Genomic DNA, 134,602 nt, shown 5'->3' on the forward strand with positions numbered 1-134,602 from the left:
TTTGGGCGAATTGAGCTGGGATTATCGGCAGATAGTCTCCCAGTGTCTTGAGGGGTGTTGATGGGGATAGGAACTGGTTCTGCAGAATTCTTTCTTGGTGCTAGCTGGTGAGTCTTAGCCCACATGCTCAGGGTTTAGCTATCGCCAATATTTGGTCAGGAAGAATTTTCCCCAGGGGTATGGCAGAGCCCTGGAGTTTTCGCCTGTCCTCTGCACTGGGCATGCGGTCGCTTTGCCTGTGGACTCGCAGCTTGAGTCTATCAAATCACAATTTTGAGGATTTCAATAACTCAGTCATGGGTTAGGGGTTGTTATAAATGTGTATGGGTAGGGTTTTGTGGCCTGCCTTGTGCAGGAGGTCAGACTAGATGATCATATTGGTCCCTTCTGACCTATGAGTCTATGATAGGAATGACCAAGCAGGGACTTCTTACATTTCACTTTGCTGTAGAAAGATTTCCCCCAGCCTGTGTTGCTGCAGTTAGTGAATGCTGCTGTTTGACATGTGTGTTCAATTTCCTTGTTGTGGAATTCAGAGTCCATGATTTCCAGAAATGAAGGGTTCTAGAGCAACATCAAAAAGTCAGTGGGAATGGTGGTAATGCAAGAGGGCATCTTGGAGCCTTGCATACAGCACCCACTTCAACTTCAGTGAAAGCTGGCTGGCTCTCAGAGAGCCAGTTTCCCAGCTCTTCTGTATGCTGTTTTTGTGTAACTTACATGCAAGAACACTGTATATACGTGTGCTAACTGTACTGCGAATAATCTCCAGAAGAGTAGCATGGTGAGGTTAGCCAGGTAAAAGGCCAAAGACTTTGTGGATGGTGGAAATAGAATAAATATTCATGTTTGTAAATTATTTAACTCTGTACCATAGAGAATTTACTTTTTCCAGAACTATAAAATTTAAGAAACTGATTACAAATCACTTGTAGACTTATCTGTTTGACTAAAATTGCAGATTAAATACTGCTTTTGTGTTTTGATCTATATGGTATCTTTTATTAAATCAAGCTAGGAAAGCTGAACTATTTTATTATGGTTATTTATTGACTTTCCTGCAAAACCATGTAAACGACATGAAAGCAAATATAGATTTTTAAATCCAAGGTAAGATGTGCAGATAACTACAAGATAAACTGTTTGTAGGGGAAATAAAGACCAATTCACAGTATCACTGATGTGCTGTAAAATCCTCGTATGCAATGTGAATTTGGTGAGATGTATATTCTTTGTCACTTGTCAATTTCTTCCTTTTCCGTCTAGTTTCTACTGGCTCACTTGCTCAGCAGTATGCCCACCCGAATGCTACCCTGCATCCACACCCTCCTCATCCGCAGCCTTCTGCTACGCCAACAGGACAGCAGCAAAGTCAACATGCTGGAAGCCACCCTGCTCCCAGTCCAGTGCAGGTAACAGCAAAACTCTGGAGAGCAAACATTTTGGAACAAGTCTTGTAGCTCGTTGTTTTAGAAGACATCGCACCAGTCTATTACTTTGGCATCGGTTTCCTCTTCATGCAGCTCCAAATGTATTCATCTCGACAAATAATCTTTTATAATGGCCATGTTCATACTCCCTTGTTCCAGAAATAATGTGACTTGGAAATATTATTTCCTTATGATTTGCATGCGAATCCAAAGTGAAGTGCAGTCGGCCTGCCTTTATACCAGTGTGTGATGACAGTAATAAGGGTAAAGGATAGTGAACAATGACTTAAAAAACTTGTGTAAACAGCAGGGGGTGATTCTTCCCCCACCTCCGCACACACACAAGTCCAGTATTTGGGAGTTACTCATTTGACCCTTTTTGATAAGGAATGATTTGTAATTCATTAAGGAACGTCACTCCCCTGGTGCATCTGGCTGCAGGTTCGGTATGTGTGGATTTATTGCATGGAAGTTAGTCACAGAAGTGCTGAAAGATGGCGTTTGGTTTTTACATGATAGCCTCAATTCTGGAGAACACATCAGGTCTGCAGGGTCCAGTGACTTTTTCCCCCCGTGCAACAGACTTGGATAATAAGACCTACAGGATCAGAATGTGGCACTTTATTTTGTGTTATTTGTGCAGTGTATATAGGAAGATGCTTTTAAAATTTTTGATATTAAGTGGAATTTTAATAATTCATTATTAGTTCCATGGAATAAACATTTATCATTTCTTCCCTGGAACCAAAACCTGAAACTCACTAATTCTTCCTTCTGTTTGCTTTGCAGCATCACCAGCACCAGGCTGCTCAGGCACTCCACCTGGCAAACCCACAGCAGCAGTCAGCAATGTACCATGCGGGTCTTGCTCCAACCCCACCTTCCATGACACCAGGCTCCAATACGCAGTCTCCACAAAATAGTTTTCCCACAGCACAACAAACAGTCTTCACTATTCATCCTTCCCATGTTCAACCTGCATATACCAATCCGCCACACATGGCCCATGTACCCCAGGTAAACAAACTTTAACAACCTTCCAAAGACTGAATGTCCTATTGCCTCAAAGATCTCTCCTTCGCATAGGGTAATGGCCTCTTTTTACATCATTTCTCTTGGCCAACTATTTTCTGTGTTGCTTAGGTTTCTGTTTGCACAGTGCCGTTAATTTAGCAGTCTGGAGGCGCCACAGGTGCTCAAGAATCTTGCTACACCCATTTTGTCTAAAATAGCTACTGTGGGGCTCCACTTAGAGCTTTGGAAAAGGTATTTTGTTAAAACACATTTGAATGCAAAGCCAAATCTTTATAAAAAGTCTATTCAATGAGAAATACTCAGGGATGCTTGGAAAATCCTGAGAGGATTATGAAGAACATCAGAAGAGGTTAAAATGAGATGGGGAGGAAAGAGAGTAACCATGTACATTGATGGGTTGTCAATTAAATTGCCATTGAGGATACGGGGGACATCTCAGTGGTCTGCAATGGGCTGATCTTGAATACTGTGTTCAGTTCTGATCACCTCACTTCAAAATCTGTATGGAAAAAATAGAAAAAGGTCCAGGAAGGGCAGTGAATGTGATTAGAGGTGTGGAGAGACCACTGCAGGACTGGCAGTATGTAATTTAGAAAACAGAGATTGGCACTATGTAATTTAGAAAACAGAGATTAGTGGAAACATAAGGGTACATCAAAGAATGAACAGTTAAGCAGGATCATTCCTGTGGAGGATATTTCTTCCTAACCCCAGGCAGTTAGTGGTTGCTTTATGCCTTAAATCAGATGGGTTGATAGTCCCTTTGCATGTTATCCTGCTAGCGTAACTCAAGATCTTGTTAATCCAAAAGGAGTCTAATTCTTTTCTGAATTCTGCTAAAATCTTTCACGCAATCTCTGGGACAGTCTCTGTTCAAGTTAATTAGGAGATGTGGAAAAAATTTTTTTACCAAATTTCCTTTTACCCATTCTAAATGTATAACTTTTTAATTTCAGTGTCTCCCATTGCCTTGCTCTTGTTTTGTTAAGGAACCCCCAACTGACTTTCTTTAGCCAACTTGTTAAAGGCCTTTTATCTTCCCCCGAAGCATCTGGCCATTGCCTCAAACAGGATATTGGTGTAGGTGGGATATTGATCTGTTTTAGCTTGGTAGTTCTGTATCTGACTAGATTTTGTAGTTCCTTTGGGGTCTTCGTAAGGTCCTGCATTTGGACCCCTCAGATGTGCCTAATTGCAAGTGACTGCTATATAGACATCTAGAGTACCAAACCTCAAAAGCAGAGGTAATCATTTCACTTCCATGATGGAAAGGACTAGGTAAACTGTCCTGAAGTGTAACTGACAATTGCATACCTGTATGCCAGCACGCTTTCCGTAAATGGAAGTTAATTCTCTACTCTTACTGGCTCCTTTTTTGCTTTGTGGGCTTCACAAAAAACTACTAGAGTAAATAAGAAGCCTACTGTAGTGCAGAATTAACTAAATGACTGTTAAAGTCACTGATATTTTTAATGAGCACAGTCAGTCTTCTATATCTCTGATCTGTGCTGTTGGTTTCACAGACATAAAAACAACAGGCATGGACATCTCAAAAGATTGACAAAGTCCCAGATGGCTTCTCAGGCTGGGGCAGTGCCCTATAAGCCTCTAGTGAAGGAATGATAGCTTCATTTATCTAAAAATCTCTTATGAAATGGCTACCTCAACTGCTTACAGGAAAAACAAATAATAATCCCGAAGCACCAGAGACAGGGATTTCCTAATGCTAACTTTTATCATGAAATTCATTATCACTTAATGGTGGGAATTCCAGACGTGCTCACACCAAGGGATTAAATTAATTTCATTTTAAAGACAATCAGTAACTCGATGCTAATTGAATCCTTGACTCACGAAACTCTGAGCATGTTACAAAAGTCAGCACCTACGCATCAAGTTTTGCAAAGCTTCATTACCATGGCAAAAAAATCATATATGCATGTCTGTATTGAGCATGGCTGCTATGGTTGTAATAGCGTTGCTTGATCAAAGCAACAATGGTGGTGTTCATGAGGAACGTAATGCATGAGGTTTGGAAGGCATGGCTGTTGAGCACAACCAGGGTCCTTAGTATGATTTGGGAGTTAGTTCTCATGCCTTCAGGGGCTTCTTGGAAGCTATATTACAACTTGAGGAGTTCCGTTAATCAAATGCCAGTCTGATTAAGGCTGACAGTGATACAGCAAAAGTAGTGCCTATGGAAAGAGTTGCAGGGTTTAGCCCCATGGGAACTTTGCCCTTTCTGCACATCTAACTTGAATGAGTCTGAAGTCAGCCAGTGTCTGCTACTGTCTGGAGTGGTATCTGGCATCTGAGTTTCTTCTGCCAGTTCACTTAAAACACACCCACAACTAAAATGGGCAAAACCAATTTTCGTTTGAAAACTTGTTTGAATCTAAACATGGACAGTGTTAAATGCTGTCTGGTTTTTGAGGGTCATTTTGTAATTGAGAGATTACTGATCGAGATTGAACGGGCTTTCACCTAGGAAATACAGATAGTCTCTCTGCCTGCCTCCTGTTAGGAAGCATTACTAACAAGTGAAAGGAGTTCCCCACCAACTGAGGAGATAAGCAGTGAGACAGATGCATCTCACTTTTGCCTTGGGGATTAATTATGAACTCTTTCAGTACACAAGAACTGATATATTGTGAGCTTAACTGAAAATAGAACAGATCTGAGCTAGCAGCATTACATAGTGGAATGAAAGGGGATATCCCAATTTTCAACTGGGAGCAAATATAGCTAGAGAGAGAGACTGGACATTGGAGAGACAATGGGCATCTAGGACAGGTGAACGTGATGAAATTGGGAATTGTAGACAGGTGAGAAACCAAGTTCAGTTCATTGAAGTGTGAAGTTTACGTTGGAGACTTTTGCTGGGGGAAAATGTAGAAATCTTTGCCTTTGCTTCATTCTTTTCCTTCCTCTTTATAACCATGCGTTCATATGAGGTACCGAGAAGGGGATGGTGGCTCTTCTCATGTATGTAAAGGCCTATATAAGGGCCTGTTATTTGTGTGCAGTGTCCAGTTCATTCTCTGCATAGGAAATGCTTCTCAATTCTTAACAAAACATCTACAGGTTTTTTAAAATAATATTCCAAAAGTATCCTTTACCAGTGCTCTTAATCAGCAATGAGCTCCTGCCCAAACTGAGGAGATGTTGTCAGCAAAGCCAAGAATAAGGATTTGACACCTTCTGTTTTAAAATCTCAAACTTACTCCCTATGTGCACATTCTAGCCAATCGACTTAAAATGGAGTAAATCTCAGGATTTACTATTACAGTTGGAGGAATCTTTGCTAGGCATGTGGCCAGGAGTGTTGCCTCCTTGTGACCATTATACTAAAGAGCTCTTTGTTTCAGGCTCATGTACAGTCAGGAATGGTTCCTTCTCACCCAACTGCCCATGCTCCAATGATGCTAATGACGACACAGCCACCTGGTGGTCCCCAAGCCGCCATCGCTCAAAGTGCACTACAGCCCATTCCAGTCTCGACAACAACACATTTCCCCTATATGACGCACCCTTCAGGTGAGGAGTGTGTGCGTGTGAGACCTGCACCTTAACTGAGCCAGGTCAAATCAGTGAGCAAAACAGTTATGAGCCAGGTTTGGGTTAGAAACAAAAATCCGTAAGATGTCCTTTTACAGAGGCAAACTGCTGAAGGCGGCAGACAGTATTTCTGCAGTTAGTATTTAAATTTTGGTGCTCCAAATGTGAACTTGTTATGCATACAAGATGAACTCAGTTAGCAAAGACTTTATTTCTGTATGGCTGAAACATATTATGCAGACTTCAGTGTGTGTAGGACAATATCCGCCTGCCCTTGTCTTGGGGGATAGAATATCTAGGTGGCTTATGGTGTATTGATCCAAGTTTTGTACATGTAAAATATATAAAGTGTCTTGAGGATAGTTGTAAAAAGATTGTTTCAGGGATACGAGTATTCCTGGTAACTAATGGCTGAAGGCAGATGGCAGCTGAAGTTGACTTTTTATCCAAAGAGCGACATTTTGCAGTACTGTTGCTTGGGAAAACCAGGCCCTACTTGTTTTGTTGCTCTTTAAATGTAACTCTTACCTAGGTGTCTCAAATACTGTTTTTCCCCAAAGCAGGGTGTGAACTTGTACCGTGAACTAATACCTGGTTTTGTGTGGTGCAGAATGGATGGGGAAAATAAATGTGGCTTTCTTAGGGTTTAGGTAGAAAAACAGCCAAAGGACATCTCAATGCAGGATTTTTAACAGACTTGAGCTAAATAGTTATCCTGTGATTTGATTAACTAGCATGTTGTTGTGTGGCTTCTCAATCTGCTATTTACACCTGCACTCTTGTTTTTGCAGTACAAGCCCACCACCAACAGCAGTTGTAAGGCTGATCTGGAGTAACAAAGGCTGGATACCTTTTGTAGGCCAAATACCTTCCTTCCACTGCTTCTGCCAACTGGAAGCACAGAAAACTAGAATTTCATTTATTTTGTTTAAAAAAAAAATTGATTTCTTGTAACATCCAATAGGAATGCTAACAGTTCATCTTGCAGTGGGAGAGATTCGGACTGACTAGAGGCATGTGGGAACTTGTGGGTTATTCCATAATTCCATACACTGTATCAGAGTTCTGCAGGTGCCCAAACTCTGCTTGCTGAAAACTGGAAGTTATTTATTTTTTAATGACCCTTCAAACTTATGAACTCATCAGCTAGCAAAAGAAGTAACACAAGTGATTCTTGCTGCTATTATCACTAAAAATCAAGACTCGGAGATCCCTTTTACGTCTAATAAACTTGAAACAGGTTCAGTAAAAAAAATTCTAATCGTCAAACTGATGGATTATTATTTATAAATCACGTTTGATGAAGTGATCACTATTGCAAGACAGTGATGTAACTTTTAAGTTAAGAAAACTTTTACTTTGTAGATAATATAAAATAAAAACTTTAAAAAAAAAATTAAAAAATAAAAAAAGTTTTAAAAACTGATCAATCTGGTGTGTGTGTGTGTATGTTACTCTTGCCATACTTGCTTCTCTAGCTTTACGATTCTGTCCAATTTAATGTCAGGTAAAATTGATTTGGCATTATGAAATTTAAACAGTCTTTGACATCAAACCTTTGACATGTTTTTCTGTGCAAGACATGAGGTTTGGTATAACTATCAATTTACCATACATATTATTTCAGTCAAAGTATCCTACTTAAAATGCCTCTGTTTGCCAGAAGCTGGGAATGGGCAACAGGGGATGGATCACTTGATGATTCCCTGTTCTGTTCATTCCCTCTGGGGCACCTGGAATTGGCCACTGTTGAAAGACAGGATACCGGGCTAGATGGACCTTTGGTCTGACCCAGTATGGCCGTTCTTATGTTCTTAGCTCTCTAGATTCAACTGCGGTAGCTTCGGTCCACAATGTAGCATCTTCTGAAAGAAGCAGAATGGGAAGTCTTGATGCTTGGGGCAGAAGAGACAATGCAAAGGTCAGTCGTGTTTGTTGGTGTTTGGGGAAGCTACTTGCGAGGCTGAGCAAGAAAAAGCTGCAGTAGTGATGGGCAAAATGTGAGACAGAATTATAGAAAAAGACTAGAAGAAAAGTGCATGAATTTCATGTGTTTTAGTACTTCACGTGAACGTGAGCTACCTCAGCCCACGTCTATAAAATGTACTGTGGTCTTCACCGCTGTTCCTTATGGAGCATACTTACATCTGCTAACCAAAGTTAATGAACAGGAGAAGAAAAACAGTGACCTATTAAGGTACAAACCAGTTGTTGCATTTCAAAGGTGGGTTAATAATGTGTTTGTGTAAATATGTACATATTAAATATAGCTGGCAAAGTATACCATGGCTCAGTGCAAGATGAGGCTAAATAGTAGAGCTAGTCTTGTAAGTCAATCCACTATATGGACACTGTACAGTGAAAATGTCACTGCTCTACAGAAGTAATTCTGACAGGCAGTAGGGGGCATAAAACCATTAAATACTAATGGTGTATCTTAATCAACCAAGTGAGTAAATATGCCTTATACTTCTGTTCATCAAATACTCTTAATAAAGAACACAGCATAGCTTGTTGAAGTAGGTTATCAAACATTCCTGTAACTGGGAGACAAGGTGGGGGAGATGATATCTTCTGTTGGCAAGAGAGACAAGCTTTTGAGCTTATACAGAGCTCTTCTTCAGGTCTGGGCAACTTACCTGCAGTATCACAGCTAAATACAAGATGAAACAGATTGTTTGGCATCAGTAGTTAACATAGCTTGGTCCTGCTTTGAGCAGGGGGTTGGACTACATGATCTCCTGAGGTCCCTTCCAACCATCATAATCTATGATTTCAAGGGACCATTCAAGGCGCTGTGGCCCCTCCACTTATAGGGAAGAAAGGAAGGGAGAGGAAGTAGCTTAGTGGGTTACAGATTGTTGTAATAAGCCATAAATCCAGTGTCTTTTTTCAATCCATGATTTTTAGTGTCTAGCAAAGATATGAATTTAAGCTCTCAGGCTCATCTTTAGAAAGTGTTGTGCAGCTTTCCTTTGAGGAGGAAGACTGAAAGGTCAGATACAGAGTGATCGTTTTGTCAAAAGTGTTCACCCACTGGTGATGTGGTGATTTTGTCTTTTATCATTTTCTTGTGTGAGTTCATTCAAGAGTACAGTGATTGTTTGGTTTCAGCCACATAGTTGTTGGGGCATTTAGTGCACTGGATGAGAGATGCTCAAAATCTTGTCTCTAGAGACCTGCAAATTTGCGGATATCCATTTGATATCTGCTGCTATCTGTGGACTATGTTGGCGGATCGGATGCAGATACAAATGTTGTATCCATGCATGGCTCTACTTGTCTGGCTCACCAACAGAAGTTGGTTCTATAAAAAAAAAAAAAAATAAGACCTCACCCACCTTGGCTCTCTCATATCCTGGGACCAACATGGCTACACCACCACCATACATTCATGTACCTTTCATTTCTAAAAGTGGGGAGGGAGAGCTTTTGTACTCTAGCAGCTATTAGTCCAATATCTGGCAAGTCAGTGAGAGCTTCTGGAAAAAATTAGGCTAAAAGTATTAATATAAGAACAAACATTCTAAAAACAATTTATTTAAGAGCTGATTTGTACATTATAGCAAAATTGCATTATTCAAGAATAAGTTACTTGTACAGTACATACAGAAACAATACATAGAAAATCTACTATACAAGAATTCTGTTGATGAAAAGTAGAGCTTTGAAATAAATGCACTTGATTCCAACAAAACCCTTGTTGGCCTTAATTTGCCTATGGGATAAAAAGGCAGTGAACGATAGAATGCATTCTCAACTCTTACGCTGTGGGCATGTGCTGGCTAAGATAACATCCTGTTCTCATACAACAAGCTTTTATATTGAAATATGGAATATTGTACTCAAACTTGTCAGTCCTGACTGACAGGCCTTATATGCATAGTAAAGTAAAACCACATCAGCTCTAAACTGACAGTTTTCTGTGGTCCAAGGAATATCAACAGTCAGCCAATATTGCATCACGGTGGCACAGACTAGGCTGATTTAATTCTTTGATGATGTTGGCTTTGATGCTTCCTCTGCTGACCTGGACCTTTTCCTCAAAGCTTCACTGCGGAACGCAGCCTTGAAGCAAAAGGATCAATGAGGTTGCTGTCGGTGTTTTAGGTACCCTGTTCTTACCTGCTGGGTTAGCCTCTCCCTGTGGGGTTAGGCCATTCAGTGAGCTAGACCGGAATGGTACTTCCATAGTGATAACACAAACTTCTGCATGGTCTGTCTATCAGGAGGACGTGCAAGAGTTGCCTGTAGGCAGTGCCCATTTGTCAGCAAATAGCAAGTAAGGCTTTTCATATGAATAAGGGGGTGTAGAGTTGGGGGTGGGAGGGCTCTGTTTCTGTTTTGGCACAGCCAGTAGGCTCTATCACAGTTACCTGCTAAACCAGGCTTCTGCCTGGCAATAGGCTGAGCTAGTTGAGGCACTACATACTGTTATGTCTTCACTGTGGAGCGCAGCCCTAATGCTGCTATGAAAAAAGAAACGTTTCACTAGCCCAGCCACCTGTTGTTTCTGTGGAAAACCAGAAATGCTGGTCTCCTTTATGGTGCTAGCCCTTAGACAAGCTGTTTTCAATCAGTCAGCCTGAGAGGTAAGACTTTGGAACCAATCATTTAATTTTGTGTACCCCTTCTCTGGACCCTGAGACTCTAGCAGGGGCTGAGAACCTAGGTCAAAGCAGGCAGCTTGCTGGCAATGTTCCCTGGCATCTGGTAGTTCCAGGGGAGAAGGCACCTGCTCAGCTGCGAAGGTGAAACATGCAGAAGTTCAGTGTCACCCTTTGCCTTTCCATCCTGCTAAGGCTGTGACTATTGAAAGCAACTGTCTTCAGAACGCTTCATAAATGCAGCTAATTCATTGGCCTACAAGATGTTGTTAATGTGCTTTTAAATATAAAAAAATCTTATAAAAGTCAACGTTGAAACATGCCACACACCTTCACGAGTTAATTGGCAAAAAAAATCTTAGAGAAGTCCATAAAATTACTTTGAAGTCGTGTATGTTTCAAGGGCTTAACACTTTGTCCCCAGGTTTCTACTACAGCATTGTGTGTACTGTGTGAGTTATGAAATAGTTTCCCTTCCTCTTCTGTACTGCCAGGACTCAGTCAGACTTGGAAATGTATCACAAGCCAATTACCTTTTAGAAGGGATGGAATTCTGAGAAGTTCAGCTTCCCACGACCTGGGAAAATAGATTAAAGAACTGACCCTGCAATTATTGTATAATTGGTTTTAGGACCCCAACACCAAAGTGAGGGGGAGACGGGAGGTTTTGTTGGAGCAAAACAGGGAAGGACTGGAAGAATATTTGCCCAGGTAAGGAAAGTAGACCTTTGGCTGGAGAAGGAAAGGAATGAGATGGGTCGAACACTGCTGGGGAAGGCTGGAGATGGTGAACAGTCAGTCTGTTGTTTGTTAGCGTTTGGTGTACAATTCTTCAGATTCCATACACAATCCCCTTCAGCAGTGAACTGGAATGGTCTGCCAGCCTTTCAGTCTGGATTATCAAGCTTCTTCCTAGCTTTGGCTAACTTGACAGTGAAATTCTAGAAGGAAACAACTGCAACTTTAGTGAATAATCAGAACAACTTTCCAACTAGGTACCAGGAGAAGGAACTTATAGTCACGTGCTTGGATTTGTTTGCACAGGAGCACTGAATGAATGACAACGAACTTGGTGTATATTGTATTAAGTAAGAAAAACAAGTTCCATTTAGTCCAGAAAGAAGGCCCTAGCAATTCAACATAATTCCAAATATGTGCGTGTTTGGTTACTGCCACTTAAACAATAAGACAGGCCAAAAATCTCAACCCAGAAGCAGCCTGGCTGCTTTGTTTACCCACAGGCATGAGAGCTGTGATGAGCATTCCACCTTCACACCCTGTTCTGTCACAGCCACTCCAGCCTTCCTCTGATCATGGAATGAATACTTTGAGTATGCCTGCCAAAAGTGCAGGTTGGTTAGTGGTCAGTGGGACATGTTGATGGCTTTGGAGCAAGGTTTAGCCTATAAAACAAGCATTTCCTAAGGGTTGCAGAGAGAAGTAGCCATCTTCCACATTGTTCTTCTATTTAGTTCTTGAACCTTGTTTTTTTTAAAAGTCCAAGGGGCAGATCCTTGGCTGGTGGTGGGTCAGAGCTCCGCTGAAGTCACCCAGGGGCAATGGACAATTCACTCCAACTGAGAAGCTACCCTATGGACTTATAAGTGGACTCAGTTTGTCAGACATGGAGGGGAGTGAATTGTTTGGCAGAAACCATCCTGTGGATCGCTCCGCTTACTGAGTGTAAAGGAGCCCTAGTATACTATAGACATATCACTTTGGGCTTGAGAAATACCTTGCCTCAGAGACGTCCTAAGACAAGGGAACAGAGATTGATGGGAGCTTCAGCAGCTTCTTTTGCAAAGCTAGGATGAAGCTGAGATTGTCTTGGTTTTCCTGTCCCTCGCAATCTGCTTGTGCCTTAGAAATGTGTTTGGTGAGGATAAGGGCACTGGCCACTTGAATTCCGTTTATAAAAAATGGAGATGACAGAATTCCAGTTTCTGGTGGTGCAGAAATCTTGGTCCCATTTATGCATATAGAACTTAATTCTATGGCCAGAATTTAAGGGCCATTCCATGAAGGGAGATACTGACTTGACAAAGTGCTGTCAAATGCACGAAAGTGATCTAGAGGGAACAGCATCTTTTGCGAACTTCCAGTAATTGTAAGACATGTACTGGCTGTACAAAATTCAGACATTAAAGGGCTTTTTAAGTTGAATGTCTCTCTGCTTTTTTTTTTTTTTTTTTTTTAAGCGTTGCTCCCTTAAGCCACATTCCAGAGACACTCTTCTACCACAGAGCCCCTTCTGGTGTGGCTCAACTCTGGCGTAACTGAAGTGCTTTACCTTGAAAAGAGGTTGGGTCTAGTGACAATTTTAGGGGTTAGTGAAATTACCTATTTACTGCTTGTGAATCTATAAATCTTAACTCCTAACATACAGCTCTGCACAGACCTGTCTCTCAGGAAAGAAGCACAAAGGCAAATATGTCACATCTCCTCCTGTAACTGTAATTCTAACTGAGGAAATGCCGAAGTCTAACCCTAGTCACAATAAGGTACAAGAAGAAAGGGGGTAATTAGTGCATTCCCCCTTTTGGGTAACTTTGTTCCACCGAAGGGGTTCATGTTGCTTCTCCATAAATAGCAAAAGCGCTGTTAAAAGCCCAACTCTCAAAGTGATTTTCCTGAGACCTACAGGCAAGGGGAATATTGAGGAGAAAAGGTTACACCCAATCTGGCTGGAAAACCATGACACTCGGGTACTGTATTTGCATAGCTTTACTTAACAAAATAGGATCTAGTATTTAAAGAGTTGTTGTGTTTTTTTTTTTTAAATGCAAGCAACAGTGGCTGGTTATCACCACCACTCCTGCTTTGAAGAACCAACCTGAGGTAACATATTGGAAAAAAAACTTTTGCTGAACTCTAGACTTGTGCCTAAAACATTTCCACAGCAGAAAGGAAGTTTTACGCCAAGGCTATGACAAGATGTCAGTCTTCTCTTTTGTCCTCTGATCAGTTACGTTAAGCCTATATTAATAGGAGGAAGTTAGCGTTCACTTTTTAATCGTGACTAATAGATGTAAGCATTTCCTTTGCCCATGGTTGTAGCCGTGACTTCAACAGCTCCACTGTTTGTTTTGTTTTTTTAAATGCTAACGTGCTTTAAGTTAAAGCCTGTACTCTCCATATCCAAAAGTAATGAATGAACTGTTAGGTTAGTGATAAGGCTAGTGCTCTGTTAGAAATATGGAACTATGACTTACGCAACTACCGCACATTCCTTGGCCATCACAAAGTGACTCTTCTTTGCTTATGCACAGCCCAGATCAGTAACTTGTCACAAAGAACTTCAAATCTATTTTTGTCCAATTATGTGGCTGTAATGGAACCTTCTGGTTTCTTTTCTGGGCTCTGTCATGTCAAAAAGGGCAGTGAAGACCAAAAGCACCTCTGACAGAGACTAAGTGAGATATTAGCCTAAAGGGCAGAGAGCCTGGCATGTTAACAGGACCGAGGTGTAAACAGTCATAAAAAGCTTTAATATGTAAAACAGGCCCTTTAACAGGCCTAATATAGGGATCACACCCATAGTGGAGTGAACAATTTATATATCTTACCCCCTCCCTTACCAAAAACAATAAATCCCAAATTACATTCTTTTCATAGGCTTCCCAAAATCTATAGCAGAAGTTCTCTAACAGGGCTCCAAGCCAAAGTGTGTGGTTTGCACCCCTCCCCCACATCGTGTCAGAGTGGTGTGTATTGATTGTCAATAGCCCGAATGTGGCCCCTGCCAGGGGAATCCAGCTCATAGTCAGAGTCCCGCTGCCGGCTGGAGTGCATGATGGCCACATCGCTGTCTTGGAGGCTGTTGGCCAGTTCTTCGGGAGAAGGCACCAGGTGGAAGATCTGTTCTGGCTGAGAACTGTGGTGAATGTCGTCTGGCATGTCTAGCCGGGGGCAGCTGGAGGGACTGAGGGGGGTAAGGTTGAGTTCGGAGCTCCAATTAGGGACGGAGAAAGGGAGCAAGATGGTGTTGCTTGAGCCCAAACCTACAGGGAGAGGGGAAAAAGCCAAGCATTAGGTAACTGGCCAGGGTATGGGCAGGATCCTAAGAGAAACCCAAGCCCTGTTGGCTTAAGACCCACAGCTGAGAAAACTTACCCTTCTCCTGTGTCCTTCCTAAGCACCTAGCTCTTGATCCTGCATGTACCCTGGCCTGTTATCTAATGCTGTGGGGGGGAGGGGGGCGAGTCAGAGGGAGGGTGACAGCACTAGAGAAGGTGTATGGTTACCCTGTCCACACTCTCTGGCTGACTCCCTGCTCATTGCAGCTCCTACTCCCCCCTGTTGGCCAAGGAAGCAGGGGTCTGGGACAGAGAGCTGCTCTGTACCAAAGAGCTGGCTGCAGAGGCAGAGCAGCCTTCAAACTGGCTCTACCTAGAAAGGTTGGGTAAACCTCTCCTTGGTGCAATGTACAGATGGAGGGGTGCCTCCCCCTAAGGTGTCTGTGCCACCAAAAGCATCCGAGGCTGCTCCTGCTCAGCCCATGCTGGTTGGCAGAGGCGTTGAAGCTGCAGCCTACAACTCCAAAGTCTGGAGGTGGTGCTGCTGTGCTTCACCTCCGGTGACCTGTTCCATGCAAAGGAGTTTGTCTGACCTCCTAGAACAGCCTGTTCTGAATCAGATCTCCATGGGAAACGGGCTGAGCGGCCTCTGTGGTTAGACCAGCTTCTCTTTTAGAAAGAAGAAACATACACAGGGTGACTTTCAAGCTTTTTCTATCTGTAGAGGCTCTTCCTGCTCTGAATACAGGCTCCCAGGCCTTGCTGCACCTGTCTGCCCCAAGGAGCCAGTGCAATCACTCAGCTAACAGGCTGCTGCCATTCACTCCCGCTGAATGCAGGAGGGAACTGGGCTTATTTAGTCTGCAGAAGAGAAGAGTGAGGGGGGATTTGAGAGCAGCCTTCAACTGACTGAAGGTGGTTTCCAACGAGGATGGAGCTCGGCTCCTCTCAGCGGTGGCGGATGACAGATCAAGGAGCGATAGTCTCAAGCTACAGTGGGGAAGGTTTAGGTTGGATATTAGGAAAAGCTTTTTCAGGAGGAGGGTAGTGAAGCACTGGAATAGGTTAGCGAGGGAGGTGGTGGAATCTCCATCCTTAGAGACTTTTAAGGCCCAGCTTGACAAAGCCCTGGCTGGGATGATTTAGTTGAGGGTTGGAAGAGACCTCAAGCCCAACCGTATCTTCTATGATTCTCCCTCCTCTTGCTACCCACTCACTGACCAGTTACCGGCATCAGCTCTAGGAATGCAGTGGCAGCTTTGCTCATGTTTGACGGCAGAGCCCATAGCTACCAAAGAGAGGGAGTGAACTCTTCAGGGGAGAGTTCCCTCTAGGAACCTAGGACCTATGACTTTCAGCAGGCCTCTTGGTGCCTGGCCCATACTCCTCCCCTTATCCCTTGAGGCCTGAATTACCTCCTGCTTCAGTTCTCTTCTATCTGCTCTTTCCCTGCAAATTTGTATTCCCTTTGCCAGAGCTAGAGCCTCCAGCATCTGAAAGGTCTGTGCTCATCTAAGTTGGCTTCACACCACAGCATGGTTAAAGAGCACAGTGGTTAACTGTTCTCCATGTCCACTGAAGACAGAACAAGAGGTAACTGGCTTAGACACAAGGAAAAACTTTCTATGGATAAAGCTCATTAAGTAGTGGAGCAGGTTACCAGGGTGACAGTGGTGCTCAGATAGTTGCATCTGACGAAGTGGGTATTCACCCACGAAAGCTCATGCTTCAAAACGTCTGTTAATCTATAAGGTGCCACAGGATTCTCTGCTGCTTTTTCGGTGGGATTTACATCACTGCAGGCTTTTGTTGGAGAAAAACTCAGTTCTCACCTTCTGGTTGGGTGCAGCAAAAAGTCAGATACTTTAAGCAATTGCCTAGAGGGAGAGTGTGTGCGAGGACACAGTGTTTTCCCCTCCTGGCATGTCTTTCTACAGGTAAACAATTACAGGAAGCATTTATACTTTTTGTTACATATAATAAGCAACAGCTGCACATTTGGTTTATATATAGGCCATTTTGATATCTCATTTTTCTCACTTCTATTTAGGCACTAGTCTGCATTTCACCTTATTGACACAAGGTTGCAATAACTTCTCACACAGTGTTTTTTCCACTCCTCTTACCTAATCCTTGCTTTTGCAAACCTCACGTTATTAGGATTATAGCTAGCCTAACTCTTGCTAACAGAGGTGACTGTTTGTTTACATTCAAATCCCTGTCAGTTCTTGCTCTACTTCCACATTTCTAAGAACAGGCTGGACAAACACCTGTCTGGGATGGTCAAGGGTTACTTGGTCCTGCCTCAGCGCAGGGGGCTGGATTCCATGATCCCTTTCAGCCCATTTCTGTGATTCTAGGGGTCAGCTAGGCCCTTAAGATTTCAGCCACACTGTGTTACCTGACCATGGTTTTAAAATGTACAGAAAGAGGCGCCAAGTTCAGGACACAATGTTAAACTGAGCTCCTCCCCCTTTCCTTTCATGGCAGTGTGCAGTTCTGCCACCCACCCTCCCCTACCCCCCCGTCATCTGACTCTCCAACGCTTGATCATAAGGCAACTGAATGAAAGTGCCAGGGGCTCTGTGGAGATTTGTTCTATCCAATCGAAAACCATTCGAGCAGGAACATGCCTCTCTAACCACTTGGGGGTCACAAGGCAGCACTCCAGGCTCGGTCAGGACGGCAGTCTACCCACCTCCACTGAACCTCCAGGAGGAAGTTAGCTAGAGCTCCCCCCTTTGGACTGCGCTCAGTGGAACTCTTAAAATCACAGCTACTGGGCTGCCGCACCTGCACTAGGGCAGTGTAACCCCACTAATCTCATGGCCCGGGGGCGAAGAGGGCTGCGCTGCCACTGCACAAAGCTGTGCAAGTAGAGCTAGTTGGCTTGGGGCCCGCTGCAGGCTCTATGGAGAGGCAGACCATTAACTGCATTTCCTCCATAAACCTAGCGCAGAAGCAGTGCTGAAGTTTATATAACCTGACATGTAATTAGTCTATAGTGACCCCTGGAACACAATTAAAGTGTAGAACTGAAAGGCTCTCCACCTCCTCTAAACGCCACCTCACCCCTTTCAAAGGGGGAGGGGAGGGAGCAGTAAAAGTATCTTACAAGTTGCTTTAAGTCAGGCGAGGGCAGAAGCAGCCAGCAGAGCCAGACGCTGCACCTGGAACCTGAGGCTCCTACATTCAAGCCTGTGCTGAATGGCTTCTGTGATTGCAGAGTCCAGCAGGGTAACACCCACTGCAGCAGGAGGCCGGACAGCTGCTTCAGGAATCCCGCTGGCCTGGTCTGGCCACATGTCGCACCAGAGCTGTGAGGGGAGACTGGGCGGTTGGCACAGATTTTTGCTCTCAGGATGAAGAGGAAAAGCACTGCTGAAACTAAAGGGTCGACATAGAGGCACCTGGAAACGGAGGCTCTATCATTGACACTTGGGATAAAAAATACCTGGTGTTATCAGCTCTCTCCTCATTCGAGGGTTGTGCGTGAGCTCCTGCCAGAATCGCTTCCCTCCTGGGTAAGCGTGTCCAGCACAGTGCACGGATGACAGCAGCAAGGAGCATGGTGTTGCTAGGCACCGGCACCAGCTGCTGAGCGCTGGGGGAAAGGGAGGGGAGTGACAGGATAGGCCTGTGGGCTAATTTAGTTTAGCCAACAGTCCAACAGGCCCACAGCCCTGGCCCAAGGGGGCCAGGATCCACCTTTGACGCCTGCGAGCCATCCACTGGGCACCTGGCTGCCGGCTTTGCTGAGGCACTAAGGTAGCAGCAGGGGAGGCAGGGGGGGTCAGCCTGATCATTATGGGCCATGTTGAACGCTAACCTTGTGGTATTAGTGTGGCTGCAGGCCTCAGAGGGGCTCCAGCAGGTACTCTAGGCCGGGCTTGGGATTAATTCAATAATTAATTAAGCCATAATTAATTAAGGTCTAATGCTTTGGCTCAATTAACAGACCGGATGGTCCGAGCAGCGTTGGCTGGTTGGAACGTGGGTGAGGCCGGCCGGCCCCAGCGGCATGCAGAGAGGAGAGGCTGGCAGCTTCTCAGAGCAGGGGGCACAGTAGCTGCCCCAGGAGCGACTGCCAACTGCAGCCATGCCTGGGGCCAGGGATGAGGCCGGTGGGGGACAGCTGCTCTCCAGTGGGGCGATGGGGAGGGAAGAGAGACAAACTTCCCTCTCTGGGACGTGCACACGTAGCGCCCCTACCCCCTCATACCTTGGGGCGATGGGATGACCACCACGTAGCTGGAGAGCTTGACGTTGCAGGCCGCGCCGCACTCCAGAGGGATGGGGCACTGCTGGAAGTGGTGCAGCATGTCCAGGATGGAGGGGAAGCGCAGGTGCTGCACCCGGCACTGCCCCCACTCGGTCAGCGAGAGCCGCAGGTGCTGTGAGGGAGATGGGCGCGTTACAAAGCTGCTGGCTCAGCTGGGATGGGGGAGTGGCAGCGAGCTGGGGCCAGAGGCTGGTGGCTGGGCACAGGCAGCAGAACTGAGCCCCATCTGTATCACCGGGAGCAGGTCCCTTGAGCCAAACACAACCGGTTTGCAATGCCAGGGTTTACTTTCCTCGGCAGAGGCAGGTTCTTTCCTTCCCTCACCCCAAGAGTCGGACCAGCCTGGCCTTGGTCAGGTTACGTCCTGTGCTGGGAGGGGTGGGATTGTCTCCTGCCATGAGGGGATGGCAGGGCAGGGGCGGGAGCAGCCATGTTTCCCCAGGGGCTCTGAGCCAGTCGCCAGTGGGGAAGGCTTCTGCAAGCAGGCCTATGGCTGTTCAGAGCCTTCCGCGAGGGCCATAGGCCTCCAAAGGCCAAACACTGGAGCTCAGGAGAGACCTGAAAATTGCCCTGCCTCTGGGTCTTGGCTCTCAGCCCTCAGAGCATGGGCCGGGGTGTTGGAGTCAGACACCCCCAGGGTAGAACAGCCCAAAGACACGCGGGAGCCTCGACCCAGGGCGCGTTAGAAACAAGGCTGCCCAAATACCACTGCTGGTGTTCTCCGGAGGAACGCTGGCTCAGCAGGGAGAGGGGGCTCAGACCCCTCTCTGAACGGCAGCGGTCTGCGTGGGGAGGGCTCAGGTGTCCGTCAAGTCGACCAGAGAGAGAGGAAACCCTGAGCAGAAAAGTAGGGCTGGCGCCTCTCGCACCTCCCCCCGCACAGGCCCTACCTTTGCTCGTCCTTGGAAATTGAAGGTGAGGACGTATTCACCCCTGCGGGTTTCGCTCTGTCGAACAAGGAAAACCCCGTGGCCTTCCAGCCCCTGCAGCTGCACAAGTTGGGCGGCTTTGACACGCGAAATGGGGCCGTGGAACCAGGGGTAGGACAAGAGGAACTGGTCGGTTTTCTGGCTGGACGGCTCTGGCTGCCCACAGTGCATAGCGCCTGGGGAGGAAGAAGAGCATTAGAGGCACAGCCGTGGGGACAGGCCCGGCGGGAGAAATGCTGCCACCCGATAGGCCAAACTCTGAGCAGGGCTGAGGGGCTCTGGGAAAGCTGAAGCTTTGGCCACAGCCCAAGTGGGCCCAGCTTTGCCACTCCCTGGCAGGCTGCCCACCCCCACCCTGTGGGATCAGCGCCTTGAAATCCCCACTCAGCAGGGCAGGGCAGGGCTCCTACTCCGTTGCTCTCTGGAAAGCATCTGGCACAGCTTGGGCAGGACTTGGAGCCAATAAACCATCCTGAGCTGGTCAAACAGCAAAAGCCCAACTGGTGACAATGAGAACATGAGCAGCCCTAAACACATGGATCTGGTTGGCACTAGGCCCGCCCGACCCCTCGTCCCCCTCGCCACACAAGAGCCACATCCCTGCTTAGCTGCCATCTCACATCATTACTGTGCGTCACATGCCTTAGTGAGAGAAGCTGGTGCCCCCCCCCCCCACTCCCCCAACATGCCGTGTGACGGGCTCCCCCAGCACCCTGCATGGTTTAGCTCTGAATCAGTCACTGGCCACTTTTGCTTTAGCCAGAGTCTCATTTACGCCAGGTCCTTCGCCTTGCGGTACCGGCATTCGGCAACAGCACAGAGGGAGCTGTGTGACACTGAAACGCAGCGTTCAAACTATCAATAAACCCCTTGTTTCCTGTCAACTCAACCTGAGAGCCAGGCAACCCTAGTTCCTCTTTCCAAGAAACACAGGCACCACCCTGACATTTCAGAGTTGGAACAGGAGAGAATCTCAAGCTCTCCCTCCGCTCACCCCCCAGCTCCCAAAGCAGCTGCTGTCAGTTCCAGAACGGTTCTGGGGACCATGGTTCATATTTAAGCTCTTGGCTGGAAAGAAGGCAAAAGCAGGGTGCTAATCGGACCCTCCTGCCTCAGCCTCCCACTGGCACGGTGCTGTGAATCAGCTTTGTGTGTCAGCGCCTGATGAGTAGTTTCTTGCCAGAGGATTGGGAGCACATGTCTTGCAGGGACAGGTGAGCAGAGCGGTAAACTCTCAGAATCCTGCTCTGCAGGGGGGCCGAGGGTGCTTAGCTCCCTCCCAGATCCAGGGGAGTTTAAGGGTGCTGAGTCCTTCACAGGATCAAGCCCCCGATCAGCAGTTCTACCTGACCCAGAAGCTGTGTAATTCTCTAGGCTAGTGCTCCAGTTGCTGCCCTGGGCTGGTTGTTCCTCATTCGCTCTCCAACCAGAGACCTTGGCTAGTTTCCTGGGGCTCCTCGCTGGGCTTCAGCATCAGCTCTCTCAGGTAGGAGCCACCTCCACCCCGACCCACTGGAGATACTCCCTGGGTGACTGGCACTAGACACCCCTGCAAGTGGTGCCCCCTGGAGCCGCTCGCGCCAGCAGTGAGGTATGGCTGGGAGCCCCAGGACTGCTGCAGGCTGGTAAAGGTCCGTCTGCTCTGTTACCCCTTAGCCATCAGGGACTCTCCCATGCAGGGCACTCACCTTGCGTAAGGGCGTCGGTGCTGCCAGTTGCAGGGCTGGACATCACGGTGTCAGAGTGCTGGCCTGACAGCAGCTCTACATCGGCTCCCCCGGACCTGCCAGGAAGACACAGGAAAGATGTCACGGCTTCTGTCACTGAACCCAGGTGGAGAACCGGCTGCTCCACTCGGCAAAGCACCAGGGCGAACGAGAAACACAGCTCCCTTTGTGCAAATGTGCCAGGCAGAGAGACTGCCTGGACGGGAACGTGACAGCTCAGCCGCTGCCCAGAATTCAGGGCTCGTGAGGACACTAAAATGCTGGGAAATTCCAAGTGTTTTTATGAATTAAAAAAAAAAAAAAATCCGAGGAAAACAAGTTTCTAAACACTGCGGGGCTCTCTCTCTCTCCAGAAATCTCCTCTGACCATGGGCAGGTCACAGCCCCGCCTGCTGCCTCAGTTTCCCCATCTGTCTCCACCTGTGTGAAGTGCCTTCAGGCGTAGATGGGGATGCTCAGGGGAGGAGAGAAAGGACGGTGCTGGAGATAGACCTGGGGGGGCGGGCTGCCTGGCCAACCAGGGCCGAGTATATTGCTGGCCTGCATAACTGGAGAAATACAGTGCTGAGCTCCTTGGGGCTAACGAGACTCGGCTGCCAGCCCTGGAGCTGCCCAGGGGTTGACTCAGTGCACTGGAGCAGCCTGGGAGGCACCCTTGGCTTGCAACAGAGGCTGTATTCAGCCCCCGCCCCCTCCCTGTGTTTGAGGTAGGGGCAGGTTTCCCTGCTTCAGGGTGGGCCTCAGCTCCCCCCTTGGGTACAGCTGCACCGTCCCTGCCCCTGAACAACCTGTGAGCTCTCGGGACGGGGCTGAGGTTGAGCACTCAGCACGACGGGGCCCTGCTCCTCTGGGCACAGCTGCGATGCAAACAGGAACCAGAGGAAAAGGGCACATGCTGCCCTGGAAATGCATAAGTATCCCCTAAATACACAGGGGCAGGGAGAAGATCTCAGGGACCCCTGGAATGGTGCTGTGCCCTCTAAGAACTACTCGAGCTGACCTCTGCCCAGACCCCACCATAGGGGGTGGTTACAGCCATCCCCCCACTTCCCCATAGGTACCATCCCCACGTGCAGCAGACTGCACAGCACCCTCCAGCCCCTCTCTCCCCAGCCCAGACAGCCCCAGCAGCAGATGGCACTGGGGCAGGTGTAGACTTCTACCCAGCAGGGCTCTGCACCAAGATCTGTGAGCCTCAATGTCCCCAGCCTGCCAGGGGCTGCGAGGCCACCCTGAGTGCATTGAGTCTCTGTGCAGCTGCTGCTACAAGGGGCTGATGCTCCCTGTGCAGCCAGGACCCAGGTTCTGACAAGTGCCAGGCCCTAGGGTGGGGATCCACGGCCAAGGGCTGAAGCAATCCATGGGGCCTCAGTAGGGCTGGAGTCAAACCAAGGCACACTGGGTTCCCAGAGGCCGGGCCGGAAGCAGGCCCTAAGTCAGGGGTTGGCAATCTGCGGCACGCAAGCTGATTTTTAATGGCACGCTGCTGGGGTCCCGGCCCCACTCAGCCCCCCCCCCCCCATCGCTATCTCCTGTGGGGGGCAGGAGGCAGACGTTTGGTCTTGCCGGCAGCCAAGCTCCTCACTCCCCTACTTCTTCCCCCAGCGTGATGCTTTCCTGCCCCTTCCCCTCCCACTCCCTCTACCTGCCCCTGATCAGCTGATCGTCCTTGCAAGGGGGAGGGGGAGCAGAGCCACAGCTTGCTTGCTGCTCCACAGAGGAGGCAGAGAAGAGGTGGAGATGAGCCTCTGGGGAAAGGGGTGGAATCGGGGCATAACCCTTCCAGCCCCCTGCTGTGAGAACCCTAGCCCTCTGCCCTGACCCCTGAATCCCCCCCACACACACACCCAGCGCTCTGCCCTGACCCATACACCCCCACATACATATACTCAGCCCCTCCACACCCTGTGCCCTGACTCTTGCACCTTCCCACATCTCCACCCCCATCCTGAGCACCAAACACATTCCCACACATTCCCATCTGCACCCCCGGTCTGGGGTCCCAGCTGTCAGCCCCGCTCAGCCCGCTGCCGATCTGGGGTCCTGGGTGCTGGCCCCTTGCCAGCCAGGGTCCTACAGGACCCACTCAGCCCGCTGCTGAACTAGGTGAACGGAACCCCAGACCGGCAGCGGGCTGAGCGGGCCGGCAGCATAGGATCTACATTTTAATTTAATTTTAAATGACGCTTCTTACACATTTTGAAAACCTTGTTTACTTTACATACGACAATAGTTTAGTTCTATAATACAGACTTACAGAGAGAGACCTTCTAGAAACGTTAAACTATATTACTGGCACGCGAACCCTTACGTTGAAGTGAGTAAGTGAAGACTCGGCACACTGCTTCTGAAAGGTTGCCGAGCCCTGCCCTAAGTCATGGGAACAAGGGGCACAGCAGGGCCCGGGGAAGCAGAGCGCTCCGTAAATCACAACAAGGCTCGGCCCTGACACGCCACAGGGTATTTCAATAACAGGAAGCGCCTTGCTCGCAGGACTGGGCGATAGCCGGGCCAGCCGGGGCTTCCAGCGCTTCCTCCCCAGGGAGCAGCACTACCACCTCGCTGTGCCAACCCAGTGCCCCTCAGAGCCAGGTCCCCCGTCTCCCCTGGCCTTCTAAGCAGGGATTTGGGAATCATGCCAGCCGGCCCCTCCCAGGAGCTTTGGGAACACAGGCTGGCAGCTCTCCACCATGAGCCAGGGAACCACAGTCCTGGAGTTCGAGGCCCAGAAAGGGGCAGAGACCAAGCTCACGGAGTGCAGCAGCACAACCCAGGCTTTGGGGCGCCCCGCCACGCCCTGCTGAATCCTTCCATCTCGCTCAGGGCTAGGGCCCAATTACTCCCCAGTATAGTTCCCCAGCCCAGGTGACTCACACCAGGGATGTGTCTGGCCCAGCATGGCTGGGCTGGCTCACCACTAGCCCAAGGGAGCCCAGCCATCACCTGAAGAGCCCAATTCCCAGGCAGTGGGTGGGCAGGGGGTCAGGACGGGGGGAAGACCGCACCCCCGCCCTCAATCCACAGCAAGGCCCAGGCTCGTGGGACCCACAGGGGTGAGCTCGGCCTGGGAAACCGCCAGCCACACATGCAGAGCAGGCCCTGGCAGCCTGAAGGGTGAGTGTGTCCATGGCGGGAGCAGAGCCACATGGCCGTGGGAGGAAGAGCCTAGGAGGGGAGATGGCGCTCCGCGGCTCCTGGGAGGCAGGACAGGAGAGCAGCCCAGCTGGGCGGTGTGATGTTCCGGGCAGCAGCTTGTGTCAACGGAGCCCTGCTTGCAGGGCTCCAGCTCACTGGCCCTTCACCTCCTTCCCCAGAAGCACTCGCAGCGCATCCCCCACACCCTGATTTGCAGAGTGCGCCGGGCGGCACAGGCTGGTGGTAGCTGGCACAGGGGCCTGCCCTCCACCCAGGGAAGGAAGCCACTTGCTCTGCCCTCCCCTCGCTGCCATCCCAGCAGCAGCATGCCGGGAGTGAGGAATCCCAGTCCCCAGCCAGCCCGGCTCCTGGCAGGTGTTCAGAACATCTGGCTCTGGCCACTTATTAGGAGGGCTGGCTGCCAGGAAAGGCTTGGCTGGCACTTGGGGGAATCCCCACGCACCCGAGGGCAGGCTCCGAGCCACAGTTGCAGAGGAGTCTCCGGGGGCAGGGGCATTTCCGTTTGCAATGCAGACCACCCAGGGGATCCTCAGCTGGCAGGAGGAACTTCCTTCAGTCCCTCAAGTGCTCCCCCAGACCGCTGTGGGCCTGGGCAAGCTCCTTTAATGACACTAACTCTGTGACAGGTGTTTAAGGTGGCGCTGGCTGGCTGTATTTCCATATTAGTGCCCGAGCCGGGCAGCTCTGCCAAGTGTGCCAACGTCCCAGTCTCTGCCACCAGCGGGGGCTTCGCGCCAGGGTGACGGATCCCGAGGACCCCGCCCTCCACGGGCGTTGACCCTGTGAGCAAGTTCCCCCTCCCTGTTGTGCTGGATTTGAAATCCGACATTTTCAGCACAGAGAGGGGAGGGCATAAGTGGCCCAGGGAAAAGCCTGGGCAGGTCTCCCAGGGAGCCGCATGGCACTGGGCTACTCTCACCTGCCACCACTGGCTGCCGGAGGCTGGAGAAGCCAGGCCAGCCACTCTGCATTCTCGTAAAGGGCTTTGGACTGTGGCTTGTAGCACCTGTGTCTTGATGCAGCCTCTTCCTAGAGCCAAGATCTGGGCACATGGAGCCCTGGGGCCTAGCAAAACTGTGGGCAAACTGGCCTGGAAGGGCTCACCCACCCAGCTTGGCCTTGCCAGCTGCAGGCTCTGCCAGTGACTCCCCTGCAGCCCTCGCTCAGGGTGTCTGGAAATCCCGGCCCAGAGACACCCCTTCTCACCAGGCCCACACATGGCTACGGCAATGGGACAGCTCCATCTTGGGATTCCCAGAGCACAGCTCTGCCCAGACCAATGCAGGGCCTCAGCCCCTTCCCTTCCCTCGGCCTCCAATGGAAGCCAGAGGCCCAAAGCACCCAGCAGGGCTGGGCCCTAGATGGGCAATGTTTCCAGGAGCTCAGCTGACCTGCCCTGTGCATTTGAAGGGCTCAAAGCCACCCAGTCACTAAGAAGCAGAGAGTCAAAGGTCCGTGTCCTGAGGCCCATGGGCGGGAGGTGGAGTTTGGACCGGGGGAGCAGGAGGAGGGTAACAAGGGGCAGCTCCTCCACCATCTGGCCTGGGCATCCCTTCAGCTCTGCGTGGGGAACGTGTGCACAGGCGATGCCCACTGGAGTCTCAGGCAGGGGCCCAGCCCCCAGGGAGGGAGTCGCACCCATCGAGTGTAACTGTCAAGAGACAACTGTTCCCAGTGTCACATGAACTAGGGGTCAACCAAAGCAAGCGCCCAAGCAACTGGCCCGAGCGCTCCTTACCCTCGGGCCAGACATTCTTTGATTTCGGCTGTCCAGGAACTCAGCTGCTGCTCGTCCCCAGCCTCGAATACAATGTCTGTGCAGTTATTCACCTAGACAGGAGAGAAGGTGGGTGTTGGACGGACGCCTCGTGGCACAAAAACACAGCTACCCTGTCCCACCCAGGTCTCCACGGCCCACCCCACAGGAGCGGGGATTTCCGCCTGAGTCCTGAGAATCAGCTACAGTATCACTTCCTTCACAGCCTCTCCCACCAGCCCCTGGGAGTTCCCTCTCTCTTCTTCCCTCTGGCTCTCTGCTTCCCCACCCTGCTCTCCCTCCCACCCCGGCTCGGCAGCCGTCTCCAGTGGAAATGATTCATGGCCTCTGCAGCGGAAAGGAAGGGGAGGAAGGAAACTCTTGTGGGGAAGGCTCTGGCTCCAGGGCGGGGAAATCTGGGCCACTTACTTCCTAGAGGAACTTGGCCACTTATGGCTTCACATTCCACCTGCCCCTCACTGGGCCCCCATGGCTGGGCGGCACAAGTGACTGTGGTCAGAATGCTGTGCCTGCAGTCAGGGAACTGAAGAGTAAGTCCTGCACCATGGCCCCTGGAGCCAGCGGTTCTCAAACTGCAGTGGCCCCCAGAGTCCAGGCTAGCTCTGCGACTTGTACCCAATTGCTTTTGTGGGCATGGGGCAGGACATGCCAGCCCCTGGAGAGAGAGGGAGAGGACTGCTTGGGGAGAAGGAGGCCAGGCAGCAGAGCGGCACCAGAAGCAGAGCAGATGGGAGGGGGAGACGTGTGCTTCGCACAGGGCAACCTCAGCACAAACAGAGACCAGAAGCCAGTGTGGCAGTCACACCTCTGGGAGTCTTGGTCCCCAGTCTAAGGATGGGAAGCCTCTAGCAGAAGAACAGAGGTAACTAGGAATGATGGCTGCCTCACCAGGTGCCCACAGCAGCATGGGCACAGCTTGGGGGCCCGGCACATGCGCCTAAAGGAGAGGATACACGTGACAGGGTGTTCTCCCAGCTTTGGGATAGGCAGCAGGCAGAGAAAGGGACGACAGTCTGGGAAGGGGCTGGTGCCAGCTCAGTCGTCCCCTCTTGGGGAAGGAATGGACAAGCGCTGCTATGAAGAATCTGGTCACTGCAGCGTCTACAGAGCAGCAGTGGGGGCGGGCACCAAGGAGGGGGTGACAGATGACAAACCGGCTCCTGGGATCCCCCAGCCCAGATGCTGCCAATGACACGGGTAGCATTTACCATCCGTCTGCTGGTCTCCAGGGGGCCAGATCCCCCTTCAGCCCAGTGAATTATCCACACAAGGAAATACCCTGCATCTAACCAGCGTGACTGCAAGCTGAGAGAAAGCTACCAGGGAAGGCAGCGGCCTGAAGGGAACACCCAGCCCAAGCCAACAGCACCCACTCCCCCACAAGCAGAAGAGGAACTGAAATTTGGCATCAGAGCTCCAGCAAACACGTGCTGCGAAGGGAGAAGGAAACCCAGAGCCTGTGATGTGCCCTGAGGCAGCTGCTGAGTCGATGCAAGGAGGCTGCTCACCCAGACAGAAGGCGCCTGGCTCTGCTCCACCTGCACACTCAGACTGCAGGCCCCGGGGCTGTTTGAGCAGCAGCTCCAGCACCCATTTGGAACATGCCGAGGCTGCGCCTGCAGGGAGAGCCACAGAGCCCACGCTCGCTGTCCTGTACACGCCCCAGAGCTGTCTCTTGTGACAGGGCCTCTGGGTTCCCCAACCCAGACTCAGGAGCCTCTGCTGGGCCCCTTGGTACTGGCAGGAAGAGAGCTGGGATGCGGCAAGGCTCTGGCAGAGGGCTCCACTGTATGACGAGCGGCAGGCACTGACTGACGCGCATGGGCATCAGCCCTGTAAAGTGCCCTTGCTGCCCCAATGGCTGGTAACTGCTGGCCTGTTTGAACTCGGATCGCTGACAGGGGCAGAGAACGAGACACAGATTGAGGTCACGTGTTGGGCCGGCCCTGGACTTTCACAGAGCATTCGCTCTCTGCTGCAGGACTCTGCCTGGGGCTCAGAGCCAGGCAGTAGATCTCTCTGGCCCCCATCCCAGGGGTCACTGCCCGTAGAACCCTACGGTCAGTCCTCGCGGGCCTTCCATAAGGGCAGGGGAGATGCAGCCCCTACCTTGAGTACAAAGGTGTTCAAGTTGTCTGGCATCTCGAGGCGGGTGCATCTCCGGATCTCTTGGACAGCGGAGCAGGTCGTGAGCAGCTTGGGTTTGGAGCACTGGAAAGAGAAAGAGAGATCACTGAGCGTGCAGAACCAGAACCCTGGCACCCGGAATGACACGGAGCCCACCCGGAGACTCTTAAGGCTGGGCCTCATCCTTTGTGATGCTAAGCACCCTCAGCTCCCACTGCCCAGCATGGGAACGGAGGGTGCCCACATGTGGCAAGAGGTGCGCTGCAGGGAAAGCACCAAGACCTGCTCCTAATGGGAGGTGGGAGTGGGGAGGGGAGGGCGGAAAATCACAGATTTCGGCTCCCTGCTGACCTGACTGAATTGTTACTAGCAACCTTGTGGTGAAAGGCTCTGGGTCCTGCTTCCTGTCTCCAGGGGCATCCAGCATATCACCCAGCAGAGACGTACATTGCGTGCCAAGATAGTAATATTCTACGGAAGAAGGTTAAACTAGTAAACAGTTCTCATCTGCTCTGCAGCATTGCATCTTGGCTGCTGTTCGTGACCCCTGCTGGAGCCCATTTTGGCTTCAGTTAAATGAGACAAACTTCAGAACAACTTCTGAGGCAGCCCCTGGCATTGCATTTTAACCTCTACTGTCCAGATTTGCAGAAACACAAACCAGCCCTTTGTGCTTAAGCAAATAACTGGCACAAGCTACCAAAACAAGACAGAGGTTCTGCAAGGAATCACAATCAATGTTTTGCACAACATCTGGCCCTGACACTCTCCACTCAGACATGCGGCGCAGTCAGCTTCCTTGCAACCTCCTAATGGGATAAAAACAACAGACACCAGCCTGAAGGCAGCTGATCTCTAACACATGAGCTGTACTCTTGCTCCTAAGCTTGCAAATCTGGGCTCCTCGCTTTACCCGGAGAAGAGCTTCAGAGCCTCATTGTTTACCCCCTTTCGAGATCGACATGTGCAAGCAATTGCTTTTTAATCAACAACAACTATGGGAAAGTACTGCAAAAGTAAACTACATTACCGCATAATCTGGTTCCCAGATGCAGGCTAAGTTTCCTCCCACAAATCAGGGCTGCCAAGTTGCATGGCCCTGCTGCTATACGTTCTCTAGGCCTCCTAACCTTTCATCTTCGTCGTTCTCGGAGAACTAAACTATCAGCCTGATTTTCAAATCCCTATTTATAGGCCAGACTGCACAGAGCTCAAGTGGAAAAGGCACCAACATTTCCAGGGCTGTTCCCAATTAGGCCTTTTGGCGCAGTCTGAAACATTGCAGTTTTGATGCCGCAAATCAGGACCCAGTGCTCAGCCACCATGAAAGGTTTGCATGCCTCCTGGTACCCCCGGGCAGGATTCTGCAAACAGCTGTCAAAAACAGAAATTCTCCATGGCGGGACTTCAGTGGAGTTACATCAGGGGAACGCTGGGCTTGTGGACTTGAAAATCTGACATGGGATGCAGCTCTTTAAGTTTAAAAGGCATGATCAAGATTTTCTAAAGTGGCTAGTGATGTGGGATGCCCAATTAGACACACCTTAAAGGGGTCTGGTTTTCCGGGCATGGATGATCAGTGTTACAAGCGTGCTCTTGGTCTGTGTACATGTAAAGACATGTAACAGATAAGGTGCCAATAGAAAATACACAGTGTCACATGGGTTTGCTACAATGAGAATGTCGTGCCCTGCAAATGGCTCCCTCTGAGCAGCTCTTTCCATCAGCTCTAAAGATGGGGTTGGACGCACCCGGAAGCCCCTTTAAGGTTCTGGGGTTGGGCACCCAAACTCAGTAACCTCTTTGTAAAATCTTGGCCCATGTGTTTTTCAACCCCTCACCCCCCAGTTTTGTTATCCAAGTGACTAATACACAGGAGAGGATTAAAACTCCATGAATCCTAAACAGTGAGTTTACTTTTCACTGTGCTTGCTGTTTGTTTAAACCTAGATCTGGCCCCAGAAAAACAGACTGGAGAAGAACTCGGGCCTTCCACTTAGCACAACGAGAACACCGAGCCAGTTCCTAGCTGGCCAGAATTCCCACCACCAGCATCAACGGCACATCCTCACATTTTCCTATTCCCGGACATCTAACGAGAAAGCGCCTGAGTCCGATCTATCCTGGCAGCCTTGGATACATTCCTGACTCTTGCGTGGGCTGCTGCGCTGGCCTCTAACTGAAACATCTGTTCGATGACCCTGAAAATCCCTGAAGGTGTAAAAAGGATCACAGGAACTGCTGCTCGGCTGGGCTGCTCAGCTGTGGTTTAAAAGAACCAGCACTTCTTCCCTCTCCCCGGGAGAAATCTCCCTGAGCCCAGGCTCTGGACACCCTTTCAATCCTAGTTATACCTATAAGGTTTATGGCCCGCTCCAGGGAGGGGAATTCCACCCTCTGAAAGCTACGCAGAGTGCACAGGACTTGTTTAAATAGGCAGAGTAAGCTAGTGGAAGGAGCCAGTCAACCTGACTTCAGTAAAAGGGCAGAGGCCCAGACAGCCCTGTTGCAGGAACATCATTGGTCAACCCTTAGAAAAGGGAGGGACCAGAAGGAATGAGGCCAATCAGTCAGGTGGGGTAAATCAAACAGGGTAAGAAACGAGAAGTGCCAGTCTGTTGGAACCCTGGGATGGTGGGTGGTCCCCCAAAGGAACAAAAGACCTGCCCCCGCTGATGAGGGAGAGCCACGGGGGTCTCTATAGAGCAGGTACAGTCTGGGCAATGGCAGGGCAAACATTCCCCACCCTTTCCCACCATCACCTGCTCTGTTCCAGCCTTTGCTTCCACCAAGGGGGCCAGTTAATACTAACTTGGCAAGTGGTTTCCAGGCTGTGGACACCCATCCACTAAAAACCCTCATGCTTCATGGCATGAGCCAGTCCCTGTGAGGGGTCAGGAAGGAACTTACTCTAGGGGCAGGTCACTCCATACATGGCTGGGGGGTTTCTTGCACCTTCCTCTGAAGCAGCCTTGTCAGACAGAGGATCTGGACGACGACTGAAGGCGCAGTGCTGTGATCCAGTTGTATTAACATCAGTAGCACTAGTGACTGGGGAGGAACCTGGATGCTCTCTCTGGAGCAGAAAAAAACAGACTCAAGGGGAAAAACCCAGCGGGGATCAATTTCCATTTGTCAGAACCATGTGGCTTTTCAGATGGGCCCGTATGTGTGAAACCACTAGCACTGTTATTACTTCGTCTTGAAACTAATGAGCCATTTTGAAATCCAAGTGAGCAAAGCTAGTTAAGGAAGGAAATGGAGGCAGTGACACCCCTTTATATTTTTACCAGAAACTCTTCGCTTCTGGGAGCAGTTACCAGCCTCAGCCAATGACCTGGGCTTTTCCACCGGGATCTGAGTTAACATCTTTGGTTGGGATGAGCTGCATGATTCATTGGTGTCAAACAGAACAGCAAGGAAGTAATCCCTGCAAAGCTGCTAACAGATGGTCCCTTCGTGGCCAGCGCAGAAAGTGTCCCTATGTCAGATCGTCCAGCCCTTGAGAATCGGGACAACTGATCACCCCAAAGACTGGCCAGCCCCACATAGAGAGAAGTCACCGGGCATTTCTCTGGAACTACTACATACGAAGCCAGTCAGGACTCTGGGGGAGCCTCCTCTCTGAGCAGACTGTCTCCAGAGCAAGAAGTTCACACAGCTTCAACTTTCCTGGGCCTGACCTCGGACCATTCAGCATCCTCTTCCCACATGGTGCACTTCCCACAGTGAGTCCGCCCAGGTGGGGTCCTGGGGAAGCCAGAGGGCCCTGGACCCCCAACTCCGCAGTCAGACGTGACTCTCAGCCAGCCAGTAAAACAGAAGGTTTATTAGATGACAGGAACACGGCCCTAACCGGAGCTTGTAGGTACAGAGAATAGGACCCCTAAGTCATGTCAATTTTGGGGCCAGGGAGGCCAGAGCCCTGGAGGTCAGGGGCCAGGAGGTCACCTGATCTCTTTGTTCTCCAACACCTTCAGTCGACACCTTTGCAGAAGAGGGGCCCAGGCCATCGGTTGCCAAGAGACAGGGGGTCGGCCATTCTCTGTGCAGACATCATCACACTGGCTCTCTAGGGCTCTGTAACAATCACACCCCCTTATCCTACCACCTAGATACTTAAGAACTGCATAGGGGAAACTGAGGCACCCACACAGTATTTAGAGAAAACTTAAGACCATTCTCACTTCATCACACTGTGTCAATGGGGTATTTGGTGAAGGGAAAACTTGTTGAACAAGTGCAATTATAAATGAACAGTGGCAAAGCTGGCTTGGTTCAATACTCAGATGAAACACAGAGATTCAGTCTGAGGCCCTGAACTTGGAGCAGGTTGGCACTGTGGTCTCAAACCAAGGGAGTGGGGAATTATGCTCGTCAGTTTCACCTACAGATTGCTCAGCCAGCCTCATCCAAGCGCTGAGGAAATGGCCACTGAATGGCACCCGCATGGAGCTCACTGCCAGGAGAATGAGGCGCAGGGGCAAAACCTGCCCTGTTCGAGGGCTTGGGTGTGGGGGGAGAGGGTAGGGGGAAATGTTGCAGGGTAGTTCCCTGGTGGCTTGGACTGAGCCGGCTTTAGCCTGAGCAGCAAAGTGTGCCTAGGTCAGAGACACTGAACTCAGCATCCCACTGATCACTGCCCTATCCCATCGACCCAGTTCCAAGGCTGTCTCCCCTTCCCCTGCCAGGCCACCATTCTCCCAGCCAGTTCTCCAGGGCCCGGCCCCAGGCAGGAAAAGCTCCTCTCCTACTTGGCACTGCCAGAGCATCCCAGGGATGTGGCTGGCCTGACGTCCTAGAGCATGCCCACTATTACCATGCTGGCACAGGACACACACAGGAGGCCATGCTGACGAGAGGCCCTAAACTGGCCATTTCCCACCTGTCACAGTCCCACACCCAGCTCAGCAACAAGGCAGAGACAACAGGTGCACTTTGAGCTATGGCCAGGAGCGGCGCCAGGGTTTCTGATGCGCTAGGCGGACGGCCGTTTCGCCGCCCCCCACGACTCCAGTGGAGCTGCCACAGTCGTGTCGGCGGGAGGTCCGCTGGTCTAAAGGCTCCAGTGGACCTGCCGCAGGCATGACTGCGGTAGGTCCGCCGGAGCCTTTAGACCAGCGCACCATCCGCCGGCACGACTGCGGTAGCTCCACCGGAGCCGCCACAGCAGCGGACCGTCCGCCGGCACGACTGCGGTAGGTTCCCCGGAGCTGTGTGCCGCCCCCCTGGCAAAATAGCGCCCCCCAAAATTCTGGCGACCTAGGCAATGGCTAAATGGTAGCGCCGGCCCTGGCTACCGCCTACAGGTCACCAGCGTTCACGGGCCAGATTCACCTGGGCTTGATATGGTGCATTCCACTGGCATCACCAGAGCGGCTCTGGATTTACACCCGCGTGACTGAGGGCAGAATCTGCCCCTGGGCATCTCAGTCAGCCCACAAGAGTGAACTACCAAGCTGATGGCGATGGGCCACTGCTCACCCCGAGCACTGTGCTGAGAGCAGCCCACGAGAACATCCCAAAGGCAGGCCACAGGTGAGGTGGAGGAGACAGGTGGCCATGGAGCCAGCTGGGCCTCACTAGGGAGAGGAAGTCAGTGCTTTGAATAGCACCCGAAGCAGCTGGGACGATTTCGCTCTGACGTCACAGACGCCACGCTTCAGACACAGACTCGCCACCGAGGCCTGGCAGGGACTCCTTTCCTCCCAGCCCCCTGTGGGCCGCACTGCACAGCCAGTATGGGGATTTCACAGCCTCCTCTGGGAGTCAGGATCTGGGGCAGGAAGGAATGCTGGCCAGCTCTGCTGCAGCTACTCTTATGTTCCTGCCATGCCTAGAGATGGACCTCAGCCCGAGCCCGGATCCAAACCCCTTGGATTCTGGGTAATTCTCTTCTGCCCCTCTTTGTCTCTCTTACTGCACGGCTGGGGGCAGGCATCTCAAACAAAGCAGAAGGCACCCACTGAAGTCGCAGAGAGGTCGCACAGTCTGACTCCGGCATGAGAACAACCCACATGCTGAATGTTGTGCTTGCTTCGTGCCCTCCGGGAACCGAACCCCATCACAGCAGCCATGCCCACCCCCTCGTCACAGCCCTGGGAAGGCTTCACCCCTCTGTGTTCCAGCAGGCAAACAGCTCGCTTCCCATCCAGGGGCCCAGTCCTGCTCCCATCGAGGGCACTGGGTGTTCTGCCGCCGAGGCGGGACTGGGCCTTGGAGAGTTATTGTTCAGCTCACCATTCCAAACTCAGACAGAGGCTTTGGCTTTTGGGGGTTTGTTTCAATCAGTTTTTCCTACACCCCCATTTCTGATGTTAGGTTTCCCATTCTTCTGTGCACATCTGGGAGCTGGGCCATCTGCAGGGCAGAGTCTGAGGCTAGATTGGACGAGCTTTTGGGGAGAGGAAACAGCAAGATATGCACGGACAGAGCTCTGCTGGGGCGAGACAAGGGGTTCTGCTCACTGCTTGGGAGACATGAATGAGAACTGGATCAACCTGAAGGCCTGGAACCGGGTTCTGTGATCCCTTCCTTGTGGGAGTTAACACTTGCACACAGAAGTGGCTTTGTGGGAGCTGGGAGAGGGGGCTGCTTTTGGGAATCAGAGCTACTCATGCAAGTAATGCTTTTCCAGCAGGCACCAAGAGCAAACAACAGCCAGAATCGCCTCCCCTGAGATTAACCGGACAAGACAAAAAAGAAGAAAGGTAAAGTCTACAAGAGCACTCCCAAGGCACCTGGCTTGTGCTGAACAAAAAATGGCTGCCGAGGGTCCTTTGAGATTTAAAGGTGCAATACACAGCAAGCAGAGGCTTCGCCATTACATAGCAAGGGAAGCCACATGCCAGAGTGATTTTGTAGGATCGCCCCAACCCACTCTGCTGTCCCAAAGTGAGGGGGCCTCAGAAAGAGAAAGCAGTAGGGACAGGAGGAAGGGGAACCAAGAGTTATAAGCAACAATATCCCATTGTCATGCAAATCGCTAGTGTCAGTGATGACCCTAGTGATCCAGAGGGATAAAGACCAGGAAAGAGCGACAGAAAATCTGCAAAAGAGAGAGAGGCACTTGCACTTAACAGTGACTAATTAACCCCTCCAGCTCCAATATCAGGTCAACAGCATCTCTGTTCCAGGAGGAGAAACTGAGGCACGGAGAGGCATTTAATGTCAGAGCTATCTCTGTGCTGTACCCAGAGCAGCCATCGCTCCAGGCTGCCCTGTGTCCGTGGGCTGGCCTGGCAGGACGCTGCTGGAGGATATTGATTTTATGCCTCAGCCTTGCGGCTGACCTTTCCAAAGCCAGCTTGGGGATTCCCAGTGGAGACGCAGCACGGAGGAAGAGGTTGGGGCGTGTGAAAAGCTGGCTCGGCGGGGTCAGCGGAAGTACAAGGCCGTGGAATAGCCTCTACCCCTGCCGGTAGAAATGAGCTCCCCGCAGCTGAGCGCTGGAGCCATTTCCTGAGGCTAAGCCGTGCCACTGTGACACTGCCTGTAGGCATGCAGTCGGCAAACGGCCCAGCGCAGGGGATTTATGGTCCCTCGGTGGCTGGCCGGGCCAGGCCTCATCCCCACCACCACAAGGGGATGGGAGTAACACAGAACAAAACCAGTGACAGAACTGAAGTCAGAGGCTACGGCGCGGTACCAGGGCAGGTACTGGGGAGTGCTGAGCTGTTCTGGGAGCTCGGCTCACTGCTCCAGCCTCTCACCCCCCGGCCTAGCTGATCACATGTGCCGACTCCCCAGGATGCTTCCAAAACCATTGGGAAAATGTCCCCATTTGGGTGCTCAGAGCAGGCCCAAGCCCCCCAGCACTTCCCATCACTGACCCTTCTGCTCCCTACATGACGACTTCCTACCTATCCCAGGAGCCCCATGGTATGAAACACCCTGGGCCGGCGTCCCCACTTGGATGCACCAAAGTAACTCCACTGACTAGGGCAGGCTGTTACAGAGATGAGGTGGGTGAGATAATATCTTTTCTTGGACCAGCTTCTCTCTGCTAAGTCTCTGGAGTGAGCTAAAACATTTCAGTCTAGCAAACTGAGACTTGTTAAAACGAAAAGAAAACAAGAACACAATATCGCCCAACTCCCTGTGAAGACTGACAAAACACAGATGTGACAAGCAACTCCACTCTGCAGTTCTCACCAGGCAATCTGCATCTGACCAGGAGAGTTCAGCGTTGGCTGGTTTTAAAGGCTTCTTGTCTACTTGGGTGATGGACATCAGATCTTTGGCTCTCAATTCCCACTGGAAGCCACTGAATGGAATGGTCAACAGAACTGGGCTCCCAAATCCCATCTGTGCCTTTGAAAATCACCCCCCTTATCTACGCTAGCAGATTCCATGGACAACTGGAAGGATGAAGGCATCCCAAGTGCCACAGAAGCGAACCCCAGTTAACAGATAGGGGAAGTGATTTTGATTCAGACTGATCAGAACTCTTCACTCCTGACTTATTTTTCTCAGTAGCTGGTTAGGAAAAAAGCCTCCTTGTTAAGGCTTCAACATCTCCAACCTCTTCAGCTGAGGACAGAGAAAGTTCCCTACAGAACTCTCTGCACCTTAAGGCCTTTAAACTATGATTTGAGGACTTCAATAGCTCAGATATAGGTTAGGGGTTTGTTCCAGGAGTGGGTGTGTAAGATTCTGTGGCCTGCATTGTGCAGGAGGTCAGACTAGATGATCACAATGGTCTCTTCTGACCTTAAAGTCTATGAGTCTATGATCTCTCCCTTGCATCTCCTCTTCCAGCATCAGAGGCTTCATACAGCTGGGGATGAATACAAATATTCCAGATCTCCAGGAGCCTGTGCCAGCCTCACAGAGCTTTAACATGACTCACTTGGCTCCTGGGAGAAAACATGGTGTGGATTTCAAGTTTGGAGCAAAACCCTGAGCAGGGAAGCATTTGTCATGTGGTTGGAGTTTTGCAATTCAAGTCATCTCCAGGTCGGGTGGCATGTAATTTTAACAGGGTAGCTTGAGCTCATCATAGGACCTGTGGGCAGAGGACATGGGAGGGGGGAAGCTTGCTTCTAGACCTCATCTGATCACTCTGTAGGTCTGTAGGTGAATTAAAAAAAAACCAAACAAACCCACCCACTAGTTGCATTTTTATTAGTAGTAAATGTTCAAAGCAGGCCAGCCAGATGCACTGGCCAGTCAATCCTGTCTGAACAATTTCCCTGACATACAGAGAACAGGACTGTGGATTCATTGCCGTTTAAGGTATAGAACAAGTCCTTGATCATTAGAACAACAGGAACAGGGATTAAATGGTGCCTAGACTTTGCTGGCCCAAATGTATGTCACCCACTGATAGTAAGTTAAAATCCACTTCTATTTAACTATTTACGCTGTTTGCTTGCTTTCTGGCTTTCCACTGAGCAGAAAACGGCCAACCAATTTCAGTGCCTGGTTCTCAGGCATTCCCACAAGGTTGCAAGGACTTTGTTGCAAACAACAGAGTCACATTTACAGCTGTGCAAACAAACCCTGGTTTCATACCAAGTTTTTAAAAAAATCATGGAAACTTTTACAGTGACCTGACGTTTTCTAAAAGCTTCATTATTACGAAATCGGTACCTGGGACATGCACTAACCCGGAGCTGTCCCTTTAAAAGCTGCCCTCTTCTATAAACAGCCCAGGGGCTGACAGGAACAGCTCGAGGCAGCTGACGTCACAGGAACTGCCGTGCAATGTACAGCTCCACAAAGGATGGAATTAACAAAGTGACCAGAAAGTAACAATAATAGAAAAGGGAGCTAATGCATTTCAGTTAGAGAGACAAGGAATACAATATGCAATGGAATGAGACCTGCTGCCATGGCAGCACTGAGTCTTTTGGGACACCTTTATTTAACAAAAATCTGCACTCCAGTACTCACAGCAACAGTCCTCAATGACTGCACCCGTGCTCCAGTGTTTTCAGCTGTCAACAGGAGAACGCTGGGGACGAAAGACACCCTAAGTAAGCCTGGCCTAGGAGCTTAGCTGATCTACCCAGCTTTGAGGATAAAGTAGGAGAAACAGCATGAAAACGAAGCCGTCTAAAAACCAAATGTTGAAGGTCAGCCGTAATGCATGACAAATACCACAGTGTTTTACAGTACGGGCCAAACTACGCAGCCGATTCAGAAAACCACTAATCTAGTGACTGCAGTAATGGCTCAACCCCCTGTAGCAACGATAGGGGACCCAGAGGCCAGCAGAGTCTATCCTGATAGGGGACGTTCTGCAATTGTGACAGAGTCTGAACTCTTCAGCTTCACACCCAACTAGGGAAATGAGAAAACAAAAGAAAAGCCCCAGACTGGCAGAGCAGATTTGTCTCTTTGACCTGAACTGGGCAACATGGGTCCCAGCTCAGTGCAATCTGCAGGTCTGTCAGCAGAGACACTCTAGGACAGGGGTAGGCAACCTATGGCACGGGTGCCGAAGGCGGCACATGAGGTGATTTTCAGTGGCACTCGCACTGCCCGTGTCCTGGCCACCGGTCCAGGGGGCTCTGCATTTTAATTTAATTTGAAATGAAGCTTCTTAAACATTTTAAAAACTTTATTTACTTTACATACAACAATAGCCTAGTTATATATTATAGACATAGAAAGAGACCTTCTAAAAACGTTAATGTATTACTGGCACACGGAACCTTAAATCAGAGTGAATAAATGAAGACTCGGCCCAGCACTGCTGAAAGGCTGCTGACCCCTGCTCTAGGAGGCTAACAAACCCCAGGGTGGATAGTTTTTTCAAAGCTGTGGTTCTGTCCTCTGGGAGTGCCCAGCACTGCAAGGCATACAGGACTGAACTGCTAGAGGAGCTTAAAAGCAGTTTTGGCTGAGGAAGGACTTCCCCAGAGCGCCAGAGGTGTTACTGGGGGAGATTCCTTCAGAAGAGCTGGACTGAGCCAGCACACCTCTGCCCCGCACTGGCCATACAGTCACTGAAATGCAGCTACCTCTGGAGTGGTGCTGGGCAGCTATTGAACAGCTGACAGCAACACTGTACAGCATGTGCTAGGATGAGAAGAGATGTTTCACTACCTGGACCAGGGGGAATGCAGGTAAAACGTAATGAGGCCTGGACACTGGACAAGACCCTGGTCCCCCTTAGTCTCTTCCAAACACAGGCATTATTACAGTTCTCCTGCTTGGACAACGCTTCTTTCCAGATCCCAGCTCTAGCCTTTGAATCCCTCCTTTCAGTCAGCTGCTACATGAAAGCACAAAGGATATGAAGAGGGCAGAGGATGCAACAGCTGACAAATCAATAGGCGTTGTGTTGCAGGACTAGATAAAAGCGAGAATACAGCCTCCGACGGATTTCGTTCCCATTGTGTGGAAACAAACAATTCTGACCCATCAGAAATGGGATCTCCGAAGCCGTGCATGCATTCAAAGCAAAATGGCCGTGGCTGATAGGAGAGGCCGTCTTACCCCTGTTCTCGTCCAACGCCCTGGATTTTAATCAGGGCTGTTTGCCCTTCTCCCCAGATCAGTTGGGAGAGTATGAACCACAGGTCTAGTCGCTCCCCCCTCCTGCAGCATAACTGTTACAAACCACAGCAGCTGTTTCCTAATATCTTGCATGTGAATCCTACCACCCCTCCAGCAAGGCCTGTAGATTCAGCACAGAATCTGCATGGGTGACACGTAGGAGGACTGTGTTCTGGACTCAAAGGGACAGTGTCACAAATCAGGACATTTCCAGAAATGTTCTCAGGGTGGCAGGTGAGACAAGTTCTCACTCACACACACACACGCAGTCACAGATCAATATGCATGCCACACACAATCTCAACACACACACAAATATATTCAGTGCACACCATATTATGAATGCCCTTTACCGGTTAGTCTAAGGATAGTGCTTCTAGATACAAGAAATGACTGTTTTGGACTACATTACCCATAATCCTTAACAAGAAATGGGGCATGAGGAGTCAGGGTTCAAAGAGCCAACTGGATTGTTGTCAACAAACCTCAAGGGCTCTGTCTTTCTTCCTGAAAAACCCATAACCCCCACATGTGCACAATATACCACAGTGGAGAGGGCACGAGTTTGCCTCTCAACACAGTAGAGGGTCACATTCTGCCTGCCTCCCACGTTGGGTTAGTGAAACCCTGCTTCTCATCCTAACAAACGCTGCGCAGCGTTGTTCTCAGCTGTGAAATAGCCGCCAGGCTCCACTCTAGAGGCAGCTGCATTTGAGTGACTGCACAGCTGGGACCGTTCTGGGTGAATCAGCAGTATTAGAGCGTAAGCTCTTGGGGCACAGACTGTTTATTATGTGTTTGTACAGCATCCAGCACGACTGAGGCGTTTTGGTGCCATCCACAGTATACATGTTCTATAACAAGGGATTCCTGCAGACTGTCCCCCCAGGAGCTGCTCTCTGAAGATTAACTGCCCTTTGGTTTCACTGAATGAGACCAACCAGCAAAGCCAGACCCTGCTTGGGGCCATGCAGCACTGCTGGGCCAGTGAGCTGCCCATCCTTGGGATCCAATAATGCTCTAAGTATGGTACTTACACAGCTGCCATCACCACAGTCTCTGGGCACCTCACAATCATTACCGGATTTATGATTAGCTGAAAGTTTGTGCTGTCACACAAGTGAGGCAGAGGGGCCGAGTAATCCACAATCTGTGCTGTCTCCCTCAAACAAGCCGTGAAACCACTGCACGCAAATTAGCTGCCCAGCAGGGTCGATGACTGGGTGAGAGAGATAAAGATGTGGCACACAGGAAGGCTGGAAACAAACTGCCCTTTGTATCCTGGCCTGTCCCAGAGGAACAAAAGAGATCGCTCTCAAGTGATTCCTGTTACAAGTGCCCTGCTGAGCGATTTGGATGGACGCTGGGGATGCTAGCGGGCAGCGGGGACTAGATTAGCCTCCACGCCCCTCGAGCCCGTGCAGTGAAGCAGAACAGGGGGTCAGGAGCCCCCAGATGCGTAGCAGTGGTTGAGAAACTCCTCTTGACCAGACTCCAGGAGAGCCAGCATTTTCAAAGTGGCTGTTTACCAAGAAATCAGCCTCCTCTCCCACCCCCACCCTGCCCATGTACACACATGGGACACATGGATGCATTGTGTTTCTATTTACTTTCTCCGAGCAAAGGAAGTTATTCTCAGTGCTGCTTCACAGAAGCTGTTTACAGGAACCATCCCTACCTAAACAGTGACAGGATGTACGTCCAGCACAGGAAACCAGTTCCGCCGAATCTTTGGAGTTTACTCTGGGAGCTTTTATGGTATTCTAGGAAACAGCTAAAATACACAGTTTACATGGAGCTGGTGGGTCGGCTTCCTAAAAGTGCTTCCAAACAAACAAAGGTTCATCCCCATGGAGGGCTGTGGGTGGGAGGTGAATGCACCACTCGCAGATACAGACAACCCCTTTGGTTTATTCCCAGAGCATGATCACGAGGCCTGCTTTAAAATCCCAGGGATCTGGAAGGGCATTTTGGCTCTCAGTACACCCATAATTAATTTACCATGCACAGCACTTGCTTGCAGGATGGAGGTTTATCGATAGCGGATTCGTTCCTATTACCTCATTAATAGCTTCTAACATATCCGGGCTGGCTGTTTGTGCTGGACCATCCCATTTCCCCACAACCCACTCCTTTGAGTCATTCCCTCTCTCTAATTCTCAACTCCACTCTTTTCCCTTTAATGTATGATCACCTCTCGTCCTTTGAGAAGTTTTACGATGCTGCACATCATAGCTAGTATATATAGAAAGAGAACACATTGCAATTAACTGGCATGTGTATAGAGAGACAAACAGAGACATGAGACAGACAGAGCTACCACTGCCCTGTACTGAATGGAATCAGAATTGCTGAAGCGTGTGTCATATGCCCTATACTGCCAATAGTTGAGAGATTCTCTTCTAGCTCAAGTGGACAGTGCTTCCGTTTTTGAAGCAGGAGGCTCTGCCCTTTATTGCTGCATGGTCCACAACTTTGCAAATAGCCTCTGGGTGCGCTACACTGAAAAAAAAGACCCGCAGCAGTCAGTCTCAAGAGACCAGGTCAACTGACTCAGGCTTGCGCTATGGGGCTAAAAGTAGCAATGTAGACATTTGGGCGTGGGCTGCAGCCCGGGCTCTGAGACCCAGGGAGGGTGGAGGCTCCCAGAGCCCAGGCGCAGCTGGAACGTCTACACAACTGTTTTTAGCTCCGCAGCACACGCCTGAGTCAGTTGACCTGGGCTATGAGTCGCTGCCATCTGACCTCCCATACAGCACAGGCTACCATCACCACCTGCATACTACACCCACCATATATCAAGCCCTACGGTTTCCCACACTGCTGTCTTGTTGAGCTCTCCAGAAAGTGTTATCTGCTGCTGGCAATTAGCAACAGGAAATAATAATTCTCAGCCCTGATGTGGGCAGTTCTCTCTCAAAACCAGAGCACCGAGGCAGGGAAAAAACATGCAAGTGGATCCTGGAACCACTGAAGTCAATGGTAAAACTCTCACTGATTCCAGCAGGGTGAGGATTCCACCCCATGGCACAGAGAACGCAGGAAAAACAGGCTGACAAAATCGATTTAAGCAAACCACAAGGCCACATTTTCAAAGACGCGCACTACACCTATGCCTACAAAACTCTTAGCATGCGCACGTTTACAAGCGCAGGTGTGCAATCACAATCTATGTGTGTATGCGTACGCATAGCTCTGGTCACAATCCACCTGCCAGTTTCAACTCCTCCACGTAGAACTGACCATATGTTGGCCTAGGAGTTCTACTCTCCTTGTACATGTAACTGGGACAACTAAACACATCTGGTTACTCATTTTTGTGCTTGGCAAAATTAGATTTATGACTTCCTCAAGCTTAAAGGAAAAGCTGCGCTCTCGTCAGGTGGAGATCTGCAGGACGGACAAGTTATCCTATTTTTCCTCCACTATGAATGTTTTGTTACACTGCTGCCAACGCTCACAATACTTAGGGTGTTTCTCAAAGCCCCAGCTTCTGGAGTCAGGTGATTGAGTTTTTTTGTTTGTTTTTTTTAAGAAAAGTTTTTAGGACTCCTGATTGCAGAGAAAAGCTTGAAAATGAGCCATGGAGTGCACTCTAAGGCTCAGAAACCAGAAGTAAAAAACCCCACACATTCGTTTTTACACTTCATGATTTTTAAGCCATTCATGGGGTTGGGGCCTGGCTCATGATTTTGGAACTTTTGGGGTTGGCCATGCTGCTGTTACCTTGTCCATCCATCTACCCCGTGCTCAGTTCATCTGTCTAATCTCTGTTGTGATACCCAGGCTTTGATCTCTCCAGGGCATGGCCAATCCATACAGTGCCTAGCACAAAGGGTGAGCTGATTCTTGACTGGCTTCCTGGGCACCACCATGATACAAGTAAATATGACAACAGCACACCACCCTGTGGATCCATGTCGATGCAACCCTCCACAAGGAGGGGCAATTCAACACAGCCAGCGCATTCCTGGAGATCAACAGGGGACATAGTGTGCACTCAGGGTCTTGTCTGTTTCAGAGGCTGCATGCTGCTGCAGCGTTGAGAGAGGAAACCTCCCGGCAGGCCTCACTGAAATCTGCAGACTCAGAATGGAGCATCAGGGTAGCTCCTGCCTTTCCATCAACCCCCTCTGCCTTTGCCAGCCTCTTCCAAACACCACAGGAGCAGCAAGAACGCTAGCACCCGGGCCCCCACTAGCTCAGCTAATTATCTGTTTGTCTGACCAGGGCTGCCCCGGCCAAACACACGGCTCTCAGCTCTTTATTCAGCATGTGCTCTGTCAAAACACATCCACACAGGACCTCCATGGCAGCGCACCCCTCGTCATTTCAGATCCTGAACCAGAATCAGTGGGGTCCCGCAGTATTACACAGAGGTATCCAGCAACGGGGCCAGAGCCAGCCTGTGGTTTATGGAAAGAGTCTCTCCCCTTCCTCTCAGCCTGGGTAGCCCCACAGCAGTGAGGCAGGACTCCTGCCTCATGCACCCGAGTGCATTAGGAGAGGATAACAGAGCTGCCACGCCAGCCCCTCTTTCCCAGGGTATCTGTCATTTTTTTTTTTCCAGCTTGGAAAAGAGACAACTAACGGGGGATAAGGCAGAGATCTATAAAATCATGACTGGAGTGGAGAAAGTAAATAAGGAAATGTTAGTTACTCCTTCACATAACACAAGAACTAGGGATCACCAAATGAAATTAATAGGCAGCAGGTTTAAAACAAATAAAAGGAAGTATTTTGTCACACAACAGACAGTCAACCTGTGGAACTCCTTGCCAGAGGATGCTGTGAAGGCCAAGACTATAACAGGGATCAAAAAAGAACTAGATAAGTTCATGGAGGGTAGGTCCATCAATGGCTATTAGCCAGGATGAGCAGGGATGGTGTCCTTAGCCTGTTTGCCAGAAGCTGGGAACAGATGACAGGGGACGGATCACTTGTTCTGTTCATTCCCTCTGGGACACTTGGCTTTGGCCAGTGTCAGAAGATAGGGCACTGGGCTAGATGGACCTTTTGTCTGACCCAATCTGGCCATTCTTATGTTTCTCCCCCAGTCTGTCCTGCCCTGGTGGGCCAGGGCTCCATTCTGGCTCCAGGCGTAGCTCACAGCACCTCCCCTGAATGCTCGATGGCAGGAGGTGAGAGAGATAGAGGCAATGTGCTGAGACGGCAGCGAGGGGGCAGGGAGGAGTCAGTTCTCAGGAGATTGGGCTCCTGAGCTTCAGTGAGACACGGGCCCTATTTCCAGTAGAGTCAGGCACAGTCTTAAATAAACCCCCAAGTGACCCCGGCAGCTCTGCCCACAGAACCCAGCACTGAAGATCCATTCGCCCCTCTCCTCCTCCACACATGCCAGGTTATGGTTTAATGGCAGATTGGTGGCCTACGTGACCCAAGTCTGGTTCTCTCAGCCTCCACATCCTTACATGCACTCCCCACGTCCACTGGCTCTAATGGCACCCTGCTGTCAGTCCCAGTAGAGCGGCAGAGGATGGCACGCGCCGCCAAAGCTCCGCTCTCCTCTCACCCCTGGAGACGAGGTGCGGCACACGGGCAGGTTAGTGCTGCTACTGGTGATGCTGGACCTGTTTTGTCAATGCACAAAGGATCTTCAGCTGCCACCCTGCAGCAGGCTGGGAGTCAGGAGGCCACAGTATCTGAGCACCGGACAACCGTTAATGCCTTTAGTCTCCCTGTGAAGCTATAACCCGCCTCTGCTGATGGGTAACTGAGGCACAGAGACAAAGTGACTTCCTGAAAGTCAAACAGGGAATGAGTGTCAGAGCAGGAAATTAAGCCTGGATTACTCACGCTAGCCCCTAACCACTGGACCTCCTTCCTCTCTGAAGCGACCTGGCCGCTAGTCGCAGCTTTGCAACTGGCTCACAGCACAGCCATGGGCCTGTCACTCAGTCTCACCCACCCACTGCCTTTGAACAGGGCTTTGGGATGCAGGGGGACAGCTGGCCATCTGAGGGCCAGCTGTGAAAGCGGGAAGTGTGGGGTCCCCCCAGCCGGCCTTGGCAGGCTGATGTTTGGTGCAAGTTTCTGCACAGCGCGTCTGGGGGGTCCCTGGAGGCTCGAACCCCCTGTGATGCAATGGCATGTTGCCGCTCATCCCTGCATAAGGTCCCAAGACTTAGCCAAGCCAAGAGAGTTTCCTTGGGGCTCTCTCTGCCACTGCCTCTGCCCAGGAGCCTGCAGGGAGGGTGTGGGGCTCTCCTATTAATGATCCTTTGGCCTTCCGCACAGCAGGGTTCCTGTTTCTGGGATGAGGGGAGGAATTTTTCAGGAAGGGCCTGGAGGGGCTGCCAAGTTAACTGTTTCCAGGCTGACAACTCACCCTCCCACCCCACCCCCAGCCCAGCAGAGGCAGCAGAGATGCTGGGAGTCTGGTCCTCGCTCCCAGCCTCCTGCACCTGCTGTCAGTGTGGGTGGGAGCACAGGGAACGCTGGTGCTGCTTACATACGGGGCGGGGGGAGAGGGGAGAAGCTAAAAGCCCCGAGGAGGCACTCCAGGCCTGGAGCATCCACTGAAAAAATTAGTGGGTGCTTAGCACCCACCAACAGCCAGCTCCCGCTGCCCCTCCGAGCCTCCTGTCTGCCGCCATCAGCGGTTCCGCAGCATGTGTGGGGGGCGGATTGGAGATGGGACACGCTTGGGGGAGGGGATGGTGGAGCTGGAGTGAGAAGAGGTAGGGTGGGGGGTAGGGTGGGAGAAGGGGTAGGGGGGCCTGAGGAGGAGCAGGGGTGGGGGTTTGCAGGAAGGGGGTAGGGCCTGGGGAAGAGCAGGGAGTTAAGCACCCCTGGGGCCCAGAGGAAGCCAGCGCCTGTGGGTGCCGGATGCTTCAGAGGACAGTTGACGAGTGATCCATCCCAGTCACCCATTCCCAGTGGCATCAGGCAGAGGGCGCAGGCTGTTTGAACATCCCAGTGACAGCTACGGCTCACGGTCCGAGAGGGTCAGAGTGTGCCAGGCGCTGGCCAAGGAGTCGGCTTTGACGGAGCCTCCCTTTGATTTCAACACAGTTTAAATCAGGCCCTAATTCAAACACTCCAAGTCACAGCAACCAGGCCTCCCAAGACCCCCTTGGCTTTAGATTCCTTTAGCTTCCCCATCCCTTTCTGACCTGGCCTTGGCTCAGGTTCGGACAGTATCACAAGGAGTTCGGGGTCTAGTGAGCTCCCCCCGCAGGCAGAGCGCCTGTGACCTGAGCCCCATCAGGGCTTCAGCTTCAGGCAGTGGGGCTCAGGCTTCAGGCCCAGAAAGTCTAACACCAGCCCTGGCAACTCCATTAAAATGAAGCCCTGACCCAGAGTTTGCAAACTGCTGTAGGGGATAGCGTCCCATCCGCCGGGAAGCAGGCAAGGGAGACCAGTCTATAAAGTGCACCCGCTGTGCTACTGACCCCATGTCCTGAGAGTGCACACATTCTCCAAAGGGCCCCGGCTCCCCGAGAAGAAAGCCATGGCTGGGCCGGTGTGGTCATTTAACACACAGACAAAATGAAACACATCAGTCACCCCTCCACCACGCGCTCTGGACAACCCTCATCATGGGTTTCCCTTGGCTGCTTGCTCTAGCCGGGCCGTCAGATTCCCGGCACCAACACGAGCCAGGCTTTCTTCAACAATAATCGAGTTTTATATCCCTGGGTAACTTTTATATCACTACTACTTAGACAAAACGAACCATCCTGCATATTTCTTTTGTCTAGGAAATCAGTGTGAGTGGGAGTCTTCAGGGCTGGCGTCTCCCTCCAGACAGCCCTTCCGCCTACACACTGAGCACCACTTCCAGGAAAGTTTGGCCTCCGTTGTTTTCTCTTCGGGGGCCAACCCAGCGATGATCTGAATTATTAGCACTGAGTTGCGCTCACAGAAACAGGAGTCCTGTCTGAGATATTTGTAACCTAATTTTAGCTCGAGGGGCGGAGGGGGGAGGAGGGACAGGAAATAGACTCGTTAGTTGCAGATTAACCAATATTTCTAGGCCAAGAGGAACATAAGAACTGCCCCAGGGGAGCAGAGCAGAGGCTCATCTAACCTAGTATCCGGTCTCTGACAGCATCCAGATGCTTCAGGGGAAGATGCAAGAACCCTCATGGAATATACTGCCCGGAGGGATGGGTTCATTCTAACCACGTGCCCTCAGCTTATATCCTGAAACAACAGGCTTTGCACCCCTATGTGAGTATATCATCTTGCTTTACTAACAATGTCTTATTATCCACAGAAACAGCCACATCTTCTCTAAATCGCTTGGCCTCAATAATACCTTGTAGCAATGAGTTCCACAGGTGATCTTTTTAATATGCAAACTGGGTTAACAACAAAGCCTAAATACAAATGTCACCCTACTGCACTGATGATCATTGAAGCACAAACATTCAACTAATCTGGGAGTGTAGGTGGAGCTTAAGGGTGTGGGTGCAGTTTGAGTAGAGCATCACCTCCTCCCCGCTCCCCTGATCTGATCCCCCAGTGGCAAAGACCAGAGCAGCATCAGAAACCTGGAAGGGACAGAGATAAGTGGCCCCATCCCAGCCAATGCTGTCCAATAGAATCAGGCTGGAGCAGGGGAAATGCATGCTGTACCCAAGGGGAACAGGCTCACAGACACATTCGCTGCCATGTCTCTCCTATGGGTAACGTCCCCAGGAACAGATGGGCCTTAGTCCCTGCCCCGAACAGGCCACGGCTGAAACCCACAGCCATAGGCGCTGACTTCATGGGTGTTCCAGGGCTCAAGGACTCAAAGAAAAAAATATACGGGGTGCTCAGCACCCACCAGCCACAGCTGTTCAGTGGGGCCTGGAAGAGCCAGAGTGGGGGCGGGGCCTGGGACAAAGCACCCACCGGGAAAAATAAAAGTCCTGGGCCCACAGCTACTTCCTAACCAGGCCCGCACACAGTACAGGAGGCTCAAGGAGCCCCGATGAACATGCAGTTAACACACACACCACAACTCAATTAGCTCCGGTACAAGCCCAGGATGAGAGAAGGAGCCTCCACAGCAGGGCTGCAAGTCTCCAGTCTCCACTAGCAGGCGCTCTCTAGAGGCTTCAATGGAAGACCACATGCCCTGGCTCCTTCTGAAATGGGACTAGTGGAGGACCCGATTCTGCAGCCTCTCCTCATTCTGAGTAGCTCTTCTGCCAGCCTCGCTGGCTTCACTCGCGACGACCATGGAGGGGAAAGCTGGTCAGCATGGGGGAGGGTGGCAGAAGCAGCTCCTTGAGCTATTCCACCAAGGTCACTGGGACTGCTCATCCCAGAATATCCGGAATGGACTTCGAGAAGTCATCAGGTCCATCTCCCTGCACTGAAACAGGACCAAGCACGCCTACACCATCTCCAGCAGGCATCTGTCCAACCAGTTCTTAAAACCTTCCAATGATGGGGCTTTCACACCCTCCCCTGGAAGCCCGTTTCAGAGCTTTGCTCCCCGTAGAGTTAAAAAGCTTTTCCTAACAGCTAACCAAAAGTCTCCCTGACTACAGGTTAAGCACATTACTTCCTGTCCTACTTCCACTGGCTCCGGAAAACAACGGATCACAGTCATGTGACTAAAGTGAGCGGGACTGGGCCCCATCCCAGGATTTGCACTCAGCACCAACCCCAGACTGGCTCCCCTAGTGTAAAGCTCAATCTCCTAATCTGCAGGAATCCGCATTGCCAAGCCCCTCTCTGCACCAGCTTTCATCACCTAGCCGGCTTCACCCCGTATGCTGAGCACCGCTGACACGCAGGCTGGGATTGAGTATCCAAACCAAGTTAGTTTCACTCTGACAAACCATCGAAGACGCACATGACAAAATGCTGAGCAAACGCTTCTATAAACTCTAATAATACCCACTGACGTCAGCTTTCGGTTCCTCTGTCACTGAAGGAAACCGGTACAAGGTCTGACTCTCAGCAATACTGACTCAAAAGCTGTTTGGTAATGATGGCTGGTCCAGCGGCTGAGCAACAAAGCTTAGCCTCCCAGATGATGCAGGTGCAGTAGGGATTACTCCAGAACACAACCATCTGTGTGGCCAACGTACCAATGGCAGCTGGGTGCAGCCTGGACACTGCACGAAATGTATGGAAGACGTTTCCCAGACTGAGTACACCTGTAGTATTTGAATATTGGGCTTGTTAACAGGAAGCAGATTATGACTTGAGGTTGCAAGTACTGATCCCATCTTCGCTCTATACCCTCATCCTCCTCCAGCTCACCCGGCTCAGCCCCAGGGAAGGTGCTGCCATGAGGAAGGAGAGTCTAGTGGTTAGAGCATTAGCGTGGGCCTCAGACCAGCTGTGCCCAAGACTCCCTGTGTGACCTGAGACAACTCACTGAGTCTCTCAGTTCCCCACTGTACAATGGGGTAATAGCACCGCCCTGCCTCCTGGGTGCGTGAGGAGACTGTCAGGTGCTCAGATACTACAGGGATGGTGACCTCAGTGTCAGGGACTGCGGACCTTGAGCCCTGGCGCACTGGGCTCTTAGGAGATGGTGTTCTGACCTGCCACCCAGTGACCGGCTGAGAGCCCCCAGAACAGCAGCTGACCCCTGCCAGAGGACTCCAGTCCTGGGCTCTGGCTGGTTCCCTGTTTCTATGTGAACCAAGCACAGGAACAGGAAGTTGTCCCAGTGATTCAGTTCCCCCTTCTTGGGACAGTCTCCCTTGCGTTATCTGCTCCTACTGCCCGACTCTGATCTCCTGGGAAACTGACCTTGCCTCCAGCCACCTGAGTCCCAGCCTGCTCTCTGGCCTGCCTCGGACTCTGACTCCTGTATCTGACCCAGCCTGACTCCTGCTCTGACCACTAGGCCAGCCTGCCCATGTCCCAGTCATACCTAGGGAGAGTGCACATTCTGGAACCACAGCAGCGGCCCAGCAGCACTCCATGGCCCCTTGGAGTTCTGGCCTGGCCAGGGCTCCAAGCCCCTTGCTCATACCCAGAGGACACCCCATGCTCTGCCTTGGCTGACAGGGTCCTGCCCATGTGCTCTGTCCTTGCATCTCAGGGCGGGGGAGGCTGCTCCATGGCTGTCATCAGACCACACTGCAGCCTGGCTCCCACAGCAGGAGGGAGGATTCCTTGCAGAATGGATTGTGGTTTAAGGCAGCTCAGACTCGGTCAATCCTAAACCTCGTCTGAGGTCTGATCTCCCCTGGAGTGCCTCTCCCCTGCCCTGATTGCTTAGTGCCACACCTGCGAAGCAGTGCCACGGGGAACGGGCGGGCGCGGCTGTGCGGTTCCATCCCCACACTCTCGTGGGGCTTGTCACCTCCGCTGCCTGGGGAGGCTGCTCTTTTCTCCTGGTCACAGAGGTCCCTCTAGCACTGGGGGATCTGCAGTCAGTCTAGCAGCCCAGACTCCAGGGCAATTCTCCATCAGGATCAGGTCCTAACAGCTGTCTGGATTTTTTCACTTTGGCTCTGTCTACACTTAAAACGCTACAGAACTTCAGCGGAGACACCCTCTGCAGCCCGGGAGAGGGTTGTCCGTCATTGAAGAGGAGGTGGCTAGGCTGGAAGAAAACCTTGCACGGTCTACAGCAGGGGTTAGAGGTCAGCATAGCTACCTCTCTCGGGGCAGTGGGTTTTTCACACTCCTAAGAGATGCAGCGATGCTGATGTGTGTTCAGTGTAGCCCAGACCTCCTTCTAGGTAACACTCTTGGTTCTTCTTATAAACTCATCTCCTTACTCCCCATAGCTGCATGGCTAGGGAGCTGGTGAAGTCAGCCAACGAGCCATTCCTACTCAGCTAACGTGGAGGGTACACGCTGGAGCAGCACTGGGGTTGTGGGCATTCATCTTTTAATAGAAGTATTATACTGAATGACAGGTTCAGTCTACAGTGCACTGGACCTGCCCTCATGTGAGGGAGAGCCTGAACTGAGTTCCCACGGGCCCTGACAACTGCAAAGAAGAGTGGCTTTTATCTGTCCCAGGGAGATTGCTAGTGTTCAACCACATCTTTCTCTTGCTGGGATCCAAACAGAGATTGCCCTCAAAATCCTTACAGGCGGCACTCTGCCTTCGCTCAGTGCTTGCTGCCCGGGCTGGGGTGGCGTTTGCAAGAAGATGGCCAGCTCTTTGGGCCACAGGGTTTTGTTCTGTTTGTTCGTTCAGCATTTAGCACAATGCACCCCCACAATACAAATAAATCATAGTAATAATTAACTTTACCACAGTATCTGGGGCAGTCTCTATGCTGAGTGTGGGCAACGCTGCGGTCATGAAATCAGTCAGAACGGAAAACTCTAAGAATTCTGATAACGACTCCCCCCACCTCGCTGTTTAACAAAAGGTACACAAGATAGGACCTTGCACAGCAACACACACACACAAACTCCCATTTTAAAACGTCACAACAAGCTCTGCGGAAGCCAGTGGTTGTTGCCTGAATGGCTGGATTCCTCTAGAAGTTGGTCTTTAAAATGTATACCACAGAGTCATCCAGAAAGGAGAGAGACCTGTGACCTTGTCCAATCTCATGTCCTGCCCCAGCAGCACAGTTCCCCAAGCCATATCTACCAGAGCTTTGCCTGGTCTAGTGTGAAAGGCCCCAAGTGGCGAGGCTTTCAGCAGGTGTAGAACATTCTGCTCTGTATGACTGACGGCACCGCTCCCCAAGATGAACATTTTACAGCCACTTTCAGCAATTTATATTTTAAATTTGCTCCAGTGTTTTTATATTCTCAATGTGGATAATCACCTGGAAGGGTCTGGGACAGTGGCAGGTTTTTTGGGCTTCTGCAGCGAGACCTTTAGGTGGGGAGATTTTAAATACAGTGCACCACAGAACAGTCCCCCGAGACCTTGTTTCTTTGGGACTGGTGGAGTGGGTCCTACCCAGGGCTTTGGAGAGAAGGACAAGAAGAGGAATTTTAGGCAAAACAGAGAGTATAAAATTCATAGGGCACACAGCCGTCTTAGAGCGTGGGATAGTCTCCCAGGGAAGTGGTGGAAACCTCATCCTTTTGGCTTTTAAAACTCAGTGGGCTAGAAACCATCCCACAGGGAGCAATCCTTCATTGACAAAGGAATGGGATAGACTTGGAGCACATCTTTTCCATCATTGATTTATAGGCTCCACGAGGAGAGAGAGAAAAATCAAACCCAGTTTGCACCTTCGGTGCGGGAAAGAGAATCTGCACAGAGTGACTGAAAGACACGGCGTTATGGAGGAATTCGGCTAAAGGAGCTCAGAAGAGAAGTAATGTAGGGAGACAGAGCTTCTACCAGAAACACTGGAAACCCTGATGGTTGCTTGTTGTTTTTATTCCTTTCTACTGAGGACAAAACGTACTCTTTGGCCGGAAATGCAACATGAAAGAAACCTGCCCTTATCAGCTTGGAGCTCCGCTGAAAGAAAGTTCTTAGAAGTTTCACATAGAGCAGATGGTGCAAAGGGGTCAGAGTGGTGCTCAGAAACTGCATGATCACATCCACAAATCAGTGTAGTCAAAGAAATGTGTGAAAAAGACAATGTCAGGTGCTGGGGACTTCCTGAGCCTGCCAGAGACCTGCTGCAACACTCACAGCCTTTATGCAGCGACTGTAGGGTAATTAAAGGCGATCGCTGCTAAACAGGCTGCTGGGCTGTCCTGGGGTATGGCAGCAGCAGGCTCTAACCAAGGTGAACAGCTATTTCGTCCTCTCCATGGCAACTGGAGCTTGATTTACCAGGGGCTTTGCAGAAAAGTGTCTCTGCAGAGGGCTAGCAAATCAAGGAGGGACTTGGTGGAGGAGAGGGTGGAGTCATGGTGAGTTAAGGGAGGGAGAGGGGAGTTGCATGGTGGAAAGGATTCAGATGCCATGTCAGTGGCTTATAGAAAAGGGCCCTATCCTCTGAGCTCCTTCTGTAAAGGAGACTGCTCTCAACACACACTGACTTAGGAGGACTGAGGACACGTACCACGTTACGTGATCAGGCCTGCTACATGTACAGCGAGAGGGGTTTGTAGTGTGCTAATCTGAGCACAAACCTGCACCCTAACCTCAGCTCTGACAATAAAATCACTGTGTAGCCCTAGGCAAATCACACCAGCCTTGCGTGTTCCCCTCTCTGTAGAATGGCGACATTAATCCAGGACTGATCCGTGCTGCCAGAGAACAGTGAGGGCTCATTAGTTAGCTTCCGCAAAGAACTGCGGGGATCTCGAGTGTTAGCCTTGTACAGCTCCAAACACCTGTCGAATGCTCCTCTGTTCTTCTGGGATCCACGCTCCGCTGCAGCCCTGTACCTGCTTTTCTGGCACTGGGACAGAACCAGTTCCCCGAAAAGCACGTTTGCAGTGCAATGGCTGGAGCTGAAGCTCATCATTGCTCAGAACTAACATTAGGTTCCTTCTCAGAGCAAATAGAGAGGAAAAAAAAAAAAGTATTTCAAAAGGAAATGATGCAGCGCAGTGATAGGGTGACCAATGCAAACTCAGGCTTCGGAGAACTGCCTAGCCACAGCCTGCATACATATCCCCCACGACGGGTCACCTGATCTCAAGATACATGGGTGAGATGGGAAATCGTACCAAGAAAGGGATTTCTGAGTAACCAGAATTGTGCACTCAACACTCTGCGTCCAGGCGGCATTCAGGAACCACAGGGTCATGCTTCAGAACAGGGTGGCAAAGGCACTCGCATGAGTCATTCTTGAACATTTCTAGCATGCAGCCGGCAGCCTTCTCGACTCAAGGCATACGCGTAGCAGCTCCTGTGAGCTGCACTCTGAGGGACCTGGTGAGGGAACGGGGATCTGCAGGAAGAAGGGCTGGTGTTTCTCTGGGGTGCTCCTGCCCCGTCTCTGCACTGATGTTTGGTCGGAGTGTCGCTGAGCCATGGCAGGGCAACATTTTATGTCAGACACCTGCCACCTACACTCATTAAAGAGCTCCAGGCACAAGAAGGAAGCTCACTGAACCTTGGCATCCTGGCCAAGCTCCCTAAACACATGGCCCTGTGGTTTGCCAGGTGGAGATAGTTTCATCACCTCTGCATATGCACCTGGAATATCTACAGTGCCCCAGGGGCATGGGGGGATCACAGACAAATACAAGGGGCTGGGGTCCTTGCCTAGCAAAGGGCTTGTGAACTCTGGGTCTTATCCGGCCGCTCTGGACCTTATCCGGCTGCCCTTATTCTGACAAGACATCCACAATCATGAAAGTGCAATGGGATCACGTGCCTGAGGAACGGGGCTACAGCTCTCCCAAACAATACCAGTCACTCCCAGCGCCAGATGGGGCCAGCAGACATGTCTCTGCCCATCTACAAACCTCAGACAATGCCAAGCTCTCGGAACAGCAGCACTAGCCCCCTGCAAAGGGGCTGAGTGCTCCAACTAGGGGCTGATTCTCTGCACAGCGCTGGGAGCGGGATGCTCCCCACCAAGGGGGATATGGAGGAGCAGCTGGGCTGGGGAGGGGTGAAGGGGCAAAGTAGGGAGAGGATAGTGAGAGGGAGAAACGGAAAGGGCGGACGGGTGGGCAGCAGAGGTGACACGTAACTGGCCGCTACGTGGCGCCTGCCTGCACTCACCAGCCATCGCCAGCCGGAAACGGGAGCCAGCACGCAGTGGGGGATGTGCTGACAGACCAGCAGGGGGAGCAGCTGGCCCCACATGCTGCATCTTCAGCCTGCTACCAGCCTTGCACATCCACCCTCATCATCGGCCACTGGACCCCATCCCCACTGCTGGTGGGTGGGCAGCTGGAGAGCAGGAATCCGGCCAGCAGTGAGACATGCCAGTATGGGCGGGGGGCAGGGGGAACGGACACCTGCAGGAGGGCTTAAATATGGGACTCTACCTTTAAAAATCGGACGTCTGGTCACTCTAGCATTAGCTTACTTAGCAGGAGCATTTGGCTCATGCTCTGCCAGTGCCACACTTGTTCTTTGCACCAGAATGAGCCATCTCGAGATGTCCAGCAGGGCCCAGAGCCCTTTCCAGCTGGCTTCTGGGAAACCTGCTCCACAGAACTAGGAGGAGGTTGAGAAATCTGAGAGTTCAGAGAAGAACCACAAGACTGATGATAGGATTGCCTAACAGTGAGACTCCAGGAGCTCCATCTACTTAGATTAACAGAGAAGGTTAAAAGGTGACCAGATGCAGTTTGTAAGTACCTGCAGGGGGCACAAAAGTGGCTCTTTGACCTAGCAGACAATATGACACAATCCAACGGCTGGAAGTTGAAGCTAGACAAATTCAGACTGGAAACAAGGCGTCAATTTTTAACCATGATAATAATTAACCACCGGAACAACTGACCAAGGGCCCTGGTAGATTCGCCACCGACTCTTAAATTGAGAGTGGATATTTTTCTAAAAACAAACAATCTGCTCTGGAAATTATTTTGGGGCCGTTCTATAGCCTATACTATACAGGAGGTCAGGCTAAAGGATCACTGGTCCCTTCTGACCTTGGAATCTGTGAATTCAAGGATCCCAGGGAAGGTTTGGTTTGGCTAGAGAAACCCCAGCCCTCCCATGCCCTTGGCACAGCAGCAAAGTCATGACTTTGTCCCCATGTGCAAAGGCGACCTCCTGGATTTCAGCCACACACGTAATTGCTCATGAAGCAAGAAAGCCATGGGCCATAAAGCTTGCACCAGCCTGTGAAGTGGAACCATCTGCTAACGTGATGGATAGGTCTGTTTGATGAGCTGAGCAGAGGGAGGTCTGGAGCTGCTCATCCTTGCCATCCTTCCTAGTGGGGGGTTGCCCAAGGTACTACGAGTAACAGGGAAGGGTTCCAGGGCTCACAGGAAGGAAGGGACGTTAAAGCAAATCAAACACATCAAGATGATTTCCAGTGGCTCAACTGATGAAGTCCTGCTAGCACAAGGAACTACAGCCCATGAAATTCACTACAGCAAGGTGCTGCCTAGCTAACGCCAAATCAGTCAATGGCACATAGTTACTCGGCTAGAAATTTGCAACACTGGACAAAATTAAAGAAAGAGGGTACGGGGGAGGCTCTGAAAGAAAGGAATGGTTTGAACAAATGAAACGTAAGCGCTCCATAAACCAATGCATCATGGTTTCATCCGACGCTTTTCATCCATCTTCGAGGAGCGCTCGCTCTCCGGGCTGGGGCAGTGCGCAGACAGTAAAGAAAGGGGTCGGGAAATGAAGAGCGTGTGAATGAAACGCCACTTTACCAAAGAATGACGACAATGGTAAGATGGTCATTGCTGCCTGGGCTCTGCGGCTGCTTTTTCTATAGTCTGAGGCAGCTCTCTCCCAATCAATTGCTTTGCAATGTCTCTTTTTTCCAAGCCTCATAATACTCACAAAAAGAGACTGAAGTCTCAGCTGTTCAGCTCCATCTCCCCACCTCACATGCCCTGACATACGACTACCCTTCCAGCGATGTTTCTTAGAAAACGGACCCTGCACAGCAGGGCCTGGGGGGGGGGGCAAGAGGGACAATTTGCCCCAGGCCCTGGGCTCCGCAGGGGCCCCCACGAGAGTTTTTTGAGACCCCTGGAGTGCGGTCCTTCCCTCGCTCTGGGGGGCCTGGAAACTTGTGGGGCCGGGCCCCGGAGCTTCTTCCACTCCCAGGGCAGAAGGACCCCCCGCCAGCAAATTACCGCCGAAGCAGGACCTGCCGCCGAAGTGCAACCCGGTCTTCGGCAGTAATTACCGCCAAAGAGCGGGCTGCACTTCGGTGGCAGGTCCCGCTTCGGCAGTAATTCGCTGGTGCGGGGCCCCCGCCGCGGGTCTTCGGGGCACTTCGGCGGTGGGTCCCGGAACGGAAGGGCCCCCCGCCGCCAAACAGGACCGGCTCTAGACATTTCGCTGCGCGGGGGGCGCCCTGCCGCTTGCCGGTCCCACGGCTCCAGTGGACCTCCTGCAGGTGTGCCTGTGGATGCTCCACCGCAGCCGGGGGACCAGCGGACCCTCCGCAGGCACGCCTGCGGGAGGTCCACCGGAGCCGCCAGCCGCCGATGGCCCCAGGCCCCCGGAATCCTCTGGGTGGTCCTGCTGCACAGTGCTAAAGTTAAGAATGGTTCTGAAGGGAGGGCAAAGGTGAAACTATGGTGTGGAGAGACTTCATCCCCCCCAGTAATCAGTGGCTGCCGCAGTGGAAAGCGGAGTTAAAGTGTGTACGATTACTATCTGCGTTATCTGAATGTCTAGGAGCCCAGTCACACCATGACACCATGTGCTAGGTGCAGTACAAATGCAGAACAAAGACAAGAGACAACATGTAGTTAGACAGAGACACAGACAGATAGGCCTGTACAAGGAGTGGAGCCTGATGGGCATGAATGATGCACTGAGACATGAACATTCTTTTGCTGGAGTTTCAAATGTGCCATTGGCAAATATTTAAACTCTGCAATTTTTACCAAGAGCTGGTTACAGGGGTAGAGAAGAGCCAAGTGAAGACCTGCACGGCCACTGGGGCTAAATGCTTGGGAATGGGCACATCTGAATAAGGGGGAAAAGGAAGACATGAGATTTTTGCCTGCCTCTTTCAAACACAGAAATGAGAAACACGACACCTCACACTAAGTGGCAGATCTGTGGTTGCACTGGAGAGAAGACCTTAAGGTCAAGTCAAGGTCACAGCTGCACGACCCGCTTTGAAGACTTAGCTTCTCCAGTAAGAGCACAGGGTAACATCTGAATTTCCGGCTTGAAAAATCTCCAGTGCCAAACATTACCACAGCTTCTTTTCAGTTTACTTTCTTTAATACTTATGTGTCCTGAAGACTGTAGGCATGGAAACTAGTCTGTCCTTGGAGTTGCAGTGGGGAGGGAGCTCTTAAGAGCACAATAGAGGTTCCCCCGGCAGAAGTACTAAAGCAACGCTCCTGGGGTAGGAGACAGGCCCATGCTATTTGCTCCGAAAGAGCACTAATCTAGAATAGATTCTGTTCCCAGTCCGAGAGACCTGCCAGCAGAATGCAGAAATGCAGCTTTCTGGTTTGTTTGTTTTTAAACAAAGTACAATAAATATATTTTGATCAAAGTCACTCACGGAGAATTAGTTGATGCAAGCTTGCTGGTTCAGCTACATCACCCTAAAGCACTAGATTCTGTCTCCACACTTTGGCATGCGTCCAATGCTAACTAACTCACGTGTTTCTTTCATTTGTTATTAAATAAAATTTATTCCAACATACTCATATGCCCAAAAGGTACAATGAAAAAAAACAAAAACAAAAACCCTTTCCACCCTTCAAATCTTTCCAGTCCCCTCAGGCAACTGAAACAATCTGGTGTAAAAGGAAATGTGGAGACACTAAATATTGGGCCATTATTATCGGCTTGTTTAAGGCTATTGTGAAGGGCGACCACTGTAGCAAAGATGTAATGTTCCACCGTCCCACTGCGATCATCTCAGAGAGGAAGGACGCTGTAAACTCACAAGAGCCTAAAACGCAGACGTGGAGTAGGATGTGTGTATGCATCCGTGTACCCTGGTACTTTTATGGCCATCATGATATGATCGCAGGCAGATACAGATACTAAGAGAAAGCAGCATCCTGGATTTATCTCTGTAAGGTCACCACAAATAGCATCACTGTAATGTCAACACTTTTTGCAGTATGTTTTTTTCCCTCGGCGCAGGGAGGAATAGAGCAATCCCACAGTGATCTTGGGGTGACCTGGAAATCCCAGCAGAGAGATGCTCCCAGCTGTTTGTTAAGTTTGTTTTGAAGCTTACAAAGCTCACGATTTAAAACTTTCCAGGTCCACCACCTACACACCGAGTCTGTCCCAACTCTCCTGGAAGTCAGCGGAGAGTCTGCCACTGGTTTCCACGGGCGCTGGAAAGAGTTCATGGAGAGTGGGTGATACCGAGGCTCTCTGGGCTCTCCCAGCCACTGATGGATTCCACGCAGTCCCTGCGCTAGAGAAATACCAAGGACCTGGACTTGACCTTGGCAAGCGGCCCTGCACCCAGAAATGCTGCAGGATCCCACCACGCACAACGAATCATAGGGGGTGGGACGAGAGAGCAGGGGGGATTTGTTGAGCAACAGAATGAGAAATGGCAAGTAACTCCGGTTGCTGAAGGGATGGCAGGCAGGCTGTCGCTCAGGCTGGGGATTTCCCAGATTTCTTCTTTCGGTTCTACTCTTAATCACGACAAAGCCACCGAGAGAAAAGAACCAAAAAGACAGTGCAACAAAACAGAACAGAGCTTCGCAGCTTCTTGCAAATGGCAGGTCACAGCCGAGGCCTGCGAGTCATTATGCAACAGGCCAAACCTCACCCGTAATGACCAATCATGGCCCATCCAGGACACCCTGCATGGCAGGAGGATCCACGGGGGAGGCACTGGTTCCCCCACGATGGATAGATAGTTAAAAGAACCACTGGGAGGAACAGATGACACCATCCGAGAACCAAGCCCTGCACACCTCACTCAGGGTGGAGGTTTCTAAAGGGAGTTGGGAACATTGAGCCTGGACGGGATTTGTGTTCCTAAATCACTTGGTGTTTTTCACCTCACCCCAACCCCTGTCTCGGCAAATCTCCCATTGACTCACTGCTGACATGTGCCGGCTCTGGCCCTTACCTGACCATTTCCTTCATTTGTACAATGTGGGGGAAGAACTAAGCAGTGCCTGCTATTCCCCCTCACGCCCGCAGCAGAGGACAAGCCTCAGCTGTCAGCTGATCGTGAGACGGTAACCAGGTCACATCTCCTTGGAGGGGAGCCCCAGGCCGAAGGAGCGAGAAACGTGTCTTCTGTGTCAGGGTGTGGCTCCAGTTTGTTGGCAGGTAAGTAAGAGACGCCACCGCTCGTTCAAACAGACTTTTCAGGCCATGATCAATGATGGCAGAGGCCCATTATAGGCCAGGTAACTAATTGCCTCCAGAAGGAGCCCAGTAAGTGCCATTCTGGGCTCTCAACTCGGATCCACTGCTCACAAGCCTTTCTGTGCGGGGCTGTGGACTAGAGACTGCAGACTGAGGACTATGTCCCCAGCATCCGCAAATGGGGACCCCTTGGAAGAGGGAGTCTGAGCCCTTAAGACACGTCGGTCCTCATCTCTCGCCATCTCCAGGTGCAGTGTTGTAGGTCCCCCCCAAAGGAACCCATGGGGCTTATGGGTGAAAACTCCTCCATTTCCAAAAGGCAAAGAGGCCCGTTCCCTTCGCTTTTTCTCATGCGGTTTCCCCTTTACTTGTTATTTTCTTTGCTTCTCACTCCTCTCTCTCCCCCCCGGGATCCTTCTGCTCCTTTGAATGGCTGTTTGACTTCTGCCACTTAAGGCAGCTTGGCAGCCCCAGCCCCGGGGGATTCCTCAGGGGTTACACAAAGTTTTGCCAAAGCTAACATGGAGTCTTGTTTTTTCATTCAGTTACAGTTTTTATGAACAGATTTTTTTTATTCTCCATATGCCCCTTTCCCCCTGCTCCCTTAAATCAGCACCACGCCTCTTGTCGCTCACTTGTCTCTCCCCGCAAATCTCTCTCTGTCCCGTTTTTTTAATAAAGGCTTCAGCAGGTCTTTGCCCAAAGGAGATTCCCTGGAAGAGGGTTCCGCTGATGTACGTAATCCATCTTGCCGAGAGGGGCAGCCAGGTGGACGGATGAATCCTTCCAATAACCTAGCCGCGTCGAAACCGGGGCTTTGGGCCACCTAACTGCTGTGCTCAGGCCAAAGTTTTTCACAGCCCTGAGCGACGTAGCTACGGAAGCAGCCTAGAAGAGTGGGCCCTACCCCTTCCCCCAAGGCTCCACCCCACTTGCTCCTCTCCACTGCCTCTTCCCCCATCACTCACCCCTAAGGTGAGTAAAAAGTGATGGAGCCATGGTCCCCTGGCCCCCTGTTCTGTCGCCCCTGGACTGATCTCATTTTTAAGTGTAAACCAGGCCGCAGTACCATCTTGCACCCTACCTGTCCCCCACACAACTCCCCATCCTCCTCCTCTCGGCTCCCAGTTGAACTGGAGTAACTCCATTGATTTAGCTTGACTGACTCTGGATTTACACCTAGGTAACCGAGAGCAGAGTCCAATCTGTGTCCTCCTAAGAGGGATCGTGAACAGAACCAGCTTAGCCACTGCCTAAGCCTTCGCTCGCAGACTGTTTGCACAGAGTAAGTCCCTTCAGAGCCCATAAATGAAAGGGACATTCAGAAGGCAGGAGAGACAGGCTCCTCGGATCCCCCTACTACTGGCGTCTCAGATTGCTTAAGATACTCAACAGGCCCTGGACTCTCCAGATTTCCTTCCTCTGCTCCCAAGTAAAACTCTGAACAGACCCGACGTTAGGCTCAGAAGCAGAGTCTTCTTCAAAGCTGATTCCCAAGTGCTGGAGGAGCAGAGAGCCAGCGAACAACCTCCACTGCACCCTAGCCCTTATGTCAACAGCTGCATAGCGACAGGGGCCCCAGAGCCAGCCAATGAGGCCAGGCACTAGCTACCTGCCGCCCCTGCAGCCTCTATGCACAAGCAGCACCAAAAGGGGTTAATTCAGGTGGTCAAGGGGCCATTCTGAGAGGTGAGTGGGAAACACTTAACATCCAGGTGCCAAGTCTCAGTGATGAACTTTACTGTGGGGTGTTTGTCCCACACACCATCTCAGGACCCAAGCACCTGACCATGGCTGCCCTGCAGGAGTCTCCTCACAGCCCAAACTAAACCCTCAGAAGTGCCCAGAGCACATTAAGCTCTGGGTAAAGCCTGGGCTGGGGCCGGTCTCTCTTCTCCGGCCACTGCTAAGCCCTGGCAGGAATCTAGAGAGGTTGCCCTGAAGGTAAAACAGATACAAATCCAATAAACCAGTGGCTTAAGACAGGGTTGTAAGGAACAAACCTCTGTACCATTTACTCCCTCTGCAACATTAGCAACGTCTGCAAAAATACAACAGTGTCGGGTCCCATATGAAAGAGCCACTTGCTCTTGTCAGCGAGCTACCTCGCCAGCGACGCCTGCACTTGTGCCCACATGCAATCAGTAGCATCCTGACTGTAGTAGCCGTTTTAGCGCTGTAAAGGCTTCCAGTCCAGTTGTCTTCATCCCTCAGGTAAAGACCAACCTCTAAACAGACAACTGATTTTGACATCCCTTGGGTGGTCCTTTCAGACTGGCTCCATTGCATACACTTCTCTACGCATCACACTCTTCTCTCACGTTTTCTCCGCCCCACGCCTTGGTCGGGGGTCTATCATGTTAGACTAGTACTGGCCAGCAGAGCCACCCCCTCCTTTCCAGCCTCTCTGATGGCAAAGGAAGCCTCCCCCCCCGCCCCCATGTCTCAGTGCAGGACTGCCCCTCTCTGCCAGCAGTCAGACATGCCGCAATAAGAGCTGTCAAGCTGCCAACTGCCCCCATCTGTCCCAGTGGCGTCTTCACTCTGGAGTCTATTGATGGAAGTGCTAAACTAAGATGATTTTTCTTACCCAGAAGTATCGATCTGCTCTGAGTTTGTGCGTGGAGTACAAGGCTTTGGAGGTGTGCGGGTAGCCTGGGTCAGGAGCCCCCGCACTCCATCCCTGAGTCTCACTGGTGGGTTCACTGGAGCGTGAGTTGCAGAACTGGAGGGGGATGAGCCAAAGTTGCAGCAGGCTGGTGTGAGGGAAGCCGCGCTCTGCTCCAGCTTCACACCAGCTTGGTTACACAGCACTGGGCTTCCTAAAAACACGCCGCCCCCGACATCAGACTCCTCATCTGCATCCTGGGGCAGAGTCTGCTCCCACTGCAATCAGCGGTGCTCAGTCCCATTGCATTCAGCAGGAGCATGCTGAATCCTGCCCTCAGTACACCCCCTGCACATGTTCCAGGCACAGACAAATCGTTAGATTCTAGGGGGGAAAAGCCAAGCTGAGGCAGTGAGGTGAAACCATAAACAGCTGTGCAACCGAAGACTGCAGAGCAGGAGAATGCTGGATCTCGCCAGGGCTTAGCTGATAGCACGTGGGGAGAAGCAGGGAAAGCCTGTGCAGTAGACACCTGTGTTATAAACAGATAGTTAAGGGTTAATGTCTCTTTTACCTGTAAAGGGTTAATACTATGACAACCTGCCCAACAAGTCGTGTTAACCATGTAAAAGAATATCCCACCTGTGTGTCCTCTGGTCCCAGTGTGGGACTGCATCACATGTGAGACGAATTAGGCGGTCTCAGACTAGTTCCCTCCTCCCAGACTAGCTGGCGTGATCGGCCCAGGAGAGTGCAGGTCCGAGGAAAGCAGAGGTGATGGCAGGGCAGGACTCAGGGGAAATGGGCTGGGCTCTAGACTCAGCATTGGTGCTTGATTTGCAGCACTGAAGTGCTCACTGTGTCTTATAAACTGTTACCGGCTTGATGCAGAAACCACTCAGTGAAGTTCTCTGGCTCAGGCCACACGGGAGGTCAGACTAGAGCAGGGACAGGAAAACTTTTTGGCCTGAGGGCCGCATCGGGTTTCGGAAATTGTATGGAGGGCTGGGTAGGGGCCCCACACCTGCTTCCCACTCCCTGAGAGTCCACTCCCCCCCAGGACCCCTGCCCCTTTTACCCTCCCTGCAACCCCTGCCCCCACTGCCCCATCCAACTCCCCCCCTTCTTGACTGCCCCCCAGGACCGCCTGCACCCGTTCAAACCCCCCCATTCCCTGCCTTCTGACCACTCCGAACCCTATCCACACCCCCTCCCCCGACCACCCCCCGAACTCCGCTGCCTTCTATCCAACCCCCCCACTCCCTGTCCTCTTACCGCACTGCCTGGAGCACTGGTGGCTGGTGGCGCTATAGCTGCGCCGCCCGGCTAGAGCTGGCAGCGCCACTGCGCAGCACAGAGACCGGGTCAGGCCGCGGGTCTGCAGCCGCGCTGCCCTTCCACCCAGAGCACTGCGGGGGAGAGAGAACCGCGGGGGAGGGGCCAGAGGCGAGCCTCCCAGGGCAGGAGCTCAGGGGCTGGGGAGGAGGGTCCCATGGGCCGGATGTGGCCCGCGGGCTGTAGTTTGCCCACCTCTGGACTAGAGGGTCAAAATGGTCCCTTCTGACCTTAGAATCTAGGCACCTCTCTCCTCCTGCACTTGGTTATGAATTTCCAGTCATTTAAATGTCCTATGCAAAGATCTATCACATCTTCCACTGATCTAGACAGTGCTAGTATTTCTCCAACAAGTGACCATATTCTGCTGACAGTCTTAAAAGGCCCTTTTATACATGTGCATTCCTGATCCAGCACCTGTCGCAATTCAGGAGGAAATAGAGATCCTTCTGAATTCCCCTCCTGTACTTCCCAAACTACGACAACCCCACCCAGCAGCTGGCGGCTTCCCTACAGAATGACATTCTAGACTGTTTGATGCAGAAACTTCATGCAAAGAATGCCTTTTTGTTTTGCTTCTTAAAAAAAAAGGTTTAAACTGTATCTTAGCTGTTTTGAAACATGTCTCTCTTTTTAGGATTCAAGTGAAAACCTGTTTTTCTGGGTTACACTACAGGCATTCCTCATTACACACAAGCCTTCATACTCTTGTGGTTAGCAGCGTTTGTTACCTTTAACAGCTTTCCTTTAGCCTAACTGCACTGCCGATCACACAACAATAATATTCTACAGGCTAGAAGTGAGGTAATGTTGTCTAATGGTTAGATCACTGAATATGGGAATCAGGATTCCTGGGTCCTGTTCTCAGCTCTGTCACGGACACCATATAGCCCTGACCAAATCCAAACCTCTCCAAGCTTTTTACCTATTTGCAAAATGGAGCTAAAAAAAGTTGTTCTTGATCAGCTGTTACCAGAGGAAAAATAAGCAGGCTTTTGTAAAGAAAAACCTACCTGAAAGAAACCATGCAATCTGACTGCAGAACTATCCTAGGGATTAGACAAAAGGATTTGCCCAACAGAAATGGACTTTCCTAGTTTTAAACAGATACCGTAGTTCCAATCTGAAATGCTGACTTATAAACAGAACACTCAAAGCTCTGCTATTCAAATTGTAAACAGCTGCTAAATAAGAAATTAAAATAAAAAACAGGCTCCAAACCACATCAACCAGCCAAACATGTTTTTCTTATTAACAAAAGCTCGGCGTGCTGAAAGGAAACACATCCTTTAAAGGGCTGTGGCTGGAAATTAAAATTGCACTAGTGAGAACTAACTCATGAGCAAATTATAGAAGCTCTTTTGCATCACTTGCATATGACTAACCCTCTTTGTCCATTGATAAAAATGTCAATAAATAAGGCAGAGGTTGGCCTGTTTCCTATGCAGGGTATGAATATTTACTCATTCACTACTGAAAGTCTCAAAAACCACAGGTACTTTCATTCTGATCGAGATTGAATGTCAGCTACTCAGCTGGTTAGCTTTCAACTGGAGTCTGAGGCTGCAATTCTTCTCAGTTTTTCAAACTGAGAGTTCAGAGAGCACAGCTAACCTCAAGAGGAGTTATACAGTCTAGGAGGGGAAGACAGATCATACTGGCACAGGGAAAAGCGGCTGGAACATTAGCATTGTTGAAACGAAGGTAGAGGGCACAGGAGCGAAAACTGTCCTGCAATGATTCTGTCTCACCCATTTCACCTGGGGTCACTTTGTAAACTAGAGAGAAAGGATTCGCTTCCTCTCCCGCACCCTCCCAGGGGGGAAACGCAGTAAATCAAGTCAATGGGAGTTTGGCAATTGACTCCAATGGGTGTAGGGTCCTTTGGTGAGTGTGTGACAGATCACAGCAACACTGGAGGAGCCTGCCTCCAGCTGGCCACGGGGAAGTCAGATTTGGGCTAGGAGGCCAGGGTTGGCACTTGTACTCTTCCAAAGAGGTTTAGGAATCACAAATGCATGGCCAGCTCCAAAACAACTGCAGCAGGCCACATGAGTGCTGACATTTCCCACTTGGGAGTGTCAGGCACTGCACATGACAATTTCCTCACTATAACAGAGACATGGCGGATACCAAGAATCATGGGAGCCCCAGGCTATCTTGGCTCCAACCAAAAACTATATACAGTACTTGGATATTTTGTTAGCCTGCAGCTCTCCATCACAAATGCATACACCATGAAAAACCCAGACTCCCACCATATTTCAGTTTTGCATTCCATCCAGTGAACACATTCACTAATGTTTTCACTATCTGCTAAACACTGTGGTGTTAAGAGATTCCACAGTTAGGCCCAGCATCTAGCCCCCTGGTCAAAACGCCCGGCCCTCTCTGACTCAGAGAGAATTTCCATTAACTTCTTTAGAGGTATAGAACATTTCAAAACAACTGAGCAGTTCTGATTCCTTCCAACAGGGGGCGGTGATGTGCATGCAAACACACAAGCCAGTCCAACGCATTATTTATCAGGATCTTGCATTAATGGAACTGGTTTCTTTTCATTGCTGTTTTCTATCTTGGCAACATGTAATAACCAGTGAGAAGTGAAATAGCAGAATAATATTATGTTTTATCATTGGCTGCACTGCCTGATCAGAGTTTTAAATGGCTGCGGGACACATGACAGGATATTACAGAAGATAATACCCCAGGAGGTCTTTCTAGGGCTTAGACACCATAGAATGCACCTATGTATGTGCTATGCACATGAAAACTATGCTAAAAGAACATTATTAATGCTGCAAAGTGAAGCACTCAAAAAGTTAGGCGGTGCCAGAATAAGGCTGTAAATTTGCATCATTATGGCCCTCTTTAATGACATGATGATGTAATACTTCTTCCATAGGACCCCCGCAGCACGCTCTGTGCAGACAAACCTTCAGCAAATACACCTGCTAAAATCTAAGAAGTCTCTACTGAGCATGTACAACCTATAACTTGGCCAAAGTTGGGTGGATTTTCAGGGATAGCAAAAGACACATCTCTGAGAAAGATCCCCACCTTCTCAAATTCCAAGTCCCCGCTCCAAAGCATGGAGATGGTGGAGCATTTCAAAGATTTTCAAAGAATTTCAGTCCAAACACTTAAATTTTCAGAAAGTTATAAGCAACTGAAAACAGGATCTTATAGTAGGAGGCATTGGGCAAGCTTAACTAGAGGCAGTGCTACCAGCCCTGCCTCCAATCCAAAGTGATTAGCATGATTCACACAAGTATAGGCAGATAAATAATACCTCCAAACAGACACCTTCACCCACTCCTCCTGCAGAGAGTCATAGAATATCAAGGTTGGAAGGGACCTCAGGAGGTCATCTACCCCAACCCACTGCTCTAGCCTAACCCATCATCTGTCCAATCCCCAGACAGATTTTTACCCCAGTTCCCTAAATGGCCCCCTCAAGGATTGAACTCACAACCCTGGGTTTCCATTGGCTTCACTTCAATGTCCGAGGCAGAAACATTCTGAGGTGCTTGCAAACAGGATGATGGAGTAGCGTGAATGCAGCCCATATAGCTTTAATACAGAGGTGGGACCTATGGAGAGTACAACCCCCCTCACCCCCAGCCCCAAACAGCATGTGGGTCCTGATGGAGCACTGCCTGCTTGGGCCTGTTGTCTCTGTAGACCTCATCTCTTTATTAGAGATAATGCAGCTGCCGTCTCCTCCACTGCATGAAAACTAGGGGCACCCCTGAGTTGGGCAAAGGCTAAAGGCCCCCTTGCTGGAGAGGTGCTGAGAATGCTGTTCTCAAGTCAAACCCTGCACAACCAGCATGTGGTGCTGCTGCAGGCCGATATCCTCCCTTCTGTGCGGGTGGAGGTGGCAGGCTGACCTGCTGGAGGAAAGGAAGGCTGCAGCCATGAGAAGGCATCAACAGACACCTCCTGTAGGGGCCACACCGTAAGAGGGGTGTTGGGACACAAAATTGTACAGAAGGAAGGAGAATCCACCTCAGCCAATGAGAAGCTGTTCTCAGCCTTCTAGCACTTTGAGATCTAGCGGGGGGAAATGTGCTAGGTATTAGGATTTCCACACATCTCCATCAGAGCCGGCCCTAGAGAAAACTTATCTCCTCTCTCCAGATCATCTAATGACAGACTGATGTGCGCCAAGGAGCCTTTGTTATCACCTTTAAAAGATGCCTCCAGACAGGACATTTCGCTCCACAGCCCCAACCCGCCATCTTACTTTGCTTCTTCTCATCACTTATCAGCTACTTCACATGTTATTATTTTTATGGTTTCTTTCTTCTTTCCTCTTAAAAAGAGGGTGAGTGGGAGAAACAAACTGGCTGCCTTTGACCCACATTCTCCACATCAGCAAAGCATTTCACAGGCTGGATGCTGGTTTTGAAGATCAGGGCTATAAACAGGATCTTTAAACAGACGATTTTTGCCAGCGGTTTTATTCTTATTTTAAGCCAAAGTCATTCTAATTGTGGGCAGTTTTAATAACTTCCTGGAATAAATAAAGAGCACAGAAGGTAAACACAATATCCGCATGCAACTGAAACAGCTTCATTCAGTCCATGTACTGAAGTTTCCAGAAATTATACTGTGGGGAAGGATTGTGAACTGGCTGATTGAATACACTAGATGTTACCCAGCAAGGCTATGAGGATTCTCAAAGAACATAAGAACGGCCAAACTGAGTCAGAACAAAGGTCCATCTAGTCCAGCATCCTGTCTGCCAACAGTAGCCAATGCCAGGTGCCCCCGAGGGAACGAACAGAACAGGTAATCACCAAGTGATCTATCCCGTCGCCCATTCCCAGCTTCTGGCAAACAGGCTAGGGACACCATCCCTGCCCATCCTGGCTAATAGGCATTGATGGACCTATCCTCCATGAATTTACCTAGTTCTTCTTGACCTGTTATAGTCTTGGCCTTCACAACAATCTTGAAGGAGTTCCACAGGTTGACTGTGTGTGTGGGAGAAAACACAACAACTTCCCTTTTGTTTGTTTTAAACCTGCTGCCTATTAATTTTATTTGGTGCTCCATTCTTGTGTTATGAGAAGGAGTAAATAACACTTCCTATATTTACTTTCTCACCCTAGTCATGATTTTATAGACCTGTATCATACCCACCTTTAGTCATCTCTTTTACCAAGCTGAAAAGTCCAGTATATTAACCTCGTCATACGACAGCCGTTCCATACCCCAATCATTTTTGTTGCTTTTTCTGAACCTTTTCCAAGTCCAATATATCTTTGTTGAAAGGCGACCACATCTGACGAGTATTCAAAGATTCACAGTATTCATAGTATTTATATAGGAGGTAATATGATATTTTCGTTTTATTATCTAACCCATTCTTAATGATTCCCCACATTCTGTTTTTTGATGCCACTGCACATCCGAGTGGATGTTTTTCAGAGAACTATTCACAATGACTCAAGAATCTCTTTCTTGAGTGGTAACGCTAAGTTAGACCTCATCATTTTATATGTATAGTTGGAATTATGTTTTCCAATGTGCTTACTTTGCATTTATCAACATTGAATGTCATCTGCCATTTGTTGCCCAGTCACCCAGTTTGAGAGATCCTTTTGTAGCTCTTCGCAGTCTGCCTGGGACTTAACTATCTTGAGTAGTTTTGGATCATCTGTCAATTTGCCACCTCACTGTTTACCCATTTAAATGCCTTAAGGCAAACTGCTAGAATTTAAATTGGCAGGCTTATATCATGTACAAGCTACAGAAATCAGGTAGGTTTTTCCAATTTTAATTATATCTAGGGTTGTCAAACTTAAAAAATTAATTGTGATTAATCACACCTGTATAATAGAATATCATTTATGTAAATATTTTTGGATGTTTCTACATTTTCAAATATATTGATTTTAAATTACAACACAGAATACAAGTGTACAGTGGTCACTATATTTACTTTGATTACAATATTGTGCACTGTAAAAAACATTTTTTTCAAATTTACTCATACAAGAAAATAAATAGCTAGTGCAATCTCTGTTATTAATGAAAGTTAGAAAACAGACTGTAGAGTTAACGTCAAAAAGAACGTGCATTCAAATAAAACAATGTAAAGCTTAGAACCTAGCCAGTCCACTCAGTTCCTACTCTGTTCAGCATTGTTTGGACAACAAGTTTGTTACATTTTCAGGAGATAATGCTGCCTGCTTCTGTTTATCATATCACTGAAAGTACAAACAGGCAATTTGCATGGCACTGCGTAGTCAATGTTCGCAAAGACATTTACATGCTAGATGCGCTAAGATACCATATGTCCCTTCATGCTTCAACACCACCATTCCAGAGAACATGCTGATAACTGATTCTGCTCGATAACAATTCAAAGGCAGTGCAGACCGACGCTGGTTCATTTCATTCATCTTGAGTCAGATTCCACCAGCAGAAGTGATTTTTCTTTTTGGTAGTTTGAGTTCTGTAGTTTCCGCATCAGAGTGTTGCTTATTAAGACTTCTGAAAGCATGCTCCACACCTCGTCCCTCTCAGATTTGGAAGGCACCTCAGATTCTTAAATCTTGGGTCGAGTGCTGTAGCTACTTAGAAATTTCACATTGTACCTTCTTTGCATTGTCAGATTGCAGTGACAGGAACGATGGCCAAAGCATGAAGGACATGTTAATCTTTACTGCACCTGCACACCACAAATATCTTGCGACTCTGGCCACAACAGTGCCATGCAAACGCCTGTCCTCACTTTCAGATGATGAAATTAAGAGCGGGCAGCATTATCTCCGGTAAATGTAAACAAACTTGTTTCTCTTAGTGATTGGCTGAACAAGAAGTAGGACTGAGTGGACTTGCAGGCTCTGAAGTTTTGCAATGTTTCATTTTTGAGTGCAGTTATGTAACAAAAAACCCTACATTTGTAAGTTGCACTTTCATGATAAAGAGATTGCACTACAGTACTTGTATGAGGTGAATTGAAAAATACAATGTTTTTGTTTTTACAGTACAAATATTTGTAACAAAAAATAAACATAAAGTGAGTACTGTACATTTTGTATTCTGTGTTGTAATTTAAATCGATATATTTGAAAATGTAGAAAAACCATCCACAAACATTTAATACATTTCAATTGGTATTCTATCGTTTAACAGTGTGATCAATCATGATTAATGTTTTTGAGTTAATCGCGTGAGTTAACTGCAATTGACAGCCCTAATTACATCTAAAATTATTTCCTCTCTCACTAAAATGCAGCCACTTCTGGGGTGACTCACAGCCACTGTTTAATTAAGTGCACAGCAACACTATGCAGCAACTTCAGATAAGAGCTGCACCCAATTGAAACCACAGGAGGAATTTAGGTTGACAGGATGCAATCACCCACACTGAAGCCGGGGCAGGACGTCAACTTATTACGACACTTGCGTTAAACCAGGGTTAACACCTTGACTGCTGTGAGATGCACCATGGATCTTTGAAAGAGGTTCAGTGACATGACAAGGTTGCACTGTGAGCGAGTGGCACAGCTGGGAATGGGAACCCAGGAGTCCTGATGCTCAGTCAGTCTCCCCGTGTAGCCAATAAACCCACTCCATTCCATAAATAAATACATACAGATTTTTATAAGGGAGGGAGGCAGGGAGAGCAAAGAACCTCAGTGTGAAGTCTCCTCCCTCCCCCCGAAATGGGATAAGGGAAGAAATGTCTAACACCAGATGTTTAAATTACTGCTGCTATTAAACTTGCACAGTCTGGCTTAAAGGAGGAGACACGTTTTCAAGGGAGGGAGTGTGGGGCGGTGGGGCTGGCCAGATACAAGCACCTGCATAACTATCCTCCCTCTCTCCCCTCTTCTATTCACCACTCATGTTTTCTTCTTGGATTCTTTCATTGGACATGTGATTGTAATTCAGCACATGAGAATGTAGGAAACAGGGTGATAAGGGCCAGAGCTGGCAGCCTCCGACTCTGCAGACAAACCCAGTGCGGATACAGCCTGCAGGAAATAAAGATAGAGCCACAGAGGAGATTGTTACTGCAGCCTAAGATCTAGCGGGGTGACCGGCCAGCAGCACAAGCAGAAAACAACTCGGGTTTTACCAGATGAGAAACTGCTGAGACGAGAACAAGGCAAAACACAGCGGGAGATAGAGGGAACAACGGATGGAAACCCAAGCAGAAGTTTCAGGAGCGTCAGAGAGATGCAAGAATGAGTTTTTCCTTATCCCCACTCAGGACGTTTTGGAAGATCACCCTGTTCGGTCAGAATTCTCCTGCCAATCAATCGTTCCCTTGGGTTGCACCTTAAAGGGCAAGTTCAGGACAAAAGAAACATCAGGGAAGTAAAGAGATCATAGGCTCAGCTGTGTGCATTCTTCAGCAAAGCCACTGTTCCCCTGAGTACATGTCTGAGACACAGCCACACAGTGCCCTGCAGAGAGGGACCTTCTCTCTTGATGTGCTTGTAACACAGCCAGTGAGCTTGAAGCAACAGCCCTGCAGCTACAGATACGGAGGCTGCCCCAAGCCAGCCTCCAGGGTTTATTTTCCCCTTTTCCAAAACTGGTGGGGTGGGAATCCTTTTCTAACTTAATCTATCAAAGAGACTTCCCCTGCCAGAAGGGTTTTCCTGAGACTACAACCAAACTCAAGGAGAATTATTATATCTTTTTCCATCTTATGTTTCATTAAAACTAGAAGAAGCTGAAAAAGAACGAACAAAAACTAAAGGCAATGCTGAAATACAGGGGAAGCTGCTAGCAGATAGCAAAGGGTCGTTCTCCCAGCACATTTCACTAAGGAGTCAAAAGGCCTAAAGGAAAAGTCTGAAAAGTTCCAGCCAGAGCCAGCAGGTGCGCCTGGTGGGGAATGTGCCCTTGAGAAATGGTGATGTTTTCCTCACTTCAGGACACAGAGTAATTACAAAACTAGGGCAGAGACCTGAAGCAATGTTCTGCCTTCTCTTACACTGGTGCAAATCTGGAGTGAAGCCACGTCTACACAACGGGAGCTGCAGCCGCACAGATACAACACTGCAGCCATGCCGCTGTAATGCGGCTGCTTCCTATGACGATGGACAGAGTTTTTCCGTTGCTTTAGGTAATCCACCACTCTGAACAGCAGTACCTAGGTCGACGGAATTCTTCTGTCTACCTGGCCCCATCTAAACCGTCCACGCATCGTTTCTCTAATCATGCCCTCCAATGCCCTAATCTTGCTGAGAAGATTGTGATTTTTTTATGGGAGGGAGAGAGGGAGGATGGTGGTGGTTCGGGGGGTTATATTTTCCTCAAATCTGCTCTTTAAAAGGGCCTGACTGAATTCATCCCGTTGATTTTGGTGCTTACCCAAGGTTTTAACAACCTTTCTTATTGCTGTGAAAGGTTCTGTTGCTTTCCACTGAAGGTGCGTTCATAGCAGGGAACAAGGGCACCTGCCTTTTAAGTCCATTGGAAGAGACTAATTGTCGGCTTCCTGTGGGTGCCAGCAAAACGCATTGCACGTTTCCAAATTCTTTATTTTCCAGCAAAAAGAGCTATGGTAAGAGCATGACATTTCCTCGCTATGTCCAGCCCAGCTCAGTTTCTGGTGGCAGCGGATTTGGTGCAAAGTTAAGTAGAAAAAGAGGCTGGCTGGCGGGGGAATGACTAAGTTCTCCACTTATGCCAGGGTCTTGCCAGATGAGGCTGGGACCAGCAGGCCATGTGGATTACTAGCTGGATGTACAGAAGCTGCTTTCTTGCCAGGCTGCTTGTGCGAATGGTGCCTGGGGGGTGGTAGATCATTGTGCTCAGAGAGATGTTTGGTCTTTGCCTCAGTTCAGTTCATAGAGGCCAGATCAGAGAAACCACAGATGGCAGCGTCAGTGGAGACACCAGAGTGAATGAGCCTTGGAAACTGAGCTGCCAGTTCATCCGTCTCTCCAGGACAGGCCTGAAGTGCAGTCCATTGTCAGGGGAGAAGGGGCGGGCAGGTTGTATTGGTGCTGGCCGTACCACACATGCTTTGTGCCAGGACGGCTATCGCACTTCCCCCTTCTTCTAGCTTCCAAGCACTCTTAGAAGCCTCTCAAGAGCCATTTTGAGTGAAATAGGTTGGAAAAGTAGAGGCTAATATTTGCTTTTGTGTATTAGTGGGTGAAGGGGTCCCTGGGACCAGGAAGGGCTCTGAGCGACTTGCTGAACGTGGGCAGCGTCAGCCCTGGAAAGCAACGTACCATGCCTCCTCGTTGTGTAATATTTTTTTTGTTCTGGTTCAGGATGTGGTTGGTTCAAGGCTGCGTGCTTATTTCAGAGGTAAATATTTATGAGCTTCTGTAGAGACCGCGTAGGATGCAAAAGGAGGCCTCATGTCTGCACTTGATCGCAGATCCCAGGCCTCGCCCTGCCAGCGCTGAGGTGCTGTGCACCTCACGGGGCTGGCTCCACAGTTGGGAGCACAGCACCTCCAAACTCAAGCGTTCAGGATTCGGGCTTCGAGAAAAGTCATGGGATTGGCTTAAAAATCCTGCTGTTTGGGGCAAAGGTGTCTTTATTTTTATTCTGTTTCTACATCCCTACCACAATGGAGTCCTGGTCCACCACTGCGGCTCCTAGGCAATCATACAAATAATAAATAAAATAAAATAATAATAATGAAAATTCAGGGGGGAAAAGTGGGTCACGTTTTCAAGCGCGTCTCTGCAGCCGTGAGAGGTAGAAACTTGCTCTTCTTTAAAGCTAAATCAATCAATCAATCCTCTTTCAAAATCTCCTGACTCTGAGAGCTTGGACTTTAAGGAAAAAACCAACTAGGAGGAGACTTGCGATAACATCCCAAGAGTTGGCAAGTACAGAACCTTTGCAAGCAAAACCAAATGAGTGAGCATGGAGCTGGTCCTGGGGAGAGGGTTACAAATCCTGCGTGTCATGTGGTTTAATTTCCCTACTAGAAAGTCACAGGGCCCTACTCTGTGGAGTGCATCCTGAGTTAGTGGGAGCTGAGGGCACCGATTCTCAGGTCGTCAGTCTGACCTGCCACACAATAAAAGGTCAGAATCTCCCCCAAATAACTCCCAGGTGACCTAGAACGGATCTATTAGGCAAACATCCAATCTCGATTTAAAATTGCCAGTAATGGAGAATCCACCACCACGACCCTTGGTACAATTCTGACATGTTTCTGCCGAGTTTCAGTGAAATGAGCTAGAGAACGTCAAGATTCCTCCACCTGCAGGCTTCTAGGACTGGGTCACTCGGAGCCATGGGAATGCAGAGCAGTGAACTGTTCTCAGCTGCTGTGCTTGAAGCTGAACGCGGTGAAGCCTTCTCTACCCAGGCAGGTTGGGGATTTTTTTTCCTGTGACCTTCCCTTCATAAGCCAATCAAACACAAGCTAAGTTCATCCCAGCAACACAGTTTCCAAAATAAGAAACTCCGTTCTTCAGCGATTAACGCTGGGGCTGTGGTTACGCTGCTAAAAGTGTTTTTTCCGTGCATGACCAAGGATGGAAAAAGTTGTGGTTAATAAATGACAAATAACCTTTTGTCACATCTTCCTCTCCCTCACGCCCCCATCACCATCCCCCTCCCCCCGCTTGCTCACCAAAATGAAAAAAAGTCACCGCTGAAATCTCAAAAAGCCCCAAACACCTAGCCCCGTTTGCCTTCGAAGAACGACGATCGAAAGAGAGAGCTGAAAGTGAAGCGCCGAGGGGCCTGCCAAGGAGGCAGCCGCTGTGATCGGCAGCAAACGCCACCGTGGGCAGGTTTACACCAATGGGTTTGTGCTAGATTGTATCACTCCTGGAGGAACTGCCTGGGCCAAGAGCGCAGTACAGTGTGTCCGTTTCCTATCAGTATCCTGAGCCTTTAACTCCTCCCTCCGTAAGTGCTGGATCCAACCACCTTTATTCAGACAAAGCCCTTGTAGCGCCAAGGGGCTAGTTCTGCTCTCACTTACATCCACTGAGCCCCATTTGGGGGCCAAAATCCCTCTCTGAACTCCCACACATCACCTCCCGCTGCCCTAACATTTGGGAAGATTCTACCCCTCCTGACCAGCACCCACCCCCAGGTCAAGGGTTCAGGCAGGAATCCCCAGATGGAGACTCAGGAAATCAGGCTAGAGGGTTGTACTGGTCCCTTGTGGCGGTAAGATCAGTGACCCAGCTCCCACCTGCAGGTGATTTGCTCTCTCCTAGGATTTGAAAATCCTTATTTAACTTTTTATTGTGACAAAAAAATTCCAACATCCAGCCCTTGATTTTCTATGTGAAAATCTGTCAGTACAAGCAGTCAGTCCAAATCCAAGAGCCACCCAGGGTCCTGCGTTTCTCCAAAGGCACAGCACAGAAGCTGGCTTGACAGGTTGCCAAACTGCCGGGTTTTTTATTCCGGCTGTTTAAACTCCTTAAACAGGCAATTAAGATTGGATTGAAAAATTAAAGATTTTCTAAAAATATCTAGGGAGAGATTTGCGAAAGCATCTTGAGGATCACTGACATCCCTTGGTTTTCAATCCAGTATGTGCTTTCGAAAACCTCTCCCCTAAGTACTGCACTCCTTATTCCTCTCTGGCCTGTGCAGAGCCCGTGTAAAACGGTGCTGACTCCAGCTGGGAGTCTCTCACACCTGTTGGGCAGGGGAGAAGTGAGCATAGAGTGGGGAACTAGGCGCCAAGCTGTCAAAGCCTGTCCTCAAGCCGCTGAGATGCCCACAGACTTCAAGAGGAGTGGGAGCAGGCTCAAAACATGCCAGCGAGTGCATTAGCCATTTTATTTACACAAGGCTGAATCCTCCAGGCATGTGGTATGAGTGTGTGCGTGGGTGGGGGGGTTATTAGCTTGACTGACAGCCTCCTCTTTGGTGCTGGCATCTGTACACATTAAAGCAACGGACCTGAAGTACCTTGATGATACACAACCAAACCCACTTGCCCAAGGGTGAGCACAAGATGCAGTTTTTCAAACAGCAAAGCAATAGTTTGCACCCAGAGTGGTGCTGGTGAATATTCTGTTGCTTAGCTTTGGCTCTGCCACGCGGCTGGTAAGGGCCCCATCCCGCAAGGTTACATCCACGCACACGGGGTCTGATCTCCTGCAGCCACCACTGATGACAGCTGGTGGAGGTGTGAGTGCTCAGAGCTCCTGAACGGCAGGCCCAATCCTGCAAGCAGCTGCGCGCTGAAGAGAGGTGATAAGTGCCCTCATGCACTGGTGGGGTGTCAAACCTTGCCACGGAAGTTGAAGGCAAGCACTGAGGTCTAAGTCCCACCAGCCCCTTCAAAGAACACTTCCCAAATCTGCAGAAATTAGGGCTGCACTTCAGATTTTGCTTTCTTCAGTCCCCGCTTCAGTTTTAACTGAACACCGCCCTCCCCCAGCTCCCCGAAGGGTCTGTGTTCCCGCTGGGGCGGGAGCAGCTCACGAAGCAGACCTCCAGTGGGCCCTTCCTGCCTATGAATGAAAGGAAGACCTTCTTCCATTCACAAAGACACCAGGGTGGGGATTTCCAGCGTGTACATAAAGCTGAGCTTGCAGTTAAGTCCACATCAGCTTGTTTTTTAAGTAACCACCACAACATCTGAAATGATCAGACTGGTAACTGCATAGTGAGACGCGATTCAGCTGGATTGCCATGACACAAGTCAAAGCAGAAGGTAGACGTGCTCAGATGCCAGCGACAACACAGGCAGGCAGGACAGACAGACAGCCCTGTTTCTGACAGAGGGATATACTGCCAAGACTGTCCATTCCAAAGCTGTCCCTGGAAAAACGTGCCCTGCTGACATTTCATGCAGGACCAGTAACACACAGAGGAAAAACAGATTTTAAGTGAACATTTCTAATCAAGATGATAACTCATCTACATTGCTCCCTCTTGAATGCCCGCCACACTGGCCTCTCCCCATGCTAATGACCAAGCATCCTCTTTCTCCTTCCCAGCCACTGGCAGGAGAAGGGCAGACTCCTGGCTAACGCCCAGCACAACGTCAGGCCAGTCAGGTTCCGTTTCACAGCCTCCCTGGGTGAGAGTCTTTTGCCTCTGTGTTTCGGATTCCCCTTCTGTGAAACAGGGGTAACAACTAGGCGGTTGTGAGGCCTCTCGTGGCTGTGAGCTGCTCTCAGGTGCTGGGTGGAAGGGGCTCTGATACGACCGTGACTTAAGTGGGATGAGAACATACACAGAAAAGAATCTATGGTTAACTAACTTCTTTTGCAAAGCTGATATCCATGCTAATCCTGTCTCTGCACTAACCCGCTCTCTGCGCCTCCTCACACCTGGCCTGATGCCCTGGGCACTGTAGATCTGGAGTCAGAGCATAAGGGTGTGGATGGGAGCGAACCTCCTCACCCAAGCGGACAAACTTGCACTAGCCGGGCTTGAGCTTGCACACTAGAAATAGCTGTGTGCACCTTGCAGCCCTGGGAGAGTTGGGCTAGGCACCCAAGCTCACACTCAGGGGGTTGGGGCAGGCCCAAGCCACCATGTCCACACCGCTATTTTTAGCACACTAAGTCACATCTGCCCACCCAGACTAGGAGACTCGCTTCCAGCTGCAGTGCAAACAGACCCTACATTTCCAGAACACAGAGCCTGGGTTCCCCGTGCTGTCAGACCCAAGGCGCTATACAGAGGGTGGAGTAACAGTAACACATCGCGCTCTAGCTTCGTAGGATGCACTCACTGACCTTCACCACCCTACGCCAACTCCACTAGCTCTCAGCTGGAGCGCCCCTGCTGCAGGAGGCAAGGCCTTTGCAGGCCAGCCCACCTGTATTTGTGCCAGCCATGAATCCCCCAACCAAACCAACTACAAGGAAGTTCCTACAATCTGCTACTAGTTAAGATTTGTGTATTACTGACAAATGGTGTCCCTGCTACCCCATCCCCCACACAAAGCCTGAGTGAATCAGACAGACATTATCCACTGTTTAACCGCCCTGCTTCCCACCCCCTCTGTTACAACCACAGCTGCTGCTGAAGGTACTATCTGCTTCACCCTGGAGAGGTTCAAAGCCCCTGCATAAAGCCTGTTTGCTTCATCTACTTCTGGTACTCATATGCCCCCTCTTATTAGCTTAGCACCCCAGTGCCTATAATATACAGGCCCTCACAATACTGAGAAGCAGGAGCCGCAGTGCACAAAGACATCAGTGCTTTGCCAAAGTCACAGCAGGGAACTGAACCCAGGCCTCCAGAGTCCCAGGCCTGCATGATAACCACTGGGCCATCCTTCCTCCAGAAAGCTGAAGTCTATGCACATAACAGGGTAGGAAAGCTGCTGGCTCAGTCAGCTAGAAGTCTGAGAAACACACTTCGGCGGCTAGCCAAGGAAGCTGAAAATAGCTTTCCTCAGAACACAAATGAGATAAGATTTAGCCTCACCCCACCTTAAGCAGAAGGCCTGGCTCAGGCAGCCCACTGGCAGGAATCATCTTGGCTCATCTCAGAGCGTGATCATTACAAATGCCGTAACAAAACTTGTGGAAATGAAAAACCCACTTCCCCCTCCCTGCTCTTCTGTAACAACATCTGGGGACATTTCCATTAGAAATCCCAATTTTCATGGGGTTTAGGACTTGGCTGCAAAAATTTACTAAGACCTGGAAACTGGCAAACACACGTGTCAGCCTCTGCGAAAGCGTTGCTAGACCTGTTTATTTCTCCAAGCCCTTTGGGCATCTTTAAGTCCCCTGCTTCCCTCTGATGCCACATGGTGACTCCAGAACAACATACGGGAGCAATGCCAATGTAAGTGAAACAAAACATGCATTTATACCAATGAAATGAGGGGAGGGATAGCTCAGTGGTTTGAGCATTGGCCTGCTAAACCCAGGGTTGTGAGTTTAATCCTTGAGGGGGCCGCTTAGGGATCTGGGGCAAAAATCAGTACTTGGTCCTGCTAGTGAAGGCAGGGGGCTGGACTCGATGATCTTTCGAGGTCCCTTCCAGTTCTAGGCAATGGGTATATCTCCAATAAGAAACAATCATAATTTGGGGAAAATCAACATCTATTTATACCTACAAAATCCAAAAGCAAGGTAATCAGCAGCCTGAATCAGGTAAGCAGGTAAACAAGGAATTGTAAATATCTGCTGAAACTATAGCACTAAGGCTAACGACCCAGGACAAGATTTGGAAAAGTGCCTAAATCTCTTTGAAAATCCAGCCTCCAGTGACTGAAAAGTTATCTGTTCAGGGGCTGACCCCCAATGACTTTGATGGTTAACTCCTTACAGGATCAAGCCTTGATATCATCTTTCATCAAATAATCTTAAAACACGTTAGAAGCAATGGTTTGTTATTAATCAATTCTTCTTAACCCCATTGATCTCTGGAGAAAACGGAGGTTCAAGGAGGTTAAGTGACTTACCCAGGGGATGTCTATGCAGTGAGTCAGAAGCAGGGCTAGGAAACGAATTCAAGTGAACTGCTCTGTAGTTTTCCAAACACTTCCCTGGAACATTCTGCTCACAGAACCTACGTCATTTTCCTCACTTGAAGGAATGATCCTGGATCATCGTTCCCATCCCAGAACGTCTCCCTAGCCAGCATTACCAGCAAGAGAGGGTAGAACAAGTCAAACCCCACATTCATTCATGTTTATTTTATCTTTGCCCATGTTCCTGTCCCTTGAGGCCAGCCATAAGAGCTGCATTCCCAGCAATGCTCAGAAGAGCACCCTAGCTCTCGGTTACAGATCTCCCACTGCTAAATTTCTCATATAAAGCTGATTGGTACCTTGGATCCCACCCATGCTAAAAAACACAAGAAAGGCTCTTTCTGTGAACCTGCTCAATGCTGGGATCCCCAGAGAAAAACAGTATTTCCCAGGATCCCATGCTGCTCTACCAGCTCCCTGATTCTGAGGCCAGCTCTGCAGAACTTAGAGCACTTTGGAGGCTGTTCTAAACCTCACTAGCTGGTAATGATCCCCAAGGGACCAGCCACCAATTGGGGCTTGCTGGAGCAGAGCAGGCTCCAGCCATGCTTCATCACCCCACTTCCCACCTCCTATGCCGGGGATTGTAGAGAAGCAGGGGTGAAGGCGCCAGCTATACTGACTCTACATCCACTGGGAACTCCCCATGCCAGTGGGAACCCCACTCTGCACTCTCTTTGCATCTCCTAAGCGGAGTAAGTCACAGAATTGGGCCCAATATGTTTCCCAACAGGACAGTAGCTAATTAAATATCTGCATTTGAATGTTCTCCTCTTTTGAGTGATGCAAGGCCAGGCTTTATACCAGCCACGCTGACATAAATCTGGAGAAACCCTCCAGTGATTTCAGTACGTGAGATCAGGATTCAGCCTGCAGCGTTTTCACAGCTTTATAAGAAAAGAGGGATCAAAATTTGCATTTGCAGCTTTGCCTCTGCACAGAAAAATGTGTTTAAGGAGTAGGTATTCGCAAACCTCAGAACAGGTGTTTGTCTCTAGTCACAACCAGCTGGGCCAAATGGCTCAGAACTCTTACCTTCTCTGTGTGCTCTATTTCAGATTAAAAACAGAAAAACACGAAACCCTAAAGAGCAACCCAAATCCTGTGTGATCAGAGCACCGCAGTGTTTAAAGGAGAAGGGCTCACAGCAAATACAGACCCATTGATCTATTTATAGCTCATGAGGGAAAAAACAAAACATGTAGCTGGCAACTCAGACTGAGTTTAAATCCAATTCCTATCTCGTGGTTTTCGATAAGTCTCGGCTTGTACACACAAGCTGAATGGATTCCTAGTCAGTGTCCCTGGAAGCTTTCGAGACATGAAATAATTTTTAGATAATTATTTTTAATCCTCTTTAAATCCCACGTTCCAATACCTGGGGGGGGAGAGGGGAAGGACACAACAAACACCTACCTACACATGAAATAAGGCTGGTTGCACGTTTCAAGGGCCGAATCCTCCCTATTAAACCACATGGAAGTTTTGCATTTGACGTCTATGGGCCCAGCATCCAGCTCTCTGTACCTACAGGCTACCACCCAGGAAAGCAGCCCGTGAGATGTCAAGGAGGGCATTTGAGAGGCTGGCTGATCAGACCTTGGCACTGCACCCTGGCTTTCACTGCGTGGCGGGCCAAGTTCTGCAGCCACCCTGCTGCCAGATGCAATGCCAGCCCCAGCCAGCCAACTCACCCTGAGATCTGAGCTCTTCAAAGCAACCCTAGTCTATTTGATGCTGTGCACAGCGGCCTTGACAGGATTAGGCCTCTTTCGAGTTTACTGGGGGAGAAGGTGGGGAGGGGAAAAACGTTTCTCCAGAGGAGAAAGAACTGAAAAAGAATAATCCTAGAGATCACCCTAGCAGTTCTCAGAGGAGAGCAGCTCTCCAGAAAACAGCTTGGTCTGCCCAAGTTCAGCTGCAATGCTCTAGCCTACCACAGCCCTCTGACTGCCTGACTGACACCCCCCCCCCCGCCCCCATTCGTACAGCTTCAGCTCTTGGAGCCATAAGATTAGGTGAGAATCTCACTTTCAATTAAAACAAACAAACAAACAAAAAACCCCAGTAAGTTTCTAGTCCTTGGGGTGGTAGAAAAAAAGCTTGAAAATGGGACCTGAGTGTGACCCCAGTGGCTCGGGACCCCAAGCCAAATGACCAAGAACCCAAAGGTGCAGCTGTTTGTTTTACATCTCATGATTTTTGAGAGCCGGAGGTCGATCATACTGGGATGTTGATAAGAGAAGAATCACGAGGGCCAAACTTGAACTGCTCCCTCAGTCAAAACTGCCACTGAAACAAACTGAACAAAGCGTGTAAATCCTGAGTCGCTCCACAGAACTCTGGGAGTACGTATACATAACAGAATCCCACCCGCTTTTCAGGATTGGGCCCATAATCTGAAAAAGACGCCTTTCTCTGTTACAAATGACAACTTCAGTTACTTTAACAGGCCAAGCATTCAAAAGCTAAATATACTTTCCTCCCTTTCTGCAGTTTGTTTTCTTTTTGCATTTCAATCAGCCTGGCTGAGAAACTAGACTGATCAGTTTCACTTTCTGTTTACAATCAGTTTCATTATCTAGTATTGATAAACTAAGAACAGACAACTGCATTTGGGTTTCTGAGGCTGCCACTTGCAGTTTACGTTTTAAAGATGTTTTCCATTGTTTTAACACCAATTAAGCATTTCAATTCATATCCGATTGTTAATCACCACCTTTTTCTTACTTAAAACAATAAAAAGCAAAAACCCAACTTCAAATTTGAAGCCAAAATTATTTGTGTTTGGACCACATTCTGATTCCGCACATGGAAAGCAAATCAACTGAAGTCACTGGGAATTATTCCAGATTTATACTGGCATAAATCACATTAGAGCTTTCCCCTTAATTCAGACATGAAGGGCCAAATTTAGGATCCCATCCCTGAAAACATTTATGTACGAGTCATTTTACTCATGTCATTCCCACTGAACTAAATAGGGCTACTCTGCTGCATGAAGTTACTCGTGCATGCGTGCTTGCAGGACTGATCCTTTAGTAGTGATGTAAACAGAAGAATAAATGCCACATTGGGCACAAACCAGTTAGAAATTGGTTGTGATAACTGGTAGCTTGCACTGATTTAGCATTCAGTGAGTGTGCTAAATGAGTGTAACATGCATGGAGAGATCATGGCCAGAAGGTATACACAGGTTTGGGTACATGTACCAGGCCCCTTGCCACTTATACCAGTTTCCTTACTAATCTGCACCTAGCATGCCTGATTTTCCTCTTTTACCTTGGTGTAACTCTACTGACTTCTCCAGGGTTACTCCCTGGAGTAATAGTGTAATAGGATCAGACTCAGGCCTGATGTGTAACACCAGCATCTGTGCCACTACCACTGACTTTAGCTCTAAATACACCTCTACACCGATATAACACGACCTGTATAACACGGGTTCGCATATAGCGCAGTAACCCTGGGGCTTCAGCAGCGGGGCTCGGGCGGCGCTTTAAAGGGCCCGGGGCTCCGGCTGCTGTGGGGAGCCCCAGGCCCTTTAAATCATCACTGGAGCCCTGCCACTGCTACCCCGATATAACGCGGTAGGGATTTTTGCCTCCCAAGGACTGCGTTATATCGGGGTAGAGCTGTATAGAAGAAAAAAACCCTAACAAATAAAACTTCAGCAATGTAAATAAACTGGTTAAATTCCCAATTTTCTGTATATACAGTAGCGGAATAGTATTATTATTTATTTGTTTTACTGTAGCCCCTGGGAGCCCTCCTCATAGACCAGGACCCAGAGAGACAGGGGTCTGCAAACAGGAGCACAAAGGAGGAGCTAGTGTCATTCTGTGGAGGATATCCCTACTTGTCTGTGTTTATTGTTTTATCCACCTCCACAGGCGTTTGCAGTTTGTGGCTTTTCCTTGGCAATTATTTCCTTCAATACAAAGACATCAAGTACAAAATCAAAAATGGGATTTAAGATTAAACTGGGTCAGGGAAAATACACGTGGTTACTACAGTTGCTTTCAGGGTACATCTACACTACTGGATTATTCCGATTTTACATAAACCGGTTTTATAAAACAGATTGTATAAAGTCGAGCGCACGCGGCCACACTAAGCACATTAATTCGACGGTGTGCGTCCATGGTCCGCAGCTAGCATCGATTTCCGAAGCGTTGCATTGTGGGTAGCTATTCCGTAGCTATCCCATAGTTCCCGCAGTCTCCCCCGTATGAATTTCCGGAACTCCTCCCAAACGCAGAGGAGTAGCGCTAAATTCGAATAGTGATAACTCCGGATTAGGGTTCATGTGGACGGAAATCGACGTATGGCCTCCGGGCGGCATCCCAAGAGTGCAGCACTGAACCGCTCTGGACAGCAATCTGAACTCGGATGCAGCGGGCCAGGTATAAGCAGAAAAGCCCCGCGAACTTTTGAATTACATTTCCTGCTTGCCCAGCGTGGAGCTCTGATCAGCACGGCTGGCTGCGAGCAGTTTGAAATCAAAAAAGAGCTCCAGCATAGACCGTACGGGAGATACTAGTCTGATCGCTGTATGGGGAGACAAATCTGTTGTATCCAGCTCCGTTACAGAAACCGAAATCCAAAGCGTTTGAATAAAAAACTCCAGGATACACAGCGCTGTGTGACAAGCGTAACGGGAAGCCAGAGACTCAAATGGACGCTCATGAAGGGAGGGAGGGGGTACTGAGGACTCCAGCTATCCCACAGTCCACAGCAGTCTCTGAAAATTATTGCATTCTTGGCTGAGCTCCAATGTCGTAGGTTCAAACACAGTGTCTGGCGTGGTTCAGGGAACAGCTCCTCAGTTTATTTCCCCCACCACCACGTGAAAAAAAAAAGGGAAAGATTGCTGTGCTATGGCGTTTGCTCAATGCACTCCGCGAAAAAGGCGCCAAAGGGTTGTCTGCTACCTTCACAAAGGGAGGGTGAGGCTGTACCCAGCACCACCGGGGCAGTGTTTTCTGCCCCATCAGGCACTGTGCTCTCAACACGGAAGTGGGAACTATGGGATAGCTGAGGAACAGCTACCCACAGTGCACCGCTCCTGAAATCGATGTAGCTTTGGACCATGGACGCAAACAATCGATTTCGGGATCCCACTGCGGACGCGCTAAACCGATTTTATTAGATCTGTTTTGAATATCGGTTTAAGCTAATTTCGAAATAATCGTGCTGTAGACGTACCCTCAGAAGAAAACTCTGGGCTTGGGGAAATGCAGCAGCGGCAGCAGCCCTCACTGGAGCTGGGAGGAGGAGGGGAACTTGGCTCGGGTAAGCCACATGAATAGGCTTCTGACCTGCAGCATGGTTAGTTATTTTAACTGGGCAGCAGCACTGAATTCCAGCTCCCAGAAGACTCAGATTGGAAAGAAGAAGCAAGCAGACTTCGCCTCCAATTCTCTCCTTTTTCTGCTCACTCTCAGTGGTGCAGAGAGGGGAAGATGCTCCACCAAGCCCACGCCGGCGTCTTTGCGACCAGCGTCTCTGTGTCTGCAGAGAAAGGGGGATTTCAACAATTTCCCCCAAGGGAGTTCTCCCTCTTCACTGTTAGTCATTGCAGCCAACTTGCGGAGCAGGCACGTGACCTGACATGAGGATGTTGTGATAAGCTCGAAAATCAGATCTAGGGGCAGGCAAAATTGTGAGCTCTCAATACTTGGTTTGTGTTTGCTGTCGGCGCTACTCAACCATTCAACTTGTGCTAGTTGGCGAAGCAGGATCCATCTGCTAAACTGTACAGCTGCAGTGACGGGACCAGGAAGCAGTTGGGCCAAGGCAAATGAGTGCTAGAAGCTCTGGGATATCAAGGCTGTATATTCTTGGTCAGTTTTTAGAGGTCTCTGGGGTAAATTCATTGCTAGAGCAAGTGGGCGGCAACTTAGTTGCAGCCAAGAGAGTGGCCTTCCCTCTTTCATTAAAGAGCAGCTGAAGTCAGCTGCATTCTTGGATATGAGATTGAGGACAGTCATTCAACAGAACGTTTCATTCCGAAGCTGACCTGAGTCTTTCTGGTTTACAAATACCCACTGAAGTGCAGCCACCTCTGGGATGGCTCACGCAAATGTTTAGCCGCACACAGCAATGCTGCTCAATTGTTTGAATCAAAACTGAAAAATACCACCATGTTCAAGGAGAATGTGAAATTAGCCCAGGACAGGGCACCAAGATACGTTTTTCTCTTTCTGTCAGTTTATACTTTTCAGTCCTACCTGTGGCCAGTGACTCTAATTAAACCTATTGTGTTTTCCAAATAGTCTGTCTTTCAAGCAAAAAGCGCAGCCTGGCTTGCAGTCTGAATCTATTGGTCTACACTACGCATTTTAAACCGATTTTAGCAGCGTTAAACCGATTTAACGCTGTACCCGTCCACACTATGAGGCCCTTTACATCGATATAAAGGGCTCTTTAAATCGCCTTCTGTACTCCTCCCCAATGAGAGGAGTAGCGCTAAAATCGGTATTACCATATCGGATAGGGTTAGTGTGGCACAAATCGACGGTATTGGCCTCCGGGCGGTATCCCACAGTGCACCACTGTGACCGCTCTGGACAGCAATCTGAACTCAGATGCAGTGGCCAGGTAAAGAAAAAGCCCCGCAAAATTTTGATTTTCATTTCCTGTTTGCCAGCGTGGAGCTCTGATCAGCACGGGTGGCAATGCAGTCCCAAATCCAAAAAGAGCTCCAGCATGGACCGTACAGGAGATACTGGATCTGATCGCTGTATGGGGAGTTAAATCTGTTCTATCAGAGCTCCGTTACAGAAGACAAATGCCAAAGCGTTTGAAAAAATCTCCAGGCTACACAGTGCTGCGTGACAAGCGTAACAGAAAGCCAAAGAATCAAATGGACGCTCATGGAGGGAGGAGCAGGTACTGAGGACTCCAGCTATCCACAGTCCACAGCAGTCTCCGAAACTATTTGCATTCTTGGCTGAGCTCCCAGTGCCTGTAGGTTCAAACACATTGTCCAGCGTGGTTCAGGGTATAGCTCGTAAATTTACTCCCTCCCCCACCACGTGAAAGAAAAGGGAAGAAATCGTTTCTTGACTTCTTTCAGTGTCACCCTATGTCTACTGAATGCTGGTGTAGACGCGAGCTGCAGCAGTGAGAGCAGTATCTGCTCCTCTCCCCTCCCGGTGACAGACGGTACAATATGACTGCCATCTGTCATCACATCAGCCCGTGAGTGCTCCTGGCTGCCTCAGGTGAGGCTGCCGGGGGCGCCTGGGTAAAATAGGAATGACTCCCGGTCATTGCCAGTAGATGGTACAGAACAGCTGGTAACTGTCTTCATCATAGCAACTGGGGGCTGAGCTCCATCAACCCCTCCCTTTCATGTCTAAAGAAAAGATTCTGTACTGCCTGGACTATTATAGAGCGGCATGCTGGGCTCCTCTCCCCGCACCGCTTAATGTTCTGCCTGGACTGTCATAGCCCCGGGGAGGCTGCCTCCCCTCATTTTATTTAGACTATAGGTCAGAAGGGACCAATATGATCATTCTAGTCTGACCTCCTGCACAAAGCAGGCCACAGAACCCTACCCATCCACTTCTATAACAACCCCTAACCTATATCCGAGTTATTGAGTCTTCAAATTGTGGTTGAAGACCTCAAGCTGCAGAGAATCCACCAGCAAGTGACCCATGCCCCACGCTGCAGAGGAAGGCAAAAACCTCCTGGGCCCTGCCAATCTGCCCTGGAGAAAAATTCCTTCCCGACCCCAATATGGCGATCAGCTAACCCTGAGCATGTGGGCAAGATCACAGCCAGCACTCAGGAAGATTCTCTGCAGTAACTCAGATCCATCCCATCACAGACCACTGTTTCTTTTTCTGCATTCTTTATTAGCTTCATGACACAAATGGGGGGACACTGCCACGGTAGCCCAGGAAGGTTGGGGGAGGAAGGAAGCAATGGGTGGGTTGTTGCAGGGGCACCCCCCCGTTGAATGACATGTAGCTCATCTTTCTGTGGGATATGACACGGAGCTGCTGTGCTCTCTGGTTCTCTTATACACTGGTTCTCTAGTACACTTGCCCATATTCTAGGCAGAACTGACTCTATTTTAGAAACCATAAAGGAGGGATTGACTCGGGGAGTCATCCCCAGTTTTGCCTTTGCGCCCCCACCGATCTCGCCAGGAGTACCCATGATAGGAGCAGACAGTACAGAAGGACAGAAACCGTCGTCTCATTGCCAGTTTACACCGCAGCAGACGGTTCAGAACGACTGATAACCGTCTCTGCTATCATGCAAAAGCAAATGAATGCTGCTGTGTAGCGCTGGAGTATCGCCTCTGTCCACGGCATTCAGTACACATACGGTGACTGTAAAAAAAAAAAAAAAAAAAAAAGGCTGAATGGGCTCCATGGCTGCCGTGCTATGGCGTCTGCCAGGCAATCCAGGGAAAAGGGCGCGAAATGATTGTCTGCCGTTGCTTTTCCGGAGGAAGGAATGACTGATGACATTTACCCAGAACCACCCACGACAATGATTTTTGCCCCATCAGCCACTGGGCTCTCAACCCAGAATTCTTAAGTGAATTTAAGGAGCCGTTTAACTCGATATTAATGACGACGTCGTGTGAACGGATACAGCGTTAAATCGGTATATCGGCCATTAAACCGATTTAAAGTCGCAGTGTAGACCTGGCCTGAGTCTGGCCCCTCAGGTGAATCTGGATTGCCATGAGATGCTCTGCACAGAGCTCAGCTGTGACGACACTTCATGAAGCATTTTGGCAGAGCGCTGGGCGTAGGGGTCTCAGCGCCAGCTGCGGCTCTGGGAACGCTGCCTAAGAGCAGGCCTGCTCTGATCGCTGGGAAAAGCAGGGGTCACTAAACATTAGCCTCCAAATCAAATCTTATTGGGCTGGATTCTGCTTCTGTTGCAGTCAGGGGTCAAATTCATTTCTGGGGTAATTCTGCTGCAGGGCATGGAGTTATGCCCAGGGTGAATTTGGCCCAATGGAAGGGCCATTATTGACCTGATGGGAGCAGGACTGAGCCCGTTGTGCCTAGAACTGTCTGAGGACAGAGGCTGTGTGAGGCCGATCTCCGAATAAGGAGTGGCGCTAGACAGACAGCCCATACAGAAGACATTTCAGTTTCTTTGTGAGTGTGCACGTGCACAGAAAGGCTCAGGAGAAACTGCAAGAAGGTGTAAATCTGTTACAAATTCTACCCGTTACTGAAACTGATTTCATGGGGAACTGTGAAAAGTGAAACCAATACATGTAACCCAGGCGCCACCACAAACATGTAAGGGTGCAAACTGCTCTCTCTTCATTTGTGGTCTATGTGGTACTATGAGCAGACCTGAAACACCGCACATTTCCACATGGACTGGATGAAACGGACAGCAGGCAGTTCCAGGGACGTGAGGCGGGTGCTCATTTCAAGCGACCAGTAGCCATTTATAAAAGCAATACAGAAGGCAAACTGGAAAGCCTTTATTAATTGAGTTTTTGTCCTTTTTTTTTTTTTAATTGCACTTCTGAGTGATACAGAGAGGCAGCCTGATTTTTAATTTTTAAAGGTTTTTTAGGGGAGTGGAGGGGTGGAGTTTGCCTGCTATTTAATTTAGAAATATCAAGAATTTCAAGTCTACCCTTCTCTGGTTTTGCTGGAGGACCTCGTGAATCTGTACAGATGCACTGTGCCCTAGAGAACCATTCGGAGACAAGGTTCTCGAAACTTTAGCCAAGGCTTCCCTTCTCCAGAATGTTAATTAGTCTTTGAAGTTAAATGGGAGATTAGCCATCCCCCTTAAAAAACCACCACAGAACTTAGTCTTAAACAGTCTGACTAAAAACCCACCCCCCCAAGAAAAAATTACTCAACTTTCCACTAGTTCTCTAATCATAGACTCTTCCAGAGTAGACAAGATCTGACGTTCTAATGTAAGCACCACATTAAAATAAAGAAAGACATTTATCCCACCAGGCCCTCTGTCCCCATCATAAAGTCTTCAGAAAGGGCCTTTTCTCTTTGCTGGTCACCTTTAAAGGCAAAAGAAGCAGATTCTCTCTCTTTCTCCCATGCCATCCAGGCACCATCCCTAGGGTGACCATATTTCTTAAAGTAAAAACGGGATGGCCCCGAGCTTACCAGGGTCGCTCTCCCCACGCTGCCTGTGGCAGGGACAGACCCCTCTGAGCTCTAGGCCCCTGACGGGGGTCAGCTCTGAAGACAGCACTGCCCGCCAGCAGCAAATTTCTCCATTGTTGCTGGCAGGCAGCACTGCCTTCGGCTGACCCCAGGGCAGCAGCCACCGCTCTGCCTTGCAGCCGGGACAAATGCCCAGTTTTGATGAAAAGCAGGGATGGCCAGGACAGAACTGAAAAAGGAGACTGATCTATGGTCACCCTATTCCTAACTCTGACCTAAAATAGCTGCATCTAGAGCCCAAGGGAGTTTATTTCTCTCTTCCAAGGCTAAAAACAACAGGCGCCAGCTGGGATGGGCGTTAGGGGTCGCAGACCAGTCTCCCACTCCCCCCCAGCAGACTGGAGCTCGTTGGTCACGGGCTGTCAGCTTTTATTAACCTGACCAATTTTCCAGCAAACTAGACCCAATTCCTCCCTGAAGCCAGTGGAGTTACACAGGGGAACGTGGCCCACAGTCTGGATATTAAGTGCTTCAAGCAGACAAGCCAACCATGGATGCCTCCATTCGCCAATATCAAATCCTACACAGGGGTTTTCCTGGGGACCTTTTTGCCCAGGCTCCTTAGAACCAATCTTTACATGGCCACCTCTCCCCAAACCGGACCATGCAGATCCATCAAACCCTCCAACCGCTCTAGTCAATGATCAAAGTCCTCCCCTCCGAGGCAGCAGCCAGCTCTGTGGAGCCATCAGTCCATTGTGCAGGCATCTGTCCCACATTCACCTTCCCAGAGACAATCAATGATCCGATTTCTCTGCTGGACACAGCCGCTCTTGGGCCAATCAGCCCTTCCCAGTAAGGTTTGCATTTCTTATCCGGCACCAGCAGAGTCACCAGCCTCCATGTCCTTTCATTTCCCTCCTTCTCCGTATCACAGGTGTGCGCTGAGCAGGTACCCAAGCCTCGGCCCTCCCCCGAGTCCAGGCCCTCCTGCAAACTCCCTTCTCCCAAGACACGTACAAGAACCAACACTGGAAACCAAGGAGATGCGCCCAGTCAGTACCCAAGTGATACTATGAATTATCTGTATTGTGGAGGCACCTATGGGCCCCGAGCTGAGATCAGAGCTCCCTGCGCTATGTGATGTACGTTTCTGTAACTCTTCTCCAACCCTCCACCTGCTCTGTGTTTCTCCTCCGGTGCGGTGTTGTATCTACGTTCTAGACTACCAGCTCTTCAATAGAAGCATCTGCTGCTCTTATTTGACAGCACCCCAAAGTGCAACAACCAGCACTTTTGACATGAGGAACTAAACAAGGTTTTCACAGGCCATGGTCAAAGACCCAACAAGGAAATCAGAAGGTTATAAAATAGCCCAGAGAGTCAGCCCAGAGAGGGGCTCTCGAGGAATCTGAAACACAGAGATGTTTTAGTTTCTGTGACATAGTTAGCGGTGGTTAGTCAACCTATTTATCATAACAGCCCTGCTGAGGAGTAAAGGAGACCACGCGGGTACACAGATACAGGGTTGTGTCAAGCGTCTCTATTAAGCTAAACACAGACTCTAGGGGGTGTTCTCCCGCAGTTTTGGCCCAGGCAGAAAGCCCACTGGCCCACTCCTGTCGGACTCCTGCAAGAAAAGTTCCCCGTCACTTCAGGAGGTGACCTGCCTGTGTGGGAACGACCGATTCAGGTCCGTGATAGAGAACAGTCTGTGCCCTTCCACCCAGGAAGCAGCATAGGTTCTCCCAGTCACCACAGGGCTCCTCTCGCTCGACTGCACACCCAGGGCCCGGACTGCGCCCTTGGGTGCTGCAAGTCTGGCTGTGCTGATTCAGGGTGGGCACGTCCCAGCATGGGCTGGGCCTTGTGAACATGTAACCTTGCAGCTGGACTTGAAAAGGAGCATAATCCTCTCCCTCCACGGAGCAGGGCAGGGGCCTACGTGCGAATGCTGTGCAGCCCCTTAGTTACAGAGGAGCACTCCTACTTCCTGCCCAAAGCAGGGCCCACACCCTATAGCACCATATACCCAAGCAGGGACAGGCCCAGTCAAGCAGAAGGGGAGAGGAGGGGAGAGAAGGGGGGCCAGGAGGAAAGACTCCGTACTCAGTTACTACAGTGATAAGGGCCACATAAGAACTCAGACAGGTGGACTCTCAGAGCCCAATTCACCAATCACACCAGTTAGTCACTTCTTGAAGTTAATGGGGTCTCCCCAGGATAAGACCAGAATCAGGTCCCTGGGTTCTCTTCCTGGCTCTGCCACCAATTTCTTGCATAATCTTGGGCACATCACCTAATCCCTCAGTCCCATCGGAAAAGCAGGGCTTGTAATGCTCACCCAGCTTTGGAGGCTCTGGATGAGATGCTAAGGACGTCTAGTAACAGCCGAGAATTTCCTGCTAGCTCTTTCTTCCCACTCCCGGCTTTTTTCCCAGGGTGCTAGCGCTCTAGTGCCTCATCAGAGCAGAATCCCAGAAAGCTCAGACACCTGACAGCTTAGACCTCAAACCATTCTGAGCACCAGTCATCCACAAATCATGAGAAGCAGGTTTCACAACAAAGCTAATGTTGCCAGACATCAGGCCCTAAAGCCTGAAGCAGAAGCAAAGGAGAAACTCTCTGACTGGAATCCATATGACTCTCACCTAGCATCAAAGTTCTGAACATGTAGGGGACAAAGCCTAAGTGTGGTGAAGTTTCACTTTCAGAGCGGCACCAAGGGCCCAGTCCAGCTCCCATGGACGTCACTGGAGGCAGGACCAGACCCAGGACAGGTGACCCTTTATTATTCTGAGGCTCAATCAAGGTTTAAACATTAATGCTGTATTCCTCCGGTAAAAAAATGAACCAGCTGAAGTGTAGCTTTCACCAACTGTAATCAACAAAACACTCACGCACAAGGCTCCTTTGCTTATTTCCAAAGCTGGAAACTCATTTCAACTCCATATTTTTGCACAGAGGTTGACAACCCCTCCCTGCATCTGAATCCACTGGCAGTTCAGTCCCCACTCAGAGAACGCTCATAATGGGAAAGTGATGAATCTCTTTGCCCAAGGGAAATATGCCAAGGAATTCCTGGAATGAACACCCAATTCACTCGCCCAGAGCCGACCACTAGAAACTTTTATAACTTGAAGCTGATTCACATTTTGTTTTTTAAATAAAACCAGGATACAAGTAAAAACAGCCAGGCAGATTTAGGCCAGTCGGAGATCTCATCCTGAACTTGTACAGGAAAAGAAACATAACTGAAATGTAGAGATTCTTTCTAGCCCAAGGCCTCCCTAATCCAGTGTTTCTGTACCTTTTTGATACCAGGGATTGGTTTGCTGCCTTCCCAAACAATGTCAGGGAGCTCTCACGGACCAGTGGTTGAGAAATACTGATTTAGTCCATCTTACTGCAGGTAAACCTAGACCATCCGGACAGGATTCCCCAACGTCCTTAGGTCACCTGTTCCTTGTCTCCATTGTGCGATTCTTTCAATAACAGCTGCGTAAGGGAGGAGCCGCAGCTCTCTGTGCAGGGGAATTCCACTCTACACTTTATGGGGATATAAGCACCAGGAAGCAAAGGCCACTTCCTCAAATCAGACCTAAGCCGGCTCCTGCAATGGAGACAAAGTGGAACCATGGCTCACAAACAGGACCTGAGTTCTAAAAGAAAAGCTAGGGACGTGTCACGCCAAACCAACTTGCCCCAGCTGAGGACCTGGCCCATTCCTCTCCAAGACAAAGGAGTAACCACAAATCCCACCATGCAAATCCAGCCCAGTCCAAGCAGCCAGGGACCATTCTCTAGCCCAGTGGCTGTCAACCTTTCCTGACTACTGTACCCCTTTCGGGAGTCTGATTTGTCTTGAGTACCCCCAAGTTTCACCTCACTTAAAAAACTACTTGCTTACAAAATCAGACAAAAATACCGAAGTGTTACAGCGCACTATTCCTGAAAAACTGCTGACTTTCTTAGTTTTACCATATAATTATAAAATAAATTAATTGGAATATAAATGGAATATTCTATTTCAGTGTGTACATAGAGCAGTATAAACAAGCCATTGTCTGGATAAAATTTTAGTTTGTACTGACTTTGCTAGAGCGTTTTATGTCGCCTGTTGTAAAACTAGGCAAATATCTAGATGACCTGATATACCCCTGGAAAACCTCTACCTACCGCCAGAGGTACTCGTATCCCTGGTTGAGACCCACTGCTCTAGTAATGCATAAGCAATGAAGAGCCGTGGCCAGCAGCAAACAGGGGAGGGATTTGAGATACCTCAGGCCGCTTACCTTGGGGGGATCAAACAGCTCCAAGACATATTCTTCATTGTCTGACGTCCCTGCCTTCCGTAGAACCAATCGGCACCGCTGCCAGCGTGTCCCACTGTCCATGGTGGTTTCATCTACCATGCCGTATTTTAAGAGACCCTCCTTGCACACCTCGTGAGCCTGATCTCGGGACAGGGTCCACGGCAGGATCTTTTTGGCCAGCCCAGGCTTGAGAGCAGGCTCCGGCGTCTCCCCCTCTCCCGGGAGGGCCTCGGAGGATCCCCTGCGCAAGAACTTGCGCCAGCTCCTCCGCAGCTGGGTGAGGGAGAAGTGTCTTCTGGTGGTCAGAGGGGAGGCTGCCCCCATCAGCTCCTCAGAGCTCCACAACTTGGGCAGGTCCCGGACGTTAGTGTCAGCAGCTCTGTCAGACTCAGAGTGGGCAGTCAGCTCCGTCTCCACCTTGGCTGCGACCGGCCCCAAAGAGGTATCCGCGTGCCTCTTGCTGGTCTCCCTATAGTCCTGTACCCTGCTGAAGGGCAGGACCCTGAACTGGTTCATGGCGAAGCCTTCCTTCACCTCGTTGCAGAAGTACTGCTGGAAGAGGTCTGTGAACTGCACCGAAAAGTTCTCGGCTGCCAGAAGGTCATGGTGGGGGTTCTCGGTGGCAAACAGCAGATACTTCTTGGCGAGCTCCTTGGCCGTGGTGATGGCGTGCAGTTCGCAGAACTCATTCCAGCCCTGGGAACGCCCGGGAGTGCTTGCTGGGATAGTCTGGCCATTCATTGCAGTGACTGGAGCGATTCAGGTGCGCTGCAAAGACAAAGGAAGAAAGGCTGCATGAGGGGTTTTCTCAGGGCCAGTGGGGGGCTCCGTCTGCTTGACAGGCCAGCAGAGGGTGGTTCAGAGATGGAAACGCCAGGCCTGGAGAGCCCAGACCTTGTCAACACAGGGACTTCAGGCACCAGTGGAGTGCACCAGATCAAGCTCCTAGTGCAGCCACACCTGTCCTCCATGCACTACAGTTTGCACCAGTGCAAGTCACAAGAGTTTGCGCTGGAGAAGCTCTATGACAGAGCATTGGAGTCCCTGGAAGAACAGGTTCAAATGATCAAATACCATGCAGGTGACTCGCAGGGGGGGAGGGGCGGTGCTCTGGGATAACACCTTAGAAAAGCCAACGTCCCACCCACTCTCCACACATATTACAGATCCTATGACACTTCCCCTCTTGTGACTGCTGTGTGACATGCTGCCTTCCACCCCAGAAGTGGCTGCATTTCAGTGAAGTTGTACAACGTGTACACGGCGCCAAATCCTGAAGCCCTCATTCAGGACCCAATTCTGATCTCACTCGCAATAGTTCTATGCTGACTGAACTGCACTGACATCAGTCCAATCACTCTATGTTTACACCAGTGAGAGAGCTGCGGTTTTTCCAGTCCTTATTCAGACAAACTCTCATTAATTCAGGGTAGGATTTCCCCAAGTACTTAGCTCCACACAAGCAGCGGGAATCAGTTTAGAAAAGGACTTGAGTCTGCTCACACTCTCCCTGAGATGAGTAATGCCTGGGAGACCCACAGAACTGCACTAGGGTAAAGCTAGGCAGGCTACTTATCCAGTTTTATACCGGAGAGTCCTCTTTAACTATGGCTTTGTCCCCTGTCTGGTACCGAGACAAAACAGGACGTGGTTCTGTCCAGTATCAAGAATGAGTGGCCCCATTATGAAGAGTACACCCCTCTGCAAGGTCCCACTGGCAGGGGAGGTCCCACGCCAGTCCTTCCCGGAAGCACCGGAACATCCGGTATTCCAGGGATGCGGCAGTGGCCACCCTAGGTAAAAAGGGGAGAGATCAGAACCAGGCCCTAAGCCATCAAGTAACAACAGGGCACGATTCTCTGCTACAGGCAGCAAGTCAATTCAAGCCCACGTTATGTAGCATTTAAGCACACAGTTGGGACTGAATTGAGAACCACACCTCCAGGTCCACTGGAGGATTTAATGGAAGTTTTGCTGCTCAGACAACAATTAAAGTGAAGATTTATCAGTATGTGCAGCAATGTGCCTTGGGGGATAGGGGGGAAAAAAATCAATCTCGAAAATAAGTGGATAAAAGTTCCAGAGTGGCACGTGGCACTTGCCACTTCCATGGCAGCTTACTCCGAGGGTGACCCAGGGAAGCTTTGGGCGGCATTGTATCCTTGCTGGGCTCAGGACATTAGAGAGACAAGGCGGGTGAGGTGATGCCTTTTACTGGACCAAATTCTGGTGTGGGAGAGAAGCTTTTGAGCTATTCAGGACTAGGAAAGATGCTCAGTGTCAGAGCTAAATACAAGGTGGGAACAAACGGTTTAGTATATGGGACCATTCAAGGCCCATCAACACCCCTGCAGTCATAGGACAGAGAAGGGAGGGGACCGAGTGGGCAAGAGATTGCTGTAATAAGCCATTACTCATCTCTGTGTTGTAATAAGCCATATAGTGTCTTTATGGCACTGGATTTATGGCTTATTACAAGAATCCCTAACTCACTATTTCCGCCCCCACCCCCGGTTGACTGGCCACTTCATCTTAAATGGTCCCTTAAGCTAAACCATTCTTTCACCTTGCATTTAGCTGTGACACTCAGTACTTTTCCGAGCCCCGAAGAAGAGCTCTGTGTAGCTCCAAAGCTTGTCTCTTCCACCACCAGCTGGTACAATGAAAGGTGTTATCTCACCCACCTTGTCTCTCAAAGGAAAGCTTTGTTTTTTAAACAGCAGGAGCAAGGCACCCATCAGCTCGAGATTAGTGAAGGGACTGGGAATCAAGATTCCCGGGTTTGATTCTTGGCTCTGCCATAATTGTGTGTGGCCTTGGGTGGGTTCCTTAGCTGCACTGTGCCTCAGTTTCCCTATCTGTAAGATGGGGGAAAATTACGAGTCCCAAGGAAGTGCTGCGAAGCTAAATTAATTCAGTGTTTTACAAGCATGTTGAGCTTTCCAAGGGTCCTTGTTCACACAGCTGCTTTCAGTTCCTTTCTGTGCATCTCTCCCTTCCACTGCCCTAAGCATGCACAGTTTCATTTTACCCATGCATAACAGCCTGGCAGGTTTCACTTTAGTTTAAGATGTTAGTTCTCAAGAGGATCAATAACTTCCTGCAAAAGTCCAGGTAAAGAACAAACACTTGGCTTGCCGTTTGGCAGGCTCACAGGGGAGTGTAAAGGGCAAGTAATTACACTGACACCATAACTAAACCCACGTGCACCAGCTCCCCTCCAAAACAAGCGCAAGCTTCTTACTCTGCATGACTCTCCACGGCCAGACACGTTTTCCTGCAGGTACAGCTGCCAAGGCCAAGCTTCCCTCAGACATGCCTGTTATCTGAAACTCTCTGCTCTTCTAAGCATATTACCTAGAAAGATAGCACCCCTGCCAGCTCAGCTCTGCGAGAGACGATTCACTGGTGCACCCATTCTAAATGGCATGCTCGTAACCCAGCCGTAGGGATCTGATTTACAGATGATTCTTGACACGCAGAACTGAGCTTAACCACCCAACACTTAACCCCTGTGGTTTTCCTGGTGCGTCATGTTTGTTTAAATCACCACTTTAATGCTCGCAAACCTAATTCTCACACGCACAGGCCTGAGTGCCACAAATGGATGGGAAGTGATGAAGAAAGGAATTTTTGCCTCGCAGTCTCAGCTGGGATTCACCCTATGGACTTCAACAACAGGAGAGATTGTTTTGGAGCTTTGGATATTTGGACCGACTCCAACATAAACAACAGGGTTTGCAGTTATTGTTGTGCAAAACCAAATCTGGGTGGCTTAAACGTGTGTCAATATTTGAACCAGAACAGCAGCATCGTGGCATTTCCCCTGCCTGTGCAGCAACCAGCATCCTCATTCCCCTAAAGCATCAACAGCAGCCACTCTCCCTCTAGGTAACTGTCAGAATGGTTAAACACTGGAATAAATTGCCTAGGGAGGTTGTGGAATCTCCATCTCTGGAGATACTTAAGAGTAGGTTAGATAAATGTCTATCAGGGATGGTCTAGACAGTATTTGGTCCTGCCATGAGGGCAGGGGGCTGGACTCAATGACCTCTCGAGGTCCCTTCCAGTCCTAGAGTCTATGAAACCCTCCGTTACCTGGACCTGAGACAATTCCCACCTCCAGAGGACGCAGCGCGCGCTGAGGCAAAGGTGGCAGCTGTTTGCACTACCTGATCCCAGATCACTTCCCTTCCTTGGGAGACAAGACCAGCCCTTATTGCCTGAACAAACAGGTCTGCTAGAAGCGACACGAAGTCCAACTCAGTTGCCCCCGCTGTACATTAGCCCACAAGCCCAGTGACAGCCACCTGCGCCCAGGCACGCCGTGGGAACCAGGGGTCTCGCTGTAGTAACGCGCAACAGTGGTGTTGGGGACGGTTTCATTTTTTCCCAGTGTCAGTGTGACTGCAGCTTAGTGAACCCAACAGAAAGCCAGCCCTCCACAAGCCATCTGTGAGCCATGTTTTCAAGGGAACTGTTGCATGCTCCTAAACCAGTCAATTTCACCTTCATTAGATCCCCGCTAAACCCATAGGACCCCTTCATCTCCAAAGAGCTCCTTCTTTAGAGCCAATGACTGAAGGAGTCCATAATAATAAAAAGACATCAGCTGGCTGGCTCAAACCGCAGGGGTCACCAGACAAGGGACCATGAAAAAAGGCTCCTTCTTAGCCATGCTCCCAGGGTTGACTCTCCTCTCATCTACATAAGTGTCAAACAAGAATAATTCCACTGACATCGACAGTCACAGCTCTGTAAAAATGGATAAAGGCAGACCAGGATCAGGCCCACCATGCGTCTCCAGAGTCATAGCATCCAACCTTAGTGACAAAGTGTGTGTTTTTTACCTCTTGTTGGCCCTGCAAAACCCAGGTAGCAATGGAAGAGTGAGCTGGATTTAGTTCTGGCACATGCATCACAAGGTTTGTTAACTCAGACCCAGATTTTGCCTCTCACTCATATTGATTTCAACGAGACTACTCATGGAATACGGTGCTACTCAGCATGAGAAAGAGCAGCATCACTGGGCCCTCAATTCCAGTTGCCGGGTCCAATTTTGCCTTCAACCACACATGGGCAACCTTACTGAGGACAGCAGAATTTCGCAGATGTAACGAAGGACAGCTGTTGGCTCTGATAACCTCTATTACAAGTAATTAAGTGTGAGCCTGAAAGAACCCAGCTTGACTCTCAGATCCCACAGAGAGATTACAGGGCTGGCAATTAGAAAAGCCACCCTCACACTAAGCAGATTTGCTCTGGAGACAAACCACACAATGCCTTGTGACTCTGACAATGCTGTCCTTCTAATGGCCTTCCAGAGCCTCTACCTTTCAAGGACTGCCTCACTCACCTCCAGAATGCCACCGATACGAGAAGATTAGAGGACTGAATTCCTTAGCCCCTACTCCTGGGTACAGACTGCAGGATTTGACCTTGAATTTACAGACACAAACATTCTACGCTAGATTTGTAACTACCGCTAACTTGTCCTTAACCACCGCATTCTGCAGCTTGGCTCTGTGGAGCCTGCTTATTCCTGTACCTTTTGCTTGTACCTTTTGGTTGCCTGAAGCATTTATCAAAGTCGTACATTCTGTTCAAACAGGAAACGTCCTTCGTCCGCACTTAGCTAAATATCCTGCTGCTTCGGGGACGTGTGACTTAGTGCTCCTCTGGTAAGCCTCCCTGTGATTAAGGCGGATACTCAGTGATGTCGTTTGGGAAGCCCTTTCTAAAAGGGATTGATTACATTTTTCTAGAAAATCCAAGGGGTTTAATAACTTGGATGGAAAGAGCAAGAAGATTTGAAGCACTTCAAAGCAGAGAACGCGCAGCTTCTTGTTTACATCCAGTGTCCCCCAGGATGATAAACACTTTAACCTGTTCAGAAAGTGGACCAATATCTATGCAGACCCACTGTGCTTCTTATTACGTCTTTCGAATGTTCGAGGCCAGGGAGAGATTGTATCTGTCAAGAGCCATCTGAGCCTTGCCCAATATTCTCAGAATAACAGAGTGTGTTTGGAAATAACTGGAATTGACGGGACATGAAACAACACAGGAAGAAACAGCTCCAGAGCCAGAACCAGGCAGAGTGGGGATGTGCTTCGCTGTGACTGTCCCAGCCATTCACCCCTCTTTGGGCCCCTGAGTTTCTCCTTCTATCAGCTCTGCCAGCCTGTGAATGACTCAGCATCCTCGGGCACAGCTCTGGCTTCCTCCCGCAGACAACACGAATGCTCGGCCCACGGAATTTCAATGGCTGCTGAAATGTGGATAGACAGCAGGGCTGTTAAAGCAGCCTTCTCCAACTGCACTTGCCCTCCAGGGACAGAAAACAAATCCAAGCTCCCCATGCACACTTCTACGAAGGAGACAACTTGTCTTGTTTCCCTGGCAGACTAACAGAGTAGCCAAGAAACCAATGGATTCTTGCAGCACTCTGATTTAACACACCATAACATGCCCCTTGCACACACCTATGGATCAGCTGACCCCTTCCCATGCACACCACCATATACACATATGGAGCAATTCAGTTCAACAGAGGTGCCTTTAATACGCTGATAAATGACAGCAAGTTATGAGGCTTTGCTCACAGGAACTAGCAGATCTTCCCCTGGCCTCCATGAATGTGCCAGCAAAACCAGTTAATGAATGAGGTTGTTTGCTTGCACAAGCTCCATGATACCTGCCCAAATCCAACGTTTGATACGTGACAATGGATTGCTGGGAGCAGTAATGGCAAGCGGTTGAAAATACATTTCAAAATACAATGTATTTTTCTAGCCAGGACTATAATCGGAAATACACTCCCAGAGTTTCCTCTATTTCAAAAGTGGACAGAATATATTATATTGCTGGGAATTCTGACTGCATGCAGATGCAAATATCTCCTAAATTACATGGGAGCTGAAGTATGTGCCCTATTTCACCCAGATTGGCAATGAAGTCTCAGACTTGGCCAGCCAATAGGATTTGGTGTCATGATAATTTTTGCATTCTTAACAGATCTGTTTTGCAAATGAACAATGATAGTAACACAGGAACTGCCAGACTGCATTAGACCCATGGTCATTCTAGTCCAGTATCAAGGACAGCGGCCAGAGCTAGATGCCTCAAAGAAAGGTGTAAGAACATCACAGTTGGGAGACATGGGGTAATCTGCCTCCCATGAAGGTCTCATCCTAATCCCTACTAGTTAGCAATTGGCTTAATCCTTCAAGCATGAGGTTATACATCCTTTTTAAACTGTTAGCATTAGCTATTACAACTCGGGATATTCTTGCTGTCCATATAAATGACTGAATAGTCTCTAGTATCAGAGGGGTAGCCGTGTTAATCTGGATCTGTAAAAGAGCAAAGAGTCCTGTGGCACCTTACAGACTAATAGACATTTTGGAGCATGAGCTTTCGTGGGTGAATACCCACTTCGTCGGACGCATGTAGTGGAAATTTCAAGGAGCAGGTAGATATATGCAAGCAAGCTAGAGATAATGAGGTTAGTTCAATCAGGGAGGATGAGGCCCTGTTCTAGTAGTTGAGGTGTGAAAACCAAGGGAGAACAAACTGGTTTTGCAGTTGGCAAGCCAGTATTTGGTCCTGCCATGAGGGCAGGGGGCTGGCTTCAATGACCTCTCGAGGTCCCTTCCAGTCCTAGAGTCTATGAATCCCTCCATTACCTGGACCTGAGACAACTCCCACCTCCAGAGGACGCAGTGCGCGCTGAGGCAAAGGTGGCAAAGAATGTTCAGTTTCAAAACTGATTACAAGGAAATACTGTTTTCAGACGGTGCATAATTAGACTGTGGAACTCATTGTTACAGGATGTTATCGAGGTCAAACATTTAGGAAGATTCAGAGACTGTTCAAGCAGCAAAGAGTCCTGTGGCACCTTATAGACTAACAGACATATTGGAGCATGAGCTTTCGTGGAGCATGATGCATCTGACGAAGTGGGTATTCACACACGAAAGCTCATGCTCCAATACGTCTGTTAGTCTATAAGGTGCCACAGGACTCTTTGCTGCTTTCACAAATCTTGCTCTGTAACCCGACTGAAGTGATTTCATTAGGCACCCTTGTGACTATATGTCTGTGTACCATGAGAATATACCAGTCGCAAGTTTGCGTGCCTTCTGGTGATGGAACACTTCTAGGTCTGCCCAGGGGAGTTGGTAACAGGATACAAAATCTTCCACCTACAGTTCAAGGGTCAAACACAACCTGTGTCATGGAGGCAAAGTTACTATCTGGTGAGTGGGGGCCTGCCTGCAATGAATATAGTGGTCTCAGCCTCGCTCCAAAAGGAAGAGTCGTTCTCAGGAAAATCACTTTCACAGTTAGCACCTTTGTTAGTTTAGCCCATGCCAGGAAGTGGCGGCCTCAGGACCTGACATGGGGTCAGCCCATGCCAGGAAACAGTAGCCTGGGGCTCTGGCATGCCCTGACCAAAACAGATTAGCATGCAGCTCAGCAGCCATGCTCCAATAAGGTTTCAAATGAATATTGCTTTGGGTCAGCAATTCGGAGACTGGTGTCTAGGAGGTGCAGGCACGTGAAATGTTTTCTCTTCCTGTTTATCACTGTCTTTCAGCGCCCAGCAGAGGCTGCGCTGCCCTTGTGTGCAGAATAGAGTGGGGGTGTCTCTGTTTGTGCTGAGTGGGAACAAGCTGCGTAGAGCCCAGCGTCCCAGAAATGCTGACCCAAAGCAATGCCGCCTGCTTACACATCTGGCCCAGGCAGCACAGGCTGCCCTGTCGGAGGATCCCACTAGAACACCACAGTCCCACATCTGTGTTACATCAGCACTGATTGGCCTAGTCTGTGTAAATGGGTCTAACCTGCTCTGTAATTGAGTCACCAAGCTGGGCTGCAGTCCTGTAAAGGACCATGTTCTAGTGAGGTCGCACTGGCAGCAATTCCCTAAAACTGTAGGGTAGGGTGACCAGATGTCCCAATTTTATAGGGACAGTGCTGATATTTGGGGCTTTTTTTTAATATGGGCTCCTATTACCCCCTACCCCCTGTCTTGATTTTTTCCACTTGCTATCTGGTCACACTACTGTAGGGAGATGTTAATAAATTGCTTCCCAAATGCTTTGGCCCAGAATTTGCCATGCAGACAGCCCCAGAAACATGCTCTAAGGGTGATTCGTGAAGGGGAGAAAAAAGTGAGCTTGGGGCTTCTTTTTTTGGCATGTTTTTATGATGGTAAAAGTTGTTACTTGTTGTCTGGAGTGTGTGTGTTTGTTTGTTTTTTTTAATTTAAAACCCAAACTTGCTTTCTATTTGTTTCATTACTTTAGAAATGCAGGTCTGAGCGACCAATGGGGAACCGGTGGGATTCTGACATCACACAAAGCGAGGCAATTAAAGCTGGTTTGTTGAGAGGCGGGGGGATGTTTATTCACTGGGTTTTGCTAACACATGGGGGAAGTCCCTTTGGGAAGAATTTCCCAGCCCTGCTCTAAGAGGACAGACAGCTTCTGCATCAGCCTAACAGACCAACACAAAAAGGGGAGACGACGTACCGGATATTTCTAAAGGAAAAACAAACAGGAAAAAGGCTTCTTTTACACCACAAAGCAGCAAAGAGAGGCACAACTCCAACAGGTCACCTGACGTAGGTCACACTTTAAAAGAAGCGATCTATCACGAGCTTCCATTTTCCACATGCTCATTTGAGTGCTTCTGACAACAGCAATGAGCTCTGCTTTACTCAAAGCAAGGAAGCTACAGCAGAATAGAGAATCTCTCTCCTAGCTGAAGAGTGCTGAAGCTTTTAAAAGAGCCCAAAAGGCAACTGGCCCGAGAACTACTGATAGCATCAGTACAAGCACATGATCTACTTGGCGTTCACGTTCCTGTGCCCGATGCGGATTCCCAGTGAAACCAATTGGAGTTTTGCCATTGACTATAGTAGGAAGAAGGCGAGGGAGGCACACTGGGCCAGGTACTCAGCTCACATGGAGCTACCATTGACCATCTGGCCTAGTTCCCCCATGCAGTTCACTAACACTGTAGTCACATATCAAACTGGGTCCCTTTTGGAGAGACGTCGGGACACAATCTAGTGCAGTAGTTCTCAACCCGCTGCCCAGTCAGCACACGGCTGCAGCTCATGTGACATCCTCAGGGGCATAACTAGGATGGGGTGGGAGGGGCACTGCTCCGGCCCAGAGCCGGCAGGGTGAGTGCAAAAAAGAGGTGGCACAGGATCAGGCCCAGCATCAGCACTCCCAGCAGGATCAGGCCCAGTGGCATCAACCACCTCCTCCCCCTCCTGGCAAGATCAGGCCCAGCAGCACTGGCAGGAGGCCACGGTGCTCAGCACCCCTCCACCCGACAGGTTTGTGGTGCAGTGACCCCAGCTGCAGCAGGCTCTTTGGCACTAGGACTGCAGCAGCAGGTGGGCAGAGCAGGTGGCATAGCGGAGGGATGTGCAGCCAAGGTAGGAGACCAGCAGGCACGGGGAAGGGGGTGCAGGAGCCCAGGACAGCGCAGGGAGGGGTGAGTGCAGAGGGCTAGCGCTGGGGGGGGAGGGAATGCAGCTGGTGCATGGAAGACAGACTCTCGGGGGCGGGGGGGACAGGTGGCTGGGGGCAGTCCCTGGATGGAGGGCTATGGGACGCAGCCCCTGGATAGGGGGAGCTGGGTGCATGGGGGACAGTCCCTGGCTAGGGCATGCCCTGCACCAGGCAGAGCTCCCCATCTTTGCAGGCAAGCTCTGCAGCCACACTCCTCAGGCACTCGGTCAGCAGCAGCACAGCAGGGAGGGTGGCACAAACCATGCCATGCCACCTCTACAGGAAATTAATTCATTTCTGAGTTATTTTTCTAATTTAAAAGCTCCTGCCAGACTTTAACCAGTGCTGAATTGACAGGTACTGTTATCGATTTAAATCATATTGCTGTCATATAACTAATACAAAACCGTCTTTTTTTTGTAAGTGACCAGGTAGCATATCTTTGTGTGGATACAGCCCACACAATACACAGAGAGCTGCATATGTGGCCCACAATGGTAAACAGGTTGAGAACCACTGCTCCAGCGAGGGATCCTAGTGATAAATGCAAGAGCTTCAGAATCAGGCCCACCATCTATCACAAAAGAGATACACACACGCACATGCAAAAAGAGGCTATTTTAAAAGGACACTATCAAATGAAATATGGCCCCACACTGAGGATTCGTAAAATTCACCTTTTACAAAACCCAAGAACAAACTCTTCTTTTGCCATTACAATGGAAATTGTTAAAACATAATAAAAACAAAACAAAACAGAACAACAAAAAAACAAACAACCCCCGCACCCCAAAATGTAACATCCCCAGGGAGCATTTGGAACCCAAACACGGCAGAAACAGAGCTAGGCAAGGCAAGCTGAAAATTAAACTGACTGCTCTGTTTCCACTCTTGGGGCCAAAAGAAATGTAAACAATTGATGTAAACCATGAAAAGTAAATTGGATGTTTAAAAAAATACTTTCCATTTTAACACTATCAGCTGAACATAAACACACACATAAGGAAATCAGAGTTTTCCAGACTCATGAATTTTAAGCTGACAGCTACCCTTTAAATTCAAGGAGTATTTAACATGACTTCTGTATACATTTACACTCTTGCCCTGCTTACGACTTACTTCTCAAACAAAACAGAAAGTTCCCACAACTAAATTCTACGAACAAACTCACTGTTTTTCTCCAGGATCACACACATTAAAGGAAGCATTGTATGCCAGGCAGTTGCCTAGCAGGGTTGAGGCTGCTCTGTCTAGCACGCTGCCAGCCCGATCATACATGAACCGTGTTTTAGAACCTGACACAGTGACCAGTTTGAGTAAAGTAAACATAGTGCTGCAACTGGGGAGACTGAAATCCTCTGCATCTGCAGAGTGGGTACAACATGGGTTGGAGCAGCAGAAACTGCTCTCCAGCCTTGACCTGAAGGGACCATCCCTCGGGGGTGAAAAGGTGCTTAAGTCCCATGCCCCATTCATTCACTCCTTAGCCTCTCTAACAAGACCATGCCTACAAGATCTCACTCCCCCAGGGGAGGGCAGCTTTGCACTCCCCCAGAACCCCCACCCATGAAAGTGACCGGGGAAATGCACCCGATCAGCAGATCATCTGGCTAACTCTGGTCCTGCCCCGTCCCAGGTCACGCTGCTGGCAGGCTCCAGCAGCCTGGCAAGAACTTGCACTATTGTTCCCCACACCTCTGGGTGAACTCATAAATGCACTACTCCCCTGCATCCATGGTTACTCTCCATGTGGCTGCTATTCCCCTTCCCTTTCCCAGCCTCAGAGGAATTGGGACACTACTTGACATCACCCTGACTGCTACATTTCCATTAGATTTTCCAACTCTGATCACTGTTTTATTTCAAGTCAAGTACTGTTAACAGTTAACATTTTGCAATGCTACAGAACTTCAAGGGGCTTTTCCTTTATAATTGAACATATACCCCTGCAAGTAATGAAGAGGAAAATCAGGTTAGCATCATGCCACTGAGGAGTTATTCCTGATTTACACCAGTGTGGGAAGAGATATCAAACCCAAACATACCTATATTTATACAACATAATACGGTCATAACTGGCCACATTCTGATCTCACTTGAGTGACTCTGACTTTTCAATAGTATAATACAGTGTATAAAGAAATCTTAAGTGTTCGCCCCAACACTTTTTTAAAGGTCACTGGAATCTCACACACATGACAATACTTGCACACCTTAAAAACTGCCCAGTTATTTCATACCTGCATGAAAAGCCAGCGGGCATCCCAGTGACTGGCAAGTTATTGCCACCATACCAGGCTGTGACCTGCTCATGAACTGACCTTTGCAAGCATTAGCCACCCTCTGCTTGAAGGCTGAACAGCTTCCACCGCAATCCTGACAATAAAACGTGTGTTCCAATCACTCAAGCAAATGAAAGTTAGTGTAGGATCCGTGAGAAAGACTCCATACGAATAATGATCTAACACACCATTAGAGGTATTACAGTAGCTCCAAACTGATCGAATAATGAGAGGCGGTGAAATAAATGCACTAAGTAGGCAAAGGATGTGGAAAGTACTTCTGGGAATTTTTTTCTACTGATCTCTGAAGATCCAGAAATATTTAAAAACCCAACAACCCAGGGAAAGATAGAAAACTGATGTGTGTGTGCAACAGAGTGAGACTGAAGCTCAGGGAGCAGGTGCCCTTGATAACAAAAGAACACATCCCTTGCAACAAGGAGAGGTAAACTATAGAACCCTCTCGCCACGGTGGCGAAGACAAACTGTGGCGCATGTGAGGGGGAGGAGGGGCGACGAAGGCATGTGCCTGGTGAGTGCACGTTGGTCTCCCCCCCTCCCCCATCAACATGGGTTTTATTTTTAAATATCAACATTTGGAAAGATAAAAGGGCTGCTGGAGGCCTTGTCCGTACACAGAGCTGTGTTTAACTCAAAGACTGATTTTATATCAATTGAGTTAAACCCTCGCACCTTGTGTGTTTTCACAATCTTATATCAGTTTACAGCTAGTGTGTCTCGGTTTAATTTGCATTGGTAAATGTACAGGCGCAAGCTGAACCAACAGAACCAGTCTCGAACAGCCCACAGAGAAAAGCTGGACTGGTTTAACAAGGCCAAGTCAAGTTAAAGCAGTGCAACTTCTGTGCCTAGACAACGTCCCTTCAACTCAGTGATGGGAGCGATATAAATATCAAGGCAGCCTCATGTACCCACTGGGATCAAACCACATTATAATGGACGTAGGGTCTAAGTTACATATCAGCACATTGGCGTAAGCCCAGTGGGGAGGTGGAAGAGCAGAGTGCCGCTGGAGCGGTACCTAACAGAAGGGTTTAAAAAGCAGACTCCCCCTGCTTAGTCATACACCTTCTCACACACACCCCTTCTCTTGGGACCAATTTATCTAGCTTTATAAACGTATAGTCACGCCAGGTCTGAATTTGGCCCTTTACAGGTTTGCAGTGGCAACACTAGTGTGTTACAACATGATCCTTCTAACACAACAGGCTATTTAAGCAGCTTACACTTTGTCTTATGCCCACACCCTCTGCAGGATTTGTGCCAATTCTATCATCCTGCCGAGGTTTTTCCACAACCGAACGAGGAGCTCGCACAAAACAAGACTAGAAAGTAAAAGCAATTGATTTCCCTGCTTAGACACAATGCAAAGTCACAGAGCTCTCATTATAAACAAATCTCCATGGAACAGTTTGGGATGCCAGCAGGCTGGCCACTCCTATAGGTCCAATTCAAAAATAAAAGGGTCCTACCTGAGGTTTTATCATCACAAACAAGAAATTGTAACTGTCAGAAATGCCCAGTTGTGTAAATTATAAATAAAAGTGGAGGCTTTTTTTTGGGGGTGGGGGGGCGCGGAGGTAACTGATAAGGAAATATTAGGGTTTGATCTGATTTCAGTGAAGCTAAAGGCAAAAATCTCTCTTTGATTTCACAGGCCCTTCTACTCGATCAAATAACCTGAGGGTAAAACTCTAATCCCACCAGAGGTGCCTCAGAAAAAGGCTTTTCCCAGCATGTTGTCAGTTCCTCTCTCTGCCACCTGTTCAGTTACCTCATTGCAAAAAAAATTCGAGCCCCCAGCGGGCCACCTACCACCCCCCTTCCCCAGCCCATCTTGACTCAACCGGTAACAACAACTCCAGTAAATCCCAGGTCAGGGGGCTGTCAAACCACCTCAGCAAACAGCCGCAGGCGTGGGAACGTCCCTGCTCCGAGCGCCCGGCTGGTGGGAAGGAGCCGGGCCCGGGTGCCGCGGCAGCAGGGCTGGTCCAGGGAGCGAGCATCCCAGCCCTGAAGACAACATCGCCAGCGAGCCGAGTCTGGTTCTGCCCAGCTGCGATGCACCGACCTCAGCGGGCCGGCTGCCCGGCCCGGGGGCAACCCCTGCTCTCGGCGCCCCCGCTGTGAATGCGGGGGGGGGGGGCAGCCGGGCCTCTGCCTCGCCGGACTGAGACTGGGGCTGCCCCAGAGAGACCCTCCCCGGGAGATCAGGCCGGAGACCCGGGGCGCGTTCCATCCAGTCCCAGGGCCGGGGCTTGTCAGCCCGCAGCTGGACGGCTGGAAAAGGGGCCCGGGCACGTGGGGGGCGCCTCGTGGCCAGAGACACAGACTGGGGTCCCCCGCCCCGGACAGGGAGCGCTTGACCCTGGAGCCTCAGGCCGCCTCGCTTAGGCTCCTGCTTGGAGGGGCCTGAACCGCCCCCCCCCAGGCTCCGGGGAGCGGCTGGGGGGCTCCTCGCCCCTGTGCCCCGCAGGGCTCGGGAGGACCTGGCCGCCCCCACCCCCGCGCGGCCCCTCCTTACGCAGCAGGAATAGGAGCCGCGACCGCCGCTACTTTCACTTTCCAGGGTAGCCCGGCGGGAAGGGCCCCGGCCCCAGCCCGGCGAGCCCCGCACCTGTCCCTGCCTCTGGCGGATGGAGTCTGCGGCGCTCAGCGCGCACGTGGTGGTGTCACTCGGGGGGGATCGGGCTCCTTGCACCGCCGGGCTGCGCTCCGGGACAGCGCTAGGGAACCAAAGCCAAATCCCCGGGCACCCCAGGAGGCGGGCTCCGGGCAGAGGGATGCCCCGGCGGGGGCACCCCGGGAGGCGGGCTCCGGGCAGAGGGATGCCCCGGGCCAGGCGGCGAGGGGACGCGAGCGGGGGCCGTACCTGCAGGAGAAGCCGTCCGTGTGGCGCTCACCCATGGTGCTGGCCGCGGGGCCAGGTGCCGCTGCCTCGGGCCGGGCAGCGCCGGGCTCGGGCAGGAAACCCGGGCGCGGAGAGGGGTCGGCGGCGGCTCCGCCCTGTGGCACTTGCCTGGAGCGCGGGACCCCCCCGCTGCTGGGTCCCAGCCCCGGTCCCCGGCTGGTCGGCAAGGAGCAGCGGCGCTGGGGGGTGGAGCGGGGGAGGGGCAGGCCAGCTGGCCCCGGGTGCAGACAGCGGGGGGGGGGCTGCTGCCCCCAGCGTCTATTCCGTGGTGCCCACGTGCGCCGCACTCCGGTCTCCCCGGGGGCCGCAAAAGTCGCTGTCCCGCTGCTGCGCGGGTCTCTTGCCCGGGCGATGAGCCCGCCCCTGCGCGCCGCGGAAAGGGGCTGCGTGTTTACAGCCCTCCAGTTAAAAGGCAACTTTCGGACCAATAAGGAGAGAGGGAGTCGGAGTCCGGCCGCAAACGATACCGAAAGTAGCCGCGGCTGCTCAGTGCTGCCTTGAGCCCCGCCGGGGCTGATGAGGGAGGGGAAACCGAGCGGCACAGAATGAGCCCCCGGGCTCTTATCTACGGCTTGGAAGGCGGAGAAACCCCACCGGCCTGCGCCTTTAGTGCACCACCTGCTCGCGCTCGGCCGGGAAGCCATCGCCGCGCGCGGGGAGGAGAAATTCGGCTCGGTTGGTTTTCCAGCGACAGGAAAAAACCCTGCAACCTGACATGAACCTGCTGCCTCTGGTTCCCTGCAGAACCTCGTCCCGTTCTCCTGGGGCTGCGCTTCCATTGCTCCGCAACGGCGCCCCCTGGAGGGGTGTTTATGTCATCAACGGGGGGCGGGGGGACTTTTCGGGTGATTTAAAGTTGTATTTGGTTTAATTCTTCATTTCCTTTTTCATCCCTTCCATAGAATGGCAGGGTTGGAAGGGACCTCAGGAGGTCCTCTAGTCTAACCTCCTGCTCAAAGCAGGACTAATCCCAGATTTTTACTGCAGTTCCCTAAATTGTCTGGTTAAGGATTGAACTCACAACTCTGGGGTTTAGCAGGCCAATACTCAAACCACTGAGTTATCCCTCCCCCGATTTAAAAGTCACCTGCTTTTAAGTTAAAGAAGAATCAAAGAAAAAAAAGGTGCTCATAGACTTTGCATTTTGCAGCTGGAATTTGGTGTAGAAGTGCCATTTACACACTCACCGGGATAGAAAGGCTTGGGAGGAGGGTTCATGAATTCTGTGTGCGAAGCACTTTGAGACCTTGGATGGAAAGTGCTGTTGAAGTGCAGAGTATTGGTATATTATAGATTTTCAGTACTCTTCCACCCATGCACTTTTTTTTATTACCAGGAATGTTTTCAGAAAATGGGTCTTTGTTCCTTAAAAGCCAGTCCCATCCTATGGCTGGTGTTATAGCACAAGGGAGTCTGTCATGCTTCCAGAAAAGCTATTTATGCACTTGGGAATTCTCAGCGATCTTTTCTTCTTGTTTTATCCTTCCATCATTGTTAAACGAGGTAATCCCTCTGCAAGAGGCAAGCTGAGGGGCTTTAGCCAAGCCCAAAGAATATTGATCATAGTAGAGAGTGGTGCCTTGATTTTTCCTTAGCTGTGTTTGAAAAGGAGATCAGGATAAAAAGTGCAATCAAAATGCCTTTCTCTATGATCAAGGCAGTCCTAGCGAGGACAGATGGACTCCACCAGCAGCAGTCTTTGCTGTCTTGGAAGCAAAGGGAAGAAGCATCGGGTGTAACTCCAGTTTGAGACTGGTCAATGGGACGATTGTACTGTCCCAGAGAATTAAGGGCTGCATGACTGGCCCTCAGACACACAATCTACTGAGCCATCCAAAATGACAGGATGATGCTTATTTGCCTGTAGAGTGAAACTTGGTTGGTCTGTGCAGTCACTTCTCCCACTGGCTTCACTGCAAGACCCGTGTGTGAAAAAATTCAAGAACAGGGCCCTTTCTTTGGCCTTTTACACTCCTACCTAGGCTGTGAAGGATCAGAAACGTTGGGGGAACTAATGGTTTTCCCTTTTTGAGCAGAACTGCGTAGGCCGGTGGCTGACAACAGACAACCTGACGCACAAAAGACTTTGAAGCTTCCTTTAAAACCTGCCTGGGTAGAAAACACCTGCTCACCTACCACAGTGCCTAACCCTACAGGCAACCGCAGCTAACCCTGCTGACCACCAGCCTCTGCCGGTCTGGTTGTGTATTGTAATTCCAAACTGAATAGCTGAGTACCTTCCTACGTACCGCTGATGACACTCATAATGTCTTGGGAAGCTGAAGGTATAGGGCTGGGATCCTGGGTTCAGTTCCGTCTCTGCCACAGACTTCCTGGATGACCTCAGACAAATCTCTTAATCTCATTGTGCTTCAACTCCCCAGCTGTAAAAAAAAGATGACAATCCTAGCTTTGTTCGTTGTGTCTAGTTAGATGTAAGCTCAGCAGGCAGGGACTGTCTCTTACTGTGTAGATGTACAATTCTTAGCACAGTGGGACCCCAGTGCAATCATAAGACAAACAGTAATAACAGAACAATACTACACCAAATCCCTACATTGTTACCTGTATATAATACCATCCCTAAAACCTGAGTATGTAACAGATCTTTACATCCAGACATACTTGTAACCATCCCTATAAAACACAGACTAAGAGTTCTTTTAATTGCCTTTTTCCTGTTCCAGGGGAGCTCGTTATCCACACCAACTCAGCACTAAATATAGGGCAAAGCTCCCATTGCCGTCAGGGGGACTGCTGGGTCCACGGCCAGATGCAGGATCAGGCTGAGTGCAGGTAGCAGAAGTGTCTGACGGCCTCCGAGTTCATGGCGTAGCCCTGCGGAGCAGGCCATATATGGTATCCTCTCACTGTTGTTATTGCGTCACGTCAGTTGAAGTCACAACGTGTCCCATCTGTGCCCGATCACTCCACACAGGCAGCACAGCCATTCCGTTAGTGGGTTAAGACGATGTTTACTTTTAGCTAAGATTCTTTGTTTGATCTGGTGCTCTTGGGAAGTGATTTTCCATCAGGAATGTTAAACATCATTGTGACTGGCCCTGTCACTGGGCCAGGTCCATGCTGCTCCGGAGCACACTAGGAAAACCTCTGTAATATGCCTCCAGCTAGGATTTGTCTAAGGATAAAGGGCAATGCGCTCCCAGCCCAGGTGCCAGGGCGTCCCGTCCGATTGCTGCCCTGTTCTCTGAAAGTTTTCTAAAGGCTTCAGTGCTGCTCTTGTAACTGGGGAGACTGGTTCCTAAAGAAATTATAAGGGGTCTCAGTGAACTCATGGCTATCTGGCTTAAAAGATTTGCAGAGCTACTGATGCATGCTGTTTAATGATTAATTAGTTATTAATGCATTATACTCAGCCCTTTACATCACCCAGAAGAAAGATAGTCTCTGCCCCAAAGGAGCTGGTATGTCAGAGTAGCCAGGATGCACTGAAGAGCGAATGGCTGGCATGCTGTATAAAGCATCCTTAGTATTATTGAATCACTTCTTGTGGGATGTCTAGACTGCAGTGAGTCTGCAGGAGCCACTGGGATAAAAGGAGAGTGGGGTTTGCTGGACTGAAATAGGGAGGGCATAGCAAGCACACGGGGCAGTGTGCAAAAAGGCACACGTGGCTGTGGGAGACACAAGGCAAGGAGGCAGAGTGGGGGAAGAGTAGCGGTCGCAAACTGCTTTGAACCAGGAGAGCACTGTGTAAGTTCTGTGCCCGTTACACCTTTGGTAACATCTTATTTACTTTTAGGGGGGTGAGTGTCATGGTTACTGCAGGGTTCTGGGAGTCTGGGCTTGTCTTCTGGATCTGCTGATGACTTGCTGTGTGATCTCAGGCAAGTCATGTCAGTGATCTGTGCCTCAGTTTCCCCATCTGGAAAATGGAGAGATTCACACTCACTGGCTACACAAAGGGTACTGTGGAACCTAATCACCATGGGTAAAGCACATTGTAATCCTTGGCTCAGAGGATTCATTTAAATAGCATCTGGTGCCAAAATGGGAACGTCAGACTAAAACAGCGGGGGAGATAGCGCAGGCCAGAACCGAGGAATTATCTGCAGTTCCTGCATGTAAGAAAGGAATGCTGCCACAATCCTAAAAGTGAGTTTCTGGTACCATCTAGTGGACAGTTTTAGTATTGTGCTGGCTAATAAAGGAGAATTTGTTTTCTAATAAGTGTACAGTAACTCCTCACTGAAAGCTGTCCCTGTTAACGTTGTTTGGTTGCTGATCAATTAGGGAACATGCTCGATTAAAGTTGTGAAAGGCTCCCTTCTAACGTCATTTGGCAGCCACCTGCTTTGTCCACTGCTTGCAGGAAGAGCAGCCTGTTGCAGCTACTAGTGGGGGCTTGGAAGCAGGGCAGACTGGCAGCCCCCCATCAGCTCCCCGCTTCTTTTAAGTTCCCTGTGCAGCAGCTGCCCAGCAGGCTAGCAATTGCAGCTGTCCTCCCCACACTGCCATGTGCTGCTCCTGCCCTTTGCCTCCAAGCTGCTCCCCGAGCCTCCTGCTTGCAGTGCAGGGGATGGGGGGTGGGAAGAGGCAGGCTAATGTCAGGGTGTCCCCCTTCCCCCTGCTTCTACCCCCCGCTTACTCCTTCTTCTCCATATAGAACAGGATGGGGACACGGACAGGGGCAGAACACGGACAGAGGCAGTGTGCATTTCTCTCTCTCTCCCACACACAAGGTGTGTGTCTGTCTCTGTCTGCCATGCTGTCTTCCCTCCCCTCCATTCCTGCTGCCTTGTAGAGTGAGAGGCTACATTAACAACAATGTGTTAACCCTTGAGGGCTCAGCTGAGTGCTAGTTCTTCATTTAGCACGGGGGTTCTCAAACTTGGGGTTGGGACCCCTAAGGGGGTCGCCAGGTTATTACATGGGTGGGGGGTTGTGAGCTGTCAGCCTCCACCCCAAACCCTGCTTTGCCTCCAGCTTTTGTAATGGTGTTAAATATATTAAAAAGTATTTTTAATTTATATGGGGGGGGGTCACACCCAGAATCTTGCTATGGGCTTGGCTACACTTGAAACTCCAAAGCGCTGCCGCGGGAGCGTTCCCGCGGCAGCGCTTTGAAGTGCAAGTGTGGTCGTGGCACCAGCGCTGGGAGAGAGCTCTCCCTGCGCTGCAGGTACTCCGCCTCCCCATGGGGATTAGCTTACAGCTGCGCTCTCAGCGCTGGGGGCACTGTTTACACTGGCGCTTTACAGCGCTGTAACTTGCTGCACTCAGGGAGGTGATTTTTCACACTCCTGAGCGAGAAAGTTGCAGTGCTGTAAAGCACCAGTGTAGCCAAAGCCTATGTGAAAGAGGTCACCAGTGCAAAAGTTTGAGAACCACTGATTTAACAGCAAGGCATTCCCTCGAAAATATCCCACCCTCGTTCACCCTCTAACTTCATCACCTCAACCACGCTTCACAAGCATCATATCTGTGAATAGTATTAAATTGTTTGTTTAAAACATATACTCTGTGTGTGTGTGTGTATATATATATATATAAATAGTTTGTCTGGTGAAAAATTTTTTCCCGGAACCTAACCCCCCTATTTACATTAATTCTTATGGGGAAATTGGATTCACTTAACATCGTTTCACTTAAGGTCACATTTTTCAGGAACATAACTACACCGTTAAGTGAGGAGTTACTGTATATCAGTGTTTGACAAAAGTTTTATATTGGCTTTGAAATTCTAGTCCTTTGTTTACCTGGCTGTCACCAGGCTGGGTAACAAATTCATACTCAATCCCCACACATTCAAAAATCCCACTACACACAGCAGAAGGATTTTCACAATATACTACTGAGTGGGGCCTCGTCTTGCATTCTGTCCACACCCCTAACGCCCACTGAGGTTATGAGAAGTTTGGAGATCATGCCAGAGAGCAGTAACAGTTGTGGTACAGTCACTGCGGGCCTAACGGCTGAAATGTGGAACCCCTGTATTTCATGGCCCTCTCATGCCACCATTGACAGATAATGGTTTCTAGCTAGAAACCTGGTGTTTAGGAGATTCGCCCCTGTTGTATTATTCCAAGTGATATGATTAAAAATCCATTACAAAAATAAAACGGGGGGGGGGGGAACAACATGAAGTCCAGCAGGTGCATCCTCCCCTGGGTCATAAGAAGGGTTTGAACTTTGGCCCAGATCCAAAGGTATTTAGGCACCTAATTCTCATTAATTTCAACAGGCACCTGACTCCCATTGAGGAGCTTGGCCATTGGTCCGTTAGCTCCACAGAACAGAGCTCTACCATGTGAGCTAACAAGTAATTGTTAGCTCTATATTCGGGCCAGCCACTAGAGGATCCTGTGGCACATTCTTTTCCAGTGGATTGCATAACTATTTGCAAGACAGAAGTAGAATATTAGGGATCAGGACTCTACTGCTGTCTCAGAAGGCAGTGTTACCTAGTGGTTACAGCCAGGCTTGCCAACCATATAGATTTGGCACATTCAGCCTGAATGAAACCTCTGTCAGGCATATTAGAAGCCTGGTTTCTATTCCCAGTGAAGGGAATGACCGTTGCAATGACCCAGAGCAATGTTTCAGTTAACTTCTCTGTAAAATGAGGGGGAAATTATTCTTGCCTGCTTCTTAAGGTCCAGGTCAGAGGCCTTGCTCCTGAATAAGGGCCGTGAAGGGCTCAGAACTATAAACAGCAGGGAACAGACGAGGTGAGCCTCAAACTCATGGTCCCCTGGTTCCTAGATTCCCCCTGTGGAGTACAGACTATTTCATCAGCTGGGGGTCTTGCTCATCTGTGCAGTGTTGACTGCACTGGAATAGGGAGCCCACAAATCAAAAATTGAGGTCTGAACTCCTTGCAATACTACTAAGAGTCCTGGTTTGGAAAGAGCGGGCGGGCGGACAGTTTGGTCCCAAAGAATGAATGCATCTCGCTCAGAGACTGCTGTACTGGTGAGGTTTTCCCTTAGCTTCTTGAGCAGCCTTGTGTTTCCTGTAAGAAATGGATGCAGCCACGGTAAGTGGGGGGTTAGCTCAGCAAACCCAGAAAGTCGCCGATGCGCGCGGGCACACACACAAGTTGTATGTGCAGCTTTATAGATTCCCCTGGTTCTTTTCTCCATCATGCCAGTTTAACTACTGGCTTCACTGGAGTCATGCCTTAGGTGTGAAGCAGCTCAGAGGAGACCCATTCAGGCCAGATGTAACTCAGGGATTGTCACAACCTTCCAGGGGGCCGAGTAAGCAGGACAAATGGGGCCTGTGACAAACAGGTGCAGAGTGAAATTTCCTTCCCTACACAGCTCCAGCTGGATGAGGGTGATGAGAAGCCATCAGAATGGGAACAATAGGTAAATCCAGATTAAAGAGGAAACCCTCTTAACTAACTAGCCAGCAGGACAGCAGCTGGCTGCCTTTAATTGCTTCACAGAGGGATCTGCCAGATTGTTTGCTACCTTGGTGTCAGGTTTTTCCAGTTCCATTGAGACTGCCCTGGCCTGGGCTCAGTGACAACAGGGCACAGTTCAGTTTCCAACCCAGATAGCTGCCTACACTAATGAACTGCGTATGTTTAGATGGCTCATGCCACCCTGTCCTGGGGAAGGAAGGGTGACAGTGCCACACACTGCTCGGGGTGTGGCTCACAACTCTAACCAAGGCAATTAAGCAACACTGGATTCCAGCTAAGGCCTCATCTACATACGTACACATTGGCCCAGACCCGAATTAGCACACAGCCCTGAGCAGAGATACTTAAACTGGTTTCAAACCAGCTTGTATCAATATGTTTACACCTTTAGTTCAACTGTGTGTTTAGCTCAGGCCTCTGGGCCCAATGCCACATCCTGTGGGCCACTGGGCAGAGCCCCCTTGTTCCCCTCAGCTCTTTGCAGGATCAGGCCCTTAGGGATTAGGCCAAACACTGCACTACCCCCCCTTCTGACAGCAGCTGGAGTAGGGAGCTGCATTCTCTGGCCACAGGCAGCCCTTTGCCAAGTGAGATGGAGGCTACTCACCTCATGTGCTCATGCAGTCAGCTGGACGGAGGCCCGATCCACCTCCTGTTGAAGCCTGTGGTTGACTTCAACTGCTTCCCCCCACCCACCTCCTCTTTCCTCTGGGGTTCGGTGCACCTCATTTTTCCCTCTCCATGGCTCTCTTCTATTCTGTAAATTCTACAGAGCAAGGACTACCTTGATCGTTGCAGCTCGTACTGTGCCCAGCCTGGCATTAGCACGTAAGAAATAAGCCGCAACAATAATTTTTTGAGTGGCTTGTACTTGGTGTGCAATACATATGCCTGAGCCTGCGCACACACCGTAGGAACTTTACAGTTAGCCCTTAGCAGGCAATGCATTGAAGGTGCCTGTTTGCAGGTCTACAAGGTGGGTAGAATCAGTTTGCATTGCAGGGCTAATCTGGTGAGCAATTGAACCCCATGAAAGGGATTTTTAAAGCATCCTTCAATGGCTCTCAACTAGCCGAGGCCTCTCTCTGCAGAACTGGAAAGATGGGTAGAGAATGATGCAGCAGAGTCTAGCAGACCATGCAACCAGAACCTGTTTGAGAGAAGATAAAAACTAGGGCTGATTTGGCTGCCATTTCGAAATCCATTCTCCATTCCAGAGGGGAAAGGGTCTAGCTGCTAAGGAAACCAACAACTGTGTTGCAGCACTGAACCTGGGGAAATGTGATCTCTGTTTTCATTCCAAATTAGAACAACAGGCCAAAATTAATTAGCATAAAAAACCAAAATTTCCCACAGAATGAAAATTCCAAAAAATTCCCATTCAAGACCATCAAAACATTAATATATTTAATATTAAAACACATATTTTAATATGTTTTGTCATTATTGAAACAAAATCAGAAAGTCCAAAAGCTGGGACTGGATGATGGGGGATGGATCACTCAATAATTGCCCTGTTCTGTTCATTTCCTCCGAAGCATCTGGCACTGGCCACTGGCAGTGAAGAGGATACTAGACTTGAGGGACCAGTAGTCTGCCCTAGTATGGCCATTCTGACGTTCTTTCACAATTCGGTTCGCCTTTTTTTCCATCAAAATTTTCAGCCAAAGAGACACGTTCTTGCCAAACATTTAGATTTTTGACAAAATTGCAGTTTTTGACAGAAAACAGGATCAACCAACTTTCCTGAGCAAACACTGTTCTTCTACAAAGAAAAACCTACACACAAGGTTACATGCACTTGTCTGTAGGGGACTTTTGATTCCTAGACACTTGCATAATTGTAATACTATCCTGGACCAAATTCACCCTTGGCTTAGTGGCCACCTCTTGACTTCAGTCATGTGTATTATAGTGTACATCATCATAGGCTTTAGCGGTTTGTGCATTTCCTTTTTATGTGGGTGAGGAGGAAGGCTTAATTTCCCTGTTATTAATTGTTTGATTGCAAATTATGTTCCGGAGTTGGGCCCACAAAAGAATTCTGGTCTTGTGAAAGAAGCAATAATGTCTACATACTGTAAGTGATGCTATCCTAAGAAGGATAATGCAGTCACTAGATTTGTCAGGCTGTTGTGCAATGTATAACATCACTCAATCGATGCCCCATATAAGGAATCAAGCCACAATTAAATATTGATGGCTCCAATACATTCAAAGGGTGGGCACTGGCTGTGTCTTCTTGAAAGCATGGACAAGGAGATACACACAATCTGCATAGTGCACTGATAGACTCAGACCCTGAGCCTCCAAACACTGAAACATGTGCTTAGCTTCAAACCACCAACTATTTCCCCTGGCTTCAATGGACCAACTCGTGTTAGACTGTAGACTGTTTGGGGCAAGGGCCAGGTCTTTATGTGTGTTTATACAGCACCTACCACGATCAGATTTGAAGCCTCTGTGCTAGCTGCTGCAGCATAAACATTTTACAATAATAATTCCCACATTCATCTCCTGTGCTCAGGCCTGTCAATGACTGGCGACGTATTTGTGAAACTCTGCACAGGTACCTGGGAAGAGCTGGGTTCTAGTCCCAGTTTTGTCATGGACTCCCCGTGCGACCTTGGGCAAGGCAGTGTGTAAAATAGGGATAATAAATCTAGTTTTTCTAGACTACTAACTTTTTGGGGTGGGGACTGTCTCTCACATAGAGCTAAGACAATGGGGCACCCATCGCAGCTGGGCCTGTAAGTGCAGCTGCTCGTATGCTGGTACCACTGGCTGCCATGCTGCCCAATATTCTATTCTATACAGGCCCGTACACCAGCCTGACCGTAACAGCTGGGCCTAGCACCTGTCGTATGTTCTTTGTCCTTTCATCTTTTCCCCAGGAGGACAAATTTGGGCAGTGGACCAGATTGTTTCGACAGGCATGTTTTGATACACACGTTGCTTGGTATCTGTGTCAGAGGAGGCAGCCAAAGGAGGGCACCTCAGACAGAGCAATTAGCCTTGTTGTAAAGCTTCTCACGGAGCCCAGGAGTAGAGCTGTCACCCCTCGGCTTTATCCAGAGCCCTAGTTATCTTTGGGCCCAGCACCTTGAAATTAAAGCCCAAGAGTGGAACTCGTTGAATATTGTCTTGCTGTTTCCTTGTCCTGGCCAGTCCATAGCCATCTGTTGTCCTTGTATTATACTCGGATTGGAAGCTCTTTGGGGCAGGGACTCTGTTCCGTGGTTGTACAGTGCCCAGCACACCAGGGTCCATGGCCTGCACTCCAGTAATGTGACTAATAATAAAATCCTGCAACAGCAATTTCTCCCAGAAGCATTAATGTTCTGACCTGTACCACACGGCCATCCGGATCGCCTCTAATCCCTTAGGGCAGCGGCTCTCAACCTTTCCAGACGACTGTACCCCGTTCAGGAAGCTGATTTGTCTTGCCCACCCCTAAGTTACACCTCACTTACAAACGACTTGCTTACAAAATCAGACATCAAAATACAAGTGGCACAGCACTCTCTTACTGAAAAACTGCTGCCGGTCTCATTTCTACCATATCATCATCAGATCAATCGACTGGACTATATTGTACTTACCTTTCCGTGGGACACTGGAGCCTGCGTTTCACTTGTGAGCCTTGTCTAAACCCCAGCCACCGAACTTAGCTTAACGAGCTCCCAGGCAATTGCCCAGTTTGCCACCCTTAATGCCGGCCCTGCACTTGCAATCACCCTAAACCAATCCTGCAACCCCCACAGAGTTTGCGACTGGCAGGTTGAGACCCACTGATTTAGAGGATTTGAGTGCCCCCTGGAAGATCTCAGCTTACCCACATACCCCTGGTGGAGAACCACTGCCTTAGGGTATGTCGGTAGCGCATGGTCAACCTGGGCTTAGGGCTGGCCCCTGGTCTCCCCACCTTGCTAAGGGCCCTTCCCTCGCTGCACAGACCTTCCGACTGGGCTCTGGCGCTTGAGCTGCGTCCACACTGCACATTACAATGAGGGGGCTTGGCCCCCATTCTCCGCAGGTCAGGGTCCCGGTAGCGGGTTGGGCTCCCAGCGGTGTGAGTCCAGGTTTCCGTGGCCATGTAGACACACCCATCCGCGCTCTGCACCCCCCGGGCTGGCTCGGAGGCGGGTGCGAGGGCTGGGCTGGCTCTTTAAGAGCGGCCGGTGGCCGGCAGCCACAGCCCGCAGAGGAGGAGTCAGCCCCGGCCGGGCAGGCAGGAGCGGCGCGGAGGGAACAAAGGAGCGGGGCGCAGCCGGCGGCGCGCAGCAGTAAGAGCGGGGGGCGGGATGGAACCTTGGCCGGGGCCGGGGCGCGGGCAGAGGCCGGCGAGGCGGGAGGCTGCAGGGGACGGGCCGGTCTCTGGGCCGAGCTAGAGCGGGGCTGGAGGCCACGGGGGTCCCGCGCCGAGAAGCTGCCTGGCGCAGCCCTGCTGGGTTGGGCTCGAGCCCCGCAGTTTCCAGCGTTGGGTGCCACCAAGGTTGTTCCCCTGCCCCGCATCCCAGCTGGCTGCCTCCCTGCGCTGACCATGCCAGGGGCCCAGCAGGCGACACGCCCCCTGGCTGGCCTGGAGCGCAGCCCCTTCCCCACTCGTGTCTGACTCCAGCACCCACTGGCGAGCTAAGCCACTGGGGGGGGGGTGCTACTAACGTGCCCCATGCCTAGCAGGCTCGGGGGGAACAGCCCAAGGAGTCCACAGAAAGCAGGGCCCCGGGCTGACATGCAGGAGACAGCCTGCTGAAAGACACATTGGATGCTGCTCTCAACCCGGCTTTCTCAGTGTCACTTTAAAAAAAACACCTCATACAGCTACAAACCCAAGAATGAGCGAATGGTCTGCTGCTATGTTAAAGACTGGTATTTACTCTTCATCCCTTAGTCATGCTAGGTGGGCTGGCCTCCTGCTAGCTGCAGAATAAAACATTCACTTTTTAATAAGTTAAACAAAAAAGTCACTTCATGAATGAAATGGATGAAATTGTGAAGCTTGCAACATTCCCTGTTATTTCCTACATGGCTTCCACACAGGATGAGGCTCCTGTGTGATTATAAAAATAACCTTCTGGTAACAGGGGAAAAGCCCAATTAATTTTTGAAAGCACTTGTCTGTGTCCAGGTGTTTTGTTGTGGTCGTAGGTTTAAAAAAAATTACTAGATTAGGACTAGAGTTAAACAGCAATGGTCTTTCAGGGAGGAGTGTTGTCTAGTGGTCAGAACAAAAGCCTGGAACTCAGGACTCTTGGATTCTAGTCCCAGTTCTGAAACAGCCTCACTGTGTTTCCTTGGGGCTAGTCACTAAACCCCCGGGTGTTGAGTTTGGGTGCCACATTTGACACACTACGATCTGCTGCTTCGGTCTGCTGAGCACCAGTAGCGCCCATTGCTTTTTAACTGGAGCCACAGTTGCTCAGGCCCTCGGAGAAGCCAACCTCCAGCTGCTCCCGCCTGGACACCCAAAATTCATGGGCCGCTTTGGAAAACTTGGACCTTCATCTTTGTGTGCTGGTTTCCCCAGCTGTAAAATGGTTACTGATAGTTATCAGCCTCCCAGGTTTTGAGTGCCTTGCGCTGGAGGTGCTGTCAGTAGTTTTAAGGAAGCAAAAGCTAGCAGTGATGTTATATTTATAGACCCCATAGGCTGTGGCTGTTGTGGCGCTGAACAGAGGCTGCATTTCAGAAAAATTGTGAGGGGATGGGGGAGAAGTTTTATGTCCGCATGCCCAACATGATACATGATTTTATTTCACCCTGCAAAGGCTGGGTGTGGGGGGAAGTGGAAGAGAGCATGGAGCCTATGGACCTATTAAAAGTCAGGGGTAAACCAAGATCTGGGGGACAAATGCTGCCCTTGCCTCACCGCAAGTGCCACGCCTGCTGCCGAGGACAAGGACAGCAGCCTAACAGCACGAAAACCTCTCTCATTGGTGGCTTGGTCACCAGCAACAGCTGGTGTTGGTAACTAAGGTTGTAAGACCATTTACTTCCTTGATCAGAATCAAGTCACTAAACAGAAAGGAAATCACCTGGCAAGGGCTGTTCCAGAGGCTAGTGGCAAGTCCATTGTGGGGATGGTGGGGGCTGTTTGGCGTTCTGTGCCAGCCAGCCATTGGGGGCTACTGGAATCATAGAAGCTCTGGCAACCCTCCATCTTTGCATTGCTCTGGCTGCAGTGAAGTGCTTAAGTAGACACTAACGGTTTAAGCATGGACATGTTCCCAGTGAAATCAGCGGAACCACCCACTTGCTCAGAATGACTCTTCCTGACTCACGGCTGGTAGTTGCAGTGCAGGGTAGGTGACATAATCCTTGTTTTCCAGGTGGGGACATGGGTACAGAACAGCACGAGTCACACATTGTTAGTGGTAGATGTGGGAAAAGAACCTGTGTCGTCTGACTCCCAGTTCTTCCCCCACAGAGGAGGAGCAAGGACAGTAAACAAGCAACGTCTGCGGCAACTGTGAATGTGCTCAGGCAGCTGGGTGGCTAGATAAGATGCTAGGGCCTAACTTCACCCAGCTTGCAAAACAGCAGCCTCTAGGATGCTCTGATTAGCAATGATAGGACTTGAAGCAACTGACTATGGCTGACGGGGAGTAACCAATGCCGGCAGTGTTTGCAGCACCCTGAGTACTCCTGGTCCCTGCTGATCAGGGCAGCAATAGACTGGTGCTAGGAACCCAATTAGCAATGCTGAGCCAGCTGCACACTGCATTGTTCAGGTCCATTTGGGAGTGGGGGGGGAAGTGTACTCTATCTAGGAATGGCTCTTCAGCCATGCCTAAATAGCATTAGATTGGGCGTGATCCCACTGAGGGGAAAGGGAAAGGGGCATCAGATTCACCCAGAAAATTGTTGGCTTTGTAAAAGTCAGCTTTGAACAAAAAGCAGAGATCAATAGAACTCTCTTTTAAATTGAAAGTATGTTTTAAACCAGGGGTAGGCAACCTATGGCAGGTGCGCCAAAGGCGACACATGAGCTGACTTTCAGTGGCACTCACACTGCCTGGGTCCTGGCCGCCGCACCGGGAGGGCTCTGCATTTTAATTTAATTTTAAATGAAGCTTCTTAAACATTTTAAAAACCTTATTTACTTTACATACAACAATAGTTTAGTTATATATTATAGACTTATAGAAAGAGACCTTCTAAAATGTTAAAATGTGTTACCAGCATGCAAAACCTTAAATCAGAGTGAATAAATGAAGACTCAGCACACTTCTTCTGAAAGGTTGCCGCCCCCTGTTTTAAACAGTGGTTCCCCTCCCCTTCTTTGCTCCCCCAAAGGGCCCAAGAACCAGAAAGGAAACTGACAGTAAGCAAAATGAAACTGATCCAATGGGCTCTCCCTGGAAAGACAAACAGCCAGGAGCAGAAATAGGGCCAGGTGACCTGGATGGCAAGCAGGGGAGTTGACAAAGAAAGGAGAAGCCAGTTGCAGTGAGCAGGGTCTCTCCCTCAAGCATAGAAAATCACTTTTCTTTCTGATAAGTTAAGGCCTCCATGACCCCATCTCTTCCCAGAGGCAGTCTGGCCCTGGGCTCCCCAAGCAGCTAATTCAAGCAGGTTGCCCCGGTGCCCCTGTTAGGGGTTTGCTACCTGCTGTCCATTTCCAGGCAGTACCCACGTGGACACTCTGAGTAGGGACCTCACTCTAGCTCCTGGGAGGGGACTGCCTGGCCTCCCTGGCCTTTGCTTGTAGCTCAGAGAACCCAGCAGATGCTTGCCCCTGATCCCATATGAATCTCTCTCCCCCTCTAGGCCTAGGGGCCATGAAGCTGAACGAGCGTAGCCTGGCATTCTATGCCACCTGCGACTCCCCCACTGACAATGCCGGCTTCCTCTTCAAGAAGGGTGAGCGGAATACGGCCTACCACCGCCGCTGGTTCGTGCTGAAGGGCAACATGCTTTTCTACTTCGAGGAGCGGGAGAGCCGGGAGCCGGTGGGCGTGATCATCTTGGAGGGCTGCACGGTGGAGCTCTGCGAGGCCACCGAGGAGTTCACCTTTGCCATCAAGTTTGACTGCGCCAAGTCGCGAACCTACATCTTGGCGGCTGAGAGCCAGGCTGCCATGGAGTCCTGGGTCAAGTCCCTGTCGCGTGCCAGCTTTGACTACTTGCGGCTGGTGGTGAAGGAGCTGGAGAAGCAGCTGGAGGAGAAGCAGGAGGGCCTGGCTGACAGTCGAAGCATCCAAAGGAGGTCACCAATTTACCGGAAAACCAAGTCGGCTCTCTGCTTGGACACCATGTCTCCAGCTCTGGAGCTGCCACCTCCCCGGGAGAGACCCATGGTGCTGCCTTGCGCCCCCCTGAAAGAGAACGGCTGTGCCGTGTGGAATAACATTCAGTGCGTGGATACCCTGCCAGCTGGGGATGTCCTCGGGGGCCTTGCTGACTCAAGGACCATGAGGACATCTGCAGGCGGCAGCCACGAGGGAAGCGTGAAGCCACCTCCTTTGCCGCCTCGCAGACGCGCATCATCTGGCAATACCTGTGGCCCCGGGGCCCTGGTGGCAGACAGCCCGGTGTGCCCAGGCACGCTGTGTTTCTCTAAGCTCCACGACTGGTATGGCAGAGAGATCACTGAGCTGAGGAGAGAGTGGCTGGAGAGCCACAAACTGTGACGGAGGTTCTGGTGGGTGCAGGGGTGAGTGCAATGAGATGAGGCCAGGGGACGGGGGGTGGGGCTCATTTGGAAACACGAAGCCATCTCTGAAGTTGGCCTGGCTGCGAATGCCGCCTGAGACGCTGTCTCATGCTGCCGATCTGTCAGCAGGATGGGGAACTCCTGCATGCTGGGAACTTCGCCTGCCCAGTGTTGCATGCCCGGCTCCAGCAGTGATCCCATGGGTCGCTGAGTCTTGTCTTTCCATTGCCAGCACCAGCTTTGATGTGGAAGTGGAGACAGTTGGTTTTGAAGTCTGCTTCTGGATTTAGGTACCTGACCTGCCCGTTGCTGGCAATGGACTTCATGGCACCTTGGAGACAATGGTCTCTTCTGAGTCAAAGTGGCTTTGTGTCCAAACCCCTCAGGCCAGTGTCGATCATTGAAAGTCATTTCCTGCACTAACACGGGGCTCAGGCACTTGCTGGTCCAGCACCACAGCTCAGGAGGGACACGCTTGGGGCTCTCAAAGCGTGTGTCGTTGCTTGCAGACTGTCTCTGTAACGGTAGGGTGACCAGATGGGAACTGTGAAAAAACAGGACAGAGGGTGGGAGGTAATAGGCACCTACGTAAGAAAAAGTCCCAAAAAAGGAACTGTCCCTTTAAAAATGGTCACTCTATGTAACGGTCTTCCTGAAATTATTCTGGAGTCTGACATCCCGTGAGTTGTTGGAGTCAGAAAAGAATGTGCTAGAGCACCTGGGCAGCTAGAATCGCTGCTTCCGGGGGCATTTCTCAGCCTCTCAGTTTTGGAGACAGCAGCTGCTGAAATCACATCAGTGTGGAAGTAGGAGAAGCAAGAAAGTGACCGAGATGCTGTGATTTTTACACTCTGATACCTTGTGACCTGTTGCCACTTTCCATGATGCCACCGGAAAGCTGGGACCCCAGTTAACATTGGCCTAAATAATTCTTTCCAGCCCTCCTGGTTTTATGGTACGAGAACTTTAAAAATATGGGCCTGCATTAATTCCTTTGGCCTAGCAATACTAGTTTGGGTACCAATCCAGGCTGGATTATAGATGGGTAATTCTTAGTTCCTGGGTTGTGCCTAGCTCATTCTTGGCCAGTTATCCGGGAAAGGTGTCATTACCATGGTTTTCAGCCTGTGGCCGGCAGAGCCTGGGGAGCTCACAGACTGTGTCTAAGGGGTCCGGAAAAGGTGTCATTACCATAGAACAGTGGTTTTCAACCTGTGGTCTGTGCTGCCGACCCCCAAAGATTTCCAAAAGCATCTGGATGCCCAGACATCGATTTTTTAGGGGTCCGCAAATGAAAAAAGGTTGAAAACCACTTGTCTAGGCCAAAGAGCAGCACAAGCCTTGGTGTGAATATTTGTTCTAGGTCTGTGGTGTTCAGGATTTAACATTTTTGGTCTGGGCAGAAAGAAGGTCAAACAACGCCACAGTTTCTTGGTTTTCCAGGTGAAAATCAGCTGAGCTGGATAAAAGCATTTGTTCCTTAAAGAAGGATGGTTTTCCTTCTTGAAACTAGATCAGGCAACACAGCCAGGAGAGAAGGTGCTTTGCTAGAACAGGAGTTTGTTTTTTCCCTTCAGGAAAAAGGTCTTCACCTAGCTGCTCCTGCTCTGGCAGCTGTTGCTGTGGTCCTGGGGGCTGCAGTGCCAGGAGCTCACCCAGGCCTGAAGCTGTTGCCCCTACAGCGGGGGCTGACTGCTGCTCCAGCCCTGCCGCTGTGGTGAGCTGAACCCAACGATGTCCTAGAGATTCCCTTGAAGTCATGGAATCCGTGACCGAATCAGATCCTTAGCGATTGCTGAACGTCCTACCCCGAGAGTTACATGGGAAGACTTCCGTGAAGTGAGTTATTTTCAGGCATAAATGGCTGCAGCACCGGGGCTTCTGTTTGGAGCACAACCACAGTGCTTGGGCAGAGCATGGGTTGCTCTGTTTTTTACATATGACCGTGTAAAGCAGACTTCCTACTAACAGTGGGGTCTTCGTCCAGGACTAGGATTCCTAGGCACTATGGTAATAGAATGAGTATTAATAAGAAGTGTCTGGTTGTGTCTGAAGGGGTTGTAGCAATGAACACTGCAGGGCTACGGCAAGGGAAGCGCAACACGAATTTCAATGGAAATGTTCACCTTTCCAAGCTAATTTCAAATCAGCTTCTGTAATTTATAGAGGAAATGCACAGCAGCTCAGTGATTCAGTACCCAGAAAGGCACTTGCTCATGGATATAAATTTAGCTTGCAAAGAACTGAAAAATCTGGTGCATTTTAGCACAGTGAGGAACTGAAGGCTTGTGGTGGTTCCTTTTTTAACATTTTTTATTGCTGAAATATTTTAAGTTTTACTCTCTCGTGTCAGTTCCATTGTAGGACAACATCTGCATTGAAGAGATGCATATATTATTGCAACTCCTGGCTCGTTGAGTGATGTCCAGTTCTTGGGAATATTTCACACTCCTAAGACTGCCTAAATAGAAAATGGCCTCCCTGAGCATAAGGTCTGAGGTCATTTCCATGCACCTTGTTTTGTGTTCCTTGTATGTACTGTATAACATGCCACAGATTCACTGCTCTGTGTGTGTGTGTGTGTATTTATTTGTAATACTGAAAAGTTATTTATAAGATCTTTCTTTAAAAAATATTTTTTTCCTCTCCAGTCTGTCATGTGGGTACATTTTAAATCTGTTCTCCCAGGGGAGGATGCTAGCATTTGTATGCTTGCCTTACCCGTGACACATGCCCTACTGTACTTAACACTGAATTCTCCTGGGCACAGAATCGACCCCCACGAGGAATCCATTGACAATCCCAGCAAGCAACGCTGGCTGAGATCTGCTTTTGACCACACTGTCTTTGACTGCAGTTAGGTAGGTGAGTGCAATGGAAAATACCTTATTCATGGGGAGGGAAGCCAGGCTGACCTTGGGGAAATAGGTCAGAAAAATCAACCCTGGTTGTGTCAGTCTCTGTGCTGACAACTTCGACTACTCCAGCACAAACTGCTTTGTGGGAAATCTGCCTCTTCCAAATGTTCTCAGTTTCCAGGGACATTAAAAATGGAGAAGAGAGGAGCCAGACTCTTGCACTAGATAAATGGGGTTTCTGAGGACTTGACAATTGCATCTGGACAGCAAATCACAACTAACTTTACACAGCAGGAGTGAAATTCTTTCACGTTACCTAGAGCAACCTGGTAGAACTGCAGAAAAGCTTAACTTGGATAATTTCGCAATCTACAGTGGTTGGCATCGTGTGTACAGCCTGTGCTCATTAGGAGCCCTTAAACTCATGGGGGCAACTTCATCCCTGCAGTAACGCCAGGGAAGTCAGTGGAGTTACCTCCAGGATGAATTTGGCCTGGCAGATGCACATATTGTAGTGTAAGAGGTGAGCTCGCCTTTAGACGGGGCAAGGGTTTTAAGGAACACGTGATCATTCCAGCATTACAGCCCAGCTCAGTTGCCAAAGGCTTCTGCGTACTGGAAAATACTGCATGGAATCGAACTCCTATGACATTTGACTGCCTTGGAGTAACGCTGGCAGGGAATGAAAATTCTGGGATTTTTTTTTTCACTGTACGTGGAGTAAATACATGGCTAGGCAGAAACTGCTGAGTGCTACAGGCATCCAAACCTCTGAATGTGTTAAGCTGTCAGCATCCCACTGTCAGTTGTCTTTAAGGGGAAGTGTCCCTGAAACACTGGGGGGGAGGAGGGGAATTCTCTTGCGTATTGAACAAGAACACGTCAGAGAATGATACCATCAGCGAGGCGTTGAATGATTCATGGGCTGTCTTAAAGCTCTGTATGTGTGCACGCGCGTAACTCTTATCTTACACACATTTTATAAACACTGAGACAACCCAGCCATGGTTTAGTGGATTATCTCCTCCTCATTCTCCAGCTGGATTGTGTTTCATTTTATATGTATGCATGCATGACCTTTCCATTTTATGTTTCATGTTATTGTACCTTAATTTTAATTTTCTGGTATCCTTATTTATGTTAGTGGCTGACTGTCAAAGACTGTGTGTTTTTATTCCAAAGGGAGAGCTGTTTTGTAACTTGCAAGAGTAACATTTTGCAAAGAAATGTCATTAAAAGTTTAGCTGCCATTAATTTTCTTTCAGAAGGGACATGTACATGTTCCCTCTCCCAGAATGTATTTACTTCCTTACTCAAAGTTATTTTAGAAATGCTGCTTGGTTGAGCTTTCTACATGTGTTCAAGCTTTGACTTGTTAGTCTAAACACGCTGCATGTTTTAGTTCCAGATCCTGGTCCCACCCCAGGCACTGGGAGTTTTGACATTGACTTTAGTTATACTAAGGTTTAACCCCTAACAATTTTACACAACAGGTCATGAGAACACTATCATGTGTAACCCACTCCGGCAGAGTGTGGGACTGTGTACTCCCTCCCACTACAGGACAAGAGTTTACGCCTTCTCCCAGGGCATGGAATTACTGTTGAGCTCAAGTAGTAGAGGCGCATGCTTTTAATAGTGAAAGTGTCAGGACCAAAGCTGCTGCTAGTGTGGGAGCTGTTCTGCTTCTGTAAATACTGTCACACAGACTTACTCTGAACTCGGTCAAAGGTCTATTTATCATGCTGGGCCTAGGGGGAAGCAAATCCAAGTAGAATGTTACAGGGGGAGGGAGGGTTTAGACCTAATGGAATAATTAAAGAATCTGCTGAGGTTAGAGTTTGAAATCCACTCCTTACAGCCTGGAAAATGCTGGGAGATCCAAATGCTACAGAACTGCGAGGCACCAAGGGTTTGTTTTCCATTTGATAACCGCTAGTTTAGTACTGGGAAATCCACAAAGATAAACTGATCACAAACTGCTTCCAGCCCTTGCTCTGTAAAGTACCTGTCATCTCTCGGTGGAAGCTCTCTCGTGTCTATGATGAAAGAAGAATATTTTTTTTTTTTAAACTAAAATAATGGAAAATTGCAAGTCAGACCAAAATTCATACTTTTTTGCAAGCTATGAATATCAATGTAGAGCTGAGATCATAAATCTCCAAAGGGGGGATTTTTTTTTTTTTTGGAAAGTGTGGGAAGTGGAACTATTCATAGGGATTTTGCATGTAGTACTTGCACATATAAAATCATTCCAAGAATTGCCAGCTTGGGCAACAGCAGACGTGTCAGCCGAGGGAAGATGGATTGTCTGCAAACACGCTGCTGAGTTTATTTTTCTTCAGTCATCCAAGACTAAATCAGATATTTCCATGAGGCCCTTACTTCGTTCAGAATTGTAACCCAAAGCAGAATTGTGCAAATCACTAGCCCTCAGGGACCATGCCCTATAACTTTACAGTCTCAGAAGTCAAGTCATTTTAAAAAAAAATGCCCACCACAAGCTGGCTTCCAAGCCCCCTCCACTGTGGAAAAAACAGATCATCCCTCACTCTGTAGCATGGAACTCCTAGCTGTGCACCTGCAGAGCCCATAGGGCTGAGCAACAGCCACCCCTTCGCAGAGCCGGTGCCAGAAACCCGGTACATTGCTGATGCCTGCAAAGTGCAATAGTCAGACAAAATGTGGCTCCCACTGATGGGCCGGGCAAGTCGCTCATTGACTTGAGCAGCACTGACCTAGCACCTGATGCTGAGAGCCGTCAGCATTTGTATGTCCCCTTGGAGTCCATGGGAATGGAAGGGGCTCAGTGCCCGTCCAAAGCGGCCGCTCCGGCTCAGGCCCGCTGTGAGAAAACATAACTGACCTTGGTACAGTGCCTAGCGCACAAGTGTTACAGTAGCTATCTGTGCCAATACACAGTGCAAAGGCCTGGCAGGTGTGAGTCATGTATCTTAACTATGGTGAGGAGGGGGATACAAACGATGCAGGTGAGGAGAACAGCAGCCATCCGAGTGGAAATCCTGCAGTTCAGAGGCTGTTTAGCTCTAGGGTACCCTCCAGGGCCAGCTCCTACGCCTGTTGGTCAGCCCCCTGAATCAGTAGCTGCTGCCGCTAGCATAGGGTGGGGATGAAGGTTACAAAGGCCACGTGCCAGGCAACGCTGAATGAGCTTTGAGCGGCTCAGAGGGCTGCATCATGTGGTCGGTTTAAAGGCAGAGGAAATTGATGCCAATGGGCACCTGAGCTTGTGAACGGCCAGATGGTGCTAGCCCTGAAAGGTGGGTTGGGGTTCAGAAGGGAGGGGAAAGCAAATGGGGATTTGATGACGAGCAGGGAGACTGGATGGCAGCAGGGGGCTGGATCTCCTGTTCCCCGGATCAGCAGGAGGCTGGCAGCCCAGGACCAGCGTGACTCTTCTTCAGCAAGGGCACTTTTTATTCCTGGACATTTCGATCGACTAGAGAACTGGACATAAACTAGGCCCCTCACCTGCTGCTGTGGGGGAATGTGACTCCAAACCAGCTCAACGCCCCCACACTGAAAGAACCCTTTACTCAAACATTTAAGATTGAGACTCAAAGCTAGTTGCCAGGATCTCTTTAAAACAGCTGTTTTCCACAATCAGAAGTCACCACTTGCAGTAACAGGGCTCTTGTGAGTCACGACAGGGTCTTCCTGTTCTCAGAGAATGATTTTGCTGGAGCTATAATTTGGGTCTTACCAAGTTCACAGCTATGAAAAACGGACCATGAAAACTGGTCTCCCCCCTTTAAATCTGGTCTTTTGTGTGTTTTTACCCTGTACTACGCAGATTTCATGGGGAGACCAGTGTCTGTCAAACAAGGGGTCCTGACCAAAAAGGAAGTTGCAGGGGGGGATCTCAGTATTGCCCTCCCTTCCTTCTGCACTGCCTTTAGAGCTGGGTGGCTGGCGAGCAGCAGCTATTGGCTGGGCGCCCAGCTCTGAAGGCAGCGCCACCGCCAGCAGCAGTGCAGAAGTAAGAGCAGCAGGACCACAACCCCCCCTCCCCCACAATAAGCTTGTGACCCACACAACTCCTTATTGGGTCCAGACCCCTACAATTCCAACACTGTGAAATTTCAAATTTAAATAGCTGAAATCATGAAATTTATGATTTTTAAAACCCTATGACTGTGAAATTGACCCTGAATGTGGTAGGGCCCT

At 49.8% G+C, this 134,602-nt stretch overlaps 3 protein-coding genes across 20 annotated transcripts in view; 2 read left to right on the forward strand and 1 right to left on the reverse strand.

The window, feature by feature from the left end:
- The window catches only part of ATXN2 (ataxin 2), a 70,226-nt gene extending 62,777 nt beyond the window's left edge, over positions 1 to 7,449 (forward strand). For 11 of the 12 annotated variants that reach the window (XM_032800656.2, XM_075060122.1, XM_032800650.2 and 8 more), the window contains 4 exons: positions 1,267 to 1,412; positions 2,220 to 2,447; positions 5,834 to 6,002; positions 6,815 to 7,449. In XM_032800656.2, the coding sequence (XP_032656547.1) occupies positions 1,267 to 1,412; positions 2,220 to 2,447; positions 5,834 to 6,002; positions 6,815 to 6,843 (572 nt within the window). In that variant the 3' untranslated portion in view covers positions 6,844 to 7,449. The remainder of the gene's footprint in view (positions 1 to 1,266; positions 1,413 to 2,219; positions 2,448 to 5,833; positions 6,003 to 6,814) is intronic. The other variant, XM_032800653.2, reaches the window with a different exon arrangement.
- A 2,098-nt stretch (positions 7,450 to 9,547) lies between these two features.
- SH2B3 (SH2B adaptor protein 3) lies at positions 9,548 to 111,932 on the reverse strand. Of its 5 annotated transcripts, none has more exons than XM_032800502.2 (8): positions 111,466 to 111,932; positions 95,735 to 96,523; positions 28,627 to 28,728; positions 26,479 to 26,570; positions 21,546 to 21,640; positions 19,819 to 20,033; positions 18,869 to 19,040; positions 9,548 to 13,267 (listed from the first exon to the last, which is right to left on the reverse strand). In XM_032800502.2, the coding sequence occupies exons 2-8, from the start codon at positions 96,494 to 96,496 to the stop codon at positions 13,122 to 13,124; spliced, it is 1,584 nt and encodes a 527-aa protein (XP_032656393.1). In that variant the 5' UTR covers positions 96,497 to 96,523; positions 111,466 to 111,932; the 3' UTR covers positions 9,548 to 13,121. The 5 variants fall into 5 exon arrangements, with proteins under 5 accessions (XP_032656393.1, XP_032656387.1, XP_032656391.1 ...); XM_032800496.2 differs by having other exon boundaries at positions 9,548 to 14,631; positions 111,466 to 111,909; XM_032800500.2 differs by lacking the exon at positions 111,466 to 111,932 and adding an exon at positions 105,295 to 105,525 and having other exon boundaries at positions 9,548 to 14,631.
- An 11,120-nt stretch (positions 111,933 to 123,052) lies between these two features.
- PHETA1 (PH domain containing endocytic trafficking adaptor 1) lies at positions 123,053 to 131,668 on the forward strand. Of its 3 annotated transcripts, none has more exons than XM_075060129.1 (3): positions 123,053 to 123,183; positions 126,671 to 127,556; positions 129,134 to 131,668. In XM_075060129.1, the coding sequence occupies exon 2, from the start codon at positions 126,682 to 126,684 to the stop codon at positions 127,531 to 127,533; it is 852 nt and encodes a 283-aa protein (XP_074916230.1). In that variant the 5' UTR covers positions 123,053 to 123,183; positions 126,671 to 126,681; the 3' UTR covers positions 127,534 to 127,556; positions 129,134 to 131,668. The 3 variants fall into 3 exon arrangements, 2 of the variants coding, with proteins under 2 accessions (XP_074916230.1, XP_074916229.1); XR_012654752.1 differs by lacking the exon at positions 123,053 to 123,183 and having other exon boundaries at positions 129,134 to 129,395; positions 129,910 to 131,668; XM_075060128.1 differs by lacking the exon at positions 123,053 to 123,183 and having other exon boundaries at positions 130,208 to 131,668.
- Positions 131,669 to 134,602: the final 2,934 nt, after the last annotated feature.

The sequence above is a fragment of the Chelonoidis abingdonii genome, chromosome 22 (genome assembly GCF_003597395.2).
Source record: "Chelonoidis abingdonii isolate Lonesome George chromosome 22, CheloAbing_2.0, whole genome shotgun sequence".
Taxonomy (NCBI): Eukaryota; Metazoa; Chordata; order Testudines; family Testudinidae; genus Chelonoidis; species Chelonoidis abingdonii.

Excerpts from the sequence above, each read along its gene's own strand:
- SH2B3 (XM_032800496.2), bottom strand. The coding sequence starts at position 96,496 with ATGAATGGCCAGACTATCCCAGCAAGCACTCCCGGGCGTTCCCAGGGC. Across the intron at positions 26,571-28,626 it reads TGAACACCTTTGTACTCAAG|GTGAATAACTGCACAGACAT; the intron begins GTAGGGGCTGCA and ends TCTCCTGTCTAG. Across the intron at positions 20,034-21,545 it reads CACCGACGCCCTTACGCAAG|GCGCTATGCACTGTGGGCAG; the intron begins GTGAGTGCCCTG and ends CTTCCTCCCCAG.
- PHETA1 (XM_075060129.1), top strand. The coding sequence starts at position 126,682 with ATGAAGCTGAACGAGCGTAGCCTGGCATTCTATGCCACCTGCGACTCC.